The sequence below is a fragment of the Diadema antillarum genome, unplaced genomic scaffold (genome assembly GCF_040938485.1).
Source record: "Diadema antillarum isolate AM-2024a unplaced genomic scaffold, OU_Dant_1.0 seq00000793_RagTag, whole genome shotgun sequence".
Taxonomy (NCBI): domain Eukaryota; kingdom Metazoa; phylum Echinodermata; class Echinoidea; order Diadematoida; family Diadematidae; genus Diadema; species Diadema antillarum.
In genome coordinates, this window is record NW_027271680.1 from 592,056 (window position 1) to 736,234 (window position 144,179).

At 37.5% G+C, this 144,179-nt stretch overlaps 2 protein-coding genes across 4 annotated transcripts; one reads left to right on the forward strand and one right to left on the reverse strand.

The window, feature by feature from the left end:
* Window positions 1–19,117: 19,117 nt before the first annotated feature.
* Window positions 19,118–83,904, reverse strand: LOC139739293 (uncharacterized). 3 transcript variants are annotated; one of them, XM_071649906.1, is made up of 3 exons: window positions 83,664–83,904; window positions 47,159–47,584; window positions 19,118–19,426 (listed from the first exon to the last, which is right to left on the reverse strand). In XM_071649906.1, exons 2-3 carry the CDS (start codon window positions 47,391–47,393, stop codon window positions 19,263–19,265), a joined length of 399 nt encoding a protein of 132 aa, XP_071506007.1. In that variant the 5' UTR covers window positions 47,394–47,584; window positions 83,664–83,904; the 3' UTR covers window positions 19,118–19,262. The 3 variants fall into 3 exon arrangements, with proteins under 3 accessions (XP_071506007.1, XP_071506008.1, XP_071506009.1); XM_071649907.1 differs by lacking the exon at window positions 83,664–83,904 and adding an exon at window positions 48,570–48,653; XM_071649908.1 differs by lacking the exon at window positions 83,664–83,904 and having other exon boundaries at window positions 47,159–47,602.
* Window positions 83,905–109,105: 25,201 nt separating this feature from the next.
* On the forward strand, window positions 109,106–132,109 carry LOC139739308 (immunoglobulin superfamily member 10-like). Its single transcript, XM_071649924.1, has 12 exons — window positions 109,106–109,451; window positions 118,294–118,608; window positions 120,404–120,745; window positions 121,980–122,390; window positions 124,311–124,622; window positions 125,068–125,340; window positions 126,360–126,422; window positions 127,076–127,210; window positions 128,587–128,655; window positions 129,350–129,451; window positions 130,021–130,091; window positions 131,672–132,109. The coding sequence occupies exons 1-12, from the start codon at window positions 109,424–109,426 to the stop codon at window positions 132,080–132,082; spliced, it is 2,532 nt and encodes an 843-aa protein (XP_071506025.1). The 5' UTR covers window positions 109,106–109,423; the 3' UTR covers window positions 132,083–132,109.
* The last annotated feature ends 12,070 nt before the right edge of the window (window positions 132,110–144,179 follow it).

Consider the following 144,179-nt stretch of genomic DNA (forward strand, 5'->3'; position numbering starts at 1 on the left):
GCAAAACTGGGCACAATTTCTAAACAACAAAAGGCCGAAAATTATCCCTCAATAATTGAAACCCCTCTGAAGGGTCCTCTCGCCTTAGTAAATATCAGTCGAGCTCCAAGCTTCAGCTCACTTCATCGACAGCGAGAGAGCAATTGAAATAGCAAGCCAAAATAGGACATTAGGTCGGTGACTTCAGTGCTCGCGAGGATGTCGAAAAAGGGGCCCTCCTCACTTTCCCCCCACTTTATAAAAACCCGTGCATAATATAATGATTATTTTTCATACTTTCTTAAGGTCTCTCAAGTAACAAGAGTAGGCCCTACATTGTCTGAGGGCTTTATAGCACCTTCTTAGCTACCTTATTGAAAAGAAATGAAACAAAGAATCATAATTACATCCAATTTTATGGATGATATAAGTGATATAGGCATCACTTTTCCGTCGTCGTCGCCGCCGTCGTCGGCGGCCGTGCCGTCATGAGTGACGCTGCTTTTTGGAAACTCTCTAAAAAAAAAATCGAGTGAAAATATTTACTCTTAAAGGAGTGAATACAAAAAAAGGAGTGAATTTAGAGTGAAATTGGAGTGAATTTTGAGTGAAAATGTTCATTTTCACTCGTTTTAGAGTGACGTCAGGGATCACTCCAAAATCTTCGAGTGATCCCTGACGTCACTCCAAAATGAGTGAAAATGAACATTTTCACCTAAAATTCACTCCAATTTCACTCTAAATTCACTCTTTTTTGTATTCACTCCTCTAAGAGTGAATATTTTCACTCGATTTTTTTTTAGAGAGGTATACACGCATGGACATATTCACATCGTTCAAGTAATGTCGTAGGTGCTTTGGCGTTGTTCCAAGTGCAATGAAGTGCTCCGACTGTTATAGGGACTATACCTTCATACTGATATGTTAAACAGGATGCGAAGTCCTCTGGGCAGGTCTTGGTAATTTTCTATCTTTTCCTTCTCTTTGTCGGCTACTCTGCTGGTACAGCGACATCGACGATCGTGCACATCTGCCGAATCTTTTCTACGATGATGATATCCATGCATCTATGATGGATAACTTTGTCAGTTTGGACACTGAAATCCCACAGGATTGTAACTTGGTCATTTTTCGGAAAATTTTCTGCGGTTCGTGCACATACCATTTGCTCTCACGTGGTATTTCATTTTTTTTTTTTCAAAGCTCCAAGTGAACGTATTGTGCCTGTTTGTCACGTCGTCTTTGTACTCTTTTTGCGCCGGTTTGTCATATCAACATACATAATATGTTGCACTGTTTTGTCTCTTTCTCTGCATATCCTGCACATGACATCCACATCTCTTTTCTGTAGTTTGGCTTTCAGAGCATTCATTGTCAGTGCTTGCTCTTGGGCAGCGATGATCAGTCCTTCTGTCTCCTTCTTCAGTTCTCCTTTCTTCAGCCATAACCATGTGTCATTACTGCTGATGTTCTCCGTCTATCTGAAGAACTGCTTTTCTCTCCACTTTGCGGATGCTTCTGCTCTTTTCTGGGTTTTTTTGATATCCGCTATATAGATCAAAGGTGCTATCCTTTCCAAAGTCCAGGTGCACGGCTTGAAGGTGTTTTTCCTCGCTGCTGCTTGTGTAACCGTTATAATCGAGTAATCGTTACTGTCGTGTAGTTCTATTATCATTACGATGATGATGATGACGACGATGATGATGATAATTATAATGATAGTAATGATAATGATAATAATGATAATAATTATTATCATTATTTTTATCATTATCATCGTCATCATCGTGTGGATTATTACATATAAGGTACCTACGGAATATACACGAAATGCTGGCCATTGCATGTTTATGCCTTCATCCTTGCCCCTAAGCCCCCCGCTCCCCATTACACACCAACCCTACCATGCCCGCGATGGGCCGATGGACGTCATTATAGAAAGCGTCTTCGATTTCGTCAAAATGACAACCATCAACGATATGTCCGTCGAGATTGAATTCAATGACTTTCTTGCACAATGGATCCAATTCCCCAGCAAATACCCCCTCCCCTTTATCTACGTTTCAACGCCTATTGATTTCCCAGCACTTCTTAATCCTCACAGTGCCAGTGACACTGGACAATGAGTACAAGCCTAAGGGGTTTTCAGCGCCAAGTACAAAAAGGGTTGAAGAGCACATAGAAGCGGGTGTAATTCAAAGTATATGATATATCAGTCTATATGCTTGTTTGAATAAGTACAGGATTTTCAATTTACTTTCAGCTGTTTTGCCATTTCTCACGGTTTGACAAAACAAAATCACGACACATAATCCCAAAATGAAATCAGTGCAATGCAAACCCTCCAGATTTTCTCTCATCTGTAGCAAAGAAATACATAAAATGTTATCATTATGATGCAGAAAATCACTTTCGATTGGTCATTTTTATATTCCAAGGAGGGTGACACAAAGTGAGGCACGATATTTCATATTTCTTATATGAATTCATATATTTCACTTTGCACCATTAAGAATATTTATGAGTACTTAGGTTAGTGTGTGTGTGTGTGTGTGTGTGGTGTTTATTGTTTTTTTAGTTATTTTGATGTATTTTGTTTTAGCTCATTTGATGTAAAATGTCACAATTCAGCCTTTTTGCTGCGTTGACGCTATATTATCATTAAACCATTTCAATCAATCAATCAATCAATCAATCAATCAATCAATCAATCAATCAATCAATCAATCATTCATCCATTCAGTCAATAAACCAATCAATCATTCATATCAATCAATCAATCAATCAATCAATCAATCAATCAGTCAATCAATCAATCAATCAATCAATCAATCAATCAATCATTCATTCATATCAATCTATCAATCATTCAATCAATCATTCAATCAAAGAAAGTGACGGTCACTGTTTTCCCTCTATTACCACCGTCATAATGGGAGCAAACCAGTTAACAGCTAAATGTGTTTCATGCACAAGATCCAGATAATTTCCCTGCCATCTTTAAGGTCCTTACCTACCATACTCTGACATGGAATAACCACAGAATCAATTTGATTCATATTAGAGTGAAATGAAATTGTGCTGCTGTTGTAATTCGGTAAGAGCAAATGGACGAATTTTGACCACATACGACTAAGACGCCTATACCCCCTCCCCTTCCCTTCTCATGCCTCCTTTTCTCCACCGAATGGAGAATAGATACTCGTGTCACGTTCAGCGCCGATCCCATTATGGAGCAACATGAAGCATGATTGACAAGCTCTTGGGGCGGGAGAGCCCGACTCGAGCTGTTTACCGGCGGAATAAACAGGGTTAATCAAGCGAAGGATAGCCCTAGAACTTCACAGGAAGTGTACGAGAAATGCAATCCTTCTTGATAAAGATCCCAGCTTACGCGTTTTTAATGTTTATGTTTCTGGTTCTAATCTGAGTATCACTTACTGTCTTTCTTTTTAAACATTCACATGTTGTGTGTATTTTTTTTCCTGTACCATCATTTCCTAAGGACTGAAGGATGATGAATATATGATCTTTATAACTGCAAGCATTGAGAAAGTTGGTCATCAACTTTAAAGCCAAGCTACCAAGACATACACGTGTAATATATTTGTGCATACAGTCCGCTGGGCATTTGAGAATATCAGTCTCAATAACAGTAAGGTAAAATTCATTTTGTACAAATGAAATAATGTGTGTGTGTGCTTGGTACAGTATGTAGGCTGAGCACACACAACTGTATTGTAGTTTGTGTGCCTGTATGTAAGTTCTTGTATGAGTATGTTTATACTTTAATGTACAAGAAAGCATGTTAGAGATACAAAGAAAGACATGGAATTGACTCTGTAGGGCCCTATAATGATAAGTATTCATTTTTATTCAGAATATTGCAGTATTGTTGAGAACCCTTCAAGCATCGTAAACGGATACCATGCACGCTCTAAAAGTCCATGACTTTACAGCCAAATTGTTCTCAGACAACATATTTTGTTTTCATCTATTTGATAACCCTCGCTTTTAGCACCTCTCACAGAAAATGTTTAACGAAAGAAAGAGAGACTAGAAAACAGAGCGGAGAATGCATCCGCAGGACGTGCCTTTTAGTATCTTAATTTGCTATCAGTTTACTTTCAGCATCTGCGATGGAGACGAACAGACACCCGATACACTTATGCATTTCTACCCATGGATTTATTCCGACCGGACCAAATCTTTGATAGCGTCTCATCTTACTCGCATAGTAATTATCATTTTCAGCAGCAAAGATTCAGATGGTACGGGAGGATCCAGGCTTATGAAGACGCGAAGGAAGCCCATCAGACAACTCACCCAGGTCGTACCCAAGATGTTCCCGTGATGGCTTTATCAGAACTGGAACAGGATCAAACGATTAAGACGTATTGACGTGGCCTTTTCCTTCTAACATGTGTTTAGTTCTTCAAGACGGAAGACCGTAGACAGTACAGATGCAGAAGGCAATGCAAGGTTAAAGAGAAGGGAAATTTCCTTTTTAATCTCAGGTGGTTTAATGGAAAGAGTGTTGCTGAGGTAATTTAATACAAAAGACAATATACCTAAAAATTGAGAAAATTGAGAATACGGCTAAAGAGTATGAGTTGTACTATGTTGATATTGAGAAAATAAAATAGCCCATGGAAGGCTAAAAGTTTGGGGAAAATGAACCTAATCTTTTAATTGAATTCAATTCGTTTCCATCAAAAGAATGAAATACACAATACAAGGTGATATTATTTTTCAGTTCAACTGTATTAAACAATTTAGCAGGACAAATCATTTTCATAATACAAACTATATATACCAATGATGTTATCGCCCCCACAAAGATTAAATCACACTTTGCCATTGTCACTAAAAAAACCCCAAAATATGTCAATGGAAAAGAAATTTCCACTTAAAGCAAAGCAAAACAAAACAAACAAAAACTCTCGATTGTTATCCTTATGTTTCAGCACGGGCTCTCATCTGTGATGAGAAATGGCTGGTTGTAAGATACACTGGTTCACTGAGCATGCTGTTGTAAGTAAACGAACCAAACGTCAATTATCCAAAGAAACCTTCAAGTTGCGATGGTTATTTTTTTATAACAGTAAGGAAAAACTAAGAAACAACAACAACAACGACACACCAAACAAAAAACAAACAAACAAACAAAGGGAAGACAGCATCCCAGGGACAGCATATCTCTTTTTAACTATCAGCAATGGACGCCAGTGCAATGTATGCCTTTCATTCCTTTAAACGTATCTTCTCTCCGTAATTGCCGCCACGCATGATCCTAGCTGTGCCACACATTAAGGGAATGTACTTGCTGCAATTTATCTTAATAGCTTGCCAGTTAGCGAAACAGAATAACAAAAGTAACATCAACAAGATAAGCGTCTTATTGTTGAACTATTAACCCATCTTCGCATATTTTCTGTGCTTATATATTGCACTATATATCTATTTCATCATAATATCATTATTTCATGAAAATCAATTTCTACACATTATGTCTCAGAAGACGTCGAATCTTATTAGAAGGGAACTAGAAAAAAAAAAAGCTACCATGAAGGTTGATCGGGTTCTTTCATACATTGCTGATTAAAATGCATATCGTTCTTAGCAAATTTAGGGAATAGTAACGCCACTGAAACGACAGCAGAATTGCTGCAATTGAGAGAAATAGATCATGCATAATTGGATGCTGTCATTTCCCAGAACTGCTAAGGTTGCATGGCTAAAAGTCGGCCTATATGACTCGCAGACGTACACACTGAACAACTGCACATGATAGCGTTTACAGTGCACATTGACAGCTTCGATGAAAGGTATCAGCTTACTATAAAAGACGATCTGTCGTACTGATGGTTTCGTGGTTTTACGATTTTCTTTTCTTTTGCAGACAGAAGAAATGCACTGAAAGCAAAATACTATTCAGAAAAGTCAAGGTTCAAGTGTGAGCTTCTTCAATTCAATTCAAGTAATGTGCCTTGTCCGCCAATTCGGAGCTTGTGTATTTATTCCATGTTCATCGTGGCGACAGTTTCGTGGTAGTCTCGCTGCCCGGAAAGCAGTAGATGACAGGTTCGAGTCCCGCTGGTTCCTTTTTTCCCCGACATGTTTGTTAATTTACAGATCAGCCGATCTTAGATCAACAGATCTAACAAATTTCAATTGTAGAGGGAGACAAATTGAAGAAACTCACACCTGAAGAAATGCAATGTTTTATAATATTACGTACATGGCACAACCACAAATCAAACTATAATATTGAAATGTAATTGTCCGCGATGATTGAGAGTGAAACCACACAACATGCTTATAAGTATAATCCAGGGAGCATTCAATGTTTTACAATATGCTGTATTCTTGTTTTCATAATCATATTGATTATTTCAGATGATGGGCTACGGTAGGAAATTATCAATACAATCATTAGATTCTCATCCAGTGACACGTATACATGTGTCTTCCGCATCATCACAAAAGTTTGTTAAGTGGGAATAGTCAGAGCACAGAAGTCAAAATTGTTTCAGATTGGATTTGGCATTACCAGCAGCAGAATTGGAACGCAACTTCTCGTTAGGCAGTCATCGTCAACTCCCAACCCAACCCCCCACAGCCCCATCCCCAATTCGATTTGAAATGATACGCACGTCCCTCTACTCCACAGTGACCGGAACCCATTCCTGCATACCGTCTGATGATGAATCGTCTTTTTTTCGGCGATTGTCGGTTCGCCCTTCGACGAAAGAGACATGGCTCGTAGACGAAGAACTTCTGACGGATCATTGTCAGTACTCCCATTTCCACGAATGGGACGTCGATCGAAATCGTATTCTTTCAATTGCGAAAGGCTATCAGATTGCATCCTTTTTGATTATTTCTCGCAAAAAAATCTCTGATCATACTGCTGGCACACCATCAGCCCCTCCGCAACATTATTCACAATCGAAACATCGTGGTTGATTCTCAAGGGCAACTCATATTCTAATTTCAGAACCTAATTACAATCATCACCCGCGGCAAATTCGATTAAAGCATGGACCTACTACCGGATAGTAGGTCCATGATAAAAGCAAACAACACCTCTTTCTTCGCTGGAGAGGTAAAATATGAAAGATATTTTTAAACACATCATCAAAAAAGTGTCATCGGTAGGCCTACCTGATGTTCTTGTTTTGCTAAGCACAAACCTCTCCTTGAGCTGAGTAAAAATATTATATTCTTTAACCTTACTTTGTCTTAGGATCCTCCTGTCCACAATCTATCATGATTATATGATACACTTTCAATGTTAATTGTATGATTCAACAATCTGGTGCATACTTTTTGTGAAAATTTTGGGAAATTTCCAATCAAAAAGTATGGAAAATGGCAGGTTTGATTAGTTAGATCGAGAATGCCAATGAATAAACATTAAATCTTTTTCTTCTCTTCTTCTCAAACGCCTCGTTTATACCGTTTGCTGTCTACATAGTCATCTATTCATAGGGAGAACAATAGCTTGGAGTTGGCATAAATCGCCCGTTTTTTTTTTGTATGGATGGATATAAAAAAGTGCACCATCTCACCCAGTTAGCACCCGTTCCTTGGGGTGAATGAATGAGGTGGATTCTTCTACGTGCCTTAGTGTCCTAATGAACACTAGAAAATAGATTAATGTTCACCTAACGTTTCCTGTTGCCCTTCCAGGCTTCCAATACACACACCGTGGAAAGCAAAGCTATAAACTCTTGAATGAGGGCTTAAGGACTATTCACGTGAAAGATGAGCAATACTGTGAACGAGAATGGGGATATAATGGCTAACAGGCCTAGGTGTACTATAAAACATGACGTCACTCTATGATATATGCCGGATAGTAACGTATATATACATTGTAATCGTTATACGAATGCATACAACTGTAATAAAACTTTCCACGTAACGACTGTGTCATAGTCAATAATATCCTCAACTGCACATCACAAGATGACTTCTCCACCCCTCACTCTTTGCATATATATATATATATATATATATATATATATGCAGTGTATGTCCGTGTGTGTAGGAGGGGTGAGTTTGTGTTTGTGCATCATGTTCCTGGAAAACAAAATCCAAAATTAATCCGAACTCGATGTAGAGTTCTATTAATATCGATACGTCATAATAGGTAAGTATAAACCCATTCCACACCCCTTCCTCTTCCTCTTCCTCTTCCTCAGATATTGATAGTACTATACAAGCCAGACATGGTGGCGTTTGCCAATGATATCGCTAGATTCGATATGCTCTTATGCCCTTGACTTTAACATGAAATAATTTAGTAGGAGAGAACTATTTACAAAGCCCTTCTGGAAGTTCGGAACGAGCAGCCGCTGATGCATCGTTTAATCAAAAATGAGCGCGATTTGCTCGATGAAAGGCGAAGATTACAATCTGATTCATATCTCGATTTTTTAATTAACGCGGAGTCCAACCGACGCAGCAACCTGTCTGAATTGTTAATAAGAACCACATGAATAAACCAGACTGGGACTATGGCTCTCCTCCAACATCGATCCCTCATTGCAGTTTTGGTCCATTAAGGAGACATTAGATGCCACAGAAGAGAACGTACATTAACTTCACATATTCATTACTTTCCTATTATGGCTTTAAGTCCTGTCCCCACTTGGTGCCGATGCCAACGACGCAATAAAACAGTTATGGCAGAAATTATAACCCAAATGTACCAGTGAGATTTTCTGTCAAATGACAAATGACGTAACAAATTCGTAACCAGTCAGTAAAAATTTTATTGTCTTTTCGTTAGGAAATAAAACAACAGCAGCCTGCTATAACTTTGCTTTTTACCTAATGCCAACATACTTTTAATGCATAACAAGCAAACTGAAGCAAACTGAAAAGAAAGAAGCACTTGTCCCTAGGATAGGGAGTCTTCCTCGTAAATTATATCAAGTAATCTCTTCCTTCTTTTCAATGAGATAAGATGATGAATAGAACATATCGATACAGACCAGTGCAGCATTTGATGATGTTCGTAATTCCTAAGATTTGTTAAGTAAATAAGGCTCATTAATCACGAAATGGAAAAAAATGCGTACATACGAACCTTCAGAATTACCTCGTCTTGTTTAAATTTATATCACAAATCAGAGCTTGATGTGAAATGAGAGCAAAATTACGAGGTGTATTCATTAGATGTTCTAATGTCGACATAATATACGACATTTACAATGTAAGCGTTTGTTACAGTTTATTTGGCAATTTAGTACACTCTGACATGATAGCAAGTGCAGAAGAAGAAAATGTGAAAAAAAAATGATCTTTTCCATTTCCTTCACCTGAAAAGATTTCTTTTTTTAACGTGTGTTTAATGAATGATGCCGTCGGGAGGAAAGCGTACTTGAGATAAAGTCAATGCCGATCAAAACGCGAGAAGTACGTGTCTCAAACTATCATTGAACAGACGTTTAAATGATCGGCTTGATGACTTCAAAACGGCTACTCTGGGCGCCATATCAAAGCATAGATTTTAATCAACTCTGCAGAAGTTAATGATTATCGCCAAAACGTCCGGAAATACGACAGCTACGAAATGATGCGCCCCCTTACATCCCTGCTGCAAAGAACACAGTGTCCCACAATGTGAGAAACACAGTGTGAACATAATGTGAAATCTCTCTACATTGTTAAATTCGAGCGTTTAACACTGTGAACACAATGTGAGTCATCACTTCACAGTGTGAAAGAAAACATTACTATAATATGAACACTCTGTGAAAACCATACCACGGTGTGAAATCATCTTCATAACTGTAAAATTCGAGCGTTTTCACGTAGTCGACTATGTGAACACACTGTGAACATACTGCGGTCACACTGTGGGACATTGTGTTCTTTCCAGTAGGGATAGCTGGTTGAAGTTATTTTGATTTAATAGGCTGGCACGCATACGCACACACGCACGCACACACACACACGCACGCACGCACACACACACACACGCACACACACACACATACACATTCATATTTAGAACACCCTAATAGGGCATTAATAAAGGGGAATGAAAACCTTCCATATGGATTAATGGAATGCAACAGTATTAGTAGAACACATCAGTGAAGTTTGAGGGAATTTTGGAACTCGACGTTCCAGTGAATATCATATACCATTACTACGTACAATTCTCGCCCAAAATACATTCGTTTTCACTGGCCCGAGGTTCTGGAACAGCCTTGATGATACTCTAAAAGACGCTCTGACTGTTCCTTCCTTTAAATCAAAACTGAAACAATGTCTTTTGTAATCCTCACGAAAACAAACAAATAGATAAAAACCTGGTTTTTTTTTCTTATTTTCATAAAAATGGATGAATGAATAAATTAATGATAAGTATTTTTTTAATTATTTAGAGTTTGTGTTTTAAGCCAAATTTGTATCAAATTTTAAGTTCTTCCTCATGCCTTGGTGACCTTTCCAGATAACTGAATGTAGACATTGTCTTGTTTTGTTTCACTCCCTTTCTTTGTCATGCCTATCTCTAGTTTTATTTTCTGTCTGTTCCGTCCCTGCTTTCGTTCTTGTCCTTGCCATAGTCCTTTTTTATTTTCTGATTATTTCGCCTGACATCAGAATATCAAAATTTTATACATGGAGTCCTTGACGGATCTTGAGATGCCCTCACCCTCTATAGAGTAATTCACAAATTTTACAAGCTATTCTTTTCTTAAGGGTTCCTCTTTTCCATGTAGAGTTGTAAATTAAGATTGTATTGCTTACTTGTTTATTTATCCAAAACAGAGTTGATATCATATAATAATTGTATTCATGTTTTGTTGAAACTGACGTTATTCAAAGTTCCTCTAAATATTATGTACTCACGTAAGCGTCATTTAGATTACTTTGTATTGTTTTATATGGAAATATAACTGAATTTTATTCTTTGTGAAAAGCACAAAATCCCTTACTTGTTCCTGGCAGGGTCATATCATTACCCCTGCCTTCTGAAAGAGGTATAAGTCAAGTTATCTTCATTTTGCTAGAAAAGTGAACAAATGTTGGACTTTCAACACATTTTCTTTGTATCGTTTGCAACACGTAACGTCTCAACGTTTTGCAGTCTTCTCATCCAACGAATTAAAATGATTGAAGAGGTTTCTTACGCAACAACATTCTTAACTCGTTCGGTGTCGAGAACTTTGGACAGGGTATTCAAAGTTACATGTTTTTGTTTTTGTTTTTTGTTTTCACCAACCAGCACTCGAAGCATACCAAGAGTTGATTCATATTTTACATTTGAATCATTATAAGGGACAAGGTCAGGGCAAAATGTTCATTCCCCAAAAGATCACTACGTACACCTCTTCGTGTAGTTATTCAGGTTCACTATACATGGTTTCATTTTATTGACAAATATTTTTAAAAAAAATTGATAGAAGAGACGGGAATTACCAAACAAACAATCACCATTAACTTAAAACTCTTCACCGCTTCAGGTTTTGTTGTTCACTTAACCCCCAAAAGACGTGAGGCGTTTAAAGAAATACCACACAAACGAGTACAACTCATTCAATAACAGACAGAAAAAACGCAATCTGTATCCCCCTTTTTTTTTGGTGGTGGTGGTGGTGGTGGGGGGGGGGGGGGGTTAAGACAGTAATTAAGTACACTCTAGAAGATGAACTGATTCTTCCTGATAGAACGATAATGCTCCGGTAATGACAACATTACTTGTAAGCAGCGGCGCCTCGGAGTCTCCGATTTACATCAAACGGGAAATATTATCCTGGATTCGGGGTAGCTTTCGTGATAAAGTTTCGAACTGAGTGGAGTGAACACGTCATATAACAGTAAGTTGGTTCCCAAGAAGACGGTCGTCTCACTCCAACGATTCTTTACCACAACTATCGGGCATTAATGTAACTCAAGTTCAGGCCCTCACCTTATATCTTCGCTTATCTATCTGTGTATCTCTCGTTGTCTTTCTCCAGTATTTCCTATAAGTGCTAAAGCTGATTGAGTTTAGTAGAAGATGATTACTATACATCAAAAAACGAAGAAGGATGAATGCTTAATTCATGACAGAATCTATCTGTCTATGGGAAAGAGATTCGGGTTCCCTTCGGTATTCATACTGGGGAGGAAGTGGTGATCCAATTCACATTTCATGCTGATATTTTTCGAATTGTTGCCATTAAAACACGGTAGAATCCGACATCTAATCTTAATTGCTTTCAGAATGTTTTTGCTATATTCTTCACTTTCATGTCATTTATAAGGTTTTCGATTATATATAAAAAAAAAAACCACAGTATCAACTGCACGTTACAGATACATTTTTTTTTTCAGGTTGACTGTTTTTTAATGAAAGAAATATAGGAAGAACAGGAAGGGAATCATTAAAAGGAAATAAAAGACGACGATAAAGAAAACAAAGAGGAATACGGTGAGCAGGAAGAAATGAGGGGATGAAAACATAAAATAGCTAAGGAAAAAAGACGAAGATAAAGAGAAAGAGTTCAAAGGTGTTGTTTGTACACATGAGGTGAATTTATTGCACAGTTCTTGCCAGGCGGATGTCATTCGTCAGTAGTTGACGTGTCAAGACCATTCAGCAAAGTCAGATAACTGTGCGGTATCGTGATGAATAATGCAAGTTTGATGTATAATACTCGAAGGGACACGCATAAGTGACGTAACAAAGAGAGAGAGAGAACGCACGCACCTCATGAATAAGTCCCAGCAAGTTCATGTCTTTATTTATCAGTGTCGGAATGTACACTGTAGTTCTCCCTCAAGACCCCTCCATACTAAACCATACAATAATATACTCAAACAATGCACAATTAATGGTGTATCTTCCTAGATCAATCAAGATTTTTGGGTGGATTCTGTGTTGATGTTGGGGCTTTTTGTTGTTATTGTTATTCATTATGAAAAGGAAAAGCCGCTTCATGGATTTTGGTGCTCATGTTACAATTGTATATCTATTTCTTGACGACATGAACCTTTCTTTTCTGTCACCACTGTAGTTTACATCATTATTTTGATGTCAATCACATAAAAAAGCAAAACACACAAACACGCATACCAACACCCTCATGTTACTCTGAGAACTCAACCTGCGCAGTAGACATATTTTGGTTAACAATATGATATCGACATAATAATATCTCATATATACGCGTATAAGTCCCATATCAACATTTAATGTAAGTCTCTTACAGTGGCGGATCCAGAGGGGGGCGCAAGAGGCGCACGCCCCCCCCCCTTTAATCATTGTTAAAACAAAAGAAATAAAAATAAAAAAAAAGAGAAGAAACCCGGAAGTGGCACCAGAAATATAAGTTGCGCGCCCCCCCCCCCCCCCCTTTACAGAATTCCTGGATCCGCCCTTGCCTTATTCCGAGAGGTTGTGATTCAGAAGGTTCGTTAAATAACCGCCCTCTCTTTTCATTTCCGGATTACTGAAGCCTATTTCCGAACATCTATAGGTATAGGAAATTGTGTGTTTCGAAATAGCAACCCCCTTTTTTTCATTTTCGGACTAACGAGTCCTCGAAATGACGAACATGACCAATATACGTGCACATGATGTGCGTGGGCATGTTTTCTTAGATATCACTTCATGTTTGTTTGTGATTATTTAAATCTACTGTCCTGATTCATGCCCAAAAAGTAACAATCCTTCTGCAATGTTTCATTGCCTGTAAATTGTTTCTTACGCACTCTTTTTCATACGCATTATATTATTGTCTGGTTGATGACCAAGAATTTGTCCTGTCAGGAGAAATTTGATCAGGTAAATTTTGTATTGGAAAAATCCCTGTTGGAATGTGCAGCTAGCACACACACACACACACACACACACGCACACATACACACACACACACACACATACACACACACACACACATACACACATATTATTTACTTATTATGTAAGCCCTCCATCAATAGTGTTTATATGTGAATATGAAATTATATATGTATATATACATAAGTATATAATTATATATATACTGTATATATACACACTGCATATCATACACACATATTACATGTATTATACTTATATACACATACATGGACCTACATATTAGAGCAACATACGCGAACTTATTCCTAGTACATGTATTTGTATGTCGGTTCAAAATACCGCTGTGTTGTTGAATATCCCCTCCTTACAAAAAAAAGAAAAAGAAATAAGATACAGAGAGAGAAAAAAAACAAAGAAAAACAAAGAAAAAAGCCACAGGCTTTTCTAGAAAGAGACATGAGTAAGGTACCGGTGGCTCTACGCCACATTATGGACTTCCCTCTGCGGTCCCGCGATCTTCTGCGGTCCTTAGCGGATTGAAAGCACGGACTGAAAAAACAAAACAAAAAGGCAGAAGGACGCGGGGGAAGAAGATGTAAGGAGAGCAAAAGCAACAAACAAGAGGTTTCTTGCATCTGCCGATTCTTGCAGAATACATTATCTTCATCATCACCACCATCACTTTCATCTTCATTATCACATTGTGTTTTTTTTCTCATCATGACCAAGTCGTCATCATCATCATCATCATCATCATCATATTTCTCTTTATTTCTATTCGTATTTATGTCCTAGAATATAAAACATGATGCTTTTACAGTATATCATTTTTTTGTAGTATTTCCCCATTCCGCAAACAAATAATTATGTGTATTATGTAGATAGGTCCCTGGGCTGCTACGTGTTCAAGCTCTGACCTTCTTCCTCACATAAAGTAATCATTTGGAAGATGGGTAATATGATACATATTTTGTCAATGGAGTTAATTTACACATCTATTTTCCTTCTTTGAATCATGTACATTGTTATATGCTTACTGATATTCCATGTGATATTACTGAGAGGAATCTCGATTTATGTATGAAATTGTGTCGGAAGAAAAATAAATCAAACAAACAAACATGCATAATACGGTCGTGTCCTCTATTCTTTATCGTAGCGTAACGCATTAATCGTCACACATTCATACTGTCATGGTAGTATTGTTAGTACTATTACCATGATTACTAACTTATTCTAATAGGGTCGTTTTTTATCATACTGACTGCTATATAACAGTTGTTATCTATAATGAAACATGGGAAATAAAACCCGCTATTGAATATACTGATGTATACTTTCCTTCCTCGTAGTGTTAAAAGTAAACGTGTCTAGATCAGCTGTTTCAATGTGCTGCATTGGTTGAAATATTTTCTTTATGCTACTGTACTCGTCACAAAACATATTTGATTTGATTTGATTTGATTTGATTTGATTTGATTTGATATGATATGATATGATATGATATGATATGATATGATATGATTTGATTTGATTCGATTTGATTTGATTTGATTTGATTTGATTTATTCGTTGCCCTGTCAGGATATCCAAATTCAACTGAAGTTGGTTTTCAAAGGGGATCATTGGATAGTGACAATCGTATATCTATTCATCACACATCATAAGAATATTTACAGGGGTGTGAAAATAGCAACAAATACAACGCATGTCCAGTGATGGTGACAAAGAAAATACTGAAATGATATCAACTTATATATGGAGTTAAATTTCAATATTTTGTATTGCAGCGCTGAATTAAGTGAGGAATCTACATGGTAGCATGACAAAGATTTTCTCCTTTCATATTTCGGTTTTATATATTCTTTTGGTAAATCATTTTAATAACGGTCACACACTGTGGACCATCTTCATTAAAATGAGTAACACAACAACCAGGTTTACCTATTTTTCGTAAAGATTGGCCATCCTGTAAATTGTAACTCTTGTCTCTCGTCAGTCATTCGAGTAGAAGGATTCTATTTTTATCTTATTTTCTTATGCAAAGAAGTAGTGAATGAATTGTTCAAAATGAGTTCCTCAAGTTTCGGTAAGTATGTGAGTGTGCGTGTAACAACGTCGAAATGAAAATACGTACAAAATCACCCATTTGTGGCCACTCGCGAAAGTTTTATATCTTGTTGTAAATGTAATGAATGTTTATGTTGTTAAAGATTTATTTTCTTTTTCTTGCAGACACAAGAGACATCGCTATTGACAGCATCATCATATGTGAACACATTATATGCTTTTATTAACTTCCCGCAACACGAACAAGAATACACAATTATACATCAGCCTGAACCTCTAGAATTTCACAAACAGCTTTTGAATGTAACTATACGACGACCAATTTTGAGTGACTTTCTTGCGGTACGACAAAGTTGAAAATAACCACGAGATATTTACATGTGACTAAAAATATATGGAATGTAAAGTGAAGAATAATAGTATAATTGAATATCGTCACAGAATACCAAAATTACATTATATTTTTCATAAGTCAAAGCAACTGCAATTAATTTGTGTTTTCTTACGAAGCATTGGCGTTTAGATAGATTACTAACTTTGTAAAGCGAATAGAACCTCTAAAGTTCTAACGTGATTGTTTCCACTAGCTATCAAATATCATTACGCTAAAAGTTTTTCTTTGAAGAAACTTATTTTTCTTCGGGTGCATCTGCAAATATCTAGAGAAATGTACAAATGTAGCAAATCCTGATTCTGTAAGTTAAAGATCTATTAGAAAAATACAATCCTCTAAACAATTTTACATAAGAAATTTAAATTGGTTGCACGGCTTTAACTTGTATGACTTAAGTGCTTGAAACAAATTCAAAATAGTGGCAGAACTTCCTTCTCTCCCCCCCCCCCCCCATCGAAGGAGATTACATCGAGAAAAAAAAACTAATGAAAGCAAATTCAGTTGAGTAGAATGGACCAATTGAAACAAGACATAGCTGTAATATTTATGACCGAATGCGAGCCAGGTGTATGAATGCATGTTTACTACAAGACACGTACCTTTAAATGTGCACCACGTGGCAATAAAACCTTATACTGTATTTGTTATAAAAACAAACAAACAAACAAACAAACAAATATACCTTGGGACCCTATCATTGTATTACACGAATCTATCAATTTCATTATCCATGCGCGAAACCTTGCAGCGTACCTGCAATGAGCAATTAACTACTTCAGGACCATCTTATCAAAAGGCCATCTGTATTGCATACTCAACGGCTACGGGAGAGTTAATTTGACTTCGAAAAGACCAATTTTTTAGCTTTTTAAGAAATAAAAATGATCTTTGAACTTGCTTGCTTGCTTGATTAAAATCTTTACAGTGCACAGTAAAAATCCTCCATGATTGTTTTTTTTTTCTTCTCACATCCCAACGTGACTAAATTCCATTACAAATTCTAACTGAGTCAATTATGACACAATTTATGAAGTAAAAAGAAAGATATAATTCTTTCGCTTTAGACATGTGCAATGAGCAGAGATTTTGACATGGACCCCTTACAGAAATCTACGGTGTACGTCCTTACTTGTGACTACATTGTAAGACATTAGTGTTGGTATATGTTGACATCGAAAACGGTAACAGGTCGTTATCCCGAAGGTTCGTTTAATGAAAGGTTCAAAATTCCGACAATGAAAAGGGGTTCGTTACCTTCAATGTTCGTAAATCCGAAAACTCATTAGTACACATCTTCGTTTGATTTTCGCATTCACGAACCTGTGGAATAAGAACCTCCCGAATAACGTCACAAATGTTACGAATAATGACCTAATTTCAATTTCGGATTAACGAACCTGATGAAACACAAGACAAAAAAATCAAAATGTAATCACAAATGTGACATGACAATAAACTTGTGTTTATGTATTCCGTATTTCTGTCCGAATCGAAAACTAAGAACAAAACATTCTGCATGTTCTGAAATTCTGAACTCGGTACTTTATAGAACACGTCATCTAGTTTCTAAAGAATAAGGCAGCGTGTGCTTATCACACGAAGACGCTGATGTTAGCAATTTTTTTTATATTCATATACAGCTTGAAGAAGTATCAGCTCGCTCTCTTCGGCAAATAAAGAGCGAGCATAAACTATCAGCCCAGAATATCAACGGCCTTTAATAGAAATCATAGATACACATTGGCATCTGAGGTGTAGAATGGCCTCTCCCCCGATCTGCGCATGTGCAGTCTGCGACTCCAACTTGCTTTTTTCGTTGGCACTCGCTGGCCACTTGAATCCGAAATCAAATTCTAGTGCGGCGAGAATTGTGGGCATGAAGTGCCGGCGATGGTCTTCGACCACAGCCCTGGTGAATTGCCGGCTTTCAGGAGACTTTCATCACCTTGCCTTTTGAGCTTCAAGCATATCGGTCGTTGATCGAGAAAAAAACAACAACAACAACAACTTTTTGTTTCTGAAAATGAAAATAAACCCATCTCTGAAACACATTTTTGTTTCAATTCAGCCAAAGAGTGGAACAATATTTTGACATAATAACATAAAGGAAAGTAGATTTTGATCATGGAGAAATTTCTAAGACATAAAAATGTTGACATGAATACAACACAAAAGAAAAAAAAAACCCGATCATTATACATGAAATGCAGACCAGGCTTCAACAACGAAAATTAGACCTTATAATTTCGATATAATAACCATGACAACGGTCGACAGTAGTCGTTCTAGTACTTCTTCAATGTCTGTTAAGATTCAACTTTATACTCCCCTATCCTTAGAACATTGATGTCAGTAGTAATGATCAATGGTTTTAACAATGGAGTAAGGTAGCGTTATAAATTGTTCCGTTCGAATCTCCTTATCATTTCTTACATAGACACCATGAGCTGATGAGGCAGGTTTATGAACAGCGGTCTCCTCCCTTTCCCCCAGCCGAAAGCGTGGGATGACTTTGTACCGTGACCCTGGACATTTGGGAGATTATTTACAAGTGCTCCTCAAAAGTAGCAAACCAGAGTGCTTCGCCTCTCTCTATCATAACCAGTCTGTGATACTGTCTGCAGTACTTTCTCATTGCACTCATTAAAACTTTGTAAACGATTGCACAGAATATGAATATACAAATAAATAGAACCATACAACCATTCAACGGCAAATATCAACAATGAAAGAAAACAAAGACAATGTCACGTCTACGTGTCTGTACAGACGAGGTTGACCAATTGTCCTTGTTGTCATGGTGACTAGGTGAGGGCGAGAGATGCAGATGACCCAAAGTGACCCCCTTTTTTTTTAGAGAGAGAGAGAGAGAGAGACAGACAGACAGACAGAGAAAGAGAGATAGGGGAGGGGGGAGAGGAGGGGTGTGACATGTACCGGTCAACAGGTGTACAAATGGAGAGTGTCTGTGACATAAGGGCGTAAGTTCCTCCTTCCATGGCTCCATCATCTCCTCCCGATAGCTCTGAAAAAGTCCGTGTTGTCGTTAATGCGGTTCTGAATCTGCTGCTCCGTCTGCTCCTGTATCCTGTCCTTCATCATCCGCCTCAGCAGCTCGATCGGGAGGGGTTCGAAGCTCTCCACGATGGGCTTTGCTCTTCTGCTTCTTCCTGGAAGAGGAAAATTCAGAGAGAGACAGAGACAGAGATAGAGATGAGAATTAGGGTGACCCTTAACCATTAAAGGGATTGTATGGTCCTGACTAAGATGGAAATTCAGGTTTTAGCTTTATATCGAGATAATTAGAAACTGTTTATATGGAATATAAAAGAGTATACATTTCTATGAAGAATTACAACTTTATTTGACAAAAATCGGTTTTGAAAATAATGACTGAGATATCCAAAACGAAGTGATCCTAACAAAAGGTTGGACCCTCCTTTTATTAGGTTCACTTTGAGTTACTTTGTTTTTGGATATATCAGCCATTTCAAAACCGATTTTCATCAAATAAACTTTTAGTTCCCCTTAGAATTGTATACTTTTAAACATTTCATACAGTGGTTTCTAAGTATCTAAGAGTTAAGAGCTGAATTCTCACCTGAACCAATACTATCATCATCCATTTAAATGAAAGTCCAGACGATCGTATAAGTTAACATCATGTAGTACATAAATCGACAGTGCAATACATAGATTTGTGAAATTTATTACGGTCCTTGAGCAGAGAACCAATACCCTAAAACCCCTAAATTACACTGAGCAAGGATGATGACATAGGAGATTCACATATTTCAGAAATGCAGCGATGTAATTCCATTACAATACTTATCAAGTTCACCTGTTCAGAGTTTATGCGTGCTCTCTTCTTTTGTTCTGCGTCTCTGAGCCCCGTCACCCATGCATTATTGCCATGTCATCATCCTTGTTCATTGTGATTTGAAAAACAATTTTGAAAACATTCTTAATCTCTATTAAAATCACTATAAATTATCAAACTTGTACCCATTATAGCCAAATTATAGTTGTTAAAATGTAAAAGTTTAGAAATTAACCGGAGGGCTCCTCTATCTCCTCCAATCACTCCAGTGTGTATAATGACGTGTGTTGATTTGTGTGTCTCTGTAGTTTCACGGGTAGTCTGTAAATGGTGCATTCAATTAAATCCTTTAAGCTTTTGGATTATTATGGACGATATGACTAAAATGATAACTGCAGGCATTATAGAAGTTGAATTATCACATGAGCAAAATTATTTTCCTCGTTTCATTCGTCCTGTTCTGAGGATCACTTATTATAAATTAGACTTGCACTTCATTGTCATAGCAACTATGCCACTGCCACAGAGTGTGTTGTGATATATCTTTAACTTTGTGGCATTTACGGCACTACCTTTCTTTTTTCTCACCAACACCGTCAAACTGAAAGAATGAATTTAAAAAAATCACTTCCACTTCGATTATGATAATCTTAAAAGGGAATTCCCGTTTTATATCAAACATCACGTCTGACCGGGTATGCTAGATAGGCAACGATTATCGCATCAATATCGGTCATTTCAATTAGGCGACAAAGTCAGGCTTAACATGATTTTTAGAGTAAACACACTCCGACACCCTCATCGACAGTCAATGTACCATCAGAAATATAATTTTAAAATCATGTTAATGATTAATAGTTATCATCTTTTCATAACAGCTAATCATGTAGAAAAAATAGAGAAGAGAACCTTAGCCACGCCTAGGTGATGATGTCACCATTCTTTTTAAATCTAACTCATCTTTCAAATATGCACAGTTAATAGTAAATTGACTTTTAGGGAAGAGCGTTTCTTCTTGACATTATACAACCAACAATAAATCAGACTTCGGTGTTTCAGTAGTTCACTCAGCTTACAAAAATATCCATGTAATATATAATTAAAACCTTTCACAAAGAGAAAAAAATGGAGGGAAAATTGTAATGACGGGAAAAATGCATTAGCCCAGTTTACATCAGATACGTCACATTTTCCAAGGGTTTGTAAAGGGACGGCGAGGGGAATTATCTACTTTGGAAATAATGATGTGTGAGTGTTCTTTCCCATCTTTCCCGATGAGGGCACTTGTTCATTTCCCCGCCCACGTCATCCTTATCCTCGCCTTAAACGTTTGGGGGTACGTTCAGGTTGAAGTGTTAGCGGGGCAGGATGTTTTCCGCTTCATCTACGGGAAAACACTTCATGGTAAGTAAACACTCTTTACCCCACGCGTCGAAACCCTTTGCTTTCCATTCGATACTTATTGTAAATTCAGGAGATACAAAATAGCGGCGGGTATTTTACGAGGACTTAAAAAAACTCCCAGTCCGGGGCAAAAATGACACCTACTTACAGAAAAAACTGAAAAGAAAGAAGAAAGAAAACAGATCATCAGCCATCTCACAATTTATAAATGACTTATCATGAACACCCTTTCGTCAATGCTCGTAAGTGTTATAAAAGAAGTCAAGTCCAACTTTACGCAAATCTATAAAGCGTCACCACGTCTGACACTCTAAAAGAAAATAATGATAATAATAATAATCGACATAATTTATAAATGCACCGCATCCATTTTGTGGAGAGGTCTCGGCGTAAAATGGAAAAGATTACAAAAAGTATAGAACATGTAGAAAGTACAAAAAGAAGAACATAGATAATTAAAAAGAGACATTAAACAAGTGGGATTTCAGACTCATTTTAGAGGAATCTGATGAAGTGTATTTTTGTAAAGACCAGAAGGTCAGTTATTCCATAAGTTGGGACCGGCGTGGACAAAATCTCCTACGTGTTCCCCAGGATGTTGCAAATGTTGGAAATACAAGAAGGTCAGATATAGATCAGCATAAGGATATAACAGGGGTGTAAGTATGAACTGAGTAAGTTCTGAGGCTCAAGACCCCCAAAAAAGAAGAACAAGTTAAACAGCTTCTCGGAAACTGAATGTTTGCAAGTAGAATTCATATATGCATATATATATATGTATATACATTTATATACAAATATATATACATATAGAGACACAGAGAGAGAGAAAGAGAGAGAGAGAGAGAGATACTTTGAAGGTTTCATTCAAAACTTGACAGCTAGGAAATATGAAAGATATTTTGTCAAACAGTGGCCCTCACTTCTGGTCTGGAAGTGACATTCCCCGAAAGTATGGAATAACACTCGGTGCAGATGTCAAGAATAGAAACATTAATAAAACTGGATGAAGGCAAGCACTTCTACGCCTGAGAGGACCATTCGAAGAGATGCATCGTGGGGGAACCCCACCCCCCCCCCCCCCCGGAAAAAAAAGAGAGAACAAAAAACAAGAGAGTGGGTGGCGTAAGATTTTCAGAGAAGACGAAGAGGCCGATGTATCTAAACTGCTCTGCGCCTAAAGGCCATTGGTCCGAGAGGGGGGTTGCGCCATGGGAGCGGCGGAAATATCGCCTCTCTCCGCCGAGAGAGGAGCTGCACTTGCATTTTACCGTCTCGCCCTGCGTCTTGGAGTGGAGTTCACCCCTCTTGAAGGAGGTCAAAGATGCTAACGAGGGAAAGAGAGGTTCGTCAGCCCTAGCTGCCAGGATTACAGGGGGGATAGCCATTTCTACCTGCCACGGCTCTTTCCCTATAAACCCGTGTCACACTACCATTGTGCCACCATCATGCATTAAGAATTGAAAAGAAAAAATCGGTTTCGTCACTCGGGAAGAAGCGACAGTTTAAAGTGTCTTCAATTCGTTCACGGGAGTTGAACACTGATTGAATTTCAAGCCAAATTAATAAAAATCGTTCCCTTGACCAATCCCTCTATGAGGCTAGAACGGTCTGATTTCATTGTCATTAAAAAAAAAAAGGAGATACCTTCACTTTTCGACTTGCTGGAAATTTTAGGAGGCCGTTCAACTGTTTGATTTCTTTTCCATGTCTAATCAATTCAATTTCAATTAAAAGTCAAGTCGTTATGTCCAAGCGTAGCTAATGCTGAAACTTTTCCATTTACAAGGTACCCTATAAATTCTGTATCATATACGATATTGTGATATTGCATTGTTGGCATTTTCTGATTCTAACTATCCAACCATGAAATTCCAGCGAAGGGTTTCGAACATATTCTGCTGGATGACACAGAATCGATAGTAATTTAGCCCGCGATACTTAATTAAATTGCGATTGTCTTTTATCGAGATTTATTTATGGGTTTGTTTGTTGTTGTTGTTGTTTTGGGGTTGTTTTTCTTTTTTGAGAGAGAGAGCGTGATGTTTGTGTGTGGGAGAGAGAGCGCGCGCGTTTTGAAGAGTTCGGGATGTTTTGATGCATTACATAGTACTTCTTTATGATATTTGTGAGTGATTTATTGGCCTAGAAGGTGAACGCAACTTGGACAAATCCTGATATGACTTTCAAATATCACTTTTATCAGCTCATTACCCGACAGTCATGAAAGCAAGACGTATTATGTTTTAATTAATTGCACCCATGAATATAAACTATCCTTTGCCATTTTTAAGAACGAAAAGATATACAGTCCGACCTCTCCTATCCGGCTTCCCTTTATCCGGATCTCTCTATTAACTGGAGCGATCTCGGCGGGATTTTTTTTTTCAATCCTGTAATTTCAGGAGAAAGAGGAACCTTCAAACTCAAACAAAATTCCTGCACAAACTTACATGAATTACATACTATTCCCAATATAATTAACATGCATTCACATCAAATTTCCATCTAATTGACATGCATTCAGACATTCACTACCAAAAATGTTGGGCTGATAGCAAAGAAAGAGTTTCAGTGTACGCTATCTGCAAGAGGTTACATGTACCGTAGTACAGTGTATATAATTTATGTAGCTGCCACTGGGTAGGCAGCTGCGTGTATTAAACATTGAATCTCCCATATCCGGCCAAATCCATTAACCGGATGAGCTCCGGTTCCGACATGTCCGGATAGGAGAGGTCGGACTGTAATGTGAAAGCATATGCTGAGTTTCTAATATATGTGTTCACAATCATCGTAAATTTTCTTCAACGGAAGTACTGATGCATTTTATCATACTGTAATGAGAAAAGAGGAAACGGTGGATTTTATTCTCGTTCATTTCAATCCTTCATTTCAAGAAAATCGGGGGGGGGGGGGCTGACATGTAATGCGAAAGCGACACCTAGCTTGCGATTCCCTTCTCACTCTATGCCGCAGTGCTGCTGCCGAAATTCATATTGTTTGACGGGACCCACCCACCGGCGTCGCGGTTCATTTCCGGTATAAAAGCAGCAGGTCCATTTCTTGGAATTGAGACGCGTCGCAATGATTGATGACGTGTACAGTTCCGCGTTTCTCGTTCCACCACAGCTAGCTTCACTGATCAAATAACGCTTTAATGTCCACATAACGCAGAGCATGTGGACTCTCGCAGTGGGTCACAAAATCGAGATCTCGACTGAAGCTTAAACTCAAGGGTGTGTATGGTGTGTATGAAATGGCGCCTTAAATGGCGTCGTAACAACAATCGAAGAATCCACGATATCGCCGATCACCACAGAAGTTCCTATCTAACAAGTAGGAAGATACTACCATCATTATTCTGGACAACAGCTGGTATGCTATGAAGGGGTGGGGGGGTAGGGGAGTCATATATCTGGAAGACAAAGAAACACGACTGCTGCAGGAAAAAAGCGAGGCCATTTAATAAGTCAAGTACGAGCATGATGAGGGTGAAAGAGAGTGCGTGTGAGAGACCAAAAATATGGAAAAAGTGAAATGTTAATCTCCCCTTCCGACCGAAAACGTGACGGGTAGAACAACTTCTTGAGGAAATCGGGCGACATTCCCCGAGGGAAGCTTTTATGACAATTTCTTGACGAACATGACGAAGAGGGAAGATGAATTTGAACTCCAAGATCTCGTATTCTATTACGCTTTCTAGCCAGCAGCGTTAATTTAGGTCTGAAAACGACAACATTTTGAGTTTCTTTTTGCGTATTTGTTTGCTTAATACTCAATTTGATGAGAGGCACACATCATTTAAACACGTGGCTCGAAGATTATAATGAGAAAAATGGGAAGAAATTGTCAGTTAAATATGACACTTTGTCCTACATGTCGCGAAATGAATCCAACCAATTTGATGACTGAAGCTGCTGAACCATTTTAGAATTATATCAATTTCTCAATAAAGAGAATGAGTATCCAACGAATCTGGCCTGAAATATTTGCAAGATATAACCAGGATACTGATTACATAACACAGAAACATGTGAAGAGATACTACACACTCACGCCCTTGATCTTTAACGAATCGCAGATGGGGCATTTGATACAAAGTTTGCGTCATTCCTTGCTTATATCCCATTACATACAAACACTTGTCGGTACGGCGATCAGCACCGGTCGCCTGCACGTGAGCCCACGACTCGAGTGTAATCTTTCGGAGATGGGCTCCGAACTTATTGTAACTCGACCATAGAATGAATGGGACGCATGCAGTCTAGAATACCACAAGGAGCATGTTTTACCCAGTGAGTAAAAACATTCAGATCTTATCATTAAAATTCAATCGCTTTAATGTTTGACACCGTATATCTTCTTCTACACCTACATGTACACATGTATCTTTTAATGTGACATATTATACACCTTTCTATACTTCGGTTCCTGACCTTCTCGTCGATATCATGTGATGCGTGCGTTTGCTTTGCCCCAATACCTTTTCACACGTGTAATGTCTTTGGTACGTTAGTTAAATTTTTCTTTATTTCGTCAATCCTTTACTGCTTGACTCATGTGTGTCACGAACCAACTCATATCCCAGACTTGAAGGGTTAAAGACAGCTGCAAGCATACTTTGTTCCAAGCTTAGAAAACCTATTACGCCAGTTCAATCTCTGGTGCATGACGACAATTGCAAATATCCCCTTTCACAAAGGGGATTGTTATTTCTTTTCTAGGTTGTAATTACTTTAGTAGCCACGACGAAAAAAAATGCCTACAGCTGATTGGTTAGAAGCTGGCTGTTGTCATAGCAACGCTAAATTGAAACTTGCCAGTTGCCGTTGCTGTAAATTTGCCTTATGGAATGGAGTCCGGATTGAGATGTACGTCATTCAAGTGGTGACCGTCATCATATGGTAATCTGTATTCCATCCAACTTGAGACGACGCCATTTGACCTCAAGAGAATCCTATTTGAGCTTTTCTCCAGGCGACTGAGATTTCATCTTTTTTTTTTCCTGTCGAACGTTACTCCACGATCCGACCGGAATTATCAAGGCTAGTCAAAGATTTGAGCAACATATCTTACGACTCATTTCAACCTTCTCCTTGGGTTTTCATTTGTGTATCTTTGCTTGTTTGAAAGATAATATGCCAGTGGACACAGAAAATACGTTGACGTCATTCAGATTAAAGCTGTTGAAGACGATCTGATTTATTACACCCACTCTTCGTTGCTCATGGAACCTGTGTTACCATGGCAAACACGGGAGTTTGTTGATTTGTTCTTTCAAATCACTATGGTCATTATGAACATCGAGTGTCCACATGAATAGACTAAACGAAAAGTTGGGAAATATACGTCTGCAGACTTCTTTGAAGGTTTCAAGGATTTTTCAGAATGCTCTTCCTTTACCCCACACCAACAAGTCCAAGAAAAGACGAACATAACCCTGATCACCGGTTCCTCGCTTTAAAAAGAAAAAAGACTGTAGCAGATACCTCTTAACAATATTGTGGTTACCTTACTTAGCTGGGCAGAGTTTTCGGCGATTTTGTAAAAAACCCTTACTTGCCAGTGAAGCAACGTCAAGAACTCGCCTTCATTAGAAATCGGGATCCTTTAGCTGCGTAAATAGTAGGCCTGTTTCGTTAGCCCAGTGACTTTTGCTGGCCAAATTACAGTTGATTGCGAGAGTGTAAAGATGCCAAACAAATATGGCGTACGTTCCCATGGGAACACACCCACATCCAAGCGTAGCCCCCTATAGATGGAGAGGCTTTGGAGGCCGTGAAATATACACACTGATCATGCTGAGAGGACAATTACCCTCGCCCCCTTCCTCCTCTAAATAGACAGGAATAAAGTTCGTCATGCTAGTACACTGATCCGAGAGACATTCGGAATCCAATGATTCTATATTCCATTTTGGTTGAAATCAAGACATGCTTATGCATTTATTCACGAGATGTACGTATTCCAATTAGACCCTCCCCCCCCCCCCACACTCCTAATTATCTTTACGAAATTGTAACACTATTTTTCTTAATTATCAATGTTAAGCCATTCTAAGAAGTAAAATTTTTACAACTTGCAAGTAAGGATGGAAAAAAGAGCATGTCAAAGGAGACAACAAAATGTTTTAATATAAATTAGGTGACATTCTGAAGTAACTTGAAGTGATCCCAATTTGTCTTTACTCACATTTGACATTACTTTGACATAATGCGTACATTCCATACCTCGTGTTTTCATTATGTTTTTAGCGAATACATTACGCAAGAAATCAAGTTTATCTCAACATAATCGTGTACGTGTTGCTATATTATTTTTCATATTTAGACCTAAAATTTACTAGTGTATTTTCCAATAAGTCTAAATCTAGCCTTGGTATGATAGTACTGATGAGTTTTTTTTTTCTTTTTTTTTTGGTGTGTGTGTGTGTGTGTGTGTGTGTGTGTGTGTATGTGTTTTTGGTTTTTGGTTTTTTGCAAGAAGTTGCCTTTTTGTTTCTGGAGTAACATGAGTGTCAACACGCGTGTATGCATGTATCTATAATATAATATGTACTTGTATAATATATACGAATGCATGTGTGTATGTATTTATGGGTGTATTCATGGGTGTATGCACACATGCATATATAGGCCTATGTATGTACGTATATCATTGACAAACGCCCTTGGGACGGAAGAATTAACATTCGCTCCCTGTAAGCGCGCTCTCAACGATAGCTCAGAGGTGACAGTGGAACACAAGGGACGCAGGGGGTCCTCCGTTTTTCATTCCTCTCTCCCCTCCCCCCCCCCCTCCCAGTCCCTCTCCCCTTCTTTCTTTCTCCATCTCTCTTTCTCTCCTCCTCCTCCTCTTCCTCCTCCTCCTCTTCCTCCTCAATTCGAAAAATAGAGGACATACAGGGGCGGATTAAAGATTCCAAAAAGTGGAGGTGCCTTTACAAAGTTAAAGGGGGGACGCACACCCCTTAGTTTTATATCCTTCGTTTTAACCAAAAAAAAAAAAAAAAAAAAAAAATAGAGGGGGCGCGCCCGGTGTGCAACCTTTGGATCTGCCACTGACATACATAATAAGCCAGTTCGAGTTAGTTTCGATTTGCGCATGAGCAGATTAAGGTCAATTGTACCAGTAGCCATGTTGCTTTTTAAATTCACTGAGATATCAAGCACCTGCGATACAGTAATCATTGATGAAATCTTGATGGATATTGCTTGCTCAGGATATCAACCTGACAGCAAGCCTTGCATTTGTCAATATCAATAAAATAAGTTTTATAATACATCCAATGCAAAACGATGAAATGGAAGATCCCCAAAGTGTAAATAATACCATTCTGGTCACCTGGTCTAAATACGCAGGTTCATTCTTTGTTTGAAAGGAAATCTACTCGAAAATTTTATCAACTTTATAAGAAAGAGAGAAAAAAATCTCTGCAGACAGTGCAATAATGATCGAAATCAGATAAAAAGAAGGAAGTTATGACATTCTGAAATTTCATTATTTTTTTTTGAAAAACACTTGTTAACCTGTCAATATGAATAAAATCAGCAATTAGGTGATGCCATGCTTCAACAATTTCTTTTGCATTTCATACAGAGAAATGAAAAAACAGAAAAAAAGCACCAAAAACTCATATTTCAGCTTTATAGATATAAAACTTGCCTAAAAACCACCCTAAATAAAAAAAGAGCAAATACTTACTTTATACTATATATTTTGGTATGGTATGATAGCATACATGGCAAATTGTGAGGGCATGACAACATCAATTCGCTCATTTGAATATTTATAATGACTGGTCAAGAAATGTTTTCCGAAAAAATATGATATTACAAAATGTCCTTATTTCTTATTCGATTTTCCCCCTTTTTTGGAACGTTCTGTAGGGATTTTTCCCTCTTTCTTTTAGAGTTTATTAATATTTTGGGGGCGGATTTCCTCTCTAAAACAAGAATTCCATACAATGCTACGTCCGGCAGACTTATGTATTATGTATCTTTGAAAACGAGAGAAGTGCCTAACCGAAAAAAAAAGAAAAGAAATGCCATTCGTACCAACGTGCACATGAGCTAATTACGAACTGACTTAAGAGCAAAATAGACACAGATTGCACAGAGATAATAAAAATGGGATTAAAAGGATGACATAAGTTTTGGTTGAGATGGGGATTCAGCTTTTAAAGTTTTGAGAGATAATGAGAAGTATCTTATGAAATATAACAAAGTATGCAATTCTAAGAGAAATTTAAAGGTTAGTTAACGAAAATCGGTTATGAAACGGCAAAGATATCCAAAAGAAAATAAAACAAAGAAGTCCTAGTAAAATGTGGGTCCCGCCTTATATTAGGACCTCTTTGTTTCTGGATATCTCAGCCATTTCAAAACCAATTTTCATCCAGTAAACTCTTTGAATTCCTCTGAGATTTGTATGCTCTTTGACATTTCATAAGTGAATTTTAATTATCTCACAAAAAGCTGAAGATCTTAATCTCCACTACCTTATTTCTAAGCCGCGCTGCCATGCCGAAAAAGTCACTTTTGTATGCACCAAATGGCCCCATTTTAAGATATAAAGCTTTGACAAACTACGTTTGTCAAAGCTTCGGGTATGCCGAGATTTTTCCTGAAGAGCCATTTCTGTCAATAACCGGGTACATACACATTCTTGAGAATTTCTCACTTGTTGAAATTCGTACTTGTCGATTTCATATAACATTATTTTCTCTGTATTGGATTATGCGGGTTATTTTTTTTCATGCATATCATCAATTTTTCATGGACAAATAGCTTGACAAGTACTCATGAGGAAAATGAGAAATACATCTTGTATATTAAGTCTACATTTGAGAGAGGTAGACTTAATCTAAGAGTGTTCTAATTACATCCGCTAGACAATACGCGCACTCCGACAACTTCATGGAACTCAAAACTGGCTTACGTTAAGTTACATAATGTTTCACAAGAAAACCTTCTACATTTCTGAGTTCTGCAAATAGAATACACAGTCGCTGAGAGACAATTAACACTCGTGAGAAGCCGAGGGCGAAGAGATGTAACTCTTGTCAGAATTCTCTTAATACATCAAAATAGGATAGGAGGAAATGGTGATAGAGCTGAGTGTAAAAACAGACACACAAATAAGAAAGATAGATAGATAGACAGACAAACAGACAGATAGATAGATAGCATGGGTTTATGCCGGGGGGGGGGGGGGGGGGGGGTGGGGGGTCGGGAGGGTCGTACGACCCCCCCCCCCCCCCAATTTTCAAAAGGTCCACTTTTTGTAAAAGACATTTTTGTTTTTCAAGGGCTTTTTACCCTATATACAACAGGGGAAAAAAGTGACCAGGTGGTGTTCCAGCAAATTGTCAAAAACCTCCTAAATTTCGTAACTTAGTTTTAATATGCCATAGACCTACCTTATTTCTAAGCCGCACTGCCATGCCGAAAAAGTCACTTTTGTATGCACCAAATGGCCTCATTTTAAGATATAAAATTCAAAAACTTCCTATACCTCCAACACCCTCGCAAAGGTAAAGGTCAAATATTTTGATTACGACCCCCCCCCCCCCCCCCGCAAAAAAATCCTGGATACACCCCTGGATAGATAGATAGTTTGATTGAGAGAGAAACATAGAGATTATGAAAAAAGGGGCAAATATAGAGGAAAATAGTTCAATGTGTAATGATAAATGATACAAAGATATAACCAGGCGGCTGAGATTCAGTCTGTGACATATCTCAACGACTTTCTATCTTTTTCTTGATAAGAACAGAAGACGTAACGCGGGCTATTCATATTATGATTATATTTGCCCACTGATCATGTTACATAAGTGCTTATGACAGAAGCTTCATATCGCTCCTCTTCCACTATGAAATTTCAGCTTTTCGTTCCCATAACAAGTTGTCTTCGGTGTGTCTTGAGATGTCACGTCTTTCACGCCTGTGTGGCACAAGAGAAACAATAACATGCTAAGAGTTTAATAGCAGAACGAGTTAACTCCAGTCTCGTTCATTTGAGCTATTTGCGATTAAAGCTGCTAAAAAGGAAAGAAAATAGTAAGAAAATACGAGATTTTTTCTTCTACCAAAACTTCAAGAACATTCCTAAACATGTTACAAGTGAGGTGTCACCGGAAAAGCTTGAACTCGCTCTATCTGATGACGGACTTTAATACTTTAAACCCGTTTTGTAACCAAACTCTTCACATCATACCTGAACAGCTGCTGCCGCTAGCCGAAGAAGCAGACATAGATACAGCAACACTACAGAAAAAATGATAAGGCGAGAGAAATAGATAGTGCAAAAGCTGGAGAGACATGAGACCGAGAGGACTATCAAAAGAAGATGAGACAACGACGTCTAGCTCTTTTTCTCCCGAATTCAATGGCGATGTCCACGTGTCGTATTTTTCGATTTCCAGCGAGATTGAAATCAATGCAAGCCACCAGTGATTGGTGCTGCCCCCCTGGAGGAAATATTTGTGGGGAATGTCAAGCTCTTCCTTCTAAGAAACCTCCCTTTTATTTAAGCACAGCACAGCACGGCAGTGCGCTTATCCAGCAGAATGGGATCTAAAACCAACCATTCCTCCTGCCTCCGATGAGATCGAAATAGCAAACCGTAGATCGATATCTCATTTAGTGTTTGGATGTCGCACTGAAAGCAACACTTTACATACGATTCCCTTATCTATTCATTTTTTTTTTTTTTTTTTGTTTACGAATTTCCTCTAAGCCGGCGCTCTCTCTCATCGTGTTTAAAGTTCCTTGCAATCTAAAAATATGTTGATCTCTACTGATGCTTTTTTTTTCCACTTCTTGCGGGAGTGTTGACAGTCGCGATCGGACCGGTTCTGAAATTTCACATAGTTGTGCACTTATTTACACGGAGGAATGAATATTTGCTTGGAAATTAGTCTTCTTTGTTGGAGTCAGGATAAATATGCAACATGCAGGTGAATGATGGTGGGCTTATCATGATTAGCAATGAATGCAGTGTACACAGAAAAAAAAAAGCAAAGTAAAAGGACATAGACGAGATACTAACCAAACTTTACCCAAGTTAGTAACAAACACCCATCTCCCTATAACAATATTAAATAACATCAAAATAACAGCTGACGAGCAATGGCCTGCCCAATGTTCTTGGTCTGATATGCTCACCAGGTATAATCTCTATTATACCTGTATATATCTATATTCAAAAATATAATATTAGTTCATAATCCCTATTCATAATTTTTTATATTCAAGAATATTCCTTATTATGTTACAAGTACAGTATCATACGAAAGGCTTAATTTTGCTTTATTTGATGGTAGACTTTACTTTAACATGTTTACAAATGGCGCTAACCCCATAATCTTTATTAAACTGTATTACTTCTTGAAATCTGTTTTTAGTTAACACTGGAGTTTGAGTTTTATCGCATAAGGAACAAATTCCATTCTTGTTTAGTTGAGATATTTGCGATCCAAGCTGTTAAAAACAAAGAAGATAATAAGAAAATACATGATATTTTTAATCATAACTTCAAGAATATTCCTTGTTATGTTTACAAGTGAAGAATTATTGGAAAGGTTTTATTTTGCTCTATTCAATGATGGAATTAATGGTGGTTACCCCATTTTGCAATGAGACTGTTCAGTTGTCGGGATTTCGTTATGACGTGTGATGTCAGTAAATGTTGACATATCACCTTTCCTCATTTTAAAGAGTTGGTACAGTTTTGGTTTATATGGGGCTGCAGGTGTAAAACTTGTGTTTGTTTGTGTTTGTGAGATAATGGCATACCTCTTATGAAGTATGAAAGAATATGTCATTCTTAGAGGAATTCACAATTTATTTGGTGAAAATTGGCCTTGAAATGGCTGAGACATCAAAGAAAAAAAGCGATCATAACAAAATGTGACAGGCCACGACTTTTATTAAGATGTCCTTGTGTTACCTTGTTTTTGGATTTTTTTTTTCATCAAATAAACTTTCAATACCCCTTAGAATTGAATGCTCTTTAACATTTCATAGAGTGGTTTCTAAACATTTCGCAAAACATTAAAAGCTGAATCCTCGCCACCTCAACCAATATTACTATCCCTTTAATCTTAAAGGAAAAATGACCAAATTAATACGGTAAGCAGGTAGAGGACAGGGGGAGAGATAGAGTATGACAGAGACTGCAAGCAAAGTTCGTTCTGCAAGAGAAATCTCTCTCAAACACTCCACAAATATGACAAAGTTTCCACCGTAATTGCCGACGATGCGGCGTTCGTGGCACCATAATTGAGCGTGACGATGAGCTCAAAGATTATTCCCACCATTAATTTTCAGGCCTTCTTTTACGCAGTCAACTCTCTCTTTGGCTTCTCTCTCAGACTAGAAAATAGAAATTCCCCAAGATCTTAAGCGGATGACAGGCACAGATAATGGTTTGCGCTCAAACTGTGATGAAAATTGGGGTGGGTAAATGGCACTAGTGAATGCAATCCTGTGACTGAAGAATGGATTGTTTCAGATTGAGATAATGGCACTGGCGATATGCTTCAGAGTTCCCTGAGTATTGTCAGATTGTCGAGAACCCAACTTTTTGTTGTCTTCAAGGTTTGAAGTCACCGCGACAGTTGAAATATTTTGCTGTAATCCTTCAAATTGGCCGTTTCACTGTAACGCTAGCACGACAACGGAGCAGACTTTAAATATTTCAAGGAAAGAAAACGTAGTGACCTCTGTGTATGATACCAAAATGGGCTAAGTGCCATTTGTAACTTTTTAAAGTAAGCTCATTATTAGATAGAGTTAATTGAAATCTTTCCAGTGATACCTCTTTTGCAAAATATAGCAAGGACTATTTTTGAAAATTATTTCAAAAATATATTTTTTTGAAGCGCTTTAACCCTAATCAGGCTGGGCTTTTTTGGCTATGCTATATCGGATTCCGCCCCCCCCCCCCCCCCCCTTCAGATCTCGCCTATAGAACACGTGATCGCGCCGAAAATCGGCACACGCGACGCCCGCGACGTATACTATCAAAATGTATGGTTGCTTTTTCCGAAAAATTTTTCTTATATTTTATATTAATTAATTATTGTAATTTATGCATAAAATCAGTTTTGGGCTCTAAATTACTTATTAATGCTCTAATTAAGCTAATTTCTTTTTTAAAATGTTTCTTGTATCATTCTCCTGAGACATAGGATAAAAAAAAATCTGTATCGAAATTAATTTCTTATGTATTTGATTGTTTTTTGAATTTCTTATGTATTTCTTTGTTTTTCGACCTTTTGTTTTTGTTTGTTTTTTGGCCAAAATTTGTCACAGACATTTTTCGAAGCTTTATTATGCTAAAATGAATTAATTTCGTCCATTCTAAGTCAAGATATGAATTTTTGAGTGAATTAATTGAAAAAACACAATTTGCATTGGATTTGTACACAAAATCACGTTTTGGAGCAATTTTGGGGTTGACAATTTTTTTTCGAACGGGCGTCGCGTCAAAACGGTATGCGCGGGCGCAACAATTTTGGTCTCAAAAGTTGCGCGATACGTGAAAGAAAAAAGTCATGAAACATCGCGGCGGGAGCCTATCGCGCTGCGAAGATATTGCGCGAAACGTCGAGGGGGGGGGGATTCCGCCCCCCCCCCCCCCCCCCAGCCTGATTAGGGTTAATCTAAGAGGTCTTAACTCATCAAGAATGGAGTAAGCTCGTTTTGCTTACAAACTCCTCATCTATCTCACTCCCCCTTTCATACACACACATATATATATATATATATATATATATATATAATTATATGTATGTATATATAACATAATATCGTATTATAATGTAATACGATATCGTGTTATAAATTTTATATATATATATATATATATATGAAAGGGGAGTGATATAGATGAGGAGTTTGTAGGCAAAACGAGCTTACTCCATATAATATTATTATGTATGTTACATTATATTTATATTATATTATATCATATTGTATTATATGACATTATATCAAAGTATATTTTGTTAAATTATATAGTACATTACACAAGCGGCGGCCACGACAGCTTTGAGTAAAATGATGGGATGTATACAATTAAATTAGAAGAGTAAGAGATATTCCCGGCAATCTAAATGCTCGTATTGGCAAAGGTCAGTCAAGGTCAATGAGGAGGAAATATTCATTGGCCATGTTTTTCAAAAGATATCAACTCCACTTTACTACACAAAGGCTGAATACCCCACGAAGCATGACCTTTTGATATTAGCACCTTGTTTAACATCTGTCAATGTTTATTTTTAGTACAGGCTATTGATCTATGTGAACGCACATTGACGCTTACTCCTTTACGTTACCAATCAAAATTTCGACAGTTTTCTTATAATAATGCTAAATCGTCGAACCCGGTGAGTGCATTTTACACCTTCTATGTATCTTCTTTGTATTCCCCCCCCCCCCATTTTTTTTTTTTTTTTTTTTTTTGCGGAGGGCAGGTGTAACACTTCATCTTTATGCTTTAATTTGTGTGAAATGAGGACGGTAAAATAGCAAATGACAGCGTGTTTATTAGCATATCAAATTCTCGACTGCTCTACTTTCACGGTTTTTTTCCCCTGTATCTCTCCTCTCCTATGAAGCCTATTAGCTAATTAGGTCACAGCAATGGTGACCTACATCCAAGAACCAAGAAAGGCCTGTCAAGTGTATTTAGATGTCACAGATAAGGATATGGTTTATTCAAACGGTAGAAAACAGACCAGAGTAGCATGGTATAGCGATATCATTTGCAACTCATTTCCTTCTCATCGCCTGAGTAAACGTTTGCGGTTCTGCATACCGCATCCCTATGACTATGAGTTACCAAATAAGTTTCGCCCGCGAGAAGAAAAAAAAAATGTTTTGAAGATTATACTTCTTCTATTGCAGCATCACTGGACTAGTACTGGTTCAGTATACTACCTGTTGTTACTTGTCATTGTTATTATCATGATCTGTTAACTTTCTGGAACACAGTGAACAACTCTCCACCGTGACCATGGGAACAGTCATAACGATCCAAGGCAAGTTACGAAAAAGCAAAAAAAAAAAAAAATCTCGACTGGACATAACAATCATACGAACATGTTAAAGGTACTATTTACAATTGGAAGCAGTGATTATTATTTTTTTTTAGTTATCACATTTGATACATAGTGCATAAGGTCAGTAATCACAAAACATCCTGCCATATAAAAAAAAATCGCAATGAAGCCAGAAGATATCACTATTTTCCTCCATAAACCTAACTGTACACAGTTTAGTCTAGATTTTATTTTTCATTATAACTATCAGACTATTAGGTTCACAGTTTGTATATTTGACAATACTTAACAATGATTATACTGATTAACATTTATACACTGGCTGTTTCTATCCCTAATTCGCTTTTTAAAACTACTTCGAAGCACTAAAGCTGGGTTTTTGTTTCATCTGCAAAATGATGACTAATACCTTTAAGCCCATGGTTTTCTCAAATCATTCCGTCGTAACAGAAAAGCCAATGATTCTCCGATTTTTAATGACACTCGGTGAGATCAAAAAAACCTCCGAAAATAACACCTTAATCCCGAGCCTTACGATCATGTCTTCTTCCTCATGAATTTTTATGAAATTCCTTCGTGTTTGTTTGGATTTTGCATCCACTTGTACCTCATGACACATATAGAAACACATTTGTTTCTTCTTTTTTTTTTCAGTTCGTTTTTCCCTAAATTTCCCTTGGGATTTCAAGTCATTTCATACTTCGTAGACGGCAACATCTGTTTCGGCTATGAGTGTTGTTGTTGTTTTACAATCACACTACGTATATTATCAGCATTTATTCATGGTGGTTGCGAGTGCCATGATTTCCACTCGGGATGAGAGGGATTTTTCTTCTGTTGACTTTGTCACCTTCTGAGATAACGTAGACTCTTTGAAATACAACCGACACTGTGACAATTTCCTTCATTCCATGTACTATTATACATCTGTGAAGGATTGATAATGGTAGTTGTTCTTTCAGTTTGACCACTACCTTTAAAATTGGGGTTGGGGAATCTGGGGTAGAAGTAAATCCAGACTCCTTTGCCTGCTACTATGAAGATTTTGGACGCAAATCGCGTCAACCTATTTCTTGTCAATTTCAGATATTTGCAAATAACCTGCAAAAAAAAGAGAAGAACACAAGACGAAAACTCTGGATATTTTTTTATTATAATTTTATGAATTGGCCTATTCCTTTCTTAAATGCAATACGTGAGGTATCATTGAAAAGGTTTTGTTTCGCTCTATCTGATGACGGACTTACATGCATTGCAAAATGTTTAAAATCAGTTTAGTCAGTTCTATAGAATTTCCCTGAAGCGCGATTGTTCAAGGCAGGACTTTGGGCTGAAACTTTCATTAATTTACGGTCAGAGTCAAATTAGAAAGGTTTGCGCGCCATTTTCAAGGTTTATTTCGTACATAAAGGTGTAGGTAAAGTATTGATATACATTCAGCTCTTCCATGAGAAACACGTACCCGAGCAAATGCTACAAATATTTCAGTTTCTGCAAAGTGCATTGGGATGGATATACAATAACTTTTGACAACACTCTCTGCATTCTGTGCAATGACTAATGACAGAAGACATCAATTTGCTAAGATTAATGTTGTATCAGCCGTTTTGTTGCGAGTGACGACTCCCAGAAATTAATGTAAATCAAAGCATGCGGCACGAGCACGACGAGCGAACTAATTTCCTACTCGAACGATAACCAAACAAAGAGGCGCGGCGGGACTAAAATGTAAGTTTTTATCATCCACAAAGCACTTTGATTATAAGCCTGGAGTGCTGTGCAAGCTGAATGATCGAAAGGGGGTGTAATCACCTCTTAACAGAGCTGGGCAAGCAACAGGGAGGTGTGTGCGCATAAAGGAAGGTAGAGGAGTGGGGGGGGGGGGGTGGAGGTACATGAGTGGCGAGGATGAGTCCACTTTAAGTAGAAATCTAGGGGAAACGAACACAATATGGCTAGGTGTGACACTCAGACGAGAGGCACAACTTAAAATTGGAAGTGAGAGTAAGTGGCATAGAAAGAGAGAAAGAGTTTCCAGTTTAAACTTTTACACTATATGCACACCCTGCTTGAAAGAACACGGAGTCCCACAGTGTGAGAACCACAGTGTGAACACTGTGTGAGAACCACTCCGTGACAGTGTGAACACATTGTGAACACAGAGTGAAATCTCTTCACACTGTTAAATTCGAGCGTCTTAACAGTGTGAACACGGTGTTAAGCAAAGCATTAGTATGTGAACACTGTGAAAACCACACACAGTGTGAAATCATCTTCACACTGTTAAATTCGAGCGTTTCACATAGTCGACCATGATCACACTGTGAACATACTGTGAACACACTGTGGAACAGTGTGTTCTTTCCAGTAGGGTATTATGATATACACTGTGTTATGCACATGAATATAAAGATAGATGGATGGATAGATAGATAGGTAGATAGACAGTTAGATAGATATAAAGACAGATAGATAATTTGTTATTCCGAAAACAATCCAAGTATAGGGATCGGAGGTAGTATACGTAAGATGACTTCGAATTGACATATATGAATTATATAAGCTTTTAGTTACTGAGTTTGGCTAGGATTTTTTTTACAAAAAGTCTAGACGACTTTCATAACGGGGTGAGAATGCGTGTCTAATCATATAACAAGTGTTTGGATAAACACAAATTCTTGTCATTAAAAAAGAAAAAAAAAAGAAAAAAAAATCGTGCGATAACGTATTGCGATGCAAATTCTTAAGTGTGTAGCTGATTAATTCCCCAAAGTGAAATGGTAGAAAGAGGCGAAGTCATGTCACTATTAGCAGAAGGCGCCGTGGGTAACTGAATTTTCAGTTAATGGTAATTACATCGCTTGCAAGCATGCGCTGATGTGTTTTTCGCCAATGCCAGTGTTTTCCCATTTCAATTCAGTTGCGTTTTACGATCGGCGGGCCGGGTCTCCACGGAATGTTGTTATCGATTATCCCCGTGTAGCGCCATCCCATCCCCGCCGTTTCCGGCGAGATGATCGAATGATCGAACACAATTCCTCTTAACACAGATGAATATTAGATCGCACAAGATCGATGTCAGAATCACTTGAGACGTGATCGCCTCTTTAATCGAGCGAGAGCCCATTCCGCCCCTCAGCCAGCGGCAGCGGCGGATGAATATTTCATGCTTTTGACATTCGATTTTGAGTGCTTTCAGACGAGTTCTGATGGGATTATTTGCTATGTTCTCTTCTCCGCGCCTTTTCCCATTCTGCGTTACCCGTGCTTAATATACGGATGGGAAGAAGTTGTCATTTGACACCGTAAGGAAAGACGCAGATACAAAGAGATAGAAAGGGTAGGTCGGAGGAATACAATAAGCAAATATACGCTTTCAAACCTATAACAACAATACCCTTTTCATTATCAAAATGTGAGATTATGCATCTCTTTTTTTTTTCTGAGGAAAGGGGGGGGGGGGCTGGGGGTGGATGAGGCTATAAATAAACGATGAAATAGATAGCTTGACTGTCACAATTTTGTTGTGTATTGAGCTTCGAAAGAAAGAAGATCAATGCTATGCTTTTCATTTTATCTGCTTCCATCAATAACTTAACTAAATCATGGAATTATCTTAGGAAGAAATTAAAAAAAAAAAACCAAAGAACACAAAAGCCAAACGAAAAAAAAAAAACCACCCAAAAACCGGAAGGGTAAAAAATGCGGGAAAAAAAAAAAAACTTTCTAGTGTTGAAGGCAATTGAATTCACTTCAAACAGTTCTACTTCCTTCACTTCTGTATTCTTTCTTTTTTAATTTCTAACTTTTTAATTCGTATTACTTTTACATTTTGTCAGTAACATGATTTACCATGTGTTTGCTATAAGGGTGAGTGTACACTTGTTATCATACACTTCATAAAACCGTTCCCGCCATTTCTGCAAAAATGGCAGTGAACATGTGAGTGTCATTTGAGAGAGATTTAATCTGAATTCGTACAGGCAGCTTGAAAAAGAGATGAAAGATGAGATACGTGCCCTGATTTTCTTGTTGTGTGGTTCGAGTGCTGGAGAAAACATCTTGTCGGTACAGTAATCATGGTAGCGATCAGCAACAAAATATCTTCGGACGTCTTGGACTTCTAGGGCCTCGAAGTAACTTTACGCTATAAACCTTTTGCTTGAACGCTAAGAAACATGAACAGTGATTCGTCCCTTTTTATATAAAGCGAGGATATGTATTCCCTGTCTACATATGACAATCACTATTTTTCATTGTTTATGTTGCTTTTAAATGGGAAAAATATAAATATCAAATTAAAACAAATACGCATTATATTGTATAGATGAGTCATATGTAGAATACATAATTATGCCGTGTACATTTGCGAAAAAAATTTAGAACTTAGTAAGGTCAAGAGATGCTATAGATTTTGAATAATTAAATACATAAACAAACATTAGATAATATTGTATAACTTTAGAACCTTAAAACCTATTACATAATAAAGTTGTTCTGTGTTTGTTTTTTTCAAATGAGAATTTTGATTTTCTTATTTTATTGTAAAGGAATTTCGGTCAGGTACAAAAATAATACTCTTCCGTGCGTGATCTTCGTTCCATAATGTTTTATGTACCGCAAAAATAAACATTATTCAGTCTTCATAGGGTGAAGGCCATTGAGAGAGTAGATTACTAGTAATCGTGTTGCGTTTTACCACTGTTCCTTAGTTTGCTTATTAGTCTGTTTGTTGATACGGACTCTTTGACGTAAAGTTGCCAAGTGTCCTGACGTCACTAGAAACATGCAAAAAAAGTAAAAATTCTCGAATAATGAGGAATGTTTTACAGATTTTGCGCGCGTCACGACAATAAAGGAATACGCCATTACCATTTCATTATCAAGTTAGGAACTGATTACTCTCAACCAAAATCTACAAGCCCTTATAAGTTGGAATTATTTTGATACACAATTAAGACTAAAAGAATGATATCAAACAATGGCGATACACTTTTACAAAAGAAAAGGCGAAATTAATGAAACAGCAACAGACGGCAAGGTTTATACTTGAGGGCAAACCGGGATCAATTTCCGATATTTTCATTTCCTTTCTGCTATGGAAACTGATGAAACTTTCTGATTTGTTTTTAAAAAAGGCTATGCAGGTGGCATACGTACATTGCATCATGGCCTTGGGATACATACATTTCGTAATTCCACATTTTTGTAGAGATTTTAATTCGCTGCCGCTCAAGGCCTTTACTGAAAGAAACTGGGACGCGAGACCCGGTTACAGGAACACAGGGGTAAATATATTCTTTTACAGCGACTTTGTATAATTAGAAAAATAGGCCTGTATGTATAAATATGTGAGAGAGTGTGTGTGTGTGTGAGAGAGAGAGAGAGAGAGAGAGAGAATCAGAATGAGAATGAGAGGGAGAGAGGGGGCTTAAAGGAATCGTATAATTTTGGTTGAGACCTAATTTCAGGTTTCCAACATTTTTTTTTTCCGTTTTTTGTGAGATAATGAGAAACCTCTTATGAAATATGAAAGAGCATGTAATTCCATGAAGAATTCAATGTTTATTTTATTTGATGAAAATCGGTTTTGAAATGGCTGAGATATCCAAAACAGAGCGATTCTAATAAAGTGTGGGACCCACCTTTTATTACGATCGCTTTGTTTTACTTTGTTTTTGGATGTTTCAGTCATTCCAAACCCGATTTTCATCAAATAAACTTTGAATTCCTCTTAAAATGGTATGCTCTGTACTATTTCATAAGTGTTTTCTTGGTATCTCGCCAAACGTTGAAAGCCCAATTCTCATCTCCACCAATACTGTACCATCCCTTTAAGAGGGAGAGAAGGGGGGGGGGGGGTATATTTCTCTTCCTGTCTTGATGCTTCAAGGGTTTTTATAATCAATTCTGGTCCCGAACTCCTACAGCGTACTTAACGCACACTCTGGGGAACACGTAGGCATGGAGATGCACACCACGCACAGGCGCAATTCCACACGATATAAAAGTTTCCTCTTAAAAGAAGAGTACACTTAAGCAGAGCTAGAGAACGAAATTGGTTTCATCAAAACGTGAACGAGAGTAAGGAAATTACAGAATTTTTGCATTTTTTGAATCTGAAGTAAAAACCAACACACAAACGTACAGTGGCACTGCAGTGAAAGCTATTGCGGTATCACGGCCTGATAACCTGGCAACCTTTTAACTGTATGACGAAAAGTGTTAGTTGTTGTTGTTTTAATTGTTGACCAAAAACTTATATTGTAATGTTCACGTGTACAAACATATTAGAGTATTGGAAACTGATGACATTATCGTGTGTGTTTTTTTAATCTGCCTGTGCATTAATAATCAATTTCACTTTTTGGTGAAAACGTGTGAAAATCAAAAGCGCGAGTTATTTAATTGTACAGCATCTACAGGTCTGTGAGTTTACTTTATGATAATAGTAACTTGGTGTTGAATCTAAATTAACTCTTGTCGAATTCGAGTTCGTAAAGAGGAGAATTGTGAATACAATTGCTTGAAATGCAGCTGGAAAACACATCTGCTTTGACAAGTTTCGAACCCTTGCCTTCTTATCATAATTATTATAGAAGGCAGTGTCCAAACCGCTAGGCCATGACTTTTGTGGCTATACCAATGCCTTTGCACGCATTGATGTGGCGAGTTGAATTTTAAGTTTAAAATATATGTGTGATGTCGTTTGATAATCAAATATATAATTGTCAGTGCTTACTGATGGAATGCAACGAATGGCGCGAGAATTTGAAAGTATTTAGATAAACGTATTGCTTACAGAGACCAAGACCTAGTGTAATTTGAAATGGAGCACACGGTTGATTATAGTCCGCACACTTTCATTACTCCCACACAATTCACCAATCTTGTTAGCATGAAGGTATATAAGTTTCCTTCTGAAAGATTTCTACAGTCTGTGTTTGCTGCATTATCTTTTTTTGTTGTTGTAATAATGATGACCGCCGATCCAGTAAAAGCGACTCTCGACATTCTTTAACGCGTCATTTCTCGGTCTTCTTGCAGACGCCCTCTATGTGTGAACAAAGCACATCTTTGAGAGTACTTGACGTTAAGAATAAAAACACAGCCTTATTCAGTCCCCTTTGGTCATTGAAACACAAGAGGATTGAGTGCATGGGAAAAGCAGGGACATTTGTGAATATTATGAATATAATTGTAGATGGGGGGGGGGTCTTGTTCGTGCTTTGTTTAAAGCAGTCATGCTATCAAAATGACGAAAACAAGAGTTTGTGCAGTGCAAGCAGAAAGGGGCACCAAGAACGCATAACTATTTGGGACACACATCAGCAAACGGCAATTTTCAATAACGTACAAAACATTTGAAGCGTCACGACTTTACTACAGACTTTTCTGTAGTTCAAGTTCATGGTAACTTTTGGGCAAAATGCCTAGCGATTTACTCCGTGTACACTTTCGTTATTCGTTCTATACGTTTTACAGTGTTGGGTTATAAAAGTATGTGCTATTGTTTGTGTCTGTTGTAAAATTTCTAAAAACAGCTTGATCGCTAAATGAATGTTTGGTTCTTTAATTGGCTGCAATCTTTAGAATGTTATTCGTCAATCAAATGAACAAATTTCTGTAAATACCTTTCTCATTGATGGAATTCACACGTACACATATTAGCGGGGCATACATCTCGAGATTTGCATCGCGATCGTCATCTCGGCATTTTGTACGACCGATCGTGTGCATGCGGCTAATGTGTAAGATTTATAAAGTAAGCCAGTTCCGTACAATAATTTTAGATATGACATATGCAAAGAAATTTAGAATTGCCATTATACTTTTTTTGCTGCGTTAGTTAAGTTGTCATCAGGATTTGATTGGCTAACCATAACCTATGTCGGCGACCTCACGCCATCCTCCGATTTCTTTTATACCTCAATGCAAAAGAAACATGCCAGATTTTAGATATCTGATAATGAACCAGCCAACTGCATAGATTTGTCTTTGCTTCTGTAGTTATAAATATGTCCTCTAGGAAACTGAGTATTGTGCTGACTCGAGAATAGCACGCAACTTTAATCCGTCCGGGGTATCTCATGCCCTGCCTTCAACACCATTTCAGCACGGTACGCATTATCATGACGACAGGTCCAACGGTTATACTCTTTGTTGTACTTGTCTATTATTTTTTTCTGAAGCATACATACATCGATGTCATTTCTAACGCCAACCATCCTTTAAAGGGGAAGGCTAGTAACTGATCAGTGGGAATCAGTGGAAATGCTGGGAGATGATTGTTCCAATCCTTATGGGATTCATTCAAGAGTTCATTGTATATCTATTGTTGTGTGAAAATGATTTGCTTCAGAACGGTCTCATATTCAAGTACTGTGCAGATTAATGCTCCGTCACTGACCAGGGACGCTAACCTGGAAGCATTAAACTGCACATTACTTGAATATGAGACCATTCTGAAGCAAATCATTTTCACACAACAATAGATATATAATGTACTCTTGAATGAATCCCATAAGGATTGGAACAATCATCTCCCAGCATTTCCACTGATTCCCACTGATCAGTTACTAGCCTTCCCCTTTAACCCTCTATATACACCAACACTTAAACAGACAGACATAGAACTTTTATGCTTATGCTTGAGTTAGAACTATAATGGGTGCATTCCACATAGAGTATCAACTTAACAATTAAACCTCAATCTAAAAATAAAAACAAATCGCCCACCCGGGCCCGACAGTTCCCGTACAGAAAGACGATTCTTTTCCCCCTTATATAGACCCGACCATGATAGGTACGAGTCTAATAACATAACACCTCTATTAATCCTAACGATAAGTGCAGACCTAATATTATTACATCAAACAGCCTCATTAATCGCCCACGATATAATGGCGATTCCCCATGGCGAATGCACGACACATTGTTACGGTTCCTATTTATAAGCGGATAATGCTATTAACGAAGTGTCACAATGTCAAAGTGTATTCATTACGGCAAACGATAAGACGTGAGGAAATTTAGACAGAGAGGAGCAGAATGGGAGGAGGGGAGGAGGAGGAGGGGTGGGGGGGGGGGGGGAGAGAGGGGGATCACACACGCCGTCTTCATCCTGGTAGGTAAATTTTGGAGACATCCATACGAGAAGAGTAACTAACCACTTTGTATGCGCCGAAGTAGTCGAGCTTACATTTTCGTGACATTTTCTTGGATAATAAGAGGAGAAATTCAGTACAGTCCTGTGTTCTTGTTGTTGTTCTTGTTTTCCTGTACGATTTTTTCTTCTCCACGGCATCATAACGCATATTTCCACACGTACGGCTACGGTGTATCAATACCGATGATGCGTTTAATAAGTATCCATGTACACAATATGTCATGCATTATGTAGCAGTCAACTCAGTTTCCTTACACAGCAATTTGAGCACGTGTAGCTCGAGAATAGTAACAGGTGATTAGCTAACAGCTTAGATATATGAACTATAGAAGCGTGGGCCCTGTCCTGGTCTCTCCCCCCCCCCCCCCCTCTCTCTCTCTCTCTCTATTCATATTACCTATGAGGGGCTGGGAAGGTCAGGGAGAATCAGACCACGATGAGTAGGCCCTATACTGCACCACTATGTTATTCCTTACAAACTTTCCAGTGAAACGAAGTCTTCAAAAACATAGACAGCCATCCGGAGTATTTGCCTGAATAACTTCTCCCCTCATTTTTGAGCATCACACAATTTAACGTCCAATCTGATGATAATCACTAGCAAGCAACAGGTTGACACAGCCCCAATCGACATAGTTGCCAGAGGTAATGTTTGAAGATTAAGGGTAGGTATGACTTGAAGCTCGCTCTCGATAGGTATTGGAAAAAAGCGCCTGTAGATTTATTTCCATTTAATCAAGAAGACAGTTACAATAATTTGTTTTCTTGTGTTGAACAAGGTTTATTTGTTCTCTTGAAATTATATTTGAGGAAAATCTTCTATACACCGAGTATTAATGTCCTTTTTTCCTCAGTTTGGTCCCAAGTTGTACTCGTGCTCCTTGCCTTGTTTTTCACACTAGTCTTCTCTTGAGATCTATGCTTAAGGGTTGTGTAGGTTCAATCGTATTTCTCTGAAGCATTTTTATACACTTTGATCGAATCTCCAGCACATCGGCAGCCATATTCTATGTTAGTAATATTTCCTTGTATATCCAAGCCGGATATAATGTACCATATTTATGATATTTTGTCATATTTCATGCTTTTTTTCATTGAGAAATATATAATGAAATTGAAAATGAAATAAAAGATGAAAAATGTTATCATTTCATAAGGATAAGTGATGCAACATCATGTTTTATTGTATTTTTTTTTTCATTGTAAATGTTCCTTATTTTATGAATTAGGGATGTCAAAGATTGAATACATTTTATGCACAGTTGCTAAACAGGACGCTCTGACTATCAAAGTGCAATAAATTGATTAATGAATATTGCGAATTTGCAAATTTTGCGCATGAAGACATTGTCCTTTAGAAGAAAAGGAAACCAAGACACACACACACACACACACACATTTCACAAACAAATCGCGGGGAATGTTCATCTTACCCATCTCCTCTGCCGACTGGTCAACTGGGTAGCTGTTTCGTAAATTCGGGACGGGTAACCTGTTGTCGTTCAGGAGCAAGGCTCTCATGACAAGGTAATCATCGAGGGGTATGGAGGGGGACCGGGGCCGTCTGATTTCTGTCGAACCAGCTGCCGGAGCACTGTGAACGGCTTGTAGGAGGAGAGCGGTTGCTAGGACAACCGCGGCAGTCAACTGGCGGAGTGCTGGCTGCATGGTGCTGATAATGATGCCCGGCGCGGGGTCGGCGGCTTGGCGTGGTCAGTGATGACGAGGTATCCTCTTTATCTCCGCCCTGGTCACGCCTGTCTCTGTCACACTTTCTTACTGTCTTTCTCTGCTGAATATCCTCTTCACAAACTCGTCAAAAGATCCGGAAGTCCAAACTTTGTTTTGCTCTGTAAACTCTGGATGAAAGATAGAAATAAAAACATGATAAGACATCTACTCGATTTTATGATGTATGATTTTCAACATCATAGGAATCTAATTTCATATACGTTATACAATATGCAACATATAGTACTCGATTCATTATTTCATGAAATTAAGCAAATTTTAAAACATAGAACACAACTATCCAGGCAAAGATCTCGACAAATTTGAAGGTGCTACAATTCCGAGACCCAAATATCATTATGCAAAATGTTTCAGTAGAAACATAACACACACATACAGATATGTGAATCAATTAATCAAATCACGTCATTTAGTCACAAATCAGCCAAACAATAATATTATTCGATCTACACCAGCCGCTCGCTCGCTACAGATCATTTTGAGCATTACCATGGGGATAATGTTTTCTCTCCTGCATGAAATGGTTAAGTCATCACACTATTTCCTGCAATTTTTGAATTTGAATTTGAATTTGAATTAAAAACAACTTATGCGAGCATCACATACATGTATAGGTAGAAGGTGAGTTGATGCATTGAGTCACACTAAAATCGGAATCGATTTTTGCTTCAGACTCCACTCTATATCAAGACGTTCATAATATAGATGATGGTATCAATAAACCACCAACAAAGGCTGGAAAAAACAACAACCAAATAATCGAAAGAGGTTAATAAAGATGAAAGACGTTAACCCCCCCCCCCCCCCATCCCCCATTCCCCAGGGGGGAAAGAAAGATAAGAACTCATTCACAAAGAAAAGTAGGCTAGAAAAAACGGCAACCTTTTGATAGGACGTGAATTGATTAAGGGTTGTGTATCAAATGTCCCTAGTCAGATATTCTGGGTCCCAGATAAAAATCGCGCCAAGCAGATGTAGGAGAACTAATTTCCCTTGCCTTATCCCGAAGTACGCTTGAAGCTACCAAGAGCAAGTACACGCCACTCACAAATCGCGCCTCGCTCTACTCCAGAATCCGAAATGAACACTTACCAAGCCACCGAATGCTTAAAGACCGTTATCTATGTGAGATACACACGCGCAGTGAGAGATGGGAGATACACGTATGCCTTTCCAAGAAGGAAGTGCTGATCTGCGAACGCGACAGGTCCTTTATATGGCTCGCGCTGGCTGCACCATCAACGCCACAGCGATAACTGTCTTCCATTGGTCGAACGAACTACAAGGACTTACCTCATATTTTTATTACGTGCTCTTCAACGATACACATAAAAATCATATGATGTATCGTCGTAACTGTAAAGTATATGGTTAACGTGTTCACACAACATACGTGAGGTGAGCACTTTGTTTGTTTGTTTGTTTTTTTCCTTATGGAAGCAGATCATCAGCAAAGTACTGTCGCAATGTGCATCGCCAAAGAGTAATGTATTTAGTTCGACACGGTAATTACAAAACAAAACGAAGCGTATTTTTCTTCTACTTCAATATGCACTTCAGAGAAGAGTCAACGATCGCCTCTCAAAGGAATTAAAGTGTTTCGTCTGACACTTATTTTGTGTGTTTTCATTATTCTGAAGTGATGTTACGTAATGTTAGGAATGATCAGAATTATGTAGTGCAGTCGTGATTTCGCCTAAAGTCAAAATTTTTAAGTGGAGATGAAGCGAGGGGCGGGAAAATAAGGGCGGAAGCATTTTACGTAAACGTGACTGTCTGAAAAAAATTGAGGGGGTGGGGTGGTATATAGCAGTAACGCATGACTTTTGTGGAGAAATCGATAGTGCGGCAATGAACGGCGTGCACAAGATCCGACGACAGTGACAGAAACCAATTTGTACAATCCGATATGTTATCAGACAGCACAGGCTTGGCGCCACCAGATGTAATAACGTGTTCACTCCGATTTATACTAAAGTAGATAATCTTATCGGAATATAGTACTACAGATTGAATTATCATATTAATTATACCCACAGCCCATTATCTCATTTCTACTTACTGCATTTGAGTGTTCCATATACTCAACGTTTTTCAAATAAACCATAAAGCATTCAAAAAAATAATTGAATGTGTGAATGCATTTTTTTTTTTAAATCTTATGTAACAAATAAGGAAAGGAATGCATATGAAATATGAGGAATCTACATGGAAACATTGCTTTTCATATAGGGCGTTGATTCCAAGAGGCTTATCTATATATTTTTTTCATTTATAGCTACAGTTGAAAGGTTAGTTCCATTTGCGTCTGTCAGGTTGGTATATATTTTCTTTCCTTTTTATAAAACATTTTGAAGTAAAAACGTTCCGCTTCGGAAGCATATTCTGTACGAAATAAAAAGGAACTGGTTTCCAGTTCCATCTCCCTGGTATCAGGAACATAGCTAGCGATATAAAAATAATATCATGCCGAGGTGACAAGTACTTAGATAGCCACATTAACACATTATCGATTGTGAAATAGTATTGCGATAAGAGGCTTCTTCACAAAATCGCAATGAAATAGCAAAACAAAAATCTGCTTCTACTAATCAACAGAGTGGAAGTTTTTGTTGAGAGTTCTGTTTTGTTTTGCCATTGTATCCGTTTGTTTTTTAATTTATTTTTGTGTTTGTTATTCTAATGTTTTCTTTGCTTCATTTTACGTCTAAAAAGATGACTGAATAGCCCATATTACGCTGTACTAGTTGGTCTTCCATGGGTCCAGTTGAATGTGAGACGAGACCACTTCATCGGTCAATGAACCCTGCTCTCTGCGATGAAGGAATGAAGAGGGATCTGTAACATGCGTTATCGATTATGACTCTCTTACACACGGGACCTCCATCTGAGGGACAGAGTGTTTTACCTCTTTTTACCTCTTGCTATGTAGAGGGGACGGTATGATTACAAAAGAACATTGCTCCTGAGGCCAGTGTTAATATTGTATCTATCAAAGACGACTACAATGTCACGAATTTGTGAATTAAAAAAAAAAAGTATTATATTGCAGACGTGTAATGATCAGTACAGTTCGTCTTTGATTACAAATAACGATGTCCATTTAAATCAGATTTCCACGACTGTGGTTTTTTTTTTTCTGAAAGCAGTGTGCTATCACACAGCTTTTAAAACTTTAATGTCGGAGGGGTATCAAAACGTATGCTATCAGATACGATGGCACGGATATTAAGATGTGTGATGAGAGTAGAGTATACAAAGTTCTATTCTACTAATAACGAAATAAGACCCCTGAAAGCGCAACGGTACACACTATATTTTATTATGTAAGCATTGGCTTGATTGTACTGAAACGTAATTGGGTTAAGTTCCGTCATAAATATGTTAAAGCAATCCATCACCAGATAGAGCCAAATGAAAACCTTTCCACTAAAATTTCACGTTTTTGCATGAAAAAGATTATTCTTTAAAGTTTTGATTTGATATAACCCATATCTTCTTATAATCTTCTTTGTTTATTTTGTTCAGGTCTAATCGCACATATCTGAAATTGGCAGGATTGGACTTGATTCGTTTTGCAATTGAACTCTCGCATGTGAGGTGACATGTTGCACGTCATTGTATAACAACAGACGTATAAAAAATGGTGAACTGAAGTGACTGACTGGTGTGTTGGCTGGGCGCACGTACACGGAGTGACATGAAGGATTATCGAGTACTAAGTATCGCGGAAGCGAACATCGAAGTAACGCAACGTCTTTCAGTTGAGGAATCACACTCGAGGAAAAACCCCAGAACGAGTGAAAGGAAAAAACAAAAACAAACAAACAAACACACGCTCTCACACACAGACACACTCAAGCAAACCATATGTTTACGTGTCTTGCCCCGAAGTGAGTATGCGGTTGTGACGTCATTTCATAGTTGAAACACATGGAGGCTTGCAGGGTGTGACGCATGATAAGTGCCCCATTTGCCGCAGAAGGTCAAAATACGCTAAGGGTGTACTATGGAAGAACGGCATAAACATACTATGTTGGTGCAATGAACATGGTTTAATGTCTTTGGTTGTATACAGTATACAGTTACTACAGTAGATCATGTCTTTATTTTTCGAATTCGTACGTGCTTCCTGATGTATTAGACGGTAAGCCTTCCGCGAATCCTTTCGATTATTTTACTGTCTGATAATGACTCTGTGATGACAGATACATAGACTGGTTCTCCTCAGTACGAAGTAGTGTCTGTCTTCCTTCCCCTTCACTTTCAATTTCCCCCTCCTTTTCATGATGGGTCTAGTTGACGTTATTTGGATGTTCATGAGTTGATTACTCTATTAAAGGTGAAGTCCAAGCGAGTTTCATAATTTCACATCATGTCGTGCATAAATCGACATCTTCATTTTTAGATTTATGGAATATATTGTGGTCGTTGAGCGGAGAAACCAATACTTTGAAAAACCCTAAAACGAATTCCACTGAACAAGGATGATGACTTAATAGCTTCCCCATAAGAATCTATGAGTAGGTGACTCACATAATTATTTCAGAAATGTGGCAATGCCATTTCATTAGAATCCCGCTTGCTTTACAAGGTCACCCGTGTAGAATTCATGCATGCTTTCTTCCTTTGTTCTGCTTCCTTGAGCCCTCACTCGTGCATTCTTATGATGAAGCTGTTACGTCATTACCCTCGTTCGTTGTGATTTCATATACATTTTGAAAGAAAATTCTTATAATTTCTCACCCCAATCACTGAAATTATGAAAGTCTGTAGCCTCAATATAACGAGTTATAGTTGTTCGAATGTAAAAGTCTGAAAAATCACTTGGAGTTCTCCTTTAAATAACGAAAGCTCTGTCGTATCTATTACTAGGCCTAGGAATACAGTTTGACCTTTGAGAAAAAGAAATGTCAGAAATCTTGGCAAAACGATTCCTTGGTATCTGACAGGGCACGGAGCAGCCATGGATAAAAGGAAATCTCTGACCAAATTTCCCTGGGATAGAAACACTTGTGGTTCCACCGCTTAAAGTTTTCACAAATGCTCCGAAAAAGAAAGGAGGACCGGAAGCCATTGCTGTTTACATCTCTCGATACGCCTTATCCTATACTCAAAAACGTTTGATGTTTGATTATGGATTTTTTTTTTGAGAGCTTTCAAAATCGTTGTCCAGCCTGATATCGATGATCCATTTTCCTGTTGTTAGTGATACCAATTTCTTGAAGAGAAGAGAAGTTATTCACACCACGCTCATGTCGAGTTTAAAACTCTTGTTTTGGAAAAGAAGACAGGTCAGAAAAAAAAAATTGATAATACTCTGAAATTCCGCGTGCGATCTCAGTTTCTTTATCAACATGATCTTCCACATGCATTATGCAATGCCCTCATTCTTATCTATAACAGGCGAATAATGTCGGATTTTTTTTCCTCTTCATAAGTTCGGTCGTTGCCCTCAACCCATATAGACGTCTCCATTGTATTTGTTTGCCTGTTTTGTTTTTGTTCTTGTAATCAAATTTATCAACACATCACAATGAATTTCAACTTCCCACGTACTATCAATAGTTCAGACGATAAATATGCCGAATGTGATTAACCTGTACATCATAGATCTAACTTGAAAAAATAATGAAGAGTGTAATATATATGGGTATAAATCCATTGTGGGGGATCTGTAGTGGTCACCGACCTTTCAATTCAAAGCATATCGCTCTCTATCTATGTAATGTATCATTGTATTTATCATCGCGACGTGAGAAAAGAGAAAACCTTACAACCGCTGCATGGAAAAAAGAAGAAGAAAGAAGAATAACAACGATTGACAATTATGGACGTTATCTCACATTATTAACGAACCCTTCTCTACTATTATTCGAACCTGCCTTAACGGCCACCTGCCGTATACGGCCACTAAACAATTCCCCCGAGAGAAAAGTCATGTTAAAGGACAAGTTCACCTTCATAGACATAAGGATTGAGAGAATGTAGCAATATTAGTAGAACACATCATTGAAAGTTTGAGGAAAATCAGACAATCCGTTCAAAAGTTATGAATTTTTGAAGTTTTTTTGCAGTACCCGCTGGATGAGAAGACTACTGCAGTGTATGAATAACTTAGATGTCACATGCGTACAACAATATAAGGAAAATATAAAGAGAATTTCACAAAATTCCATCTTTTGAAAAAAGTACACATTCCCCTAACTCGTTACCGATAAATGTTATGGGTAATATTATTCCCCCTGCCTTTAGAAAGAGGCAAGTCAATTGCTCTTTTATTATGCGAAAAAAGTGAAAATATGTTGAATTTTCTTTTATATTTTCTTTATACTGTTGTACGCATATGACTCACAAGCTGTAGTAGTCTCCTCATCCAGCGGTTCCAACACAAAAATTTAAAAAATTCATAACTTTTGCATCGATTGTCCAATTTTCCTCAAACCTTCACTGATGTGTTCTACTAATATTGTTGCATTTTCTCAATCCTTATGTTTATGAAGGTGAACTTGTCCTTTAAAGACCCTGTCTATAGAAACTTGTCTATAACGGCCACTTTTTCGTCGCCCCCTTGCATGACCGTTACAAACAGGTTTGACTGTGTATTAGAATGTCAGCATGACCGTTACAGGCAGGTTTGACCGTGTATTAGAATGTCAGCATGACCGTTACAGGCAGGTTTGATCGTGTATTAGAATGTCAGCATGACCGTTACAGGCAGGTTTGATTGTGTATTAGAATGTCAACATGTTTTCCATGAAACCGCCTTCTTTTCCCATAGATTTGAAATGGATTTACGTGTCGTTTCCATAACAACGTCCACTCTACAGGCGTTTAATCATTACAAGGTTAACTCTGCATGAACTAAACCTGGAAGTGTCGTAAAACGTTTGAAGTGATAATTTAATGTTTCTGCACATACAATCATGAAGGCGTCAAACGCCTGTTGCTATGTGACAATGCGGCCCCCACACGCTGTTGAATTGAAAGGAGCAAATTATGACGTAGTTTGAAGATACATTAAGACCATTCCAGTAATGACTAACGACGGGAGAGTGAGAGTTCCCCCCCCCCCCCACATTGATAATAATGATCAATTTTTCTTTTTTTTTTTCATGTGCTCACAGTAGCATATAGGCTTACATTCAGAAGGTAGGTGCAGCGATCGTTCTCAAATTTTGCGTGTAAAGGTGAGGTAAATAGATTTTGCCCTCTCTCGCGAAACCATTCGGCGAGATATTCTCATCAACAGCAAAATTTCATCACCGGGAGCTCAAACGTGCCCGGATGTAATACCCCCACCCCCATATAGTTTTCAACGCGCAAACCCCATAGGCGTTAGCCTATTAAGGGATATACTATAAAGATATCTCCCTTAATAAGCTGTTCAACCAATACTAAAAAGGAAAAAAGAGATAATTTTAAGGGAATATGAAAAAGATACCCCTCTATGTCCCTGCTGGCACGTAAAAATGAGGGGAATGCAATTCGTAGAACTGCAGCTCGGTAATGTCTGATAAGGCCGAAGGGTAACAGCTAGTTGTCGTTTATTCAGGGGTAATAATAGTACGAACAACTTTAGACGGAATAGAATACCAAAAACAAAAGAAATGGTACTGGAATGCTTTGGATTTTAGAAGGCCTTTGCGTAGCGCATTTCATGTTTTCACATCTCAACATGTCAGAAACAGTAGAAGAGCAAAAGAAAGACAATACATATCTAATTTTTTACAAATTCTTCATAATAAGGATTATTTTTGTTGTTTGTTTGTTTTTTATCTGAAGATGATTTACTCAGGCAAAGAGATACACCACTTTTTCTATATTCAACATTCATTGGAGAAGAATAAATTGCCTCCTAATCTAGACCTGTATAAATGACAATGGTGACTCTGTATAAGTCTATGGTCATTTAAAATTGATAAAGAATACGAAGATGATAAAGAGTCTTTTTTATGTAAAATCCGAAGGAGCGTAATGACCAGATGACGTCATTACTGTTCCTGTGTGGCATAATCTGCCAAACATCTGAACATCCAAACATCTGAATTTCCATATCTTTTTCAAGATATTAATGAAACTTGTTCCAATTAAGCAAATAGGCGTTGTAGTTTTCTAGCATGCATGATTTTCCATCAATCGGTTGCTGTGACTTTACTGTATTTGTAGAAGTCAGTGTGATTTAAAAAAAAATGGCTAGTTTTAAGGGAATGATAGGTTACCATGGTTACTGGCGACCAATGACGCAAAGGGAGATATGCTGCAGCAAACAGCATAGATTGGTAAAATGGTACAGACTATAACTATGAAAGCGTCATGGGCGTTGTCGCTAGGTGGCGCTGGTATACGCGTCTCCGTCATTAAATGGAAAACATAATAATGCCGGTATTGAATTATTCATGTCCATTTCTGTTCTTATGGAAATATTAGAAATTCATTATAAGTGATGATCCCTCAACGGTGCATACAGAGTACTTCTTGCATATCGTATTCTTGTTGTCTTAAAATTCGACGTCTCTAACATTTAGCTTCCTCATGTTATTCAATTCAATTTCATTCCATTTATTTTTCCATATCAAACACAAAAATATACACAATCACAAACACAACGTAATTGGATTTCAAATATTTACATCAATACGAAAACTGATATGACTGACAAGGCAATTCTTGATGCTCTCAACAAAATTGGACTCAAAGATGAAAGAAATCTCGAGCAGTAAGAATAAAAAAAAATCTCATTGTGTCCTATATAGTCGAATAAATTCACTTAGGTAATGCAATTGCAATGGTTGATGAAAGTTCATCTTTAAATAGTTATAGCGCTACGCGGCAGTACTATGCATAACTCAAACTCAATTTCAGCGAGAGCTGTAGCTATGAATACAGCAAATGCTCTGCTGATTGATCAATCAAGGTTGGTCATGCGTATGACGCGGAAAAGAAAATTGAGAAAGCAATTCGATGATGAAAGACATATTCAAAGCAGACATTACAAGAGTGTGTTGATGAGTTGTCGCTGAAAGCTTTTCATGCTATTAGTCGCTCTCTCTCTCTCTCTCTTAGAGTATTATGCCTACAAAGCAATAGCAACAACAACAACAACAATAGAAACATATCAAACAGAACCACGATCAAAGAAATTTCTAAAACTTGTTCTACTCAGAATGTCCGCAAAAGCACAATAGTGAATATGTAATGTTATGGCGACAAAAATATGAATTGTGCCTGCATGACCAAGCGAATGTGTTTTTTTCTCTTGCAATATTATGATTATTATCACGTGGCATTTAGTTGTATTTGCTACTTAGCGGCAGTAAAAATGGGACCACAATTATACAGTCACTGCTGAGCGTCTATAAATCAAAGAAAAAAAAATCTTCTGAGTTTGTACTTGCTTTAGATCACACAGAAAATTAAAAACTGCTAATCATAAAAAATACATGCAATGATACACGCCGTTGTAATATTATGACGTTCGCGTAGGTAAGCATTATTCATTTACACATTATGGACTCTTAATGCGTACATTATCTAAATAAGTGCACGATGTGTCCAACATTTAAATACGCCCATTGTCGTGGAGGATATTCAAGAAAGATAATTGTTTTCGCCAATTTGTATGAGATAGTGTGCAATAACCTCGTAATTATCTACTCGCTGATAAGTAGATAATTGTATTTGCTACTTAGCGGCAATAATAAAGGGACCACATTTCTACAGTCACCGCGGAAAACCTATAAATTAAAGAAAAAATAATCTTCTAAGTTTCAATAACAATAAGCTCATAAATTCAACAGAAACTACATTTATTGTATAGTGCAGATGGAAGTATAAGATGCGAACGCAAGGAACCAACAAAATGCAATATGATTTTGAGTGAGTTGAGAGTTGGTCATTCCTGTTTAACGGGGCATTCCAGATAATTTATAGAACATTTGCTTCATGTAGTACATATATCGATGGTGCCATGAACAAATTAGTGGAATTCATTGTGATTCTTGACCAGATTACCGATACCCTGAAAAACACAAAACATCATGCACTGAACAAGAGGGATAACATAGGAGCCCCACATATTCCAATAACGTAGCAACGTAATTCATTACAATATCACTTCCTTACCAAGCTCACCTGTGAAGAATCTATGCCTGCCTCCTTCTTTTGTTCTGCTTCCCAGAGCACCCAATCATGAACTCTTACATGAGGCTGCTACGTCATCATCCTCGTTCATTCTGATTTGTGATTTTGAAAACATTCGCAATCTTCATCCCAATCACAACAAATATTATTTCTGAAACTGCATTTATACACCCAGAATAAACAATATTTACGGATGTTCAAATGCAAAAATCATCTCGAGGTCTCCTTTAAGGGGTTGTACCATTCGATACGGAGGGGGGGGGGGGGGGTTGACATGTAGACGGTATAATTGTGTTACAACTTCATGCTGCAATAATTTACTTCACGCCCTACTTCACAGGACCGTGACTATGAGAGAAAAAAAGCAGGAGAAAGAGACTCATTCAAGCTTATCTTTCCGTGAAACAAGTCGGAATGAATATTTGAGCGACGTTTAGACCAATAATGATGCCTCCAATGCCTTCCGGCCAGGCCAAACACAGTTGACATAGCGATACCTCTCTTCTTCTCTACGGCCTTCTCTTCTATTTTTAACTAAATTTCGGAATTTTGAACCTTATTTCATTTTCAGATAAACGAACCTTTGGAATCATTAACATCGCCAAACTACATTAAGCTCTTGTTGATACCCTTAGCACCAAGGATAAAGTTACAACGTTAGGGTGCACGTCACGAGACCGACACCCACGAGTCACACAGCCCACGAGTCATACAGCTCACAAGTCATACAGCCCATGAGTTATACAGCTCACGAGTCATACAGCCCACCAGTTTGACACTAAGCCAACAAGGCCCACGAGACCGACACATTACGCGCCGTGTTGTATCTGTCGAACTCGTGGGCTGTTTCTGCCTACTGTCGAACTCATGGCTTCATTTGCCTAGTGTCGAACTCATGGGCTGTATGACTCGTGAGCTGTATGACTCATGGACCTGTTTTCAATGTCGAACTCGTTGGCTGTATGACTTGTGGGTGTCGGTCTAGTGGGATGACCCCCGACGTTAGGTATCTTGATGACTATTTTCGAAAACAGCAATCCAAAGACAGCTATTTTGATATGATTCCTCATCAAGCATCTGCGAATGTATAATAATGATCTCCTACTCTCCTTGTCGCTTGAACTGCAGGTACTCGAAGTCTACATTTTTACTATGCATAAAATTCATTTTGTTTAATTTTCTTCTTCATTTCGTATCATTTTCTTCTTCATTTTGTATCATCCAGAAAGACAACGCTGTTCACTTCAGTCAAGCATTTATCATTGTTCAAATAGCTCCACTGTTCGATTCAAATATCAATCAATAGCTTTGCTCAATTGGCTTGTGTTGTGAAAAAAAAAGGGATGCAGAAATAGAATAGAATAAAATGAAGTCAATCAAATCAATATCATACCGGGGCATGGAGGAGCTGTTGTGATTAATTAGAAAAGTCCATGGTTTATTTCAAGTCCACTGGGTAAATTGGCTGTTATCCCCATTGTCTATCATCTTACGAATGCTTACCTATTAAGCAATCAATTAAAAGCGAATCAAACCTTTCTAATCAAACAAGAAAAAAAAAAAAAGCTCTGTAGAAATCAAAGCCTGCAAGATACTTGCTCCAAATAAATTCATTGAAATTTATGTCAATTCAGATAAACCTTTACAAATATCGAGTTTGCATCATGTTACTGTATTAAGTTTGAATGACGATTTTTTTTTTTTAGGAATGGATTATAGTCGCTGAATTATCAGCGATTAATTTATGGTTCACAATTAGTTTGTATACAAAGCCATCTAAACATATTGATATGACATGTAGCTCAGCCGCCAGATAACCAGTATGTGGGAATGTGTTTGTTTGTGTGTGTGTGTGTGTGCGTGTGTGTGTGTGTGTGTATGTGTGTGTTGGTTGTATAATGTGTATAATGCATGTGTCCTTCTCCTTTATAGCTAATGACCATGTAATGACCATAAAAGATGCATGTGATGGCTGACGTGTTGGAATTACGACAAAAGCTTACCTGGGCATTTTTTTTTTCATTTCCAATGACACTCTTTGAGGTAACTTAGCCGAGTAACACACCCACAGCGCTTGCACGCGAGCCAAAAGGAATCTTGTTGATGTTCTCAAAGTCAGGAGAAAAAAGGGTCACGAGGTCCAGTTTTTCGGTGTAATGATAAAAGAGCATTAACTGTAGGTGTATTAAAGTGTTAAGAAAGACCCCCTCCCCCCCAAAAAAAAAGAAAAAAAAGAAGAAGAAGAAGAAGAAGAAGAAGAAGAAGAAGAAGAAGAAGAAGAAGTTCTGGAGTAGCTATATCATGTTATGTGATGCGCCTTGAACAAGTACAATGCCAATAAAGAGGTCCGCAACAAGTTATCGCTCTCAGACCAAGACATATGGCTTTCCAATCGTGGTCTTTTGCGACGTTGTTGTGAAGATTTTTGATGTGATTTGCATAGTTTGGAGCGGAACATTATGCTTGTCATGATGTGGTGATTATGGGTTGAGTCATAACAGATATGAAAATCTATTCATATACCTTGGCATATCCTTCGCCCCGTATCAGCTGTCTTTGACCAGCTGTAAATAAAGTGCAGTTCTCAGGACATGCTGGCATGTTACATCATAATAAAACACACCTTTACTCTCACGTGTTGTCCATGAACAATCAAAGAAGAAAAAAAAAACGCGACTTGTTTTCATCAAACCTAAATTTAATTTCTTGTTAAGAAAGTGATATTTTGAAAAATTGTATGAAAAACAATTTTAACTAATATATGAAATTTGTTTGTATAAACACAAAATTTTAGAAAAAACGATATTTTAGTTCATTCGTGATTGACCAATCACAGACGTTTTGATCATCGTTGCTGATTATGGCGATCATGTTTACTTTGTTGCTGATAATAATATAGAACAAACAAATAACCGAACAAGGAAAGTCTGGACGCAAAAAAAAAAAAAAAAATTGTAATTCGGTTTGATTTTATGGAGTGGATGGATGTTTTGTAATGTTTCCTTTTCAGGGTCAACGACTGGACTCCATGATTACGCATTTCTGAAAAGTAACGTGATGAAATACTTGAATGCTTGTTGTTCTCTTTTACTATGATAATAAGAATATCAACCAGTGTCATGTATTATCATCCATACAGAGGATTTTTAGAGCCCAAATCAGGGGCGGATCCAGGAATTCTGTAAAAAAAAAGGGGGGGGGCGTGACTAATATTTCTGGTGCCACTTCCGGGTTTCATTTCATTGTTTTTCTTTTTATTTCTTTTGTTTATCACGAAAAATAAAGGGGAGGGGGGGCGTGCGCCGGTTGCGCCCCCCTCTGGATCCGCCACTGCAAATACAAGTGTTATTTTGTCGACGCACCCCATAACCTCCCACCCACTTAGAAAGTTTGTTGAACTCGGCCAATATTTTTTGCCGAGGCGACCAATATTCAAAGTATTGGACGGCAAGAGGGGGATTCCCCAAAGTTTTTAGAAACTGCACCATGATTGGTTGAGATATACGAGATGACCCAAAATAATATCACTGTCTTAACAGGAAATTAAATTTAGGTTTGATTAAAACAAGTCGCGGTTTTTTTTTTCTTTTTTGTGCAGGCGACGATCGATCAGCTCAGCGCTACTGCTAGATAGCCCGCGATATACAAATACATATAGCCGGCCGCCGCTTGCATTTGCATGCATGTTACGTTATGTGTTAATTCGATCTTTCACGATCTACGGCAGATGTTACGTGAATCGTGTCTCAGATCTCGGATACAAGAATATATTCTTTGCTAAAATCCTCTGTAGGATAATAATGATAATATTGGATGTCCTATTTTCGGTTAATACAGTGCAAGGAAATATTGGACTCGTTAAGCAAAATATTGGACTCGTCTTCGACTCGTCCAATATTTGTCCACAGCTCGTCCAATATTTCCTTGTATTAATCTCAAGGCCATCCAGGTTTATTATGATCGGACATCCGAGTATTTAGCGACGACTGGAGTGAAAACCAACCAGCTGATCAGTGAACGAGAGCCGATTTTTTTTTTTAATCTGCTTTTCTTCCATACTCAGTAATTAGCTTTGAAATTTCATGACATTTCTGATGATAGCCACAAGAAATATAATTGGTAAAATACGTAAAAGAATGGTAGATCGAGGATTTTGCACGCCGACGTAGTATCGTCTGTATTACTACCTATAGATTTGTATACACGGTATAAACATGCACGCACAGCATTCACACCGATTCACACTCCAGCCCCGCACAGTCTCATGTACTGGACAGGAGAGCTGCTTGCTTTCACTCCAGCTATGCCGGAAGGGGCAAAATAAACCAAAAGCATTCATCCCTTCTCCTCAATCTCTCCCTTCCCATTTAAGCGCTTACCTCATTTTGTAATCAAACTCTTCAGTTTTAAACAATATCTATATATTAATGGAAAAGTGTGCCGTATATTTCACTTTAAGTATGGATATCTCACCAAGCGCGATCTGTTTTGTTTCTTATAGAAAGTTGAAATTTCCAACCTGGTTGTGAACACTTAACACCCTATAGGTTTTTTTATGTCTCAATCAAAGTGATCATTATCACCTGTGGTAAGCTTTGTGGAATAAATGCTAGCATGTAAATGGATAAATATGCTAATAATATAAACAGAATGTATGAAACGGTAAAAAATCAAGCATTTACATGTATAGTAATTTATGATACTTCTGCTTTTTTAATTTATGTGAAATTTATTCATAAGAGAGAAATGTAATAATCAATAGAAATTCAATTGTGCACTTGCCTCATAAGTTGTCATGTATTTTGATCAATTGGTGTGATGCCTTATTGTTTGTAAAGTAGTTCAACTCATTCTGTAAATCTACTTTTTATTTTATTTAACGTATGCTTCTTGCACATGCACCTGAGTCTGTTAATATCATCCCATCTTGGTCACTTGATTTACATTAAAGTGGAATGACACTCATTAATAATTATAGCAAAAATCGGATTGTAACGTGATTTCAGACAAAAGGTACAAGCCTATAGCAAGCACAAACAGAAAATGTTACTTTCATTGTCATTTTAATTTCCGGTCATGTTCGATGAACGCGCTCAAGCTTGCCTTTTCTCTCTCTCTCTCTCTCTCTCTTTCTCTCTTCCATCACTTTTATTCAAGTGGACCGAAAGCTTTAAGAAAATAAAAGACCCCGACGTTTTATATATAGCCAAACGAAGAACAACGCAGTTAATGTCTTTGATAGCTGTTTTTAACATATACACACAAATCAACCTTGCAATCGCTTTGCGCGCGCTGGCTCGCAAAGTCAAATGGATATCACATGTGGCATGAACATCATAATGGGGTGCCGACAATCCATTTTCTTTCGTGAAAAAAAAGAAGCAACGTGTTGATTATTGCCATTAAAAAAAACTGAGGCTTCCAATTAACCTAATTGTCTATTCTTTTTGTAGAGATCTTGATAATTACTGCGACCTTTCCCCCTATTGGTTGGAAATAACGGGAAAAGTATGCTTGACGTTCGTCACAAAACCTTGGGATCACAACTCCATTGAGATAATGACGTCAGCAACCAACAATGAAAGAAATGTCAACCCGTCGAATTTGAACAGGCTATGAAACTGTTGGTCGACCAAAAGGACATCAGCGTATGTTGCATAAGAATTTGTCCTTCAATTTCTTCTTGTTCTTTTAGATCTGAGAGATATCTTCCCAACAGTGAACATGCAGGGTAAAGGTTTACACAGTTTCATGTGCAATAATTATATCATAATGCATTTAGGGTTGTAATCTATGTTCCTATTTTCATGTAGGTATACCTGTAGTGCACTATACCATAAATATTAAGCTATCAATACATGATCAATCAGTGGGTTTTCATCGAAAGTGAATGAAAATTTGGTATCGACCTTATTGACAACTGTGTAGTACACATCCACGGCAGTTAGTACGCTAGTCATCTGCGCAGTGTATTTTGAAACAAATCCATCTTTAAGAATTTACTACTTTTTTGTGAGATACATTAGAAGGATAAACAAATATACTAGATTGCACTGTTTAGAACTAGAGGTGTAATTACAGATTAATCTGTGACAGAAATTGCACGGAACATTATCTTCATTTCAATAGTTGGCCATTTTTAGGATGTAAGTGCATATATGGCATATTTGTGTAATTTTGTATATCTGACGTTATTAGTTTACAGTTCGTAATTAGTTTACATTTCGCAGGTATTTTATTCCGAAGATTTGCAATACCGAAAACAAAATAAGATTCGTAATTCCGCAGGTTCATCAATACGCCAGTTCTCTTCATTTTCGGATAAACGAAACTTCATAATAACGACCATTATTTCAGTTTCGGAAACAACAAACCTTCGGTATAACGCCAAATGCTTTGAGTATATAAAACGAACCCTCTTTCATTTGCTGATTTATAACGAACATCTACAGGTATATAGGAATAATCATGTGTGTTAAAAATGTGAAATAATGAACCTTCGGAATGACGAACCTCGTTTCTTTGTCGGATAAACGAACCTTTGGGATAAAGACCCTTATTTCATTTTCGACTTAAAGAACTTTGACGGACTTTACCCATATGATATCATGTACATTTATGTGTATGGGCAATGTGTAAGTAATGAACATACAAGGACATTATTGTTAATTAAAACTCACCAGGTAAACGGCCACAGAAATAAGATGATGTCGTTGTTAATCTTATACGTGCTTCTGGTTTGATGCAATTTTCGATACAGACGCGCCACATTAATTGCGATTGTGTTACTATATCCCTAGAAGATACACGGAGGACCTAACTACATGTGCATCACCCGGGCAAAACTTGGAGCGAACGTTATTAAAAAAGCATTGAGTGCTTGTGGTAAATAGGATCGTGTTTCTCCGCTGGTAAGCCGCAACTTCGGATTAGAATCCGAAGCAGTTTCAGAAAAGACCACAATCGTGAAAGGCAACCGAGGCGAGTATTATCAAGATATTTCAGCCTGTCTGGCGCACGGACTTGTCTCTTTCAGCTCGTAACTTCATGAGAGTGCATTACCCGAACCATTATTGCTCAATGACCCGACCATGTAATGAGTCCTCCAAAGTTATCTCAATCGCACTCGCAAACTGCGATGTTTGATGCTTGATGTACGGGTATCGAGCCGAGTGCACTTGTTGATGTGGGGTGAATGACGGTATAGTGAAATTAATAGCTGAGAAGCAAGATAAACGGTTCCCCCGGTATACTGATGATTCCCCTACACGTGATTATTCCAAGAATAAAACTTCCGTATAACAAAGCAACACATATTGAGTTCTGTAAAAGAATACATGAATATAAATGCACAGTATTTTTACTCCTTTACAGGCTGATGTGTATGTAGGTGCGCTCGCATGGACGTTACAGGACCTACCTGTGTAATCATATTAGTGCTATTCAAATGACAACTGATAAATCATTTAGAATGAATTATTCCCTGCACTTGTATTGGACATTATCTAAATTTAGATGCTGTTCTTATTTCTGTCGCGGTTATAAAGTCCCCGTCAACTTGTCCTTTCACATCTGAAATTAGATCACACAGAATCTACAAATGGACGAAGAGCCAGAAAACAAAACATCCTTGGAGAGTGGATGATCTGCTTTCTACGGTCCATTTCCATGGTAGGTGTCAAATATATAATTGGAACCAATCAATGTTTCCACCTGCGCACGTCCGAGTTCTGCTTCCTAAACACAGAGTGCAGTTTCGAAGATTCGAAAAATCGCACAGTATTATTTCTTTTCATCTGCCAAGACGGAATTCTTTTAATGTATAAGAATCCTGCAACCAAGTCCCTCATGTTAGATTTGCTGATACTTCCCCTGCTGGAAAGAACACAGCGTCCCACAGTGTGAGAACCTCAGTGTGAACACAGTATGAAATCTCTTCACACTGTTAAATTCAAGCATTTTAACAGTGTGAACACAATGTGATTCATCAATTTACAATGTGAAACAAAGCATTACATGTGAACACTCTGTGAAAACCACACCACAGTGTGAAATCATCTTCGCACTGTTAAATTCGAGCGTTTTCACATAGTCGACTATGTTAGCACACTGTGTTCTTTCCAGAAGGGTAAAACGAAACTATTGTGTCGTTATAAAGAAGTAACAAAATAAAGGGTTATAATCTATTGTTGTATTCATACCATATCATCATATTTTGTAAAAGATGTTTCAACTACTTTTCTTAAGAGTGTTTGGTTAAGCCCACAAAAAAAAAAATCCAAACCAAGATTCTACCTGTGACATCATCTTCAATCTTTGCAAGGTCTACTATTATTAACAAAAGGACATTCGAATGCACCTTTCCCGAGACTGAGCATATCTAGCATGTTTCTATGTTACTTTAACAAAAGACATTGCAGAAGAAGCCACCTCCCAGCTCACAATCGGACGTTTTCTGAACGTATTAAGAGCGTTCCAAGTTGGTTCTTTGGATGTACATACGTTTGGTTAAAACATTTTTACGTCTTTTGTGGAAGGTTTTGGACGTTTACAGCTGTATAAACCGTTCAAAGGGTCGATAAAGCTCTTTCATATTATATTGCATAAGAGGTTTCTCATTATTTCACCAAAAATGTTTAAAATCTGACGTCAGGTCTCAACCAAAACTAAACGATTTCTTTAAGACGTTTTGAGAATGTTCAGAAAGCATTTAAAGAACGTTTAGAGAACTTTGTAAAAACGTTTAGAAAAACCTTGTAAGAACCTTTTACGAAATTTTACAAAATCTTTGAAGGACCCAAGCCAACATTTCCACTCGGGGCCCATGCATCCGGGTAAAAGTAATGGTTGCATTCGGCATACTATCTAGTTAAGAGATTATACAAGCACAATCTGGGATTGATGTGCCCTAATCCTAATCCCATATAATCCTATCCTGTCCTTAATGTCATACCACCAATACCTCCTACATCTTATTGCTAGCTGATGTATCTGTATCAAATTTCTTTTATACACCGGCAAAAATGTTGTAATGCGTGAAGACATGGTTACTAAAATCAAATCACACATACACACGCCTATTAAACGCAATTTGAAGTTGTAAATAACTGAAGAATAACGTAAGTACGATGACTAGTTTTAACACAGTTAAAAAGTTTAAACCCAGCTTAAATGCTACAGATTTCATTGTCTTTTAGCATAGATGGTATTCATTTCATTGTCATCCATTTTAGTCAGCACTGATTTTAGTAGCTTTCATATTCAAAATTTTCTTACTTGAATATTTAGAAATATGTATAAACATTCATGATATGGAAACCAATAGAAGACGTGGCAGACCTACAAATAAAGAACGTTTTCAAAAACGTTCAACAAAGACGACGACGTAGCAGACGCAATAAAAACGTTTTGTGAACGTTTATGAACGACGAAGACGTAGCGGACCTAATAAAAACGATTTGTGAACGTTCTCAAAACGTTTTGCGTGTACTGGGCTGCAGTTCACCAGGCAGTTATCAAAGCAAGGTACTGCTCGTATATCACAGTGCTGGGTTTTCTCCTATTATTTCCTCCTCCGACGATGTTAACTGAATAAGATAACAGTAGAATGTGGTGCCATACATATGAAAATGTATTAATGTTTGCCTTATAAACATCAAGGTTAGATACATATGACAGCATAATCGTGTCAATATTGTGTGGGTGTCATCAGCAGGCTTATGGGAGTGTACAATTTAGAATTGATTGAACAAACTGATTGAATAATGTGATGTTAAATCTCATGCCAGTTGCCAAAAGAAGTACATGTAGTAATTCCCGTACGAGATATAGGCCTTAGTTTCCAAGCTGATGTTTTGCTACGAGATCAGTCAATATAAGTATCCAAAGTTTTATTTCTTTGAAAAATGTAAGATTTAGAGACGACAAGCAGAAGAAACTTTCATTTTAGAAAAATATCATGTGAGTCAAGTTGGAATGACTGACAGACAGACAGACAGACACACACACACACACACACACACACACTCATTTGATTATAGAAATGAATACGTATATAATGAGAGAGGGGGTGGGGGAGATAGATAGATAGAGATCGTATCAGCTTAAACTGGAAGTGAGTGCGTTGTCAAGAAAAGAATCCTTAATGATAATCGCCAGTTGTTCGAGAAGAATTTATGCCGTATATATCTTAAACAAAATTATAATATGAAAAAGAAGAAAAACCCTCTGCTGCAAATCTCTGCGGAAGCGGAAGTTTTTCTTTCTCATGTAAAGTTCCCTGTGGCGCAGATCAAACATTTCCTCCCGCTGTCACATCAGAGTGGAATAAGAGGGTCTGTCCACCACCTCTCCTCTTACCGCCTACTGGTGGGCGATGCATTTTGTTTCCTTTTGTTCACTTTAGACTCTCGCAGATGGATATTTTCGTATCCTTCTCATCCCTTTGCGATACGCGATACCCCCATTAGCAAGCGAGAACACAGGAGAGGACACGGACAGATTTTGAAAGGGGTATCATGTTCAGCCCATGTGATCAGAGTTGAGTAACGATGATTAACGAAGAAATAAAGTGTCCTCACGCGTGCGAGTACATGCTGCAGGTAGACCACCGTTTGGGCGCCAAAAATTACGCACGGCGACGCAGACAAGACGTGATCACTTGAAAGCAACGTATGACAGTACGCATCCACTCTTAGTGCATCCGGCGTATTCCTTTGATCTTGGACTGGTATACTGAGCTATTCTGGGTTCTTTTAGCTTCCTGACATAAAATACTCGTATTGTCAACTTGATAGGTACATCGACTGAACAACCTTGTAGTTGATAACTGAATGAACACAGTGCCTTCCAAGAAATTTATCTTGACAGAGATCGGTATGCATTGTTGTGTGTGTGTGTGTGTGTGTGTGTGTGTGTGTGTGTGTGTGTGTGTCTTTTACCTGAAGGTGAGATATTTTCAAGACAGCGGTCTATGGGACCCAAATGCGGTAGAAATGATGATAAGTCCACTGACACTGCTCCCCTCATCGCCAAGCCTAAATGTATGCTCCTTCTTTCCAAACTGATCAAAGTAAATGAGTTCTGAGCAGATTCGAGCACAAAGAAGATCAGATCATACCAAAGTACATCCAGCTTGCCATCTTCACAGTTTATTAAAGATCTTAAATCTATTCCGGTGTGATTGCATGGTCTATACTTATGTCTTCACGTTTAAAGGTAGGGGATACCTTTTAAAGACCTCCCAAAATGCAGCAAAACATTAAATATGAACCTCAGGGGACTTGCTTAGGCCGCTGCTTAGAAATTTGGAAGTCAACAGTTATCTAAAATTTGAGTGATGCACAAAACTCAACTACTCAGTAGTTCTGTATGTCAGCCACACTTAAGCCTTTTTGTTGCAGTCTTCTGTATTTGTTATCTACAAACACAAATCTAAAAGTACAAGAGCTGATGTAATAACATATAGAGTGTGTGGCAAGAATGTATATAGAACTGTTTGTAAGTGTTGATGAACTTTCTTCACAAAATATACATGATGGACACACATGCGGTGCATGGGTCTGCAAAGGTAGCCTAGTAATGTACTGGAATTTACGGTGAGCCCCGAAAAATATTCAATTCAAAATCTAACGGTCAAAACAATGTACTAAATGTTACCTTCCACTTTCAATACTTTATGGGAGTTTCTAAAATGATACTCTCTTCAACATACCACTGTATTTATACAACTCTTCATTTAAAGCATGCAAATGGGATTCCCTACCTTTAAGACAAATCTGCCATGGCTATATCTCAGCAACATAACTCGTCATTAAAGGCATAATTTACCATTTGTGGATGAAACAAAAACCAGCTTTAGTGCTTCAAAAGAGTTCTAAAATGTGAGTTATGGATTTGAAAAACAAAACAAAAAAATTGGAATCAGTATAATCAAAAATATGTATTGTTAAATATACAAAATATGAACAATAAGTAAGATGACAATGTTTCTAGACTAAACTGTCTACAGTCACGACAATTATTGTTTATTGCGATATCCCTTTATATTTTAGGCTTTATAGACAATTTTTACATGGTAGGATTTTTCTGGTACAATTGACCTACACTATGCATCAAATGTGATATCTTCAATATTTTTTAAAATCACTGCTGCCAAAGGTAAGAATTATCTTTGAAACGGGCTTTTTTTTCCGTTTTGGAAAAAAAAATCCACCTTGCATTATTCTATATATTTGCTTTTTTGCTTCATTGCCATGACATTTTTCATTCTATCAGGAAACCATTCCTCTTGATTATAAACATTAATAGTTTTAATAAACTCTTGTATTGAAGTTGTATTTATAATGCATGCATGATGATGGTATTTATGAACATAATCGTAAAATCGATGGGATGTAATTATGTTTCTGGTAATTGCTAGTGGTTACAAAATAAAAAAAAAATGTCGCTTACAAAACGACGAATAGACTATTTTTAAAGTTACCATTAACTTAATTGTTAATTTTCAAATGAGACTTCTTTCTTCAAGGTAACAATTAGTGTATATAGTTAGCTGGGACACGTTGCCATTCCACTGCAAAAATTTCCTTGCGTGGTTTGCCTAGAAATCATTAAATCAATCAGTCTTTCCAATCATTAATAATCTGTCATTGAAACCTTTCCATCAAGATTTCTTTTGTCCGCGTACAGTCATGATTAATTCTCCACGCAAAGCTACCAAAAAAACGTCATGAATGAGCGGGCGATATCACCGACAGGTACTATCAGTCAACGAGCTATGCTAGGCCAAAGTGGAGGTGCTGGATTCATTACGCGGCCGTCGCTGCGGACTTTACTGTCTGACAAACGTTAAGTGGCTCTTGTACGCAGGAAATTGCTGTTTGTTTTTTCTTTATGGACGGTCGGAGCGACGATGGCGTTTTTTTCCTCCGTTCCCAGTCCTTTTGCTTAAAGGAAACCGGGGTTTGCAATGAATTAATCCCAATACATTATTTGGAGCCATCGGTGAAAATCTGCACCAGCCTTTCAGACACGCGTTTCCAGCTCAGGAAACGAATTGACAGTTTTCATGAGTCATGTAAGCAAAATAGGTTTATTATCTCTTGGAAATCGTTTTTTTGTGGAGAGGAGAAAAGGGGCAGAGATGGTTTTTATTTTAACCCCCGCCGAAGCTATATTTCCCCAAAGTGTTTGCCAATTATTAGATGACGCGTGATAACACAGTATGATATAATGTAGAAGAAAGAAGCCGCACAGAAAATTAGTTCATATATCCATTATTGACACATCGCAAGAATCTCAGTCAGTGCATCGGCGTAACCATGGTTACTCAAACACTCTATACATCCTGTACGTTCCCTTGTATGTATTTAATTCAATGCGACAGGTTGACCAATGGATGAAACCATGCTAAAGGTGCTCAATCGTTTCATTTATTAACACGCAGTAATAAAAAAAGCAGCACTCCAAATTGGAAAACAACAAAGCAAACATTTCCAATGGCATTGATAAAAATGGTACACAGTTCTCTTAATAATAGACAAAATCTCAGTCAAAAGACATGCTGTACACAAACACTTAGAGTAAAACATGAATGGGGTGATCGTGCTTTTTCAGTTATGGAATCAAAATTGTAGAATCAGTTACCTATTCAGTTAAGCCGGGAACTGTCATCTACAGAGTCATTCAAATCCAAACTTAAAACTTATCTGTTGCTCTCACACTGAGGACTGTAATTGCTGTATGTCATTAACAATATTGTATTTCTGATTGGTACATGTTATATTCTTTATTTGGTATATATTTGTTTTTTGATTGCCATTTTCTTCTTTGTTGGCATGTTTGAACATGTATATATGCATGTATATATATCTTTTCATTTTTGAAGCGCCATGAGCACTGAAAAGTGGACATGTGCGCTATACAAGTAGCCACTATTATTATTATTATTATTATTATTATTATTATTATTATCATTATCATTATTATTACCATTATTATTACTCTTATTATTATTATTATCATTATCATTATTATTATTATATAAATTTGCGACTCTTTAACCAATGTAATAATTGTATCTATGCATTGCCGGTTTGGGGTATTATAACGTTGAGTGAATGAAAGCGGAAAGGCAAAACGATTCTTGTAGTGAAGACAAATTTCCATATTTCTTTTTCTTCAGTGGAAATGGGAGTGGGGACATCAACATAAAACTAAAAGGACAGGCATGAATGTCAAGAAGGTGTCAGGCATTGCAAACTCTTGCAATTTGTTTGTGATCTTTTAAACGTCATTAATACATCAAGCCCCAGGAGAAAAAAAAAATGCAGCAGAATTTGTCCTTTTATTGAAATGAAATAGGCATCTCCGAATCTTACTTCATGTCATATTTTGAATTCACAATATCTACACAAAGTGAAAAAGATATTTACCAAAACAACAACAACAACAACAACAACAAACAAACAAACAAACAAACAAACAAACAAACAATCAGATGGAGGTACAGGAACTTAAATTTTCTAGAGTAAGTGCGCTGCCAATTCAGGAACCAGCTATACATTCATGACATTTAGAAATTAAGATCCTTTAGAATATTCTGCTCCGAAACAAGCAATCATAATAAATGAGCAACAGAAAGCTCAAGTAAAGAGAATACTCGAGGATATTAATATGACTCTCATTCTTGTCAATATGGGATATCTGCAACTAAAGTCGTTAAAATGCAAGGAAATGACAGAAAAGTTATGTTTTTAATGACTTTTCAAGAATATTTCTCGTTATGTGATAATTGAGGGATCACTGTAAAGGTTTTATCTTACTCTGTATGATACAGGATTTACTTTAAAACGTTCAAAAACCCCTTTTTATTTATTTTTTTCCAAAACCGCAAGTGAATCATTAGCAGAGAATAGTACAAGATACGGATTCACAGTAATTCTTGAACACCAAACCAAAGGATTTGTGTGGGTTCTGGGACTAAATGTGTTAATTAAACACTGCTCATTGCAGTTGGGATAAAACCAATCCATCATCCCGTGAATGTGAGGCAAATATCCATGGAATACTGACAGGCGCAGTAACCTGCGGATGAGTTTTTTTTTGGCAGTTCGATGAATCATGGTTTTGAGATGCAACAGAAACATCTTTTTTTTTTTCATTGTTCTTAAGTCAACTAAAATAATAAACAAAGGCAAGAAAACGTGGCTTGTTGTCTTGAAGAAGAAAAGATATAATTATGTATATGTGTATATATGTCAAAAGTGTTTACTGAAAAAAAAAATGCATATTGCATATCAGACATAGCGTCTAATTTGACAGCTTTGTAGACATCATGATTTATGATGGGGAGGCTCTTAGATACAAAGATACGAAAAATACATCGAACAATGTCGAAAGTAAGGGAATATAAATGATTTAAGAGCTATACGTTTTTCTCAACTTTTTTTTTATAGGATCGTGTTTTCCATACCGTCCATGGTTATATTACTGCATGCTTATCATTTCCAGTATCACACACTTGGAATGGTTATGTTATTGTACATACTTGATAGTAATTATTGACAACATCAAATACCGGAGAGGTGGGAGGGGGAGGGGGGACCGTAGTTTTACCAAGCAGCTTACTCTATCGTAATACTATATAAGCTGCTATCTTGTTGCCGTTATTGGTGTTGTTTTTGTCAAACTCGCATTATTACATTTTCAAGATTTTTCTTTCTTTCTTTATTTCAAGAAAGCGGTTTTTATCTTCTTCATCAAAGATATACGGGAAGTGGTGAATTAGAAATGTACACTTTGAATACATAGGAAAATAAAGTTATCGAGAGGCGCCGTTTTGTTTGGATATTGGGATCTGCGGAGACATTGCTTTCTCGGGAATGGAAGGGGTTTTTTAAAGGAAAATCAAACCCATTATATGTGTATATATGTGTATGTATTACATTATACAAGTATGTTGCCAACGAAATGTAATGTACAACCAAGTATGACCACGTCATTATTGAATGCTTTTTGAAAATCGGTATGCTTCATAAGTTTTCATTTTTTTTTCTTTTTTTTTTCCTGCATTCTGTTAATTCACACTTAAAGGTCCAGTTTACCTTTGGGAACAGCGATTTAAAAAATTTTCAAGATAGGACATTTAATGCATATGTGTAGGTCTGTTGTGCCACAAAACATCCAATCATAAAGAATTTTCGCGATAAAGCCTAAAATATAAGGAGATATCTGCATTTTTCTCAATAAACCATAACTGTAGACGGTTTAGTCTGGAAAATTTTTTATTATAACTATTGTTCACGTTTTGTATATTTAGCAACACTTAACATCAACTTTACGGATTCAAATTTTTACAGTGGTTGTTTCTATCCCTAACCCACATTTTAGAACTATTTTAAAGCACTAATGCTGGGTTTTTGTTTCACCTGCAAATTGTAAATTATGCCTTTAAAAAAGAATCATCCGGATCACAATCATTGTTATTCCTCCTGGAAATCATTCTCCTGTAATATTTATTATATTTGAGTTGATCAATACACGCAGTAATGTGCTTTTCTACTCGTTGCCATTACTACCTGCACTTACTCACAACAGTATCAAATGTTTCTGACAAATTTTTGACAACGCAATTTAATGATTAAGACACTTAAAGTGAATTTCTCAAGTTATCTGTTAAGGAACGCCTTGTGCCACACCAATGTGGTATCCCTCCTTTTTCTTTTTTTTTAAAGGTGATTGAGATATATTCAATGGTCTCATCGAGGGGGTAAACAAACAAACAAACAAACAAACTGATATATAAAAACACAAGCAGAGGTGGTGCTTTGAGAAGAATTGAAATAAAACAAACAAACATGCTAAGTTTGCTCTCCCAGTCGTTTTGTAACGACAGAGGTTCCTCGGCTAATGAGAAAAGGTAATATATCTTTCGAAACTCCTCCGAGATAAACGATCAAGGCCGAAGGGGGAAAAAGCCCAGGGATGAAAAATATTACGTAACAAAATATTACACTTGATTAAACAATAAATATCTGAAGCGGAAAGTGACTTTTAAAGGTCGCAATCCATGAAAGGTCAATATAATTGTTCTTATAGATCTCTGTGGTTCTCATTCTTTCGTAAGATAAGCCTCTCTTGTAATACCACCACTAGATCATGGTTCACGGTAAATTGAGTTCATTAGTGGAAACGACCTGTTTATTACAAGGCCTGAGCTTAGATAACTGGCTACACCTTGTCCAATATAATAGGTCGTTACACGCTAGGACGAAAAGTTCGTTTTGTATATGCGTAATATAATGTTCCCTAAAACAATGAGTCTAATCCGCTGGTTGTTGACGGTTGCTTTTGTTTGGTTGAATGTCATTGTATGATATAATACCAAACGTTCTCAATTTCATCCGCCTGCATCTTTCTCCTCAAATAGCATGATCTACTTAAAAAAACACTTAGGAAGAATAATAATAAATAGACGCATTCTTTCTTTTTATACTGTATGGCCTGGTACATGCACATGGTCGTTGACTTGAATTTTATGGTCTCATCTCGAAAATTCGAAGGGAATGGCCATGATATCTTAATTCCCATTTCCTATGTTTCCCTTCTAATTTCATTACACGTCTTTGTGTAAGAGTTCGTGATCATAACTATTTGTAAACTATACCTGTATCTATGTGTTTTTCTGTGCCTCCATTTAGTACTAGTTTGTATTGCAACATTGAAGCAGCAAACAGATATTATCTTATTTTTATGTAAATAAGCTGGGTTATACACTAGCCCTATTATGATAAAGGCATTTAGCGCCTTGAACTATTCCTTTAAATACCAATGACTTTCCTTGTATACACTGTACTCCTTTATACAGTGCATTCCTGTTACAACTAACTATTATTATTATCAAAGTCTATGGTGCAGAATTCTCTAACAACGAATACGTTTATAGCGAAATTTTCATTACAACGAAGTCATTTCCGGGCGCCACTGACAAAGGAAAACAAAAGAAATGTGTTCCATTATAAGGGAATGCCGATTGCACGACAGAGCAAGCTCTTGCAGAGCGTCTCTGCATGAGTGAACGCTTCACATTTCAGTGTTTGAATAGAAGTTGCTCTGCGTTCGCTCCCTGTGTCACACACCGTTTCCAAGGAGAACTTGCCTTATCAATCCGAAATGACATAAGATTCGTTATTCCGAAGTTTCGTTATTACGAAACACACGAATCTATTAGTTAGTTTAAAAAAATGAAATATGGGACATTTTTACGAACATTTGTGTGTGTGTGTGTGTGTGTGTGTGTGTGTGTGTGTGTAAGGTTCGTTATTCCTAAGGTTCGTTATTTCTAGGGTTCGTTATTCACATGGCTCATCAATTAAAAACGAATTAAGGTTCGTTGTTGCGAGGGTTCGATCGTTAATCCGAAAATGATGAGAATCTTCGCTATTCCAAAGGTTCGTTTTTCGGAACATGAAATTATGCTCGTTGATCCGAAAGTGAAAAAAAGAAGAAGAAAAAATGAGTAAACTAAGAGACCTTTGGAATTGCAATCCTTATATTCTGACAGATGAACCTTCGGAATGAGGAACCTTTTCATTTTCGGATTAACGAAGCTTCGTAATATCGAACCTTATTCATTTTCGGATTAACGATTCCTCGGAATAACGAACTTTTACTTCATTTCCGGATTGACTGGGATTCGGAATAACGAACCTTATTTCACTTTCAGAGTTACGAACTTTCGAAATTTTAACGAACCTTTGGAAGAACGAACCTTCGGAATAACAAACCCTCGGAGTAACAAAAATATATGTACTGTACCCGAATCCTAAACTGTAAACTATCACATTTTTATACGTGTGTTTTTAACTTAAGCATGCAAGTAGTAACAACTTTATACACTCCGTTATAAAATAATGTAAAATTTAGACAAAATTGACGAGGTAGGATCGCATTTAACATTGCTTTTCAGCGAATGAGGAGTATTAATTTTACTAAACAACATACAACAAATCTACAATATAGGAACCTGTGCATGGATGGCGTGTTTTCATCATGTACTAAATTTATCGTTCATAATAACATTTCGAAGTAACAAAAGAAAGCTGCCAGTCGCGAGGACTTTGTTATAACGGGAGTGCACTGTGTTACCTTGCGGAGATGGGTCTTCTTACAACACTTAAGCCATCATTCATTAAAAGAAAGTGAATGAACAGGGAGAATCCTTCTACTGTGATATTGATCATGCGCCTTGAGAAAAACAGATGTTCTTTTGGAGGTGTGGGAAAGATCAAAGCCAGTCAAATAATTATGTAACTGAAGTTCCTGGGGATAAAAATAAGGTAATCTATTCAGCAATATTGCCGATTACATTTCTCTGTTAATGATTAACGCAGAAACAACGTTCTGCATAGAATGCAACACTTTAAGGGAAGTGCTTCTCTATTGGAGGAATGTGTCGGATACAAAGACAAGGAGCTCATAAACGGTCAATAAAACGACCTCACGAATTTCTGAAAGAGTCACCATACATGATGTCTTTTGCTGTATCCATCAAATAGGGTAAAATTAAAACTGCATGGAACAAATTTGTGCCTGTGATGTGTTTGTTCTAATTGATCAAAACATTGGAGGTGTTTGCTTCTTATCACAATGGTTTGGCGACACCTTATGCAAGAGTTGAAACCTTGCAACGATAAAAACAAAAATATTGATAGGTGTCCATTTTCTGTCCTTTAACCTCCTGTTTATTCTTTCCACGCGTATGTAAGAGGGCTACTTTGTTTCTTGTCTGTGTGTGCGATAGTATGATTGTATGATTCGTTTTATGTTCTCTTCGTTTCCAACGCAATTTGTCTTATCGGTTCGTTTGACTATTACTATACTGCTACTTACTACTCATGATGGGACTGCATTCTACAAGCTAGGCTTTCTCCCAGTTCCCTCCATTTCCAGCATCTTTTCCTTGATACGATTCAGTTACAGTTTGTCCATGCATTTCCTTAAACTACAAGTGTGTTTTGTTTTATTGTAAAAAAAAATTTAAAAAAAAAAAAACCGATGGTCTGCATCAATATCGCCTGAATATGCAAAAGTCACATCATGCTCATTTTTTTATACATGCAAATGTCATACTGTATTGTATACTTTTGTCGGAAATGTAGTAAAATGAAATGAAATGAAATGAAATGAAATAGGCCTATATGGGTTGGTGACTCACTCCTCTTATATATAGGGCCTACTCAACACAAATGCGAGATAGGAGTTAACTTCATCATCTATTCGTTCTTCTTCGGAGTGGAGCAAATTACACACGTGTCAGATACGTACAACCGTCAAGATTGAGGCAACCAAAGCATAGGACCTAAAGTTTCGTCATCTCAGCCATGTAATAGGCATACACGCACTTAAGCATGTTACAATAAATTCTCAAGAAATTTCCAGACTGACGTAATACCGCCTTTCGGATAGGTCGCCTTAAACCTGGTGAGGAATCGCGTAAATTATTTTATGAAATATCATCGAAATCCCTTGATTGAAGCCTGCTATGATATTAGTTGTCATCCTTGATAATTATGTGTCCCTATGCCTGTAACAACACCGATATCTTTATAGGTCACGGAAGTGCACGTGTCGCTGAGTATTTATCCGTGTCACTGGAAGACGAATCGAGCCTAGTTTGAGTGAGCGATGATAAACGAATTAAACCAGTTTACAGTTAAGGATGTGTGATGGCGGGTAATTGAATCATGATGATGTCATCGTGAAGGCATGGCGTTGTGAGCGAAAAGGGCAGAGATAGTAGGTTAAAACTACGTGCATCGATTTGCTAGGGAAATTTACGCCCGTTCTCGGCTCCAGAAATGTCTTTTTTTCCCTGTCTTTGGAAGATGGGTCAGTGTACGTGCAAGATTCACTGCAGTGCCGATAAGGACACGAAGCAAACAACATTAGGTACAAAAAAGCTTGATATCCCGCGTAGGTCTGACAATCTTGAGGGAGGAGATTTGGGTCGTAGCCCAGTATTCATTCATTCAAGGCATATCAGTTCAGGAAACAACTCATGTGAAGAGGGGAATGAAAGAAAAGGGAGATTAGGAGTGGATGAAGAGGAGAAGGAGGAGAACGAAGAAGAGTGCAAGATAAAGATGGAGATAAATGATGGAGAGGTTGATAGAAATGAGACAGGGACGCACAGTATATGAGGCAGAAATTCGCTGGTGCCCTTATCTATCTTACTGATGCCAGTTACGTGTTCTTCTTTCTTTCTAGCTGTTACTACAAGTGGAGTTGGTTTTCATTAGCTGAGGAAACGTAGATAGAGTGGGAATTTGCATTTCTTATTATTCTAAAACAGAGGCTCTTTATAAAGAGAACGCTGAGAGACATTAAGACGCAGTGGGAAAACGTTTTTATTGGCTGTTGCATCCTGTGGAAGTTCATAGCAATTGACGATTACGATTCATTTAAAGAATAAACAAGATGAATTTCCGTCCTCCGTATCTCTATAACCGTTCTTTTCATCTCTCCCTCTCTCTCTCTCTCTCTCTCTCTCTCTCTGTATTTGACTATCTGTTTCTCTCTCGCGCACTCTCTCCCTTTCTCTTCACCGCAAGAGACGCACTTTCCTTCTCCTTTTCTCATGAAAAACGCAAAGACGAAATACAGCGTTTTGGATTGGAATAAATGGCTCTGCAATCAACCTCTATAGTCGGGACCGGATATCACGATTCCTTGACGTACGCAGAATATATATACAGTGCATGCGTGCACGCTTCGGTGAGAGCGAGTGTTCCCCGAGGCGTGTTGCATCGAATCTCCCGCGTATCACGGGGCGCCACAGGAACTGGGTAAGGGTCTTTGGGGCGTGAACAAACTCATTTTCTCCTTTCGAGCGTGCAATTCTAAAACTACGCAGGTGAAAAGCAAACAAATAAACAAACTTGCTGTCGCTTTCTATACTTATTGAGCCGTGAGGCATTGTTAACACATCTGGCACAATATCTAAATTAACGTAAATCTACATGAATTTTCCTGGCGGGTAGATGTCATTTTCATAATTTCTCACCTTTTAGTATTCCATGTGTGATGAGCCGGAAAGGATAAAGTAGAAAGCTTTTACACTCAGTAGCGGAAGAGAAAGAAATGGACTTTGCTAATTGTTGGTCTTGTGTTGACCACTTCTCGTGCATAATGACATGTCGTGACAATCTGTCCTTCTATTTCATGGACTGAAATACTTCAGTGTTACATCGTCCGTTCATTTTGAAACTTGTATGTGATGTGGAATTCCATCTGTTTTATCTTTCGTGAAAAAAGAAGAATAATCCATTATGCTAGACAAAAATATGGCGATTAACAACTCAGCTTCGATTACAGAAATATGCGCAGTGCAACTTGGTCCTATTGTAATGATTTTTTTGAAAGAATTATTTGTAGACTTTTTTATGTTGGCGCGCAGTCTCTTTAGAGAAGACTAGGAAAAGTGTACATTAAAATGCAACGTTTTCGATAAGATCTGTGTCAGTCCTGGGCCACTCTCACGATGGTTAATTTCAAAAAGCTTGCTATGCTTTTGCTCCACGCATGAATTGCATGATATGGTTTCAATATTATGTATAAATGGTGTCTGCTTTTACCAAGGAGGTTTAAGAGTTGGAGTTCCAACTGGCTGTAATTATACAAACAGCTGCCATTTTTCTATTGATGCATAACAGAATTCCACAGGTGCACTTGTGCCTTTCATGATCAGGGTTCCACGCCGCCGTCTTTTTGAGCAATCTGAAGATTCATTTCAAACTCTAACATTATATATCGTCTATATTCTGCTTGTTTCTTTTCAAATAGAATGAATGTTCTCTTAATGATAAAGCATATGAAACAAAAGTAAATCCCGTCCAAGATTATAAGCAAAAATGTAAACCTGAGCTGTACGTCGTGAAAATGTTTGAAATTGTACTATCACTACAAAGCCGACTTTATCATCTTTCCGATCGCTTCCGACAAATGAAACTGATATGGTATGATTTTCGAGTATAGTTCTTTATCATTTATATGTTAGATTAGTGTAAAGTCATGTAAAACGAGTAATTTTGATTTTCATTTCATCAATTTTTGTACGATCTTTATTCGCACATCCCCATGCCTGTACTATTAATAAGCCGCTTATTTTCTAAGAAGAGACGGCGAAAAGCAATTACCATCATAAAGACATATTTTCCTTTGAGAGTGACGAGTCATGATGCAATGCCACATGAATCTATTGTCTTCCTATCTGTGAGGCAGCTCCAGTTTAGCACATACTTCAAATATTTCTGAGTGGCGGCATGAAACATGGGATCAAAGGGAATGAGACTGTTGTTACTCCATTTCTCAAACCTCTTTGCTTTTACACAAATTGTGTCTGTTTAGACGCCTATTTTCTTGATATGTTTATGATAATGGTCAGCGTCACGATATTTCATTGCCTGTTTTTTCAAAGTGCTTTGTTTGATATGCTATGATGTACTATGTGTCTTAGAATGTATGTTTGATGTAGAATAATGAATATCCTAGTGGGGAAAAATGTATGTGTAAATAATAAAAAAAAGACCTACAAACAATGACCTCAACCCTGACGATTCCTAGGTGCCCTGGAATTGTAGTTGGAACCTCTACTTTGTGTGATTAGACGTAGCTTTACCTCCACAACCTAGACACATCACAACAAAAGCAGGGTTCTAAAAAAAGCTTGTTCTCGCAGCGTTAGAAAAGCGAAGGGTACCCACATATTTATAATCATCATCATCAGTTCGATCCCCTTTGTCCCGTGCAGAAGTCGTGTGATGAATATAGCAAGAGACTAGAGTACAAAGCGCATCAAATAAGCGTAAATAATTACACAAAAGTGCCCGGTTCCCATACATATCGGTTCATAGGACTACACAAGTCCAAAAATAACTCGACAACAAACAAACAAGAAAACAGACAAACAAACAATAACAACAAGAAGAAAAAAGCAAAACAAACCCAGAAAAGCGCAAATAGGACGTTAACACCGTTGTGATTGACTCGCACCTGCCTGCGTTGCAAATTTTCTAAAGATTTAGTTCATATTTATGTGTTTTATTTATGTGTAGGTGTATAAGTATACACTGGATAACGTAAGTGAAATAATGTGTTTCATTACGTAATTAGAAAAAAAAAGTTTCATAATTTCTAAGTGTTTGAATTACAATCAGTGCAAAGCATTTTTCTTGTAAAAGTCTCTATATCGGCACTAAAACAGATATAAACATAATTTAGTCATTTGCTACAAATTGACTTTCTCGGATTTTGTAAGGTTCCCAATAACGCGTAATTCCTTATGATATATGAGCTTAATTGAATTTCATATTGTGTTACATGCATACTGTGAAGTGACACCTGACGCTTCTAAAAAAAAATCATCAACGATATTCTGTCGATTTCATTTTCTGATATATTCTCTCTATCTAGAGAGGAATAATCAACAGTGAAACAAATATCAGGCGTAAGAATAACAAGCATAAGACATGTAAGAAGTTTTTAATTAACTCAAAAAAAGGTTGGAAACCTGAAGCCCCATGTCAACCAAAATTATGCCATCCCTTTAACCCTCTCCAACTCTCTTCTCAGCAAGCTAACGCTTTTACATCATGCAAAACATCCTATGCAAAATACAATTTTTACTATCAAAGTTTCTACCAAGTCGGCCATGGCCTCCAAAACCCTTTGGCGAACTCATCCAAGGAGGCCCTGGAGAACGCTTCAAGGGTGTTCCAAAGATGTTTTTTTCTAAAGACCGCATGAGAGCAACTATCCAACTCTATAGACACACATCCCCTTAAAAAAAACAACAAACTAATGACATGAAAATAGCCGTGTCATTAATATTAAAAAAAATTGTAAGGTCTCCTTTATCCAGGGTAGCCTCTTCAGTGTTGAAACTGCTCTACAAGAGGGTCCTGCCATTACCCCATCATCAGCTGTGATATTGCGTTGCCATATAGGTAAAAGAGAGTGAAATCTAGAGACATGCATGTGCTAATTCAATTATCTTCGTACAGACGGCTATTGAGTCTTTCTATCGAGGTGAATTGTCTTCGACATTTTGACACGGTGTATGAAGTTGTTTTGCGATGATGGCTGGCATGGAACACAATAAGATTCATTATGCATTTTTTCTCCCCATTTTTTGGGGGGTCATTTTTCTATTTGAATAATGAATGTTTAAACAAAAACAATAACGTGCATGTCAACAAACGGGCCTAAATATGAGCAGTTGGTAATCGGATGGAAAGTGCTGTACAAGAATTTAATGTCGTTTTTTTTCCCCCAAGCCATAAGGTTCATTTATGTATACCTCACGCATTTTGAAGATACTGCTTTCATGTTATCAAAGAAATGTCATAAATTTCATAACATCCTGGCTCATATTTTTAGTTGTCTTCTTTTATGCCGGCATTTAATTCTTCTCCCCATAAGGCATGTGGTCCAGCTACACTTTTGGCAATCTGTAGTGGTCATTGGTACGAGATTCCTTGTGATGTTCGTTATTATCAAATGAAGGTGCTTACTAACAAGCATTCGGGATTACAAGCCTTATATTGGTTTTTTTCTTCGGATTAACGTGCTCCATTTCATTTTCGGATTAACGCGCCTTCGAAAAAACGAACCATATTTCATTTTAAGATTTAGAAGGAACCTTTATGTATGATAAACCTTATTTCATATACGAATTTACGAGCCTTCAGAATACTCAACTTCCAGAAACCCAATTTCATTTTCCGGATTAACTAACCTTCGGAATAACGAACCTTATTTTATCTTCAGAATTTCGAACCTTCGGTATGAAGAACTGTAAGCGAGATTCTAACAGCTTTCCTTTTCTTTTGAAGCACACAGTAAAGCAAAATGGGGCGAATGTTAACAAAGAGTGTGCACTGTCTACTAAGAGTCAAAGTTGTAACCTGGTTTCGCGAGAGCAAAGAGGTATACTAGGCGAGATCGCTGTATTACCTCCTTGGTCTAGAGGAGCGAGCTTACCTTGAATAACGCTCTCGGCAAAGTCTATTAACTTTCTCTTGGAACCGGGTCTCCGGAGTCCGGCAGTAGAATGTATCCACGACGATGTAATACGGGGAACTTGGCAAACCTTTCGTTCAGCTGGCAAAGGTCTTTTTGTTGTCGCTGTCACAGTGGGCGTCTGAGGAATCACGTCGAACACCAGCGGCTTGTTTCTACATTCGTGTATTTTTTTCTTCTCCTTTCACTCTGAGTTGTCAATGCTTCGCTCCTTCGAGGTAGAATAAATTGGCGCTGTTTGATCACCGATTTTTATAGCTGTCACAGAAAGGAGGGCGCAAGAGAGATGGGGGGGGGGGGGGGGGGGGGGGGAGGGGGAGCCGGCAATGGGAGAGACGAGCAGATGGAAGAAATGATAGAAAAGAAAGAGTAAAGCAGGATAGGATGTAGATAGGTTGAAAGTAATATTAGGGTGAAATCTGAAGTGGAGTCATCAGAAGGAAGAGAGAAAAACATTGTTTGGGTGGGATGGGGTGCGAGAGTGAAATCAGGGGATAAAAGCAAACTAATTCCACACTCGGTCGATTGAGGGCGTCCTCTCAAATACTAGCACATTGTTCCTATTATTGCGTCTATGAAGGGTTTATATCCATCAGTATGTAATTTGAGCAAAGATGGTTTATTACGATAATCATGTTTTTGTTGTTGCTGTTGTTGTTGTTTGCTTGTCAACTGATGAAACCCGGAAGTATCGCAAATATAAACTGGGCCCCCACTTTTAAAAACGTGGCACCGGCCATGGACATAGATGACTAAATAAAGCAGAAGTAGTGTAGAGTCGAATAGTAATCGATTGATACGTATCGCCAGGGAAAAAGCACCATTGTCTCACATGTCAGCTTTTCACCTACTGTCAAATCCGCGCATCAGTATTTCTCTGTACTGAAATGAAGTACCAAAATGAAAGAAAGACAAGAACAACAACAACAAAAACAAGAAAAAAAAATCGGGATATTTTGTACTAAAACCAGTAGAAGAGGTGTTGGTTGATGGCATTATCATCTCATAATTATGTCAAATAACTTGCATCAGTATACTCGGTAAAGCAAAGTGAGAGTTCATATATTGTTAATTTCATGGCTCAAATTTGCTGAAACATCATGCTCCTCCGTGTTTTAGGTGTGAGCATCGTGTGAAATTACAGTTTTCGATACTCAAACAATAGACCATGGAGCTAATTCAGCGTAAATACTGGCGTACAGTCAAACCTGCCTTAGCGACCACCTGTCTGCAGCGACCCTTGGCTCTAGATACGGCCATTAAGAGCATTTCCCCCAGGTAGATAAGACACGTTAAAGACCCTGTCTATAACGGTCACCTTTTTCGTCTCCCTTGGGTGGTCGCTCTAGACAGATTTGCCTGTAGCTCCATATTTAGCAGCTCCATGAGTAGCCATTGGCCACCCTGCAAATACATCGTTCTGATGTATGATGTCTTTACCTTGCAGCGGTCTGTCTACAGACTAGAAGACTAGAAAATCAGTACAATCATAAGATTATATCACTGACTTCTACTCATACACGATCCTGGGAAAACAGTGTTTCGAAGCTAACGTCTTTTTGGTCTTTTTTTCTATTCATGTCTCGTTAATGAATACTAAAGTCTTATACCTGCATTTTCGATTGATTATCTTATACAAGATAAGAACATATTAAATGGAAATGTTATCGGAAGAAAATTTGTTATCTTTGTTGTTGTTGTTGTTGTTTCCTGACAAAATCGACGGATATCACAAAACCGCCATACCTACGACCTTTCATTACCAACTGAACCAATATCATCAGCACTCCTTGAACTACGACGTTCATGCACGATGTACTGGATTGTGGAAAACAGATCTAAAAACAAGTCGAAATCTTCATTCGTTAGGCAAAAAGAATGTACTCATCTCTAAACAGTATAAACACACTCGTCTGAATGTATGGTAGCTTCCGAGAACAGGCGATCATAGATGTGATAGAATTTTAGAATTGAAGGATTCAACACTCGTAGCTTTTAGGAAGAGCACAAAGAGCGCATGTCTTGCGTGTATGTATTATTTTATTTCACCTCATAGGACAAGCTCGAAAGATATGCATTCAGGGGCGGATCCAGGAATCCCGTAAAGGGGAGGTGCCTTTATGAAAAATTATTGGGGGCACACGCGCTCCCCCAAAGAGATTTTCACTGGGGAAAATCTCTTTGCGCCCCGCCCCCCATTTTTTCTTTTTATTTCTTTTGTTTTAACAAAAATAAAAGAGGGGGCGTGTGCCCGGTGCGCCCCCTCTGGATCCGCCACTGGCATTGGAAATAGAGCAGGCTGTGTTAGAGTGCTGACTGATCCCTACATGCCAATGACCCCGATGAAAAAAGTGTTTCAGTGCTGCTCGCAGCATGTCTCTTTCGAGAAGATGTGGCTCGAAGAAAGAGGAGGAAAAAAAAAAACACACCTAAAGAACAACTAGGAATTTCCCGTAATCATGACCAAAGGCATACGTTCTCTTTCTGTCGTCTCTGGATTTAAATGCAATCTGGGAATTTGCATCGGCACATAAATGCCAAGGTCAACTTATCAAAGGTTCGGAGATGAAACAACGAACGTGCTTCTTGAAAAGATGGCAGACGGCACAGTCCTTTATACCGGTTGCCTGCCTTTGCTGAATTATTCATTGCTGTTATCATCTTCAAGTTTGATAGACGTGTAATGCTGGGATATCATATTTAGCTCCTCTGAGCATGTTCCTTGTCGACAGCTTCTTGGGAAGATAAGATACGCCACGAGAGAAGAATAGTGGTTGAGGTTTGTGGTATGATTGGATGGGATGAGGGGGGATGGGGTTGGGAGGTTGACTGATGGGGGGGGGGGTCGTATTCAAGCCATTATGTTTGTCAGGTCCGGGAAGCTGAGAATAAGGAGACATTGAGACTGATCCCTGTCTGACAGTACTCATCCACCAAGTGATGCCTTGACGGACCTTCTCCTGAGAGTCTGCCTCCCATCTTCCCGTCGCCATGGATACCATTAATCTGCTGTTATTATTGTTGTGTTATCGTTTCATTCTGATTCTTCGCTTTACTCCTTTATGACCGAAATATTACCCGGTGATCCAGGTCCCGTACTAGCTGTCGGGAACGTTCTCCCCGTAATCTCTTGCGATATCCAAGGGAATTGACGTCGCATCAGATTTGAAATATTTGCCCAAGTTCCATCAGAAGATTAACGAGAAAATTACGTCTCCAGAACTCTTGACATGGAGAAATAGCACAAGCCGATTGCCTTTTGAGCCCTGGTTAATTAGGCGTAATGCAATATGATCGAGACTAAGGCTTCTACAATTGCCATCGTACATGAAGCCGATATCTAGGTGCTGTCGTATTAGGTGTGTCACCTGAATGACGAAGAGAAAGAGACAGAGAGAAGAGAAAATAAAAATGAAATTGCTTCTATACCACCAGAAGTTTTGCATGTGCATAGCCTTTATCCCTTAAAAGGGAATGACACAAAGTAAATGGCGAAGATGTTTGAAAATGTAAACCCAACAGAGAAGAGAAGGTCTTAATGAAATCGAACACGTGGGGGTGAGAGTATACGCCCTATTCAAAAGTCATTTATTTACGTGGTATGGTACCCATGGGCTGTTTGAAATAGGTTTTTGTGATCACGACCCTGCCCTGTATTGGATTTCGTTAATTGCTTTCCATCACAAATGGAATACATGCGAAATTTCCCTAATACCCATTATTTTGCTGTCTTGATCTCATGCGCGCCCTGAAGGAAATGATAAAACCCATCGCTTTGAAATCATGCTCTCAAGAGTAATGAATGAAAATGTCCTCGAGAAAAATGTAAATTAGAGACAATTCTCCATAGAACGAAGCGGGAACGAATGATAAGCAAATGGCATTCCCACTCAAACGTGACTGCTGCATGGTGTAAAAAAAAAAAAACTCCACACGATCATATTGTACCGTTTGTAAGTTAACTTTTTTTAACTTCAAGTTAAAATGCGTTTCCCTTTCTCCCTTTCTCCCTCTCTATACATACCTATCTATTTTTCTCTCTCTTTCGCTACTTCTCTGTCTTTCTTTTTTGTGTGTGATGAATTTTATTTTTACATTTTCGCAGTAGAAAGCAATGGTAAAATTTCAGCTAGTAGAAATAATTCCCGACCATTCTGCATGCCAAGTTGCTTGAGTCTTTCTGATATTGGAAATTTTGACAAAATGGGATGGATGCAGGAATACTGAGTGACTTTTTGTTACCAAGGCGACGGCGTGAGCTGAACTGCTCCAGTGTCATGCACCAGCCGTCATTTCGTCGAATTGCCTTTTTGCTCATTTACAAATTGATGAATTTTATTTTTACATTTTCGCAGTAGAAAGCAATGGTAAAATTTCAGCTAGTAGAAATAATTCCCGACCATTCTGCATGCCAAGTTGCTTGAGTCTTTCTGATATTGGAAATTTTGACAAAATGGGATGGATGCAGGAATACTGAGTGACTTTTTGTTACCAAGGCGACGGCGTGAGCTGAACTGCTCCAGTGTCATGCACCAGCCGTCATTTCGTCGAATTGCCTTTTTGCTCATGAGGGGCCACCGGAGCGGGTTTCAGATGATCTTAAAATTATGTCTGTTTTCTTTTGTTTTTTCTCGAATTGAAAGCTTCCGTAAAAGATTCAGAGTGTCTGAGTAGGGTCTTGTTCTATGCTTCTGTCAAGTCTATTTTAGGCAGCAATCTATGCAAGGCCGCCATATCTTACAAACGAGAGCCACTGCAATATACGGCAGCAAGCAGGGGACATGTGGAAGCACAAGGAGCACAAAAAAGGGTGGGAGAAAGGGTTACTGTGAGAAAAAAAAATAACCCGTATAAACAATGACTACGTCGTAGCTCCTGCTAAAAACTTGTAAGCGTCATTACTGACGTGTCAAATGCTGCAGACGCTCGAGGATAGAGATAAATTGAAACTGCACTTTTTCCCCCGCTTCCAGATAAAAACAGGTTCAAGGTTCGGATGTCATCGTTGGGAATGGGAACACTCCTCGTGTGTTTTACGTCGTTTTTCTCTTTCTCCTTTTATTTCACCTTCTGCCTTTCCTGATACAAGTTTCCAGGTTTATATCTCAGCTGTCTTCTCTTGAATTTGTCGTTATTGATATATCACTAGTATTCTCTCATTATATGCCTTTCTTCGTTATGGCAGTGTGATAAACAGACCCTTTTTAGATTTCTTTTTTCTTTATTCAATTTTCTCTTTGTGTCGTCACGAAGATGTCGCTGGAGGTGTGTCCGTTGGGTCTCAATGGGAAATTAGGCGAGGCATCCCCAAATAAACACCACCGCCACGTTTGAAGGATGAGTGACCAGATGGCGTAATGCTGTACAGAGGTCATTTCGAGCAGAGAAAAGTGACGTCACGTAGGCCTATGAGACCCTGCATCCTTGATATTCCGTAAAATTTTAGAGTTTATAAATATATTTTAATGAAAGAACGTTCTCACCCACACAGTCCTACTGACAAATTTGAAATTAGAAGGAAACAGGTGTTGAAATCACAAGTATGAGCCCTTCAGTTGTTTTTTTCATCTATGTATGTTTAGATTCCCAATTACATTGGTGGTATTAGAGAGTGTCTGATCGCTTTCCAGACAATATTTGATGGCTTGTAAATGTGCTGCCTGGGAGAACCCGTAGGTCATGAATTTCATCAAAAATATCTCCCCTGTTGAAATAAATTAGGCTTGCCTCAGGAAGTACTTCTTCTCGGTTATCAAGGGAGAGATAACTACGCGGCTCCCCAAGGAACTTTCCAAGCTCCGAGTTCGTCCCATATACAACACTACCATTTCGTTACCCGTGTACGAGCCATGCCTGGAATGAAAGAATACGAAGGCCTTCCGAGGGTCGTTTAAAGTCAGATGGAAATCTTCTCACTTTTTTTTTCGAAGTTATGTTACATCTAACGTGATTATGATTTGAACTAGACACTGACATGAAATCGAGGCGAATATTCTCAATCCGCGCGGGTGGTATACGCATTCAGTGCTCGAGGGGGACGGGGTTCCCCCCCCCCCCCCGTTATGATTCCTGTGATTAAACCATGATCAATGCTATCCTGCGTTCAAAGCTGTGGGTACATTGGTGAAGTGAAACACCGACTGAAATCCGTACCGCACAGTCAGCCCTACTTGACCCTCCCAAGTGGGTCGCCCTACTTCCTTGGAGACTCTTCAAATCTCTCCTTGTTGAAACGCCATTCGAGTGAAGTTAAATTAATGGAGACGACGGTATTTTCGTTTGGCATATTCTCCTCTCGTCTTAACTGATACATCCCCACTGGAAAGAATACAGTGTCCCACAGTGTGTTCACAGTGTGTTCACAGTGTGTTCGCAGTGTGTTCATATAGTCGACTATGTGAAAACGCTCGAATTTAACAGTGTGAAGATGATTTCATACTGTGGTGTGGTTTTCACAGTGTTCACGTAGTAATGCTTTGTTTCACACTGTAAATTGACGACTCCATTGCGTTCACACTGTTAAAACGCTCGAATTTAACAGTGTGAAGAGATTTCACAGTGTGTCCACAATGTGTTTACACTGTGGTTCTCACACTGTGAAACATTATGTTCTTTCCAGCAGAGATTCTTCTACTTTTAGAGAACACCAATCCTTTTTCATATCTATAGAATTATCATTTCCTCTCTCCCTATATAACGTGTATAACGTGTGTTGTACATATAAATCATTTCGTGCCAGCGGTGTTTGTTTATTTAGTAAAGCGTTTTAGTGGAATATCGTGTGACTGAAAGCACCGACTCGCTAAAACTCATTTGAACACCAACCGATACAAAACAAAACTGGCTGATACCGTAAAAAATATGCGTGATTCTTGTGAGGCTATTTCTCTGTTTCGTGTTAAAAGTCAAGAGTTGTTTGTCAATATGCATGTCAATGGGATTATGTACATCCAGGGAAGTGGGGTTCCCCCTCCTTGAAATATCAAGTCTCATTGAATGCCATGAATATCCAAATCCACTATGCTATTGGCCACTTGAAGAAATGGAAATCCTTACTCTGAAAAGTGAAAACATGAGGAAAAAATATCCAGGAAGATTATTATCCAATACTGAAAATTTAAAAGGAAATCATACATATCAAGAGACAGAGACAGAGACACAGAGAGAGAGAGAGAGAGAGAGAGAGAGAGAGAGAGAGAGAGGAAGAGAGAAAAGACGAGCGCCTCTTGAGACAAAAACCCTGACCAAAATCTTTGTTTTCATCTTTTGCGCTCTGAATATCTATTTCCTGTGATAGAAATGATCGATCGGAACTGAGAAATATTGGCAGGAATAATCATTGAGCGTCATTATTCCCCCAAGGAATATACATATATATATTTTTTTTACACCCGTGCCAAGGAATGCAATTTAAAGGGCCAGTCTCGCGGGGGTGTGTGCTCCCTTCGCATTTCCAAGTATCCCTTTAAAGAATACATTAGAATAACAAATTACTTGCCAGGGATAAATGGCGATAAACGTTATGATTGACGACCACACACCAGAAGTGGGTTTGCAGATTTTGATTAACCATGAATAAGTAATTCATATTATAGCTCCCCAGTGGCTTGTGATGACCTGGAAGTGAGAAGTGGGTCAAAATGACCACTTTTGAATGGAGTTTGGTCGAAATTGACCAATAATTATAGTTTGATTAGTTTGCCCAATATCATCAACGTCATCCTTTTCTACCTAAATTATTTCCTGTTGAAATAATTTCATGAATGACTTAAACAACAAAACAAATTACAACATTACAATAAAAAAAAACCCAGGACTTATGACAAAGTTAATCGAAAGTAACTTACGAAAATATACAACCCATCTGAATAGCAGATTTAATTTTCGTCTCACGCAGGCAGGTAGTTGCTAAATGAATTAAAATCGTAATTCACTAGAAAAATATCAACGAGGAAAACAAAATTGCTCCAATGAACACAGAACGCTCTTCAGAAACAATGAATTAATATAGGTGTATAAACCGGGTTAATATCGAGAGATGCAAGAAGAAAAAAAAAGAAAGAAGAACAAAAAGATGAAAGGAGAGGCAAACTTTGGCCGGCAAATAATCATATTCCAGCACCACTATAGACTTCCGTGGTTTTCAAGGATCCCTTGAAAACCAATAATCTCACTGAAATATGATTACTTTGTCTCACATATCACTAAATTGTCTCTCGAGGTACAAGGAGCTCATACTTTCTGTGAAATCTCACTACAAGCGAAAATGAAAAATAAAAGTTAGTATCACGAAACGTAAAAAGATTGCAAAACAAAACGACAACAAAAGACCTGTAATTACTGTTTGAGACGGTCTATGTACTTATTGTCTTCATCATGCGTGCATCGTTATTCCGCTATAGTTCGTACTTATATACCAGGCTGCGTGACGGACATCTACCCACGCTACGCAGAAACTTGCGTCACTGTACATTCCTGCGTTTGATTTTGTCTGTGAAGATTATTCAATATCCTTCATCCTACTTCAAATGGAGGTACATAAAGTAAATAGATTTTCCTGACACTCACGCACATTTGCGAGAGTCATCAACACGTTGTTGAGTACCACTTGAGAGGCACCTTACACTATTCTGTCATTGTTTGCAGGAAAATAAAACTGCTTCATTTGAAGTTTCATATTGTGGAGAAAAATGCACCTGTTGAAGTAGGCCTACGAATACGAAGGCCTGTTTTGGGATGACCCGAATGCTGTTGATGTTGGAATAAACTGCACCGGTCTCACATTCAAACTTTCACACTCATTCGGTAATGTTCGAACCCAGTGCACAGTTCCCGCCTTTTATTTTCACATTTCCCTTGCCATTGAGGTTTATATATATATATATATATATATATATATATATATGTATATATATATATGTATATATATATATATATATATATATACATATATATTTATATATATGTATATGTTATCATTATCATTATTATCATTATTGAACATTCAAACAAAAGATAATATACAAAATACGCAGTGGATTATAATTAAAAAATCTGTTTGCATACGAGATCTACATAAAAGACTATTTTTCAGAAATTGTGAAATATAATGGAATCCTAAAAGCAGAGCTTAATTGTAACTGTGAGTTCAAGGGAACGAATAACAACATGAATATTTTTCCCAATGGAGATGAAACACAAAGTGAGTACCATAGCGTACAGCGACTAAGGAAGATATCTAGTAGCTGAAATAGCATGGTATAAACGTACGGACAGAAGAAGTAAAAGAAAGAGAAGGAGACCTAAGTGAAGAAGAAAAAAGCAACACAAGTATACAAATATATCTACCGTCGGGTTCGTCACGAATTCATGTTGTGAGAATGGATGTATTCGGAGACGATGGAAGCTAAAACCAATGGCAAAGACAGCGTAAACTTGAAATTACTCCGCCACGCGTAAAAGTGGAATTCAAAGTTTATATGATGGAAATCGCTGTTGACGTTGGCTGTGATATCCAAAACGAAGAGGTCATTATAGTTAAAGGTTGAAACCACCTTTTATTAGGACAACTTGACTACATGATAATTCCGTAATCTTCGTACTTGTACCAGTCTGGGAGACGGACTTCTTTCCACTCTACGCAGAAAAGGGCGTCACTGTAAAATTCCAGCGCTTCTTACACATAATTGTTTTGCCGGTTGTTCATTATTTGTCTTCCTTCTTCACGGAAAGGTAGATAATGACAAACACGCACTCGCGAGATTCTTCAAGAGGTTATCGGGTACCACTCATCTGATAGGTAACATTATTCAGTACATTGCAAGAAAAAAAAGTAGAGCGTCAATTCTAAGTATCACATTGTAAAGGAAATTGCAATATCTAACATCACTGATTATATAACTGTTCTTATTATCATTGGCCTACTTTGAGATAAGACCGTATGCTCTTGAAGTCTCAACATCAGCATCGTATTATGAGTAAATTTGTGAAAAAAAAGTGAAATAAAACTTCAGTATAATTATGTACAGTGCGTATCAAAAAAAAAAGGTAATCCAACTTTGGAGGGCTACTATTTCATGATGATCAGCTAAGGAGAGCGCGATATTGGTTGTGAGGAAAGGGAAACTCTTCTTCTTTCCATTGATACGTAATCATGTTGACAAATGTCATGCAAGAGTGTGCACATGAACTTTAAAGGACAAGTCCACCTTCATATACATAAGGGTTGAGAGAATGCAGCAATATTAGTAGAACACATCAGTGAAAGTTTGAGGAAAATTGAACAATCCGTTCAAAAGTTACGAATATTTTAAATATCTGCGCAGTAACTGCTGGAAAAGAAGACTACTACAGTATATGATGTCACATGCGTACAACTATATAAGGAAAATAAAAAGAGAATTTCACAAAACTTTACTTTTTGAATAAAGTGTACAGTTCTTCGACTACTGACGTATGTTAAGGGTAATAATATTCCCCCTGCCTTCTGAAAGAGAGAAGTCGAGTGTTCTTTTGTTATGGGAGAAAAATGGAAATATGTTGAATTTTCTTTATTCTTTCTTTATATCGTTGTACTCATGTGACATCACAAGCTATAGTAGTCTTTTCATCCAGCCGTGACTGAGCAGAAACTTCAAAAATTCATAACTTTTTAACGGATTGTCCGATTTTGCTCAAACTCTCACTGTTGTGTTCTACTAATAATGATGATCATGCATTCACTCAACCCACATGTCTATGAAGGTGAACTTGTCCTTTAAAGACAACAATGACAAATTGCATTTTTTTTTCAAGTTTGAGTGTTACCGTGAAGGAACAATGAATGTATCACTGAATGGATGAGATCTGTCAAAGAAAAACGCCAAATTCCCAGGCCAGCCTGCACGACTGCAGGTTTGTGTTTGAAACACCGACCTGGTGTTAAATTTCCGGTGTTCATTTGCTGTGTTGAATCAACACCTCCGGGTGTCACTCAAAATATAAAACTTATAGTAACTTCCTGTTCTTCTTGTTGAGTTTGAACTTCAACAAGACGAACAAGAAATTCCCGATAAAGTACTTGGTTTTTGAAGAAAAAGAAATTGAACACATTTACAACACAGTAACACCAAGTAGTGTGGTCTTCTATTCACACTAAAACGCGGGTGTTATGCCATTGAAATAAACACCAGCAATGTCAAATCAACACCACACCAGACAGTGTCTTTGATAATAATGTCATTGTTTAATTAACACCAGCGCAGTGTCAAATATATATCACCAGCTGTAATATACAGTGTCACCATGAATTGCCAGGTGAACACTTTTCAACACCATGCATTCTTTCTACACCTGTCGGAGAGGTACTCTATTGACACTGGTTTGTTGCTAGAATTAACACCCGTGGTGTTAAATCTAACACCGGTGTTCTTGCAATTCAAATCATTCATATATTCACGAGATGGTGTTTAGTATACATCTGGTCATACACGGATCTCATCACTCTCTACAATAGTCATGTAGAAGCATAAAGCGGTTTTTTTTTCCAAACTTTTGTTTTGTCGTATAATATATCTACATAAAATGAGAGAATCTATTGGCACGTATTACCTTGCTCAGCTTTCTATTTTTTTTCTAATCTTGATACATTTCCAATGAGTTGTTTCAAGCTCAAACGTGTACGGACAAACTATCTATTTCATGGCTTGTACGGTCAAACATATAAATCAAGGGGTACTACACAGGTATCATTATGTTGAAATATAAAAAGGAGACAAATAAAAAGTGTCGGCTCTGGGGGGTGTTTCATCAACGTTTGTCAGCGCTGACAAGTTGTCAGTTGTTGGTTTTGATTGGCTGAGATGCGCTGGTCACTGACTGTTACTATGGTGATTGTCAGCCCTGACAACCGTTGATGATACACCCCCCCCCCCCCTGATCCCGCCATTGTATCAGAGAAGGAAAGTGTGTGGATAGTCTGCTTTCCAGACCAAAAGGACTCTGGGGCGACGAAGTCGCCGCCTTTGCCGAAGGAGGACGAATCCACCTAAACCTACTCCAGTTTTCGACGTTGAGGGCATTAATATCCTGTATAGCAAAATAATACGAGCAGAGGGTCTGGAAGCCAGACTAGTGTGTGGAAGTAGCCTCCATGAGGATCTCCCATAGCAACTTAGTCAAAATTCATCCTACATAATTTGATACTTGATATTGGTAGAGCTTAAAGTGAAATTTGACACTATAGTTTGCTTACCTAAAAGGTTAAAACAAAATCAAACTGTCTTTTGAATTCTCTTCAGTTTTTGTTGTTTTCTTCTTGCTTGCTTTTCAAAATGGAAGAATTTACTGAGAATTGTAATAGATGATTACAGGGATGGTATAATTCTGGTTGAGATGAAGAGTCGGGTTTTACTTTTTCCAAGACAAAAACAAATCACTTATACGAAAGTTACAGAGCATTTGATTCAAAGAGAAATTAAAAGTTTATTTGATGATAATCGGTGTTGAAAATGGAAAAGTATCTAAAAATAAAGTGTCCTGATAAAAGGTGGATCTCACCTTTTATCAGGACCACTTTGTTTATAGTATGTTTTTAGTATGTTTACAGTATGTTTTTTAAAGTGTCTAAAAATAAAGTGTCCTGATAAAAGGTGGGTCTCACTTTTTATTAGGACCACTTTCTTTATAGTATGTTTTTTGATATCGCAGCCATTTTAAAACCGATTATTGTCATATAAACTTTGAATTCCTCTCCAAATTGTAAGCTCTATAATATTTCACATAGGGGTTCTAATTATTTCACAAAAGTTAAAACTTGAATCTCCATCTGAACCAGAACTACACCATTCCTTTAACAATAAAAAGAAAATTGTGCCGCCTATATATTTAAAATGTATATAGGCCCCCAGATATATATATCTAAAAAAAAAAAAAAATCTCTGGCTGATACGCTGATACAATGCTTTTCAAGCCACCGTGAAATCCTGGAATGCTTTCTGTGGGCGGTTTATTACATTTCAAGCTTGGGGAATATCGGATTCTCCACCATGCCTCCTTGTCACAACCTTCGTGTCTTGACTACAGCTACATGGCGAATCTGAAAACGGTACGATCGACACGATGGGGAGAACGAAACACGAACAACAACAACTACAACATGGTCTGAAAAAATCACGTGTTGAAACGAAAACATGTATAGCTTTACGTACACTGACTTTAAAGGACAAGTTCACCTTCATAGACATGTGGATTGAGTGAATGCAGCAATATTAGTAGAACACATCAGTGAAAATTTGGGGAAAATCGGACAATCCGTTCAAAAGTTATGAATTTTTAAAGTATCTGCGTAGTCACTGCTGGATGAGAAGACTACTACAGTGCATGATGTCATATGCGTACAACCATATAAAGAAAATAAAAAGAGAATTTCACAAAATTTGACTTTTTGAATAAAGTGCACATTTCTTCGACTTGTTACTGACATATATTAAGGGTAATATTATTCCCCCTGCCTTCTGAAAGAGAGAAGTCAAGTGTTCTTTTGTTATGCGAGAAAAGTGAAAATATGTTGAATTTTCTTTATTCTTTCTTTGTACCGTTGTACTCATGTGACATCACAAGCTATAGTAGTCTTCTCATCCAGCCTTGAGTAAGCAGAAACTTCAAAAATTCATAACTTTTGAACTGATTGTCCGATTTTCCTCAAACTCTCAATGATGTGCTCTACTAATATTGCTGCATTCACTCAACCCATATGTCTATGAAGGTGAACTTGTCCTTTAATGCTACTAACACGACTAAGCAGAATCTTGCGGTAAATGACATAATGGTGTAGGAAGAGTAAAATTCCCTTCAAAATATTCCAAACGAGGACTATTACAAAGATTCAATCTCAAGTTATATTGGCTTTAGGCTGAATTACGTGAATGGATTCTTTCTTTTTTTCAGTTGATATACTCTCAGCTTACTTGACTGAAGCCCCACAGTTCTAGATATCTTGAGATTTGGCTATGAGTATAAAGACACGTTGAAATATTTTCCTGTAAACCACTATTCCGCGTATGCGCGGAGAATACGGACTTTTGGGAGAGGGGGTTGGATGTAGTCCAAACGCATCAGTGACGTCAACCTTACTAGGTTAAATGTGCTGGCAGACTTCAAATTCATAGAATTATAAGGTAAGAGTTTGAACTCCTTTTACTCGTATATGGTTATCTGCTGTTAAAGAGATGTTAGAGTTTTGGTTGAGATGGGAGATTCAGGCTTTCAACAAAAAAGAACTTAAATTCTTGTGACATGTTAACCCCGTAATTACAAAACTATCACATTTTAAAGAAGGATAGAAAACACAAACACAACCGAATAATCATAGAAGGAGGATAACATTAACAAAAGTATCCTTTATACAACGTCACTAACGAGAAGAAAACCTGTAAAATCAATGCCATTCGACTCTCTCGAATGAAAAACAACGCCTCAAGAAGAAAAATCAGTAATCCTAGTCAAGGTTCCGCTTACTTGTTTATGATACTGAGTGGAATTAAGAAACCACAGATGAAAGTCTTCTTGCTTGTATAACCACAAAGTCGGTGAACATTACGAACGATTCGAGGTATTATGGGTGACGTCCACGTAATCCTTGAATGCTTGTTGCTCCAAAATGAGTTTACCTCGTCTTAAATTTTGTAATCCAACACATCTTCACCAATATGATAACTACACCCATATTACTTGTATATTAGGATCTTATCAATGACGTCATAATTGGGCCAGTATTCATCTATCCAACTCCTTTGTCAATTTGTCAGTCAATAATTAATCGATAATAAGATCCAGCTGTGGATGATAATCATTTCTTATATACAACCATTATGCAATGAATATGCCACAACCATAACCCTGCATATACCCACATTAGACCACGAAAATATTGGAAATTGTTTTATTTTTTTTTTACGATGAACAAATCGACGTCGAATTCCATCATTAATATCATGAATGACGAGTTCGTTGACGCAGACTAACCAAAAATCACTTCTAAGTATTTTAAAGAGTGTTTGACCGCATCCTCTTTTCCATTCCATCATCCTTGCTTATGAAACTCAGAGTTCGTCCATTGCCAACTCTTTTTCCTCTCTCTTAAAGGGATAGTAGTATAGTTTTGGTTAATGAGATGGGGCTTTATTAGGTTTCCATTTTTGTTCTGTGATATAATAAGAAGCCTCTTATGAAATATGAAAAAGCGTAGAAGAGAGATTCAGTTTGTTTGATGAAATTGGTTTCGAAATGACTGAGCTATCCAGAACAAAGTTATTCCAATAAAAGATGGGACCCACCTTTTATTAGGAACACTTTGTCTTATTTTGTTTTGGATATCTCATCCATTTCTAAACCAATTTCCATCAAATAATCTTTGAATTTCTCTTAAAATTGTATGCTCTCTAACATTTGTTCATAGAGTGGTTTATAAGTATCTCGCAGAAAGTTAAAGGCTGAATCCTCACCTCAACCAATACTTTACCCTCCCTTTAGCCATTACGTCAGTGTGAGCATAGCGTGTGGGTTTAAATTCAGTTCAGCTCTGTGTAACCGGGAAGACATTGCACACTGGACTGCCACAAGGGATTCCAGACTCCATAGTCATTCTCGCCGTGATCAAAGAGGCAAATACCACCAGCCGGTATCGACGCCATCGAGTACGTCAATGACATGGAACTAGCTGAATGCTTGGATGTGAAAAAAGACCCGTCGGGCGTGGAAAATGCTGTCGTTGATTTTCCCGAAATGGTCAGCTGGCGAATAAATTAACAGTGAATTGCCAGTGAACTTTGCAAGATGTTTTATGTCACGCTTATTGACTTCTTATGAATCTCTACAAATCCACCTTCTTATGTGTGTGTGTGTGTGTGTGTGTGTGTGTGTGTGTGTGTGTGTGTGTGTGTGTGTGTGTGTGTGTGTATGTATGTTCTAATTGCTTCCATTGCTGAGGACGAGAAAGCCAGCAGGCGAATGTATAAACCAGTTTGGATGAGCTCCGCTTTGCGCGTGAGAAGAAAAAAGGTCATTCGTACCAACAGGCATGTTGTTTTTTAAAAATCACTGGGATAAGCATCTGTGATGTAATGGTCATTCATGTAATCCTTATAAATATTGTTTACCAGCACAACCACCTGACAGCAAAAGTAGTACTTGGCAATATCAACAGAAAGAGATTATTGATACATTCAATGCAAAATAATGAAATGGATGCTTTCCCAAGTGTTAGTTCACGAATCTTTCTGATCATCTGGCGGGCATTTCATGAAGCCTTTTGTCAGATATTTTTCTGACAAACTGTTAGGCCCTATAAGCAAATGAAATCCTTGCATCTGATTGGCTAACAGCAAATTTGTCAGAAAAAAATATCCCACAAAATGCTTTATGAAATGCCCCCTCCCCCCCCCCATCCCCGTCTACGCAAGTTCATTTTGTTGTTGTTGTTGTTGTTGTTGTTGTTGTTGTTGTTGTTGTTGTTGTTGATGATGATGTTGTTGAACAGGACAGATGAATCCCATAAATCATGCATTACGTCGCTCTGAAAAGGAGTGAAGTGCCCCTAAACAACTGAGAAAAAAAAAAACCCAGAAAGATCATTCGTACCAATGAGCCCATGAGCTATTAAACTCCGAACTGGCTTACTATCAGAGCTCGCAGAGCCAATATGTTTACGACCAAATGGTGAGAAGGCAACTTGTTAAACTGCACATGCCACTTGGTTTGTGCTTTTTCCTTGAAACTTTTGCTCACTTTTCTCCCTAAGCCTGAATTGGACTTGATTTATGATGTGTTTGGCACCCTACTTGACATTGACTGACTGTATCATGAGGTTTTGCTGTGATGACTGTCTGATGACCCTAAGTCAACGCACATCCAGTGCATGGAATTGATCTGTGTGTGCTTAAAAAGAGGAACTTACTTCCGCTGTCCAAGGTCAAATTTCGAATAGACAGTTCCGGTTGATAAATCATTTTAAAAAAAGGAATTTTATCTGTTTTCCCCCTAAATGGAATACATGCACGAACTTCAATTCTATCTAAACACATTTAAGGGGCAACTTTCTGTACTTTGGAAAAATCGGGGGCATCACGAGAAGAAAAAAAAAATATGGGGAAAATATCAAAGCTGCCCCTACGATATTCAACGCAATATAGGTCTATGTTTTTCTAAGAATTATGTCTTTTAAATGAAAACAGTTTTATCAAAGTATAATTTGTTTTAGATTCATAATTCATACTTCTCTGAACTTCATCAAATTTCATCGGGTTAAGTTGACAACGAATTGAAATTGAATCGTACGTCACGAATAAAGTGATGTCGTTTTGCTTTACACTGCTACTTCCCGGTTCGGTGTAATAACGTCAGAGGCAAAAATGCCAGAAGTCAAAATATCCGAAGTAAAAGTGTAAGAGATAAAAATGTCAGTCGTCTACAGTAGAATATATTGTACCCGCTTTTTCTCCAGCTTCAGAACTGCTGATCCGCTTTGTTTTTCACCTCCCTGACAAAGAGTTTGGCTTCCAGTTCCCAGCTTGATGACAGGAATAGCTACACACTGGGCAATTTGTTACCAATATTGCCGATATTACCAGTAATATCACACCAAAATTTGACTAAGACCCATGTAATGTAAAAATGTCAGAGGTAAAAATGTCACAGGTAAAGATGTCATAAATCCATAAATCAAAAAAAAAAAAAATCTAGGATGTGTTACATGTAAGTAATTTGAATCTTATCTGTCTAATTGTTGGACTAGTGCCAGATCAGGACAATGATTTTTTTTTTTTTTCTGGAACCGCTTTAGTGAAACGTAAGGGGTTTGCAGAAAGTGATCGGGCCTCTGATACATTAGGCCTATTTGTAGTATTCTGAAATGCTAGGCAAGATAGAAATAGGTCGATAGTTGCTAATTTCATGAGGATCACCTTTTTGAGAACAAGGGTGACTTCTGCAACTTTGCCATCCTTTACATGACACGCGCAATAAAACCTTTCCGCGTATTTTCTCGCGCATGTACTTTTTTTCTTCGTTTTAATGCCAATAATAACGTACATCATTAAGGTCACGTAATGCACTCTTATCTCATAATAACCCGATGGATATGTTTCGGATATACTAGAAAGAAGCCAGGTGAGGCGATACGCATTCTACCTGTAAGTGAGGAAAACGAGGGAAATATTTTGTACATGTACTACGTCCTGGTCGTGAAGGAATGCAGTTTTCATTCTGGACAATTTTTGTATATGTTCCATTTGCAATAGTTTAGAGATGTCGGGGGGGGGGGGGGTGTGGGTGGGAGGTTTGGTCCTTTCCATTAAAACAGAGAGGGTCTCCGCGAGAAAAAAAAATGCAGGAAAGTGTAGGGGAGACCGGGGAAAAATGGGGCATTTTTGCATCATCATGAAAGATTCCTTGTAACTTTTAAAAATCTTGTAATTAATGACTTGTTAAACCTTTAATTTTGGGGGAAATGGGACACCCCGGGGAGAAATGGGACAACCATGCATGTACAAAAGAATCCGTAAAATTATCACAAAGTATAGACTGGTGATAAATAAACACCTTTTAATCAAGATATAAGACAAAAAGGGAATAATTTGTGAACCGAAGGCTTTCTTATAAGAGACGTATTAGGATGGAATGATAAATTCTTGAAGATGCCTGTATATTGTTTACGACAAAAAAATGGTATGGAAATGGTAGGTTTGCAAATTGGGACAAAAATTAGGCCAACTCCGAGTACCTTAAAGATGGCCCTTCCCTTTTGCATTCCTTCCCAAATAGCACAGAACATGATATATTCCACCAGAATGACAAGACAATTGTAAATCTATAACATTTTTGTGATATTTGAAGGTTGTTAGCCGTTAAAATTCAAATAATGCACCATACGCTCACCGTAACGTATTCTGTGTACTATAGGCACAGCTGCATAGATTAATCCGCCTGTGGTTGTAATATGATACTTATACTTCGAACAACAGATATGCATGTTAAAGCTGTCAGAAAAGAAGAATTCACTAGCTTCTCTTACTTTGTTATCAATGGCAAATAACAACACACCACTTACATGAACTACATGTACAACAGTAAGTGCATCACACAGGTCTGTAAAACTAGACTAGTATTTTAGATTTGTAATTTTTTAGTAGTACGAAAAATTTATTCAAATCTTAACGGTCAATTTAACTAAACAAATAAAGAGCCTCTTGAGTTCAAAATTTACAGGAGGTTTCCGAGTAGTGTTTTTTTCAATACCTAAGGTGTTCTCACCAATTTTTCAAAAATTTGCATGCAAAAGGGATTGGCTGTCTTTAAGCAAGAAAAAATCTTAAGTGCGCAATATAAGGATTTTTAAAAGTTTTTCTATTTCGCAGCAATAAAATGTGTATTACACAAGTAGGATTTATATATGTGCCGCAGGGAGAAAAGTCTAACACTGTCCTATTAAATTTCTCCCAGTGGTAACAGAAACAATAAAAAGTCCTTGCCAATTCTTGATATCTGCATGTCTGTTATCAAGCAATTTTATTTTCAGAAGTTTGCACACTTACTATAAAGTTACCAGTGAACATAGTATAGGACCTACCAGATCTATATAGTAAGTTTGATATTTTACTGACAAGAAAGTAAGAAACAATGAAAAAGTAACAAAAAGGGGTTATAAATCAATGTATACATGTTTCTTTTTTTGCAACTTACCTGTAGAGCTGTATAGTGGCTAATATGTCTATTTTGAGGTGTACCGAGGCTCATCTTTTTACTGATATAATTGGATTGTTGATCTGCCGAGCATTTTTCTAGTTACAAGAGTGCCCCATATTTCTTCCCGTGTCCCATTTCTCCCCGGTCTCCCATGCTTTTTATTAAAAGAGAAGGCACGTAAAGCGCTTTTTGCGAGAAGGGTGTCAGAAACATTAAAAAAACATTCTCTGGCACGTTTATCTCGTCCTTTTACATTTTTACGTCTAAATTTTGACCAATGACATTTTTATCTCTGGCATTTTGACAACTGACATTTCGACCACTGACAACTTTACCTCTGTCATTTTTACCTCTGACATTTTTACCTCTGACATTTTCACTTCTGACATTATAACTTCTGACATTTTCACCTCTGACATTTTTACCTCTGACATTCTTACCTCTGACATTTTTACTTCTGACATTTTTACCTCTGATATTTTTACCTCTAAAATTTTTTACCTCTGACATTTTTACCTGGCACCTATTTGGTTGCATCTTCAATATTTCAGAATATCTAAGTGGTTTTTTTTACATTGTTGATGATAATATGTTCATAAATCTCACTTATCATATGTCGTAATGTCGATATATATATATATATATATATATATATATATATATATTTACTTATATCTTTAAAAAAAATCCACGTTGTGTTGGAGATGGAAAAATAAATGTATGAATGAATAAATGGATGAATGAATGAACGCACATTGAAGTCGTGCAGTCAAAATCTTGCAGTTAATGATAACTTTCAACATAAAAACGGTTTAATTCAACAGTCCAACTTGAACTACCAAGTTATCCGTTGCTAGGCAGCAGCTGGATTAAATTATTCGCGTTCATGTTCATTTTCTTCCGGTTTCGAATTTGCTGAAAGCAGACGACCGTCCGTGCTGTCGTGAAACACAAAAATTATTATTTGCCTTTCGCCGGAAAAATCATTACTTTCTGCTATGAGTCACGTAGTTTATGATTTGTTTCCCCCTCCCCCCCCCCTCTCTCTCTCTCACGCTCTCTTTTGTAACACGCACGCACGCACGCACACACAGACAAGCATTCAATCAGCTACAAGCTGTTAACGTAAACCGGCAGCTACATTGTCTTTTCCTTAAAGGGGAAAATCCAGCACAAATATAAGTTAGTCTGATAAGAAAGAGTAAAATATTACAAGTTCAACGGTAAAGTTTTGATTGAAGTCGGGTGAAAAATGAGGAAGTTATGACACTTTGAATAAATGCAAATGAAAAATTGAGCATGTCATCCCCTCACAACTTCCAATATGATATAGTCTGTACATAAAATTTTGGCATTAATAGTTGTCATTCAAACGCAATTATGCCTGAAGCTCAAATCCTGGTATATCTAACTGAACACTTTTCTGAAGTTATTCAACCAGGAATGATTATCATGTTTCAGATTTCAATGACAGAAACATAGAATTTTCTTCATTTCTTTTTTTGTCCACGATCAATGGAAAATTGTGAGGTTATGACATGGTTAGCTCACTCATTTTGCATATTCATATTCACTGTACAAGAACTGTCTTCTAGAAGTTAGCAAAATTTCAAAATGTCATAACTTCCTTATTTTTCATCCGATTTCAGTCAAACTTTTTACCATTGAACTCATAAGGTTTTACTCTTTTTTACCAGACTAATTTGTATTTGGACTGGATTTCCTCTTTAATTTTGCGATCACTCCAGCTGGTGAGGCGTGATACCAATATTGGTTTAGAAAATTGGATATCTATATTTGAGTAAAAATGCAACTGATTACACACGTGTATCTAATAATAAAAACAAAAAAAAACTGATTTGATTTTGATCATCTCTAACTGTGGTATCTTTACAGATGATTATTTCTAGTATTGCATTGCAATGACTTGAAGTATCAAAAGTTATAGAAGACAAAAATAATACTCCGTTGTTTTACATAATCATTGCATACGGTCACGATGAATTGTGACGACAGTTTGATATCTGAAAACGTAATACTATTACTGAAGTCAGCTCTCATTATTATCATTATTATTATTACTATTATCATTATTATCATCATGATCATTATTATGAATAAAAAGTAATAGATTAACAACAATCTGACTGTGAATATGACCTAAACAGAGATATCTAATTTTAGTCATAGAATGATATAGACATACAGGTATGAAAGAAATAATATAACGTCTTGGCATTTATGTATTTCGAGGTACAGGTGGAGGAGCTCAAGACTTCCATCCCAATAAGCAGTGTGTTTGACAAGAATGACGGCCTCGGAGTATTCATAGTATGTAACACACTCACGCATAAACACTTCCGAAGTTTACAGAAAGGCACACACACACACACACACACACACACACACACACACACACACACACACACACACACACACACACACACACACACACATATATATATATATATATATATATATATATATATATATATCATATATATATATGACAAGCAGACAGTCACAGAATCACAGCGTGTTACTGATGATGATCGATAACCTCCTTTAAGAAATTTTACCATCTTGCTATGCGTGATAGGCATAGCACAAGAAAATGTACTTCTCTTTTTTCTGCCTTCCATTACTGATAACATAATTAAGATACAGTTTGACTTCCCTTATGAGTTATAACTGTTAATAAAAAACAACAAAAGGCTTCCGTCATATAGCAAAAAAAAAACACAACAAAACCCGACAACAACTTTCTCTGTCTCTCCCTCTTTCCCAAAAAAAAAGAAGAGAAAAACCTAAACACACACACACATACACACAAGCTATTTCACAGTCACCTCTAGAGGCCGCTCTCTCGAGAGGAATGCAACATCTGCTTGAACGACGGTTCGTCCCGCCTCGAGATCAAAAGTAATCTCAGGTTGCACCCATGAATCATTACATATCGTTTTAGCCTCATACATTGCCTTGATGCTTGAGTATCTCTTACGGACGTATCGCCCGAATGCGCTGTAGCCGATTACTTTCCAACACACACGGGATTACAAAGATATCAGTTGACGTTTAACTCTATTGGGCAACATTGTTGCTATTAAACGATTTTCAAATTCCATCTATCTCACCCGAAGGCGATATATCTACTTATTCCTTTTCAGTCCTGGCGCCTTTTAGTTACTCTTCGTCTTTCCTCTCTCCCTCTCTCTCTCTCTCTCTGTCTCTCTCTCTTTTCATCCTTATCTATCTCTTCTTTTCTCTCCCTCCCGCTCTCTCCACCACTCTATCTTTCTTTGTCTTCCTAGTGATTACTATGATGTACAAAGTGAAGTTTCCCAAGGGACGTTCGAAACTGGACTTCCGTCCTGCTTGCTGTGATGGCGAGTGGTAATGACTGTCAGAGTGCAGCACTGTGGATTCATAATTTATCAACAGCTGCCGTTTGGTGTTTTCTATGTCTTTTCATCCTAAACGGTTGTTACATCTCGCGAACATGACAGTCATACTCATCTTACGCGTATTTCCCTGTATCCTCAGGGATACCCCGTTCGTGTCATCATCTTAATTCCTCTGGTAGAAGCTTAGGTACCTCTGCGGATGACAAACATTGTTGGCAACATTTTAGCTTGATGGTCGGTCTAAGGGGTTACTGACTACTGCGTAATCGAACTCAATCCACTCATTCATCTATCTTATAAACAAACGCCGTGTTTGTGGAGAAGTGATTATGATATAGTGCGATGTAGATGACACCTTTGTGGAGCATTAACGAGACTGATTTCAGAGATTAATGCCACTTTTCTGGTTCCATTAATGGTCGGAAAACCCAGACCACCCCACCCCTAAAAACAGGGAAAAGAAAACGACTTACATCTATGTGTCCTTACTGGAAAGTTCACAGTGTGTTCATACATAGTCGACTAACTAGGCCTATGTGAAAACGCTCAAATTTAACATTGTGAAGATGATTTCACACTGTGGTGTGGTTTTCACAGTGTTCACATAGAAATGCTTTGTTTCACACTGTGATTGATGACTCACATTATGTTCAAACCGTTAAAACGCTCGAATTTAATAGTGTGAAGAGATTTCACACTGTGGTTCTCACACTGTGGGACACTGTGTTCTTTTGTCACGTCTCGACCAGCATGGCCTGTCAGACTGGTTATAGTTCATTATTATGATACAGATCCTGTATAAATCTTGTACTTATTACAAAGTCTTACACATTATAATTTGTCAAATGAATACTTTGTATCCTCTATAAACTTTTGTTCGGGTGAAAATAAAGCACGAATTGAATTGCCTTGAACAGAATTCAAACAAAGATGTTGCATAATATGCGAATGTTATGTATGATACCATGTCACTAGTACAACAATAAGGTTCCCCTAACTTTTTCTTCGTCACGGACTTAGGACAGTGTGTACAATGCTGTGGGATTTTCTGTGTAAATCAGCACCCAAACTGCACACAAGGGACTAAGCAGGCCCTGGACGAGTAGAGCGTCATAAACCTGTATCATATCGAAAGCGGCATTAGCTGTGTATAATGACACATACACATACAGCAATTCTCTATTGTCAACTCGCTTGTAAATCTCGTTGTGTATAAAATGTTTGGCCATACCATTCTATTCGTCAAAAGTGAAAGCATTCAGCAGTACATGTATGAAGAGACAACTCTATCAGACCCCAAATCCTCGGGATTTCTTCACTGGGGATATCCGAGGATATCCTGTACCACTTCGACAAACAAGTGTGTCAGCTAGTGTACCGGATGAGGAAGTCACACAATAAAACCTTTCCTCTTGTTCTGGTTGTTTGTTTGTTTTTTCTTCTAAAAAAAACAACAATATCAGTTATGATAATATATAATGTTAATGCACATAGCAATTCTACTTGAAGGTAATATTCTGACTTCATCTAAGTGTGATTATAGCAGGCGTTAGATCTGTGACGCGAACGGTCAACTGCAGCCTCCAGGGTTGCACAATGGAAACCGCTGTCTCACGTCATCTTAGCGTTTGCGTCCTAGATCTAAAGCTCGCTATGTCACACTTTAATAGATGAAGTCCGAACATATACCTTCAAGTAGAATTTTTGTGTGCATTAAACTTGTATATATCAACTGATTGTTTTGACAATGGCAATGACAATGAATAGTCCGTTTCGATCAAAGCAGTTGGAAAGTTTTTGGAAGAAAGACAAAACATTGATGAAACAACTCCTTTTAAATGCTATGGTAAGTTCTGCAATGAATTTCACGGTTTACTATTCATTTTAATCTGTAAATGATCATCAGGAATATATGATACACTGTATGTTCCTAGATACAACTTAAATGTGTATTGTATTATGTGTGAATGAGTATACACAAGTTTGTTTTGTGTTTGTTGTATGCTGTGTACTTATTCAATGTGTGTGTGTGTGTGTGTGTGCGAGCGTATGTTTGAAGATGCTTTATGTTGTTATAAAATGCTCAGTGTGCTTGTACGGAAGGGATCTGAACACCAAGGAAGCACTGTTAAGCACCGTACGGTGATTAATGTGGAGTCAGTTTACACTTTCAGCTCACAAGGAAGTGAAAGTGACCAAAAAAAGAACCATCCATCCCTGATATATGCATGAGAGAGAAGGAGAGACAGTACAATGCCTGATGTCACAATGTCTGATGTCACAATGCAAAGGTGGTTGGATGTATCTGGATGGATGGTCAGAGCATGAAAATCTTGAACCGAATTGACCAGTGGAAGTAGACTATGTTGTCTGACCACTCTGGCTGGCTCCCCGGAATTGAAGGAACTGAGGAGCACAGGACTAAGTAGAAGTGAAGAAAGGGTTGAAGGAAGATATTGGAGAAAAACGCATTATAGCAAGACGAAAAAGACGAAGAAAGAGACAACGAAGACGAGGAAAAAAGAAAGAGAAGGGAGAAACGAGGAAACTAAGGGAGGATGAGGAAGACATGCCCCTTTGCGACATGGGAAACGTGATATGATGTCGCTCCGGTTCTTGTCCTTATGTGAGTATCATGAATCAAAATATTTGCTCCCAGCAGAGTTCCACGTGTCAGCTAAAACCTCGTTTTGTAGGTGCAGAACTAGATCTTTGCACAATATCTCCTCGCAGGATTTTATTTTGAAGGGTGGTATGATAGCACAACGTGGTATATCTGATATGTTTGGATCACTGAGAACGATGCCGTGGGTCGATCTAGAGTGCCCTTTATCTGATTTCCCTGAAATTGGATTTTCTGTAAGCAGGATGTATTGTATACTAGACATAAAGTCGACAAGCGAGATGCCATGGGAAGTAGTAAGCGTGCACAAATTGATCTATTCCTTGACGAAACTACAAAAAAAGGAGAGCCTGAAATAGATCTTCGGCAAACGTTGTTGATACATGAAACAACCCACAAAATAACGGAAGCAAAGCTCTTCTTGAAACGAGCATTTGACTGTTATGTTTTCGAAGATGTAATTTGTTTCACATCGGGTACCACATCATACTGTCTCGACATTAAGTGTAAAGGACGTTCATACATAAGTGGCAATATTTCAATTCATCTGAACCTTATAGTAAAAAGTGATATCAAGGGAAACGCAACAATGAAGACATTGCCATGGTAAAGCCGGACTAAGTTTACTACAGTGTTTGAATGTCATCATCAGCATTCCCTGTTCAAAAGCAACATGATAACTTTTCTGTCTGCTCTGCAAACTATGTCACCATTAAAAAAGAGAGAAATGCAGTCATTATACTCCTCCAATGTGCTAAAAAGCAAATGGTGACGAAAGGTCGACTTTATAGGCACTGCATTACACATCTTAGTATAGTCTGCTGCACGTGTACCATAGAAGTGGCTTTGCTGAACGCGTTATTTGCGTAAGATGTTGTTGTAGGTGTTACAGGCTTCCGCTATACTTAAGAGTTTGTGACTCACACGTTGAGTCTTCTTTCTTTTAGCCGTACATGGTAAGAAAACAACTATTCTCTCTGTTGTTTTAAGATTTATCTATACACACTTCAAAGTTTTCAGGTGTTGAGGATAGTATTATCTTTATAAGATCTTCAATATTAAATGACACAGCTTATTTTTGCAATGCCTACTTGATTTTTTTTTTTTTAATTTGATGGAAGAAAATCACGGATATGAAGCGTATAGAGTCATATCACAGAAAGACAAAGATCATTCTCAGTTCGAAAAGACAACCAAAATGAAAATCAAAATCAAATCAATCAAACGTGTCACCTTTTTTTATGGAGCCTGGAAAAGATTGGTAAACCGCTAAAAGTGCCGTAAATGAGCCCTGTGATTAACGCAAATGTACATTTCAGTGGCGAATCCAAAAGAAATAAAAAGACAAAAAAAAAAAATGGGGGATGGGTGTGTGCGCCCCTTTAATTTTGTAAAGGCGCCCCCTCTTTACGGAATTCCTGGATCCGCCCCTGCATTTTTGTTACCGAACAGTGACTTTTTATTACGTAGAATGTCCAGTAGGCAGTTTCATTTGTTGCTTTGTTTTGCAAGAGTTGAGAAGCGTCAGGCAAGCTCTGAATATTGGTTCAGAAATCCATCGAGGTACAAGTATGTCTTGAAGTCAAATGACTATCCTCTAATATGTACTACAAAGTTGGTTGCACTAACCTTTACTGACGTTCGAACATGTACAACGCGAGCAGAATGTAACCATGCGAAAGCAATATATTCAGCGGGGAATTCCACGCACATATCAACAATAAGTAAGATCTTTGTCAAAATGAGCGCGAATTTAATCTCTCTCTCTCTCTCTCTGTTACAGTGAAATTGTCTATACATCTTCAAATAAGAGGAATGGGATTATGACAGGGCTCCACACTTTTTTTTTTGGTGGCCCAAAGGCAAACCTCCGACCTTTTTTGGTAGCCCGATCAGGCCACCAAATTCTTTATTTCTGCAATTTTGGTGGCCCGACGTGCGTTTTTGGTGGCCCTGGGCCACCGGGCCACCGTTAATGTCGAGCCCTAATATATGTAAACATCCGTCGTAGATCTCAAACAAAGCCTATTACCCTGCTGGAAAGAACACAGTGTCCCACAGTGTGTGAAACACAGTGTGAACACAGTGTGAACACAGTGTGACATCTCTCAACACTGTTAAATTCGAGCTTTTTAACAATGTGAATACAATGTGAGTCATCAATTCACAGTGTGAATCAAAGCATTACCATGTGAACACTGTGAAAACCAAACCACAGTGTGAAATCATCCCCATACTGTTAGATCTGAGCGTTTTTACACAGTCGACTATGTGAACACACTGTGAACACACTGTGGGACACTGTGTTCTTTCCAGTAGGACATTCTCTCACATTTTCCAAGTGGATTCACTTCTTTTAAATGCAGAAAGTTGCATGATAGAGTAGCATTTTCTCCTTATTTCTAAACATGATTTTGTGCCATTTGTAGAGTCTGATATTAGGATATTTTGTCACCTTCACTGTGGAAGATTATGTTCATATGCAATTGTCAGACAAAATATGGCAGTGAGCAGACATTGAAAACCTACGCAATCAGGTGGAAAGGGATTATGTAGGCCTACGTATGTGTGGTTAAGATAATGTGTGTCGCACAATGCCTGTTTGTGTACATGAATGTCAGTACATGACTGTATACCCTATAGACCGATTCAAGCGACTGTTCATGGAAGTGCGCCCTCTTAAGGCGACGCCATAACTGGGGGCCAAACAGGCTGGGTCGGCAAGCGCCCTGCGTGCGTGCGTAGCAAGGGTGCCAGCGGCAGCCAGTGCTCTTACCACCCGGCGCCAGCCGGCCAGCTAGCTATCTCTGGCGCTGGCGGCGATCGACGCATCTGGCTTTGTGACAACAAGAGTCTACTTTTTTTTTTTTTGCTAGCTAATTTAAAAAAAAAATTAAATCAAACAACTTATACCGACTATGAGCGAATGGGTAGATGACATACGGCTTTAGCCAAAGCTTGAATTTCAAGGTAAATATCGGTACGATCCGTGAATGTGTGTGGACTATTTCCTTGGCCAGCGATGACTTGGGTACTCGCGTGTATAAGCCCCGTAGATTCACATTTGTGGAAGAGAATAAAAACAGCTGGGGAGAATTATTGCTAGGCGCAGGCAGACGTCTTGCTAATAAGCCTAGGCTGTTGACAAGTTAACTGATATAATTAAATACAAATAATGAATAAGAATCTTGAGCTAGATATGGCGCAATAAATTGCAAGCTATCAGTTGACTTAACCTAATATTAGGGCAGGCTAGGCTTTAGATTTACTCGGGGGTGTCGGGCCAGCAGGGTACAATCTGTCGAACATTAGATCTTGTCTAGAAATCTAGGCAAGAGTCCAGACTAGATCTAGACCTATTGACTTCTAGAACCCTACACGACGGTTGTCGATAACTTCAGCCAAGCCTAACTAAGCAAACCAAACGGAATATAAATCTAGGCGTTTCTGATAGGCCGTATATGCCTAAACTTACGAAACAACTACGTCGCCTGATGTCTACAACCAAAACTTCTATACACTGTTTTAGGTCTAAGTAACCTTGCATAACATCACGCTAACGCCTAGTATCATTATCTACAAAAGTGATTTTTAATTTAAATCATACTTTCTTAGTATGATTATGAAACGGATGTTTGCCACCATCCATGGTTTAATATTTATAACTTTAAATCACTTTATCAAAAGTCAAATTCAGAGTTCCAGGCCAAAATTGAATACTAGGCCTATGGTTAATTTAGTGCTGAACATTGAAGAAGTGCAAACAATATAAGAATTTAACGCATCTTGAAACATTTATTTAGCTGTAGTGTAGGCTGTAAAATGTTTGTCATAATGTAATAAAGTCTAGCCACGAAGTGTTTTCTAACTTTAGCAAGGAGGACACCAAGGATTTGTAAAAATAAATAAATCAGTGAATTATCAAATTCTTTGATCTTTGGTCTAAACTTGTCTTCTAAGATGAACAACATATCTTACGAATATGCAGTGATGACCTAATTAAATAGAGAATCTAGTAGACATAGTTTGTTTCGAAATCTGTGCATTTTTATACCGTTGTATTTCACTTAATTGTCTTTAATTTTGCCTTAATTTATCATGCGTCAGCGGTGTCTGAATTTCTCACACACTGCCTTGCAGCTTCCATTTCCATTTTTTCTGTTTTGTGCACCCAACAACTGCACAATGTGTTTTCCTGATCCTTCCTTTGAAGCTTTCATGAGATCAATATGTCTGAATCACTCAATTTGTCGAAAAGAAAAGCATTAAAAGCCGCTGAATGACTTTTCCCACAGTGAGTAAACAATCACAATATTAGCGCGGCGGTCGCCGGCCGCTGCGCAGCGGCCAGGCCCGGCTAACTATGCGCGATGGGTACGCTAGGCTGCTGAGCTGCAAGTGTGCAACTCGCTGGGTAGCTAGGTCGCTGGAAGCCCCCGTTGGCCCCCAGTTATGGCGACCGTTATAGCGCCGCAAGCGGCGGTAGGTGAATAGGTCATCGAAATTGAATCGGTCTATAGTAGACATGCGATACTTCCTTGGTATAACGAATGTACTATGCGTTTAGGTAAGTGGATATCATTGTGTGCACATTATGCATGTTGATTAAGTTACCAAAGCGCCTGTACAGTTTGCTCGTGACCGAGACTGCGGCCATTACAGATAATGACCATGACACAAAGAGGAATGGTAAATCAGTTTTGGAAAGCTGATTAAATATTCAAGAAGAATGTTCATGTGCGAAACAAGCACTTCATGAACATAAAATGCGGTTGTCAATATGCGCAGGGAGGTCATATATATTAATAACACAAGCCATTCATTGATTCAGTTTCGGTTCTGGTTTAAACAATAGCCCTATACCACCACAGACATTCGTCGCAGTCGACACGTATAAGTATTCTAACATCTCGCACACGAAAGAGAGATAGAAACAACATAATACATCGTATACAATGTATGTCCGGAGAGGGAAAACATTGGTTCTTTATAACGAGGTCAACATTTCCAAACGATACAAAACTAGGATAACGTTTGTGGCATCTGTGAAAGTGGAAAATGATGTTTGGTATAAATATAGGTTGGGTCCAGTTAATGTTGCCGGAATATCCATTATTTTGTCTAGCATAGAATTTTGTATGAACAGTCTGACATGAGTCATTAGTTCGAGTAAGTCTAGAATTAAAAATTCTCGTAAAAAAGTCAAAAAGTAACAAACGAAAGAACATTATGAGCTTTATTACAAAGTGATTTCAAACGTTTCGAACGAATAACGTTTATGAAATAATAGAGTTACACTGTATATCAGACTAAGCAATTGACAGAAGCCTTTGATATCGAAATCGGATACGAAGCAAGAAAGTTAGGAATTTAAAAGTTTTACATGTTTTTGATAAATAGTGCAATGGTAAAAACCATGTCTTATGCAAATGAGCGGAGATGATGTCATACATTATAATACTAAAAATCTTCCATTGATCTGTGCACAAAATATCATGTTTTGGTTGCTAGTTAAGCATGCAGACCTCCATCTTTCTCTCTCTCTCTCTCTTTCTCTCTCTCTCGCACACACACATAAGGGTCACCATTGCCAAAAAAAAAGTTTAAGGAGCAAAACACACAAACAAACAAACAAACAAACGATTTGATGCTAACGATACAAGATTTTTATTGTTAAAAACCTGATTCATAATCTGTGAACACTTTAGTTTACGTCAGTGTAAGACTTTGAGGCCATAATACCTTGACATCATCAAGTTTGCTCATGGGGTTGCAGCTAACATTACTGTTACATGAACAAAAGTAAAAATGGCAGCTCGAAATGATCTAAATTTCTTTGATCATTTTGTTTTGCCTGATTTATTGAATCCTCTAACATCTTGTTCTATTTGCAGCCCTTTTTAATAAAATCAATCTAACACAATAAGCACGTGCAAGGAATTATCTTTTATTAACAAAGTGCAAACACAGCAAAATACAAAGTTATGTTAAGAGAGCGAAAGAAAACAACAACTAGGAGATCAACTAAAAACCATCCTTGTATGTTGTGAACTACTCGAAAGTTTCTATGAGAGTACTTGATTACAAATACATAGCACAAAAAATAATCTAAGGCAGAACGGAACAAAACAGGAGAAACACAACAACATGACGACTGTTGGATATACGATTGAAAAGAATGAGGCAATACTGAAAAAAAAAAAAAACAGGAAGAAAGAAAGAGAATGCCTAAACGCTGATCAAGGGGAATAGGAGGGGGAACTGACAGTGATTGAGGAGGTGCGTCAGACAGCTGGAGGATGCACGCAGCTGAGCATGGATTATGCAAAGTAGCTGGCGTATTTTATTACGTAATGATGAATTCAATGATTGATAATGAACCTTGAGGTAGTTGTTACCTATCTGATGAAAATGTCTGTCTCAGCGAAAATTTAACAGAAAGTAATTCAACTTGCACTTGAAAGAATATAAAGATGGAAGATTGTTATTTCACAGCTTAGTGAATTTAAACATCTTGGGACAATTGTATAAACGTATTCTGAGCCAATTGTAGTTCTCAGGAGAGGTAAATGAAACCCATTAGACCGCCTAGTGGGATAATTATGAAAAGATTGGTCTAATGGGAGCTTTGTCGGGGAGTTCATTTGCGTTGTAATTAAACATAAACTTTTAGCAGGTGAAGAAATCTTTAATTTTTAAATCTTATATTTAGTAAACATTGGATCTGATTGGGAACGTGGCGGGACGCCACAAATAATACGAAGTAGGCCTACACCCTTTTTGTAATAACAATAGTTTATCTAATAAAGTTTGATGGGCGTTACCCCATGCTAAAATTCTGTAATTCTGAAACAGATAATAATTAATCAAAAAGATAAAACGTCAACAAAGAGGACAATAAAATGTGAAACTTAAGTATGTTAATGATACCAATATTACGTGAAATTCTGTTACTGATGTTAATGATATGAGGTCTCCACGACAGTTCATCGTCAACTGAAACTAATACCGAGAAACTTTATGTGATCGAGATACACGTTTTAACCGAGTGTCATGAAAAATAAACCTTCAATGGAATTGCTAAAAAGAAACATAAATTTAGTTTACTGAAGATTGAGTGATAAGTTATTAGCTCCTATCCACTGGGTCATACTTGGGTTTTTTTTCCATTCGGACTTGACAGTGTGTATGAGAGTAACTGGGTTTTGGCGGGAAAAGAAAACATTTGAATCATCAGCAGAAACTATGAATGAGAGTATGTCAGATGATCTGCAAAATTCATTCATATAAACAATTAAAAGTAATGGTCTCAATAGGCTACCATGTGGGACTCCACATTTAAAGAATTGTCATTGTATTCTTTTTCTGGACTTTCTTAGGGTTATGCAAAGTGGATTTAGTATAAAAATAAATTTTAATTTTCCATTGTTAAAATATCCAGAAAAGAAAATACATCATAATTCAGGTCAGCTAGTATTTATTCATGAAATAAAGTTACAAACAAGAACAAAAAGGAAAGAAGAAGAAAAATTTAAAATTTCTTCAGAGTATGGAAATCATCAACATTCTATTGTCTTAAATCATCTTCTTGCCAAGCAATGACATCTCTAAACGTGTGCGCTGATACTAGAATATCAAGATGAAATAGATTTCTACCATCGGACCTTGGATTGAATTGATAGCTATGCATTTTCGAAAACTTCCAAAGACATATTCATAAATATTCATAATTCATGTCAGAGAATGTTTATTAAGGCCAGCGCACAGTGTAGATTGTGAACATGTCATTAAGGAGTTGAGAATAAATGATTATAGTAACCCTTCCTGGCGTAGTTTCCACCTTATTGTTGAATAGTTTCCCCCAGTCTATCTGAGCAACGTTTTGCAATCATACCTCGTGGACCTCACGGAAGACGAGCTCGCGCTCCTGAATATGGGCTATCCAGCCATTTTCTCAAACGGAAAAATGAAACAAGCAAGAAGTTAGATTTTTAACAACTAAAACAATATGCTCTACTGATTACCAAAAGTTGACTCATCAACAACGTTTTGTTCTTACGTTTTGTTTTGTTTTGTTTGTTTGTTTGTTTTTTTTTTTTAAGGGGATCTTCCAACATAATTTACCTCGGCCGAAGGGGACATTGTAGGGAAATCATCTATTCTAGGGACGGTCACCATTGATCAGGGAATCGAACCTTGGTCCTGCTATCATGTTTCAGATCCTACTTCCACTACACCTCATGCACCTTGTATTCTAATTGTTTGTGGTTAAACTAATATGAATATTCCGGAATATATTCCTTGAAAGATAGTACTCGTACTACTACTACTACAACTGATGATGATGATGACTATGATAATAATAATAATAACAACAACAATAATAATAATAATAATAATAATAATAATAATAATAATAATAATAATGATAATGATAATAACAATAATGTTATGAAAACATCGAGGTCTTCTTTATCTTTATCCAGGGTAGCCTCGTTAGTGTTGTCCCTGCTCTATACAAAATGGCTCTGCCATTATTATTACCCTTGCGTAGCCACACCTGTGTCGAGAGGGACATGATTGGTAAAAACATCGTGTTGAAGGACGTAATCATGTGGGCAGGAATCAAACTCGGGTCCTCTGATAGGAGTCGGGAGTCTTATCCACCATGACACAGCGCCCCCTGTATTTGTGTAAAGGGGGCAATGAATATAATGATATACATTGTATATGTATTGAGGCAATATACAGACACATGCATACATAATGTATATATATATATATATATATGTTATATTATATTACATAGATGTTTGTATTTTCTCGTGTACTTTAACCCTTTCAGTGACTCTGGTTCTGGGATGTACCACTCTGCCTCCAGCGGCCGGGTTTGAAGATATCAGGGCCCTGTACGGCGAAAGGGTCTCTTTGGTCTGTCCAAGAATTTGCCTGCCCCGACGGAATCCTGCTGGGATACGGTGGACGTTCAGGTCCAAGCCGGCACCGTCGGGGAATTCAACTGATGTCTGTATACCGACAAATGATGACAAACTGATCATAGAGGGGGTTACTTTAGCAGACGAAGGGGATTATCATTGCCATGGGGTTGATGAGCGTCCATCCTATTATAGTTCCTGCACGTTTCAGCTCACCGTGCAAGGTAACTATTCATTTCATATAATTTGATCTGTTTTGATTTGATTTATTTACACACGAATTAGAATTTTGTCGTAATATCCTAGAAAATTTCATGGTATAAATTACATCGTCAATAATTCAAAGGGGAAAAATATATACATTGATTCCATTATCAAAGTATATTTTGATACCAGATTTGCAAACAATTACCAAAGAAATGATGCATAAGAAGGACTGCCACTATATAAGCGGATGCTTGAAAACTTAGCAGCCCATGAAACTTATTTAGATACACGCATTTAGTTTAACAGAATTGAGAAAAAATGGAGAGAAAGGTGATGATATGAAAAACAAAATAAAATGTGATCATGAATATGAAGATGATATTAGTGATAGTGATTGTGATGATGATGAAATAAAATGGTATAAACAGAGAAACATTGTGTACTGTATATTGAAGTTGTAAATCTATTTCACGTGTAAAAATCTGATCAAAACAAAACAAAATCGATGTTGACATATTGTAGCCTCTCTGTAACATAATTTTCGATCTTGCCTTTAAAAGAATATAATGTTTTACATGATTTAACATAATCTTGAAGATTTTTTTTTTTCAAAGATCTGGTCCATTATGTCGATGGATTTTTGAGCAATTAATAATTTGGGATTTACTAACTGAAAATGTTCGTAATTATGAATAGGATAAGAATGAATAGTACTATTCAGTTTGAAAAACTCATTAAAAGAAGCTGGAATTGAATTATTAAATATTTAAAAATAAAAAAGAAACACTGAAATTTATACCAAATATATTGGACGGGTTTTAACTGATGAAAATAAGCGGATAAGAATGGGCTAAATACTGTGAGCCGGTACAGATACGAATGACTTTCTTTTGTAATAAATAAACAGAATTGAGTTTAGTCTTCGCATTCGTAGTTCACAATAGATTACAATACATGATATATGGTAGGATAAGGGAATTGTAAAGCGTAAAAAGAGATTTTTCAAGAAAATAAATAACTTTTGGTCTTAAAAAGAATACCTATATTTTTGGAGATGAAAGTTTTAACATCATGTATTTGGTCATTCCATGTAGATTTGAGTTATAAAAGGGATTAGTTTACTTTGAGACTTGACTTCAGGTTTCTAACATTGTTTTTTTTTTTGGTGAAAAAGTGAGAAAAATCTTTTGAAATGTGAAAGAGGACGTAATTCTAAGAGGAATTCAATGTTTATTTGATGAAAATCGGTTTTGGAATGGCTGAGTAAAAGGTGGATTCCACCTTTTACTAGGATCGCTATCTTTTTGATATCTCAAATAAACTTTGAATTCCATTGAGAATGGTATGTTCTGAACTCGAAAAATGTTAAAAGTCCAAGATTCGTCATCTCTATCAATACTAAACCATTCCTTCAAAGGCCCTCTGAGCTTTCTGACGGTAGAGAATATACTGATAGCAGTTATAATGTGGAAAACGTTATTCGTAAAAATCACTGTAATTTTCTTGTCCAGTATACGTCATAACAGTAATTCGGTCTTGACGTAAATTAAACTTATCGGCGTCATAAAGTGTATTTTGTCTCGCATTACGAGCAAGCAAATATTAGAAACGACTTTATTTTTAAAATGTCAAGTATCTTAAACTATATATGAAAGCAAGGATTACGGTTATCCAGCAATAAGATTAGTGCCAGACAGGCTTAGTAATATCTCTATTTTTTAATGGCGATTGCATCGATTTTATTATTCCTAAAAAGAACTACTTTTTATTTCTCTCTTTTTTTTTGGCTTCTCAAATCCATCTGGCACGCAGTGCCCGTTTTGAAGGCAATCATGTCAGCAGATGACGGACCATTCCTTAAGGACGGCGAGACCATTTTAATCCAGGAGGATGATAGCAAATCCTTCCAGTGCTACTCGTTTGGAGCCAAGCCCGCGGCGACAATCACCTGGTTCTTATCCGACACGCCGGTGCGTCGGGAGGTTCCGACCTTTTCCTACCCTAGTCATAGCAGTCCCGGACGTTATGACACGAGCAGCGAATTGAAGTTGTCGCGAGTGACCATTCACGAATTTAGCAACAAGTCGTTGAAATGCATGGCCACGGGGGCTGGTTCCTCGACTGTGTCAGTGACGATTACAATTCAAGTTTATGGTGGGTCATCGATCGTCTTATATCACGTTCTTATATGTTCTTACTTTCTTTCATTGGCAATGGTTGAATTGAAACAAAAATGTATAATAATACATAAAAATGTATATAGAGAGATTATGTTAGTCGTGTACAATATTACTGTGAAAGAAATTTAGCAAAATAAAACCTTTTGATTAAAGTCTCAAAGCTAAAATGGATTTCCCCTCTGACAGCTCAAAAGTTTCTTCATGAAATTAAACGGTTATCCTTAAAAGGGTAAATGATCAAGTGAATGTATTATATATATATATATATATATATATATACATTGTATATATAGTGATATATATTGATATATATCAGACAGGATATCTTCCAGCTATACAAAGGGGTCAAAGAACAACGTTAGACTAAACGTCTTATCTCACGAATTAGAAACTGGCTTAAAGTAAATGTAATATCACTCGGGAAACAGGATTGTGTTAAGTTAAAACGGAACACATCACTGGCTGAGAAATTTGGTGTATATTAACATCAAAATTTGAAACTTACCTCTATACATGCACATATCTATATTTATAGTTAGATGAAAAAAAAAAATCAACGACGGTATAATTCAAATTGATACCCAATAATGCACTGTATCTAGGATGATGTACCGTAAGACATAGGAAAACCTATTCTACCTTCTGGGGATGTTTTTGCTTTCTCCATTAGCCAGTACATAATGGAGACTGTGAAATTTATTGATTCGCTTTGCTTCATTGATCTTAAAGGGGATGGCTAGTAACCGATCAGTGGGAATCAGTAGGAATGATGAGGAATGATTGTTCCAATCCCTGTGGGATTCATTTAAGAGTACATTATATATCTACTGTTGTGTGGAAATTATTTGCTTCAGAACGGTTTTATATTCAAGTAATGTGCAGATTAATGCCCCGTCACTGACCAGGCACGCTAACCTGGAAACATTAAACTGCACATTACTTGAATATGAGACCATTCTGAAGCAAATGATTTTCACACAACAATAGATATATAATGAACTCTTGAATGAATCCCACAAGGATTGGAACAATCATCCTCCAGCGTTCCCACTGATTCCCACTGTTCAGTTACTAGCCTTCCCCTTTAAGATTGTGTTATCCTACATTTCTCCGTAAGAGTGATACCAAACTTTATTTCCTAAGTCTGATACTACTATAGCAAAACTGGTTTCATTCTTCCCTTTGTTACTTCCCTCTGCAACGCACAGTTCCTCTTGAAAGGCCGATGATCCGGGAGAAGGTTAACGTCACCCTCTCGCGATCGTGGCGCTCCATTCTACTGACGTGCTCCGCGAGCAACTCATTTCCCCCTGCCTCTCTCCATTGGTCGGTTGTCGAGGGCAACGCCACGGTGCGCAAACTTTTCCCCAATCACAGGCCGACAAGAGATCCCAATGCCTTCGCCCTAACCCGGAAGGGGCGGTCCCTCGTGGACAAGGATTCCTATCTGTGCGACGTTCGGGCCACCCTGAATCAGGCCGACAAGTATGACGTCACAAGTCATCTCTTCCTAATGGTTGACGGAAGGGATGATGGGAAGGGTATCACCTGCCACGCCTCATCGAGTATAGCTGAGATTTCGCCCCTCAGGTCACAGGCAACCGAGCTACACATCAAATGTAAGCGCAATCATTGTGTCAGTGTTTTTGTTTTGTTTGTTTGTTTGTTTGTTTGTTTTGTTTTTGTTTTTGTTTGTTTTTACCCTCGTACGCTGAAGTCGATGGGAAGACACATGCCGAAGACACTGGCACAAGAATGACTTAAAGGGGATGGCTAGTAACTGATCAGTGGGAATCAGTGGGAATGCTGGAGGGTGATTGTTCCAATCCTTGTGGGATTCATTTAAGAGTATATTATATATCTACTGTTGTGTGAAAATTATTTGCTTCAGAACGGTCTCATATTCAAGTAATGTGTAGATTAATGCCCCGTTACTGACCAGGCACGCTAACCTGGAAACATTAAACTGCACATTACTTGAATATGAGACCATTCTGAAGCAAATAATTTTCACACAACAATAGATATATAATGTATTCTTAAATGAATCCCACAAGGATTGGAACAATCATCCTCCAGCATTCCCAATGATTCCCACTGATCAGTTACTAGCCATCCCCTTTAATATATGATAGCCATAAGTAAAACTTTTACGAGTGTTACTCCACGTATATTGTTAAGAAATTTATATATATATTTTTTAATACTATTGCATTCTGCTAAACAATATCAATCTTTTTTTAAATGCATAATTACAAAAGAATATTTTCGGGGGGGGGGGGGGACCGGGGGGGGGGGGAGGTATTCGGAAAGATTCACCTAGAGAGGACAGTGTTCTTTCACAATACTTACAAGCTAGTCTTGATTTCATAATTTCTTTAGAATAGCAGGTCCGTCTTCCAAATCATATTTTCCCATCATCCCTTTCTCCTGAGATGAAATACTATCATATTTTCATCAACTGGCTTATAAAAAAGTCTTTTAAGAGGTTTAGTGATACATAATTATATGTATCTTCGGCTTCAATGACATCCCTAGGGTTCACATAAAGACGCTGCAACCTGGCGCAATCTGGATGATCGAAATTAAACAGATAAACATCTCCGGATATTTCTGATTGAAAAAAACCCCCAACAACAGCAATGACTGTACTATAAGCTGTGACTGTGACTCAGAACAGTGCTTGTGAAGATGATAATTCCAACGATCTTAAGGTGCTTCTAATGAGTGTGACCATGGTGGTGATAGTTATGGTAATGATGGTGACGGTGATGTTCATAAAAGTAATCGTATTGCCGTGAGGGCAAGCAGTACGTTACCGTATAGGAATAGTTTAATTCTAATTCCATTTCGAACGTTATTTGTTCGTTTATGCCTTATTTCTTGGCATAAATTGACTATAGTTAATAACCAAATGTGCTTAAAAGAGGATAATGCAGTTCATTTTGACAAATGACAAATTGTAAAAAATAACAACTTGATGAAAGACAACTATAGGGGGACGCTTTCGAATGCTTATCTTCGATTTTTATTTTCAGTAGCATAATGTCAGGACTCTGTCTCTTTCGTGTGGATAAATGACAGTAGGGACCTCTCATAGTCGAGAAGCAAACATTTAAAAAGATTTGATACAATTATTCCCAAAATAAATACTTGTTGACCAATACCAACTTTCAAAGCAAAAGCTATCATCCTCTCAAAACAGTTAAAGGTGAAGAGTATGAAAGGGTTTTAGGAAATGAAAAGAGGGCTCTAATACACACCTAATCACATTATATTTCATCAAAGAAGTGTTCTAGAAAAAACCGCGAAAAACACTATTTCCACTTCGTTTAATGATCTCAAACTTTAGAATAATATCGAAGGAGAAGAAAGATTGCTCTCTCAAAAAATATGAAAATTAACTCAATATTTGAACAGGTTGACCCGTTTCACCTATTTTGAGTCCTTACATAAAATCAGGGCACGAGATTTTTTTGGTGGTTTTGTGATATATATTCTTTCACGTTAGTCAGTGGTGAATGTCTCTCTATTCGCAGCCCCGCCCATCAATCTGAGAACAAACTGGAGTCTAGAACAGGTGGTGGAAGGGGCTCGGATCGCCATTGAATGCGAAGCAGTGGGTGCCAATCCGCGTCCCGCAAACTTCGTGTACTGGGTCAGGGGCGACAACGGCCGACGCGCACAGCGGTCCAACAAGCTTGACGGGGTCGTGTCAACCGCAAACGGGAGCTCCAGTGTCCTCGTATTCAGTAACGTCACCCGTAGCGACGCCGGATCGTACAAGTGTGTTGCCGATAACGGGATTGGTGCAGTAGAGTTGTCGTCACGGATTTACGTAGACGTTATATGTGAGTCAAGCTCTATAGTGATATTATCAACGTGGGACCGTGGGTGATCATCGTTTTGTTACAGAACGGTCACATTTCTGATTTCCTATTCGCTAATGTGAACACCTATATACCTCAACCATCGAAATAAACAAATCAAAGCAGTCTCTGCTGTCTTTAAGCGGAAGAAATAAACGAACGAATTACCAGAATGAAACATGATGTAATTTATCGTTTATTGATAATGATTATTGTATAGATTATTTTACTAATGGCGTATTTTCTATTGATGATAGAAAATGCATTTAACCCCAATAAGAAGTAACAACATCTTCAAAATTTGTCAATGTTATGCACAGTGAGCCAACATCATGATGCATGATTCAATGTTATCAGTATGTTCTCAGTATTTTATTAGTACATCAGTATCTCATATCAGTATATTTTCTCATCTTGGTCACTCTAGACAAACCATCAATCGTAACGAAGCAAGCAGCATACAACCTCCAGCACGACAGGGTGAACATCACGTGCATCGCTGAAGGACATCCTCCCCCATCCATCAAATGGACGAATCCAAACCCTCTCAACCAAACGGAAGAACGGATCCACGGCACTACAACGATCGGTCGGTTGTCGATTGCACTAGATCGATCGCTGAGAAAGACGCCGTCTGAGGTCACGTGCATCGCGTATAACATCCTTGGCGATGACACAGTGTCAATTGCGATAGACACCAGTGAGTGATGAGCTGAGAGTGGGTTGTGATAAAAGCTTTAGTCTCCTCTTCAAATCCTTTTATATTTTCTCTCGTTCTTTCTATACATGTCAAATTAATTATCTTCAGACATGTCAGATGTTCTTCCGGTCTGCCTTTCAGAAGAATGACAGACAGCCAGAGAGAGAGAGAGAGAGAGAGAGGGAGAGAGAGAGAGAGAGAGAGAGAGAGAGCGGAGGGATAATGAAAGTGAAAGAAAGAATAGGCGGTCTCTTTTTTTTTCTCTATTCTTGCGAACTGCTGCAAAAAATGACATGTAAGGTTGAACGCTTGCCAGAGAGATGTTATTCTCACTCCTGATGGGTTGTTTATCTCTAAATGACAATCGACTATCAACGTGAAAGCGTCACCTACTTAGTCTTAACCTCAATGTATGGATACTGCTCTTCAGTGAGTATCGAATTAAAGTCTTAGATAGTGTGATCTGTCTTATTCATCGCTTGGAGAAGACTTGTTGTGTCCAAGTACAAAAATGAGATAGAAGGGGTGTTCATGTCTCCAAAGCTGTGTTATCATAAATGTAGCACGACTACAACGATATTACAATGGTACTACTAAAGCTGCACACAAATAATCTATTTCAATCAATCATTACAGATAATCACAAATTTGATTATTTATGATATTGAAAGGAGAACAAGGAGAAGAAGATGATACTACACCCCAAGAAAATAGATCGACTTTGAACTTTTCCCGGTGTCACACTCGGAGCAATTTACAGGTGTAACTTTGCACCTTTCAGACCAATGTCACAATGGGAGCACATTTTAGGGTACAAATTTGCACCTTTCTGGTCTTAGGGTGCAAAGTTGCAACTGTAAAGGTGCTCCTAGTGTGACACTGGCAACGGTTCAAAATTGAACCTACTTTTCCAAGAGCGTGATACCGATAATGATGAATAGACAAAACTAAAACGAGAGAGAGAATTAGATAGGTTGTAAGGGAACAAATTGATTCAATGTGTCGTTACATGAATTCAGTTTCTAATGCAGGTCATCCGATGGTCACAACTGCTGTCACATCGACTGCTAAAGTCAGAGAGAGTAAGTAACAGACTATCAAAACAAAAATCCAAACGACTATTACATGCACATACAAGACCATCACCATCGATTCTTGAAAAATGAACGTGGGAGGGCAGTCAACAATGTCTTAGCGTAGCGTTTCTATGACGTCACATTAAATCTATGTGTCATTCAAAGAAAAAAAAAAATATGTCAACATAATTTCTAGGGCTGCAGTATAAAATCTTAAATGCTTCCTGGTTCATTTTGTTACTTATAGGCGATAGTTTCTTAATTGTTTCCTTTCTGTTTTTTGCCCTAAAAGCAGACCCTGTATAGAGTGTATTCAATGTCTGTATTCAATATGAATATTCAATAATCAATTCGTGTGTGTATTCAATGGGAAATATGCAACAGTGTATAATCTACAAGGAATTGAGCTAAGAACACCGTTCATAGTTCAAGTAGTGGTTTAAAGCAGCCTCGTGATAAGAGGTGGTTAGTGGTTTGTAGTCAATAATCAATGCTAAGAAAGAATTTCAACCGAACAGAGAGAGTTATTCTATCAAATCCTATGATGCGTTTGGTTTTCATGTACTTTTAGACTTGCTCAATATGTAAAGAGAAGTAAATTTGATGCTGAAATAATACAAGCTATGTATAAGTATGAATATCCCGCCTTTTCTTCACAGATGAGCTGATGACGAACTTCACCATGCAAGAGTTAGTTCTCTTTGTGATGACATTCTCCGTGTTAGCATTTTTCGTGGGCGCCTTGACGTGGAGTGCGCGTAAGAAACTGAAGAAAGCAAACCCGACCCTGTGCAGTGAGTCACGTGTCACATTTCGCCTTAGCCACTCAAAACTATTTTTCCAAAGCTGTCGTCATCATTGATTGTCTCTCTGCTGCATTTCTTATCATTATTTTTGCTTCATCATTACTTTCATTGCTACAGTCACATACGGCTCTAGATGGACAAGTTTGGACTTTCATAGACATTCAGAACATGATGAATGTGTCACGAAGCCATTGGAGCGTTGATTTCATATCGATATCACGTTGCACATTATTGATCGTCTGCTAAATTGTCCTAATTTGTATAATCGTTAAGTTCTTCCGCTCTATTTCTCTTTTTTTTTTCAATGTCTGAGATAAATTGTCTCCTTGAACCTGAAATCACTTCTGTGCTCGTTCCCATCATAGTCAATGTTCACATTATGATACAGCTGGTAATACATTGTACTGGTAACAAGATACAGGATTACAGCTACAAATGAATCGCATATGATAGTGTTTGTACAATGATTGAAACTGCTAGCCCATCTCGTTTCTCGTTAGCCACGCCCCTTTCCCCTGAACTGCCACGCTTTAATTAGTATACAGACATGTTATAATTGAGACTGCAAGATTGATCTGTCTGGTGTGCGCTTGGGATGCCTCGTCACAGGGTGATTTTGCTGAGGTGTCTAGGTCTTTGGGGAAGATAGATTCGAATGATTCCCCCCTCCCCCACCCCCCTCTGTCCTCGATCTCTGGTGTATGTCTGATATGCGGACACAAACATTTCCCACTCCTTTTTGTCCCAATATCCAGAAAACCTCTTACACTATTCATGATCTGTTCAAAATTTGATTATAGGCCTACTCAACAATGAGTACGGTTTCCTTTGTTGTCGAGCTGAATACTGGCACATTTTCATTTGCGTATGGTATAGGCTACTTGAACAGAATGTCAGACATAAACTTCATTTTCGACCCACTGGTAATTACAACACTGAAAAAAAATAATATAGAGAGAGGGTAATATTGAACAGAAGTAGTTATTCAGACCGGTTTACACTCAAAAGTTGATGAGCTTGATTTTGATGTGCGTCCTGTCATGACACGATATAACTGTCAGCAAAATTCAATTTTAGCCAATGTATTTACGATGGCTGTGATGTGAACAAAGTTCATTCATTTTATCTTATTTCGCTTCAAACAAAACGTATGACTATGGCAGACCATTTTTGACATAATCCCTACCTATGAAAAAAAGACACACGAAAATAGTCATAATGAAATGTGAAATTGGAAAAGTTGCATAGTATTTGTTTGTTTGTTTATTAAAAGTGTTTTCCCATGCACATCGTACGCTTGCTACTTCACACGTGCTGTTCTAATAACCACTAAATCTTTCACCTTACTCTAAACCCCACTTTAGTACGCATCCCGCGACGCGGCCGGGGAAACTATGTTGACATGCGTAGATCTCCGACACCCGAAGCAGAAGGTATGTCATCTACTTTTATTACTTTTTAGGTATTTTCGCTAACATCTGGAGGATAACATGACAATTTGTTAGGATAATTAAGCACCATTGGACTTGTGTCGATTATAGACACCCAAAATAGTGTAACAAAACACACACTCTTTTGAATAAAAAAGTAGATGACTAAATGAATAGGAAAATTGGAAAATAGATAAGTGGATAAGTCAATAGATAGATCAATAGATAAGTAGATACGTATGAATGTACAAACATAAATAAGAAAGCAGAAATTTGTCCTGTAGAGGTCACTGTTTACATATATATATATATATATATATATACATATATATATATATATATATATATATATACGTTGTACTTCCGAATATCACAATTCGTCAAACTCGTTAATATCTCTCCATGTAGACGTTTCTGTGTTGAACTGTAATACGCAAACAAACAAACAAACAAACAAACAAAAAGTATTTCTCGTTTATCATCCTCACTGGAATGAGAACGCAGTATAGTTTGTATTTGTTGCGTTTGCTTGTCCTTCTACAGAAAGACTCAAGAGACGTTCCAAAGCACTCCGGTTTTAAATTTCAATTAAGAAATGCCCAGATTTATACACGTGTATATTTCGCTTGACCTCATAGTCAAGAGCGTGATACGACTTGTTGCGGATATAGGAATATTTCGTTACCTCTTTTAATAGGTGATGAGGTAAGAACCCATCAACCGCTGCGACTTACCAGAAGTCTGCCTGTAGGGTCTACATTACCCGGTGGTCATCGTGGTTTGTTCTTCACGCAACAAAGTAAGTTTTGTAGTTTTTTTGGGGTCAAATCAGCTGCCTTCTCACTAATTTGCGTCGACGATATCTTCTCCCCTTTTCGCCATCCTATATAATTATTATCCAAATTATTCCTTCCTCTCGGATCACTTCAAGTTTGCTATTATCGGAATTCTTTGTTTCAGGTGAAAAAGATGTTTGACCTCAGATACTGACCTTAACTGGCACTATTTTTTTCTTTCTGTCCTTTGACCCTCAATCAAGGTGTTGTATTTGCCATCTTCAATCCGCCCCTTTCTCTCCTTTTTCTTGGGGGGGGGGGGTATATTTACAGTATGTTCTCTACATTTCAAATTATCTATAAATCTGTATAATTGCTGGCAAAGCTGTTCTTTCCCTTCTCTTTTTGATCCTTCACCTTTCATATTTTCCCATGAAAATTATCGACTGCAAGCAAGTGAAATAGTTTTTTAAAAACTATTCAAAATATGAGGTGTAATAAGGATCGATATCAGTAATCTATTCATGTATTTCACTCTCATCACAACGTCCCTAGTACCACTCCTCAACAACGTCAATTACTTTCTTTTAAGGTGTGGAGAACACATACGACAACATCCCAAGAAGCCGCGCTAGTCCTCCTGTACGGCACGCCAGACGAAGGGTAAGACAAACTTTAAAGCTCTGGTCCTCATTACAGATGGGACGATTTGAGTTTTAGGGTTTAAGCCACCTCTTTGGTAGCCTTTTGTCAAGGACCTCTTGCTGTATATGGAGCAAAGAGCCCAGCTGCGTGGGGTTGCTGTCTTACTCGGCTGGGCTCAATACAGCGAGAGGGACTTGACAAAAGGCTACCTCTTTGTGTGATGATTTGAAATATACTCAGGAGAATAAAAAAACGAAAGAAGAAAATGTAATAGAAATATACGCTAATACAGAAAAACATGTGTATAATTCCATATTTATCATACTATTAGTTATGTAGTATAATTGATCTCAGATTTGATTTTTGAAACACAAAACTTCATGAAATGTTAAAGTTACTATCCTACGCTGAGTTTTTGTATTCGCACAATTTCCCATCTTCCTCATTCACATAGGAAGGATGGATGAGAGAAAATTGTATAATTTAGATAGAATTAAGATGTTTTAGAATGAAATATAACAGACATGACAGATTTTAATTTGTTTATGTATGCGTATTTTTAGCGTGATTACGTATCTGTAATTGTTTGCTACATTTTGTAATATGTACATTGAAAAGGTATATAGTTAGATGTTATTCTGTAACATCTTTCTTTTTTTAGATACTGGTATTACAAGTTTGTTATGTTATCTTTCTTTCTTTTTTAGGATACTGGTATCACCAGTTTGCTATGTTATTTTTTTTTTTTATCTTTGCCTTGTGTCTCCCGCTAAACCAGGAGGCAACCTAGGCTTTCCATGTTACATTGTTTATTGATATGAAGAAGAACATTGAACTATACTGTTTATATATGTGTGTTTATAATCTACGTGATTATGATCATACTATTATAAATGTTTGGAATTTTATGAATTATGATAGAATTTGACTTAATTATAGTTACAATAATAATAATAATAATAATAATAATAATAATAATAGTACACTCTTAAAACATCCGAGTCAGAACTGACCCCGAACTGGGTCCATTGGGGTCATACACCGTTCCGGGTCAGAAATGACAAGGAATGGGGTCAGATATGACCCATTCAGAGTCATGAATTGGGTCAGGGTGACACCATTCGGGGTCTTCATGACCAAATTCCAAGTCATTTTTGAACGGTGTGTGACCCAAACGGTCCCAGTTCCGGGTCAGTTCTGACTCGGATGTTTTAAGAGTGAATATAATGATAATCGTTATTATTATTACGATTATCTTAATTTCATTTACTTCTATATCACACCAATCTGTGTAGGGCCTATGCATATAAAGTCTTTTTTTAAATAAAACCAGGCTGAAGAAAAAAAAAAACAACTCACACAATCTATCTTTACCCAATACATATGCAATGAAGCGTGGGAAATTAGAGGTGGTCACAATCTATTGAAATACAAAGTCATACCCTGTTCGAATAACCTTCACAAAACTTTGTTTAATTCCGCATCACTTGCGATGAGATTCATGATCACCTCCACTCTGCTATTGTTATAAGTCTATTATGTTCGAAATGTTTATTACTAATCTTTCCTCTTTTTTCGCTTCCTTTCTCCTTCCGTAGAGAGTACAGTCTGCAGACGATAGTTTTTACGACGTACCTCCAGTTGTCCGAGGATTGGACACAGTCCGGCGAGTCCAGTCGCGCCGACTTCCGGCCATCCCCAGCGAATTTGTTACTTACGACACTAACATCAATGCCCCCGCAAACAGAGACTTCGAGTCCGAGTTGGAGTCCGAGTCTGAGTTCGAGGAAGCAGACGATGTCATCGTCGAAGCGGAGATAGCGACGACGGAAGCCCCGAGTCCCAACACGGTCCGTCCGGAAGTCCATCGATCTGCGAGCGAAGGTTCGGACGGGACAAACCCTCCAGTTCCGGTGTCAGATACCAAATACAGCCAATCAGAATCCATCATTCGAGAGAAACCCAATTATGTGAAGAAATTACAAGTCCGTCGTGTGTTTTCAGTATAGAGTTCTTCAACATAACGCAGTTTGTAGATGCGGAAAAAAAATATTTGTATAGCCTACATATTGTATTATTTTTACGCTTCGTCTTGTTTTTTAGATTCATTCAGATAAAAGAGCAATGACAATGTACCTCAGTATCTGCAGTATTTTCAATATTTTGTTATTTTACAGGCAAAAAGGTTGGATATATACACTCAGCAAAAAAAGAAAGTAAACACTTTTTCGAGATTACATTTCTCGTATAACATTTGGCTAAATGTTTATGTATTATACACCATATTAAAGATAATTTAATAGGCTATCAACCCGGTAGGTCAACAGAAAGGAAAACTTAACGCATGAGTGAACACCTTTGTTTTTCTCTTCCAGGGCACAAAAGTAAAAATTGCAAAACTGAGCAAGTTGTCATTAATGCGTAGGCGCTCTTCCATATAACAATGAGAACAAACACAAATTTCACACAAAAAGCAACATGAATTGCCTTGCAAAAATAAACCTATGATCTCTATGATATCTTTAAAGCCCAAAAGATCAATGAAGGCTAAAAATAATGGAAGAAAATGAGGAATCTTCTGTCAAAACTAAATTCAAATGAAATAAGAAAAGAAGCAATAATTAACAAAAATGGCAGAAATTTTAGTTGTTTCTTTTTCAAATTAGAAAATTGTCAGTAATGTTTCGTTCTTGAATTTGTCTTATGAATTCTTAAAAAAATGAAATAAAAAAAAATTCTGTTCATTTAACCATGTTTATGCATATTACTCCCTATATCATTTGAAGTTTGAGCTGACAGAAAATTATCATTTGTCCTTTATTTTCCCACTTTGTTTTTGTTGGAGGTTATAAAGAGATAAAGAGAACAAAACCTTATTTTTGCTATTTCATTCATATCTCTTTATGTGTTAAACTGGTCTTTTGTGGTCATTGTTATCGTGAAGGGCATTTGCAAATGAAAGGCGACATGTCAATTTTTGCAATTTTTACTTTTGTGCTTTAGAGGACAAAAACGAATGTGTTCACTCATGCATTAAATATCCTTTTGTATTAACCTACTAGCCTGATAGGCAATTAAATTACCTTTAATATGGTATATAATACATTGATTTTCATCAAAATCTTCTATGAAAAATATGAACTCGAAAAAGTGTTTACTTTCTTTTTTTGCTGAGTGTATATATATATATTTGTTCAGATCATTCTTTGCAGCTGGGTGTTGTCTACAAACTATGCAAGTGTGTAAAATTTTGATATGCTGTAATTTTTCTGTGCGTGTTTCATACATCTCTTCGATTTCTTGACACAATTGATGAAAATGAAGAGCTTTATCGCAAATCGACTAAAACAAAATAGTACATAGGTTAAAATTTCAATTAAATTCACATCAGGTTCAGTCTAAAATCGATGTTGCACGTCCAGATGGATCTAAGTAGATGTGAATCATCAGATAAAAGAGAAAGGTACGGCTCACCTGCTTAAAGGGGATTACAAGACGATGATTAAAGGAAACCAAATCCCAAAGAGAAATGTGGCATGAGTGAAAGCAGCAACATTAGCAAAACACATTAGTGAAAGTTTGAGGAAAATCGAACAATCAATTCAATCAATTCAATTCAATTCAATCATAGTTTATTTCCAATCATCGAAAATCAAAAAACATAGTACAAAGTATACATGTGATGAAATATTGTTCAAACGTTTGCATAAGATTCATGTAATATATATACGAGACATATTATAGAACAACATATAACATGTACAATATTTAGGAAAACACTGTATAAATACTTCGTGGGCGAGCGGAAAATAAATTCGATTATGGAAAATAGTGATCCACTAAAAAGCATAGCTTGTCGGACGTGGATCGCTAGACAAATAATGAGTAAATTATATACTATTCTATAACAATATACATGTAATTATTTTGAGATACACCGGTTGGGAAAAAATATAGAATACCAATGCTAGTGCCCGGACACTGCTCACTGAACCACGTGTACCGGGAAAATATGACAAGGACAACACGTTCGTACACACATTCGATTACCCACACGTATACACTGTAAGACGCGAGACAGTACCGAGAGAGGAGAGAAGACGGTAACAAAACAAAAATCGACGCAAAAATCGACGCAAAAGTTATCAATTTTTAAAGTTTTGGTGTTGTAATGACTGGATAAGGAGACTATTTGAGTTCATGACGTCATGTGTGGACAACAACATAAAGAAAATCATACAGAAAATTCAAAAAAAAAAATTCATACACATTCCATCAACTTGATGCCGACATGCAATATATGTTAAGGATACAGTAACATTTATTATTCCTCCTGCTTTCCGAAAGCGGTTAGTGAAGTGCTTTTTCATAAAAGTGAACGCATATTGAATTTTCTTTATATTTTCTTTATATCGTTGTTCACACATGATGTTATAAAATCAAGCAGCCTGATGAGCTCTGCTAATGTTGCGGCTTTCACTCAATCCACATTTTTCTTGGTTTTTTTTGTTTCCTTTAGTTTTTTAACAAGTTGTGTGGACTATAACTATTTATTAGTGTATCTTTACATTATTCATACTGTAGTTCTTTCTTTTTGGCACTTTTCTCACTGTTCAGACAATTTCCCTCTCGGTAGAGTCAAAATCGAAGAAACCGTATTGAGAGTTTACTTCAAATAGAAATGTAAGAGAAAAATTGCGTTAAATAAGGAAACATCAACCAAGTCGTTGTCTACAACTATGACAACGTTCGTTTCAAAATGTGTATTGAGTATCATGAACGCACTACTTGTATAACTTCTCACATAGGTGCAATATTGTTAACATTTTCACCAATTCATTTTTTTTTATCTTTTCGACTCCGACCACAGAAAATAATGATTATAAAGTTAGATGGTTTCCTGTAAACAAGTAAACATCCTGTAAATAGCCTAGTCATTGTTTGTTATAGTCTGTGCGTACCAAACCCCTTTAATTATCAAACCTTAAAGGTAATTATCAAGCATCCATCATAACCTGATAAACTCATTCCTACTCATTAGTATCATAAGACTTCCTTTGCAATTAAGTCACAAAGAGACATTTCGAAGTTGCGAAACGCATTGCTTATAATAGTACTAATCCTCGCTAATGGTCGGAAGGGCTTCCTTTTCGTGTACAGTTCGCCGCTTGTCTCACGCGATTGGTAAATTAAGCCAGACATGTCAGGAGCGTCATATAGAGATATAAAGATTGGTATCAGTTAATTGAACAAGCAAGCAAAAATAGAAAATAGTTCTTTCACCTGAATCCCCCTGGAAACCAGGAGGTATACACACCTTTCTTCGTGTACGTATTTGCACAATAATACTGATATCTTTAGATGCAATGAACGACAGTACACGTGTATGCGTATATCGTTTAGGAATACTATATAATGATATAGTGCATAATTTTTGTGTGTGGTGTTTGAGCGTGTTTGCTTGCGTGTGTGCTATCAAATTGGACTTAATTGGACTTCTCTTATGTTAAAAGAAATACCACTTTCGGTGCAGCGTAAGAAATACCGTATAGGCCTATGCATTACATTTTTTCTTTTTTTTTTCTTTTTAATTGAGAAGTCTGCATCTCACGTCAATACTTTTTATTTTTCACAACACGCAAGATTTCAGCATCATGCACGATTTCTATGATTACTGTCATGCTGTCTTGATCAATACTTGTCACTATTTTCGCCATGTTTACTAAGTTTATCTTCACTTTGTATCTAATGAAATTTAGAAGAGATGACCTAACATTAATTCGAGAAGACAAAGAAAGTAACCGAAAAGCAACAGTAACGCGTAGAAAAAAAAGAGTTTTTTTTTTTTTTGTATAGGAATTATAGCTGGCAAGGGTCCTTCTTGCTTAAAAAATAATATGTATAACAACGGACATCAGAGATTTCTGTTATAGAAAGGTTTAATCATCATTGATGGTAACATTACTGAAACCAATCCAGCGTGTACCAGGTCTCGGTATAGCAGATGCGAATAAATTCGGGGATATTTCAAGCTACTTGCACTGTATAGAACTGCAGGAGTACCAGAGAAGAGAATATTAGAGGTTAATTGCCAGAATGTTTTTATGATACATTTTATAATTTCAATGTAGAATATTGATGAGAAGAATGTAAATATTGAGTCTTAAACATAGTGTCTTTTTATCACCTGTGTATATTGTGCATTCATCACCAAGAAGTATTCATCTGTATCATTATGTTCATGTATTTTTCCTAAGTTGTCAGTTATGAAGCTTGATTACAGGGCAAGCTTCTTGTGGTATATATCTGTAACAATATTTAGTGTTGATAGCTTTAAAAATGTATTGAAATCAACAAAATGAAGAGTTTCATCCCCAAACAAGATCTCTCGTCACTTAGAGATAATCAATTTGAGATTAAAGCTGCTTAAAACAAAGAAAATGATAAAAATAAAATGTGGGATATTTTTCATAACTTCCAGAATATTCTTTCTTATGCAATTGTACCATCACTGGAAAGTCATCTGCCCTATCTGGTTGTCTATAGATTTACTTCGAAAAAATCAATGTTTGACTTGTATGGCGCTTAAACCGTTTCTATGTAACAGAAACCCTTCAAATTTTGATACGATTACGATAATATCACCTTAATACGCACGGCATTTTCATTATGTCATGAGTATTTACATAATCCATAATTATGAAAATTGGAATGATATACAATGGAATTTCATCATAGTGATTATAGAGCTAGGATTCGCGTAAAGACATGACAGTGGCGTTATTTCACAATGGTGCAGAATGTGTATCATTTCCCTGAAATATATACGGCATTAGCTGCATCCACATAAACCGAATGAGAACTTCTTACTTCGACATGCACGCGATACTACTTTAATATCAACCGTATACTCTTATCTAATCCCAATCCTACCACTTCCAACAAAAATGAAAGGCAGTTAAAAGCCATGCGGTGAAGAGAACCGCCCACAAATCATTTTACAGCGTAAGTATACATGATGTATTGTTTTACAAGGTAAGGGAATATTTTTTTACAATTAAACATCCAGCATAGTCAGTAGCAGGCACTTCTTCATCAAATGAGTTGATGAAAAAGTAATAAAGTTACGAAAGTTCTACTACACCATATTTTCATCTTGTGACAATGTTGATATTCTTTGTGTGATGTTCAGAGTAGAAGGTCTAATTCCTCGAAGGAAGCTGACTTTTCCGTCAGCTTATCGTGATTTATGCTTTGCATCAAGCAGAAGCTAATTGAGAAGCGTTTCATGTCATCAATGGCTTCGTGAGATTAAAAGAAAGGAAAATAAAAACAAAAAGAAATGCGTAATCTTCGGTCTTCGGAACGGTAATGACGCGGATCGAAATGGGCTTACGCCTCTGCGTTTGAGAGTACCGATTTATAATGATATCCGGAGAGGTGTAACGAGCCGGGAAGTAATCATCATTTATTGTGGTCGGATAGCCAGCTCGTTTTCAGTCTTAAGTGTACGTTTTATGAAATAATCTCTCTCATTGACAATGAAATAGACGATTTCCCCTTAATCCATTATTCGCAGTGACGCTTGCTGCGGCAATTCCAATTACCAAATCGTAGGCTTAGGAAAAGGCAACGACGTAAGGGGCGCTGCTTATGACGTAAAGACGAAGCTCTGAATCATTAGGGAAAATATTCCGAATTCAAATCTTGCCAAGCGGAAATATCCTTGGAGACTGATCCAGCAATTTAACATTGTGCCTGACAAAGAAGCGGTAATGAAAACGGTGGGGAATAGAAGCAGACCTATATAATACCCAGGAAGAATAGTGTTTACGCATTATAAGACGAAGCTTTGAATCATTAGGGCAAATATTCCGAATTCAAATCTTGCCAAGCGGAAATATCCTTGGAGACTGATCCAGCAATTTAACTTTGTGCCTGACAAAGAAGCGGTAATAAAAGCTGTGGGGAATAGAAGCAGACCTATATAATACTCAGGAAGAATAGTGTTTACGCAGAGGACCTGTGGTAGAAAAAACAAACAAATAAAACACAACAACAACAACAACAACAACAACAAGCTTATCATCATAAGTGGATCATCCCTACTTAAAGGACAAGTCTACCCTCATATACGTAAGGATTGAGAGAATGCAGCAATATTAGCAGAATACATCAGTGAAAGTTTGAGGAAAATCGGACAATCTGTTCAAAAGTTATGAATTTTTTAAGTATCTGTGCGGTCACTGCTGGATGAGAAGACTACTACGGTGTATGATGTCACGTGCTTACAACGATATAAGGAAAATAAAAAGAGAATTTCACAAAACTTTACTTTTTGAATAAAGTGCATACTTATTCGACTTGTTACTGACGTATATTAAGGGTAATAATATTCCCCCTGCCTTCTGACAGAGAGAAGTCGAGTGTTCTTTTGTTATGAGAGAAAAAATGGAAATATGTTAAATTTTCTTCATTTTCTTTATATCGTTGTACACATGTGACATCACAAGCTATAGTAGTCTTTTCATCCAGCCTTGGCTGAGCAGAAACTTCAAAAATGCATAACATTAGAACGGATTGTCCGATTTTCCTCAAACTCTCACTTACGTGTTCGACTAATATTGCTGCATTCACTCAACTCACATGTCTGTGAAGGTGAACTTGTCCTTTAATTGCCCCTCCCCCCCCCCCCCATCCCCGACGACTAGATTATTTTCCGAGTTGTGGTTCAGTGGTTCCAGCAATGGACTTCACATCTGAAAAAAAGACCGGGTTTTGATAGTAAAGGTTAAAAGGATACATAAAGACCTGCCATTAAAGTGACGACATGAAAAGAAATCAAACAAACAATCCATCCAGTTGGTGTAAATCCATAAAGAACAAACTAGTCAGAAATGTTTTCCAGTAGTCAACGTCTTCAATGTAAGGCATATCGAGTTATTAAGAAAAAAAAAACGCAATTTAATATTAAGTAAAGAGCACAATAATACCTAATGAGATATCCGTATACCATAAGTCATTATACAATACTGTAAAAATAATGCATTATCGAATTATAGGGATGGTATCCAGTATTGGTGGAAATGAGGATTAAGCTTATAACTTTTTGCGAGATACATTTTGTACCAAGAAACCGCTTGTGAAATAATACAGAAAATACCATTCTAAGAGCAATTCAAAGTTTATTAAGTGAAAGTCGGTTTTGAAATGGCTGACACATTCAAACACAAAGTAAAACAAAGTGATCCTAATATAAGGTGATTCCCTTCTTTTACTAGGATCGATCTTTTATGGATATCTCAGCCATTTCAAAACAAATTTTCATCAAATAAACGTTAGGTCCCTCTTTGAATAACATGCTCTTCATATTTTATACGAGGTTTCTCATTATCTCAATAAAAATGTTAGAAACCTGAAATTAGGTGTCAATCAAAACAATACGATCCCTTTTGTTATCATCACTATAACACTTTTACTATTGCTAATGTCAATAGTCTTTTTTATGACATTTATATATATATATTTTTTCAGTTCAGTTTCAGCTTAGAAAGCAACATCAAAATACAATACAAAATAACAGTGGTTCAATCATTATCATCTATGTAGATATTCAAGGAAATAGGAGATCAAATGAAAATAAAGGACAAGTCCCCCTCCATATACATGTGGTTTGAGTAAATGCAACAATATTAGTAGAACCCATCAGTGAAAGTTTGGGGAAAATCGGGTAATCCGTTCAAAAGTTATGAATCTTTAAAGTATGTCTGCGCAATCACTGCTGAATGAGAAGACTACTACAGTGTATGATGTCACATGCGTACAACGACATAAGAAAAATAAAAAGAGGATTTCACAAAACTTTACTTTTTAAATAAAGTGCACATTTCTTCGACTTGTTACTGACGTATGTTAAGGGTAATATTATTCCCCCTGCCTTCTGAAAGGGAGAAGTTGAGTATTCTTTTGTTATGCGAGAAAAGTGAAAATACGTTGAATTTTCTTTATTCTTTCTTTATATCGTTGTACACACGATATCACATGCTATAGCAGTCTTTTCATCCAGCCATGACTGAGCAGAAACTTAGAAAATTCATAACTTTTGAACGGATTGTCCGATTTTCCTCAAACTCTCACTGATGTGTTCTACTAATATTGTTGCATTCTCTCAACCCACATGTCTATGAAGGTGAATTTGTCCTTTAAGACATGAGTTCCCGCATATCACAAGCCAATGTTACATGGTTGTTACATGTTACAGTAATAAAAGCAATCACGATATTTATTTTATCTCACTTTTTTCTTCATTTCATTTCATTATGCTTTTAACTTTAGGCTTACACTTAATCTCAGAGAATAGATGGTGCAGGAGTTAGCTAGGAGCTACCAAACCTTTTTTTTTTCGCGTCAAAACATAAAGTTATCTCAGGGAACAGTGTATTTCGTGTCAGGTGTCCTTAAAGGGGATGGCTAGTAACTGATCAGTGGGAATGCCTGGAGGCTGATTGTTCCAATCCTTGTGGGATTCATTTAAGAGTACATTATCTATTGTTGTATGAAAATTATTTGCTTCAGAATGGTCTCATATTCAAGTAATGTGCATGCAGTTCAATGTTTCCAGGTTAGCATGCCTGTACAGTGTCGGGCGATCGTTAACGATCGCCCCGACACTGTACACTGAAGATGAGACCATTCTGAAGCAAATAATGTTCACACAACAATAGATATATAATGTACTCTTAAATGAATCCCACAAGGATTGGAACAATCATCCCCCAGCATTCCCATTGATTCCCACTGATCAGTTACTAGCCATCCCCTTTAAAGGGGTCATATAGTTTTGGTTGAGACCTAATTTCAAGTTTCTAACATTTTTTTTTTTTTGTGAGAAAATGGGAGACCTCTTATGAAATATGAAAGAGCATGTAATTCTATAAGGAATTCAACGTTTATTTGATGAAAATCGGGTTTTGAAATGGCTGAGATATCCAAAAAAGAGCAATTCTAATAAAGTGTGGGACCCACACTTCATTACGATTGCTTTGTTTTACTTTGTTTTTGGATGTTTCAGTCATTCCAAACCCGATTTTCATCAAATTAACTTTGAATTCCTCTTAAAATGGGATGCTCTGTACTATATCAAAAGTGTTTTCTTGGTATCTCGCAAAAAGTTAAAAGCCCAATTCTCATCTCCACCAATACTGTACTATCCCTTTAACAGTGTTCATACACATTATTGTCAAGTATTTAATGGACATCGCCTTCATGCACAAGCGGCATATTAGAGTAAAAGATATAAAAGTATTGTCAAAATTACAACCTACTCTGCACGGTAATGCATGATTCTTAATTTCTCTGTGATATATTCCAAGAGTTCTTACCCTATTGTATACACGTACAAGAATCTGATATATTTCACTTCAATCTCAGCAGCGGAGAAGGGAGAAATTTAGCTTGGTCGAAGGCAACGCTCTGACAATCAGCTTAAGTGAAGGGCGCCATCACACGCCTAGTGCACTTGGAATGTGGAAGTTTGCACTGATCGCAAAACTCATGACCTCCATTACAAGACACAAACAGTGATGTTTTTTAATAATACAACATCAAGAACATCAAGTGAGGTATCGCTGGAAATATTTTCTTTTGCGCTGATGATGGATTTATTTCAAAAGTTTGGAAATGGCGTTATAACCCATTTTGCAATCAAACTCTTGATTTTTGTGTTAATGTCGCCTCTTAGAAATGCGCGTATCCATAAACAAAATTATGATGACAAATACTAGTAACACCAGGACACCCAACGCCATGTAAGATCCACAAACAGTAGGGCCTACTTAATGTTTGATTTGTTTTTTAATTTATATAAAAAAATAGTATAGCCACGTTAAAGAGGAATTCTAGTCCCGATAAGTTAGTCTGATAAGAAAGAAAAAATCTTACGAGTAGGCCCTACATCAGGAAAAATTTGATCCAGAATGTAAATCAAATAATGTATTGTATAATATAATGTATAATTCATTTATGCATTATATAGGCCTATGATATATACTTGTATGAGAGAGAAAGAGAGATATAGACATAGATATATATAGGCCTATATATAATACATGAATAATGGGATTGATAGTTTACTGTTTTGCATCCACAATTTCATCATTGCGCAACGTATTACCTATTGCAGTTTATTAAATATTTCTCCATTATCATGACACGCAACCCCAAAAAAAGTAAATAAACTTCCAAAGAAAGAGAAAAATATTCCCTACAGAACGATACAAAAATGACTAAAAACTCGGATAGGAAATTAATAAGGAAGATAATATATATGACATTTTGAAATTTCACACTTTTTTTCAGAAAAGATTTCGTGACCAGTCCTTTTGAATATTCAAATCAGCAAGTTGACGATGTCATGCTCTCACAATTTCTGTTTCATTTCTTTTACAGAAACTACAAAAAAATCTCATATCAGCTGTATCACATACAACTTGATTTGAAACCTCTCAGAATAAAAAAAAAAGAAAAAGTATCACCTCTGATATATCTTGGTATGGGAACATGCTTTATAATAACTGAATTGTAGGCCCTATTAGCTAAAAATAACAATTGAGTATATGAATATAAGAACGACCCAAGTCCATGGGAGACCATTTCGAGTAAACTTACAAAAAAAAATCATATCTTTTTTATTTGTCCAATAATATTCTATTTAACTGTGATGGGAAGGCAACATTGTATATACAAATTAGAACATATATTATTACGACAATTAACATTTACATTAATTGTGGAGAGACCATATGGACTTGGGTCGTTCTTTGATTCATAATTATACATGATATTCTGCAATAGAGATGAGAGAAGGATGAGAGAGGGCGCTATAATATGAATGTAAGAATGACCCAAGTCTTTCATTCTTACATTAATATAAGATTTAACTCATTCATTTCAGGCACTTCCGGGGGTAATTAGGATTTATCATTTATACACAAGATGAGTCCATGCATAAGCTACAATTTCTCATGTCAAACTGAATTTGGCCAAAAATTGGACTTGGGTCGTTCTTATATTCAGGTCTTTAATTTTCCGAAATGTATAATATTATTTAACATAGGCCCTACATGGCTGCGAGGGTATGACATCATCAACTCGTTCATTTGAATATTTATACGGAATGATTCTGAAATGCTTTCCGAGAAAATGTGAAATTTCAAAATGTCTTATCTACCTTATTTCTTTTCCGACTTTTGTCATTTTTTGTATAATTTTGTAGGGAATATCTGATTTTTCTCTTTCTTTTGAAGTTTATATAATTTTTGGGTGGATTTTCTGATTTGTCAGCTCATTAATGACAAGGTGACACTTTGGGGGAAAATTTCTCCTGATGAACGAGATGGGTGAAATGGGGTATAAAATGGGGGGGGGGGGGTGGGTTAAAGGGGGAGGGGCTGAAGTCCCATCCCTGCAAGTTCTCGCGAGCTTCTAGGCCCTACGTTGACACACTTTTCAATGGGTGGGGGTGCATTCCCCTTCCCCAGCCCCCCCCTAAATGGACTAAAGCAAATGAAACAAAAGTTCAGACACTCATTGACCCTCCCCTCCGATCCGCTGCCCCCTTCGCACATGAGGACTTCCCACCACCGGCTACCCCACTTAGGAGCGGATCCGGGAATGTTGTAAGGGGGGGGGGGGGGGGGCGCAAGTAATATTTCTGGTGCCATTTCTGGGTTTCATTTCATTTTTTCTTTTTCTTTTTTTTTGTGTTTTTTCCGAAAAAATAAAGGGGGGGGGGCGTGCGCTGGTTGCACCCCCTCTATATCCGCCACTGCCACTACACTAAAATTACTCTTGTGTACACGATGACCCCGGTCCAAATCGAAACATTCGGAGTAAACATAGGCCGCCCAATTTTAAACCCCACGTACCACCCCACCCCCCCCCCCCCAAAAAAAAAAAAAAGAGAAAAAAAAAAGTAAAAACTAAAACGATGCAATCCCAGAACGCGCGCCCAATCGACCTATATAGCAACAATGCATAAAGGCACACACTGCGGTTGTCACCACCACTACTAAAAAGTAAAATAAAGTTCAAGACCAGTCTGAATAG

Excerpts from the sequence above, each read along its gene's own strand:
- LOC139739293 (XM_071649906.1), bottom strand. The coding sequence starts at position 47,393 with ATGCAGCCAGCACTCCGCCAGTTGACTGCCGCGGTTGTCCTAGCAACC. Across the intron at positions 19,427-47,158 it reads CCAGTCGGCAGAGGAGATGG|GAAGAAGCAGAAGAGCAAAG; the intron begins GTAAGATGAACA and ends TTCCTCTTCCAG.
- LOC139739308 (XM_071649924.1), top strand. The coding sequence starts at position 109,424 with ATGATGTCGCTCCGGTTCTTGTCCTTAT. Across the intron at positions 125,341-126,359 it reads GTCAATTGCGATAGACACCA|TTTCTAATGCAGGTCATCCG; the intron begins GTGAGTGATGAG and ends ACATGAATTCAG. Across the intron at positions 127,211-128,586 it reads AGCAAACCCGACCCTGTGCA|TACGCATCCCGCGACGCGGC; the intron begins GTGAGTCACGTG and ends ACCCCACTTTAG.